Source organism: Porites lutea, chromosome 6, assembly GCF_958299795.1.
Source record: "Porites lutea chromosome 6, jaPorLute2.1, whole genome shotgun sequence".
Taxonomy (NCBI): domain Eukaryota; kingdom Metazoa; phylum Cnidaria; class Anthozoa; order Scleractinia; family Poritidae; genus Porites; species Porites lutea.
This window is the reverse complement of record NC_133206.1, coordinates 5,928,056-6,063,055: the sequence shown is the minus strand read 5'-3', so window position 1 is coordinate 6,063,055 and position 135,000 is coordinate 5,928,056. Positions and strand designations below refer to the sequence as shown.

Below are 135,000 nucleotides of genomic sequence, written 5' to 3'. Positions count from 1 at the left end.
ATAAAAGAACTTACATCGACCTACAGACATTCTAAGAAATTCCTGTTAAATACCGTGTTTGTTTAATTGAATGAACACGACCTTTCATTACACCCGTCGTCCAATCATGTCACGCTGTAAGAATTGTTTCTTATTTTTAAATTTTTATATCTTTAAATGTAAACGTAACTTTTGCCAGTTGCCTGATGATTGCTTCGCAAGAAGCATGAAACTCGGAGTAGCAAATCTTGCTACTCCGAGCGAGTAGCAAATCATTTGCTACTCCGACTGACTTAGCCTACCGCTTTAAATATATACATAGAGACATTCAATATATTACAAAAATGTTACTAAATGTTGACTATAAAATTGCATCAAAAGTCATAGCCACGAGATTTGAAAAGGTTTTGGATTTCTTAATAAGCCCTGACCAAACAGGCTTTCTGAAAGGTCGATACATTGGGCAAAATATTAGATTGGTCAACGACGAAGTAGAACAAACAAAAATACAAAATATTCCAGGTATTCTTGTACAGCTTGATTTTTGTAAAGCTTTTGATACTATCGAATGGAGCTTCATCAAAAGATCTTGGAGACAGTATACAACAATGGGTCTCGACTTTCTATAATAATTCGGAGAGCGCTGTTCTTAACAATGGATTTTGCACAAATTTCTTTAAACTGTCGAGGGGAGTGAGGCAAGGCTGCCCTTTGTCCCCTTATTTATTCATCGTAGGGGCGGAAATTTTAGCGTGCAAAATCAGACAAGACAAAACAATAAAAGGAATAACAGTCTTTCAAAAAGAGCTGAAACTAAGCCAGTTTGCCGACGATACAACTCTTTTATGCAATGATTGCAATTCGGTCAATCGAGCTATCACGGTTCTTAATTCCTTTGGAAATCTATCTGGCCTTAAGCTAAACCCGTCAAAAACCAAAGCGCTTTCGTTAGGGTCATAAAGAAATCGCAAGGACGAACCCTTTAACTTTAAGTGGCCCAAAGAACCGCTTAGAGTCCTTGGAACCTATATTTCATACGATGAGAAACAAAACGAGGAATTCAATTTTAAAGGAAAGATGCAAAAACTTGACACTATTCTTGGCATATGGAATTCTAGGAACCTCACTATTTTTGGTAAGTGTCTTATAACGAAATCTCTTGGCATCTCACAGCTAGTTCACCCACTTTCAACACTCGATTTTCCAACTCAATTGGTTCAAGCTGTTAATTCAAGCATCTTTAAATTTATCTGGAAAAACCGAAGAGACAAAATCAAACGCAAAATTATGGTCCAAGACTATAACAAAGGTGGTCTACGTGCTCCAAGCATAGAGACCATGGCCAAATCACTTAAGCTGGCATGGATATCCAGGTTCTTACAAAGTATACCTGTGCATGACGACGAATTATGGAAGGTCATTCCCAACCACTTTTTCGATAAATACGGTGGCTTGAACTTCCTGCTACGTTGTAATTATGACAAGAACTTTCTTGATAAAATGAGTCTCCCTTACTTCTATAAGTTGATATTACTACATTTCTTAGAACTTAAAATTTTCTTATAATACGCAGTTTTGCCGGTTTGTATTATTCAACAATAAAGATATTTTAATTGGCGGCCGTCCATTCTTTTATAGAAGTTGGATGAATAAAAATGTCTTTCTTGTTCAAGATCTCTTAGGAGATGATGGTAAGGTACTTTCTTACTCGGAATTTTATAGGAAATTTCAACTGAACGGTAATTTCTTACAATACATGCAAGTTGTTTCTGCGATTCCTAAGGATCTGATGGATGACGCACGGAGATGCCACCTTGATAAAACTAGTATTTTGTCCGAAAGCTCCTTCCAGCTCTCAGCGGACCTTTCATTATATTTACTTAAAATGAAAAATAAAAATTACTACTGGCTCTTGATTAGTAAGGATCAACATGAAATAAACGCTAACATGAAATGGGAAAGAGACCTCCTACCTGAAACAATACTTGCAATTTCTCCCGTGTGAAAAATATTTGCAGAGACAACAAACTAAGAGAATTCTACTTTAAACTCTTGCACAGAATTGTCGTCACAAAAAGAGAACTGTTCACGTATGATATTGCAGAAAATGAGCTTTGTCCTTACTGCAGACAAAATGATTCAATAATTCATACTTTTTGTAACTGCCACTGGACCAAGTGGTTTTTTTCAGAAGTAATCAAATGGTTCAAAGTCGAGAATGCCACCTCCTTTGCGCCATCCTCAAGTGAATTAATTTTTGTTCTTAATAATGACAGAAAGAATCAAAGCTCTTCGGCAATTGTCAAAAAGCTCAATTTTACTCTTTTGTTTGCTAAATATTACTTGTACATAAATAGGTTAGCTCCTAAGGATTTATCTTTGGATGAATCTAAGGCTAAAATCAGTTGGAGATACGATTTCGAAAAACCCCCTCCTTCAATTAGTTAGTAAGTATCCATCTTACCGGAATAATCTGTTAATTAGCAGGTCTATCGTTATTGTGCGTATTATTACAACTGCTGTACTATTCTTTCTCGTCTTTATGTAATTTTGATTCAATCTGTAATATCGATATATACTTTTTTTTTTCTTTTGGTTTTAAATTTTGCAACTGTAATATATGTTTTGTCAATAAACGTAAAATTATATTTAAAAAAAAATCTTAGTTAAAGATTAAAGAGACGTATATTGTAAAAGAATTAAAAGTAAACGGCGTAATCATACTAAAATATAATTAGGATAAAAAGCAAGCAAAACAAAACAGACAAAAGAGACAAAAAGCAGCAAAAAACAATTATTATTTACAAGTGGTGAATCAGCTAAGTCCTTGGTTCAGTAATTGTATTGCAGAATCTAAGGATGATTTTTCGAATGTTTTAGATCTATAAGCGGGGGGGGGGTAAGATTAAAAAAAAAAGAGAGAGAGAGAGAGAGAGAGAGAGAGAGAGAGAGAGAGAGAGAGAGAGAGAGAGAGAGAAATAATGGATTTGGGGGGTTGGTAAAATTAAAAAAAAAGAAAAATAATGGATTTGGGGGGTTGTTAAAAATTAAAATGTGAAGTGAATAATAAGTAAAAATTTTTGATACCAGATAGTCCACCACCACACAAGATGCCCATGCCTCTGAGCCCATTAGCGGTTTATGTGTATACCTTTTCTACCTTCATCTACTTCCTTTCCAAATCAACACCATTTTTCCCCAAAAAAACAACCAGAATGCCCCTAAATTAACAATGTCAAACTAGTATTATCTGGTTTATCTGGCAAATGTGATTTTAGCATCGGAATTGTTCTTGTAGAAAGTTCGTAATTACAGCTGAAACAAAATATCACCCCTGTTTGAGAAGGCAGCATGGCCCAGTGGTTAGGATCTCGAACTTGCAATCGAAGGCCCTGAGTTCAAGTCCGCCCTGACCGCGCGCTAGCTGAAGTTATTCACGATAGTCCCAATTGCTCGAAATAAACTGTATTTCAGCAAGCCCTTTGGGAAGCTCTCACATTTGGCCTGCTGAGGCAACTACTTGCTTGTCTAAGTCAGTGGTTCAGATGGCGAATGACTTGCTGGAATCTTGGCCGCTTGGCAAGGGAGCTTTAAAAGTTACTTGCCCAGCAAAAAAGCTACTTGTCCCGACTACTGAACGGGACTGTTTTCGAGCTTTGGCGGTCCAGAGTTGAAGTCCTCGACAACGCTTGTATATAGCCAAGTAGCCTTAAAATTGTTATGTTTATTCGATCAATTTATTTCAAATATGCTGCGGTATCGATTAATCGCATCTAGTAACGGGAAAATCATTAGCTTAGAGGATGTGCACATGCCTCAAATTTTGATAAATAAAAGCATACAACGCATTTCTGAAGGGCAGATTTGATTATTACAGCGGTTACCAAAAACGGGTGCCCTTGAATGATTTTTTTCTTTCGGTCGAAACCTAAGTTAACTTGGACGTCAATCAGCTGTTTCCATGGTTTTTTCACGTGTCTATCTCATAGTTTAACGAACGAAGGCATCGCAAGAATACCAGCTGATACTTTGCTGCCAACTTTGTAAGTTTGAAAATCATGCAATATTTACACACTGTAAGTTACAACCACATTTCGAAGGTTGCATTCCTTAGCCAATCTAAATCCAGATTTTGCGATCGAAAATTCGATTTTTTGTTCCATTAAGGACCAAACCAATCTGAGATTGCAATCCGAACGATCTACCTCTGAACGTGGATCGTTCAGATTGGTCTGATCTCAATCTGGTTTCAGATCTTTGTTCCATTTAATGAAAGTGCTTTTCGATCGCAAAAACTTGCTCGTTCATCAGTAAACACAGCTGGTCAAGGTTAGTTCAGGCAAAAGCTATTTATATTCCCTCCGATGTTCTATGCCGCTAGAGGATTGTAATATATTTAACTGAAGTTCCACTGTTACTCTAAATCCGTTAGGAAGTGAAAACGCTTAGATTTTTTCACTGTAAAACTGTACTGTCCAATGTCTGTTTGTGTTTAGAACGCGCTTCTCAGCGCTTGAGAATTCGTAATTGTCTTCTGAATTTTCTTGAATCAAATTCCATATAATTTTAAGTTGATGAGTTCCAGTATGAACCACCACTAGTTAAAGAGCTAATTTTCTTTCCGTTTCTCCACGAGAAGATGCTTTTAGCAGAAAGAAGTAAAAATTGAGAAGAAGATCGGAGCGGCAGGCTGCTGCTGTATGGATCAATCTTATTTCAGATTTTTGTTCCGGCTAGCACGAAAATCCACACAATCTGGATTGTCCAAATCCGAAAAAAGTTTGGCTAAAAGGAATGTAACCTTCATACGCTTACGATTGTTTAATTTCCACGTATGTCAAAAGCCAGCTGGTCAAGCTCGTTCCCAGGGTCTTTGCCAGCTGGTTGCCTCTGGCCAGGTGGGATTCATTACCCTGTTAAGTTTTAGTTAGATCATTTGCTTCTGGCGCTTACTCGGTTTCACTCTAGCATTGGCCATAGATACTGCCCAGAGGGTAAACAAAGGACGTTATTATCATTAGGATATTTCACAGACCCAAAGGTTGGTGTTTATTACATTTCTCAGTCATAAATTTGACCTTTATCGAAATTAACCATTATTATAATTTCTCGCTTCTAAGTAGTTTTCCTTGCTATTTAGAAGACTGGATGTCAATTTTTTACACTCAAGGCGCCTTCCTCCTGCCACTTTACATGAAGACTTATAAATCTAACGTGACATATCGCATTCCAGTCTTAACTTACTTGTCTATTTCATAGGTAAATGAAGAAAATTTCGCGGCTCTAGAAGTACCTCCATTGCCTCCTTCCTCTTTTGCCAGGCACATACAAGACTAAAAGCCACAAGTAGCCACTTTGCAAAGCCACGTGGCAGGCGTCGAAAGGAGAGGGGAAAGGAGGGGGGTAGGGGAGAGATTTTCCTTTCACGCTTTTCTCCCCTCCCCTACACTTGCCTGCCCCTGCTTTAATTTTATAATTGGCACATGCCCAAGGGATATTTTCACCAGACCTCGCGAGTGTTTGTCTGTTGAGCGAAAATGCACTCCCAGTCGAACATATAAGCCGATAAAACCGAGAGTGAAAAGAGAATATTTGATTTCCAGCGTGCTTGGTCCGTTTGTTGATTTTGAGGTCCGCTGGTATGTTGAGCCAAAATGCTCTCCGAGTCGACAGATAAAATATAAGATGAAAAAATCGCGAGAAAAAAATACTTAAACACAACCATTACCTATGAATGCACCGTAGTCAGGGCAAGGATGTCCGGTCAGCATGGTCCGCTTGTTGTTTTTTTAGGTACGCTGGTTCCACATTTCAACCGACTTCGATGGTAATTTTTCGCAGGCTCTTTGATAGCCCTTATTGCTTAATTGGAAACCCATCGATGCGATAAAATTTGGTTATGATACGTCCGTCCGTAAAAACTCTGGGTGTGGGGGAAGGGAGACCTAGAACGGAAGGGGAAGGAAGATACAGACATATTTGTCTCGGCGTAAAATTAACCAGTTTAGAGACAACCAAAGGAATTGCATTTGTAAAATTCTAGATTGATGTTTATTGTGTTTGACTTTTGGTCTTACTCCAGGACCAAACGAGTCTCAGATTGGTTAAAATTTCGACAAGTAGATTAATTCATGTGTAAAAACTTTTACGGATCCGCGTTCGTCACTTACGGAAAAGTTACGGAGAATAATCGAGTCGAAAGGAGTCCAGTTTCCCGGCCGTGTTGGTCCCGATAAAATTAATAGGGGCGGCTAATTGATAGCTCAAAAATTTCTGCCTTAGTGCCACACGAACACCAGATAAGGATGAGTTCTGACGATGCGCCACGGTGAGCCTGTCATGTTACAACCACACTCCCGTTCGAGCACGAGTGGTGAAAGTATGAGACCTACTTTCTTGTGTGCTATTTAGCGATTTCAATTGTTTTATTTATTTATGTTATTAGCTTCGTCAACATAATATAAATACATTCGGTAATCAAACAAAGTAACAAAGAAAAAGTGGCAGGGATTCCGCAACAGCGTGAGCCAGTTACTGCAGGCCCAGAACTGAAGATAAAAAAGGGGGAATAGTTAAAATACATAATCACAAAATTAAAAGCAACACGAGACAGGCTGTTACTGGAAAGGGTCATTTCCGATTTGATATTAGCCCTCGAAGTGCTTAGCTTTTATACGAAAATGTTTTTTCATTCACAAGAGCAATAAAATCATTTTTATACACCGTATGATTGTTCAAGGGCTACACCTCGCTAAAATCCCTTCGAAATGGTCAGTAAACTAACGGGGATCACTCCATCTGGGATGGGATCAATTTTGTTTCCAATGGGATCATTGTCGTTTTTTGGGATCAACGGATCAAAATAATCCAAAGTTTGGGATCTGGGATCATCATATAATCCACATACCTCGTTACCGTCGATCCCGAGAGTAAGAGAACCTTTAAAAACTGTGCATCGTGGTTAGCCGAGTTCGATACTACTCAAAACTTCTCAGTATTACAGATCAATGATATATTGTTCTCGTTGAATTTCGATTTGGGCTAAATCGTGAGTTTTTGGCGATGCTCTCATTGCCGTTGGCCGGAGTACCGAGAGAAAGGAAGCACTTCTTACCGGTTGAAGGCTTCTTCTTTCCAGGGGAAGTTCTCCTTCCAGCTTATTCCGGGTACCTTTAGAAGGAACCCAGTTTCCATACGAGCTCAGATAGTCGTGAAACGAATATAAAGCAGAAATGTAACAGCAACAATAAAGACTATGTAAGAAAGAAACCCATGAGACATGCGATGTGACTGAGGACAGTGAGGAGCCTTTTTGGAAGCTTCATGAAGCATGTGTTAATTGAACCTCCTTACGGCGGACAAAATCAAGCAGACGCGTGGTAGTCAGTGTTTACGGAAACGAATGCGATGAAATCATAATAAACGGTAACGTTTAACTAAACTTTGTGATGCTTTATCGCGTTTTATATCTTTAGAACTGGACGTGGACTTGCCTCAAGTCGACCTCTGACACCTCTGACACGAGTCACAGCAGCGGAAAAGCTGTACGGCAGGGGCGTAGCCAGCCCATAGGCCTGTAGGCCCGGGCCTACAAATTTTTGGTTTGATCACTCTACCGCTTGTAATAAATTATGGGTTGTTAGGGTGAGCTAAAAAGCCTAAAGGCTGGTTTTCACTAGCGAAGAAGTCGGAGTTGGAGTCGGGGTCGTAATCAGAAGCGTAGAGCTTATGATCTAGTAAAAACAGCGTTCTGATTCAGCTTACGACTCCGTCGCTTACGTTCCGCTTATGGTCTGGTGAAAACCAGATTGTCGGAGTCGGAAGGGGAAGGGGAAGAACTAAACCAATCACAAAGCGTGGGAACGTGCGTTGTGACTGGTTTATCCTTCCGCTTCTGCTTCCGACTCCGGCAATCTGGTTTTCACTAGATCATAAGCGAAACGTAAGCGACGGAGTCGTAAGCGGAGTCGGAAGAAATGGAAACGTTCTGATTCTTCTGACACCGATTCCGTCGCGTTTATGACTCTGCTTACGACTCCGATTTCTGATTTTCACTAGGTCATAAGCGTTCTTACGACTTCGACTCGACTCTGACTCGTAAAAACCAGACCTAGGATTTCAAAGTTTTGGTGACGTCAGTGCGTACTAGACCTGCGTGCAATTTCCAGGATAAGTAAAGGTCAGACAGGTCTACAACTGGTCAAAAAGCTGGTTACGCCCCTGATCAGTGGACATTGCTAAGTGCGACCCCAAGTTTAGCCTCCCGCGCAGGCGTTTTTAGGGGAGCTCGTATTTCTTCCCTCCCCACAAACGCCTGCTCAAACGAGGACAACATTCCTTTTCCATTGTTACATTTGCGTGGTAAGTGACCAATCAACGGTTTTTAAATAAAGTGTTGACAGGCTAAACATGACTCATAAGCTCGTGATAGTGAAAAAACGTGACCCAGAACGTGACCCTAGAGTTACCGTTTTTCTTCTTTTCTTTCCGTCGCTAAGGTTATGCAGTGCACGGAGAATTCTAAAATCTGACTGAGTAAATCTTACTTTTGTCGCTCTGAGTCTAACATTTATTAGAGGTCATAAAGGTTTCTCGAAGTCTCATGCAGATCACGTAATTATCGGGTTACCTTGCGGTCAAGGTCAACTTTCCAGAATTTGGAAAGTACAGCGTGATTGGCTAAGCGTGGGAAAGGAATGTTGTTCTCGGTTGAGCACGCGTTTGTGGGGAGGGAAGAAATACGAGCTCCCCTAAAAACGCCTGCGTGGGAGGCTACCCCAAGTTCAGATTGGAAAAAACTTCGAAAATCGCTAAAAACATCAAAGACACCGTAGTGTTCGGGTGGGGCAGGCAGATTTTGAAAAACTCGAGCTAAACAACAGGAATCACAGCGGTAACTGCCAGCGCTTGTTAAATTTACAATTCATCGTGGCCGAATTTTCAGACCTTCGAGCTTTTGTCGACGTACGAGGCTACTACTATCCTTTGCCATTTTAAGGTTTTTTCGAAAGCTCTCTACAGGCAAGGACTCACACGCTTATAATCCCTCACCATTTTGAGATTTTTACGGGAACCGTCTACTGTAGTCTCCCTCGCAGCTGTTTTTTGGATGTGAGCGTTGCGTGACATCCAAAAACACGGCTGCGAGGGAGACTATCTCTACTGCGGCCGCGGGCGAACCAGCTCCCGTCTACACAGGCAAGCACTTCACAGGATTGTTCTGCGAGCCAAATGCTTTCTCTGCAGCCAAGCACTTTGTCTTCTTTATCTGTCCCATCCTCCTGAAACTGGGAAAGGAGGAAAACGACCCTTCGACAAAATGGTCGGTCGAAAAAGAGAAAATGTTTTTTGGTATCTGGCCTTCTTCAGTTCTCAATGACAATTAACTCCCACTAATGCGACCCTCCTCGGTTGGACTGAAAGTTTTCTTTTCCGGTTGCAGTTTCGAATTTTTGTGGTTTTTTAGCAGGCAAAGATGAAAACGTTTCCCAAGAGCAACGTATGCATAAGGATCTATCCGCACTTGCAAAAAAGCTGTTTTTTGTATTTAGACAATTATTCTATCATCACCAACGCTTAACAAATACGAATGGATTGTCGTAGCCTACGAACAGCAGACGCATGCGACTACTGGAAATGCGTCTGCTATTCGCAGGCTAGGTTTGTCGCGATTTTACAAATTCAAAGGCGCCAAGGACAAAATTTGTCCGGGTTAAAAACTGGGCAAAATCGACTATATAAACGAAAATATGTTTTTCTTGTCAGTCGTTTGTTTAAAGCCGTCATTCTCTCCATTAAGTCACGACAGATGTGACGACCTGTTAAGAGTAAATAGTTTCCAGTGCGGATAAATTTTTACAAAAAAAAACTTGTCACTAAATTGTCACTATGCAATTTTTTGTTTAGATGTCCCAAGTACTATTAAAGCCCCGTGCAAACGGACACAACATTGTTGGCCAGCAACTCCAAACATTGTTGGATGTTACATGTTGCGTCCGTTTGCAAACCCTGTTGCATGTTTTTGGATGTTGTTGCGTGTTGTCGCGCAAAGTTTGAAACCGGTCAAACTTTTCAGCCAACAACTCCCAACATTTCTTTTGTTCCGTGATCGCCGAAGCGTAGCGCAACAATGTTGGATCCGTTTGCACAGCTCTTCCAACATTGTTGAGGACACGCACGCTCATTACGCGTGGTTTACAAAGACTTATGGGTTGTATCCTTCCCACGATGCACTGCAGGTCCCAACATTGTTGGGTGTTGTTGCGTCCGTTTGCGCACCACTGCCAACAAGCACGCAACAACTCCCAACATTGTTGGCGTAACAATGTTGGGAGTTGTTGCGCCCGTTTGCACGGAGCCTAATATCAAAAGCGAGTGCGCGAGTTTCATTAGAGGCTCGATCCATTCAACCAAAATTCCCGGAAATTTCGGTCCAAAACGCAGTGGATCGGTTCGGTCCAACTAGAAAAGTTTCGAAAAAACGAGTCCACCTTTTGAGGTGGACCACTTTTCCCGGTCGGACCGGTCTGAATTTTTGTTGAATGGATCGCGCCCTAGGTTTCCAAACGCGAGAAAACATTTGAAACCACGAGGCCGCAGGCCGAGTAGTGGCCCGGCATATGTAAAAAAAATTCCGAAATCTCGGCCGAATGGTTTTATTGTTTTCGAGCGTTTGGAAACCTGATGAAACCCGAAGCACGAGTTTTTGAAATTACTTATCCAACAAAGAAAATTAGCGGAAATTATCATTTTAATAAGTTTTCTGAATTCAGACACATTTTATTTGAGGCGTGGAATGTGAACCTGTCACCTTCTTGGTTCTTGTTGCATTGGTGCGTGATATTATTTCATTTGCCTTCAATGACATAGTAGCTTCCTTAGGGCCTGTTTACATGGAGTGGGGGACCCCGGTCTAGTGGGGTTGGTTTCTTTTGTTTTCACGCTCTGGAGGACACAAAACAAAAGAAACCTACCCCAGTAGACCGGGGTCCCCCACTCCATGTAAACAGGGTCTTAAGCTTTGTGCAAACGGATACTACAACTCTCGATATTGTTGGCCCAACAATTTTGGGAGTTGTTGCGTCCGTTTGTTCGTTGCTAAACCGGTTTGACGGGTTTCAAACTTGCGCAACAACTCCCAACAACACGCAACATCATGCAACAGGGTGTGCAAACGGATGCAACATGTAACATCCGACAATGTTGCGTCCATTTGCGCGGGGCTTTAGCTGTTTGTGACTTCTGGACAAACACGTTGCTTCGCAATACAGAAGGCAGAGAAAAGGGCAAGGTTTTGGTACTAACCCCTATACGTTAATTATGCATGCACCTATTGTTCAAAGAAAACAAAGGTCAGGACAATACTACAGTGATTTTAGTTGAACCGTGACACAGATACTAACAAAAATTTAATCGTGCAAAATAGCGAGAGGTAAACAAAAGAAGACAATAGAATTTATACATTTGATATAGTGCGTTGTATTCTAGTACCTATTTCACGGTTCAAGTAAAATCACTCTAAGCCTTTGGATTTTAACTATTGTTTTAAAGATTTTTACTTTTTAAAAGCCTCAAATTTCGCGGTCTCTTTAAACATTATGATCTGCACAAAGTTTAGGCCTTGGAAGTTTTGTTAGTTCAAATGGATGCTTTAAGCCTTAATTAATAGCTGACAAAGTTTATCCAAGAAGTTGTAAAACCGTCAAAGGAAAGATATCCGACCAAAACGTTATACCAGATTGAGTGTGGAATACGTCGTCTCATCAAGGAAAAGAATGTGCAAGTTGGATTTTAATCCTCTCGATTCGAACAAAACTGCACGGTGTGTTGCTTTATGTGGCACTTGTCATTACTGATTCATTTTGGTACTTTGAAACTGTTTCATTTCAGTCGTTAGCAGTAAATAAGCATGCTCTAAACTGTATTGCAACTCTGTGATTAAATATTGTTTTTCATCTTCATGCGTTGGTCTTGCTATGAATTTGCAGATAGAGAAACATTTTACATACGGGTTTGAAATCGTTTCCTAACACGTGTCGTTTTCAACTTGTTTTTCATTGGGTTTCTAAACTCATCCACCTGACCAATATGAGGCGTTCTGGTTGGGTGACAACACGAGTTTGAGAAAATTTGTCTGCTGGTGCGGATTGGCCCAAAAATATTGCCAAGAATTTAAACAACGGACCTTCGTCAGGTTCGGTGCACTCCGGAAAGAAATCTTGTAGCGTTAATGTGGCAATTCTTACGAAGTTCTTGTGTGCTCATATAAATCAAGACACAGTCCCTTTTAAAAGTTCGATGATGCATATCAGGTTCCGTTGTAGGTACATGAATTTGATCACGTATTTAGTCTCCTGTGCAGCCGCTCTGGCCGGAGTCATGCAATGCTCTAGACTAAACGACTCCGAACAACATGCCGACAGGGTGTGTAAACGGACGCAACATGTAACTTCCAACAATGTTATGTCCGTTTGCAAGGGGCTTTAGGGCCTATTTACATGGAGGTGGGGGACCGGAGGTAGGTGAGGTAACCCGCTTTGGTGGGTAACCCGCCTGTCCATATAATCTCTCATTTTAATTTGATCACGTTTACATGATAGGTGGGGTGACCCGCCACATGTTACCTCACCTATCTTCGGTCACCCACCTCCATGAAAACAGGCCCTTAGTCATCATATAGCCGCCGGCGATAATTCTTGAATTATTTATGGTTCAAAAATTTTCTAACATAGCGCAAAACAAGAGGAATGCGAAATACACCAGTCGGTCTTCTGAATTATTCCCCATTTATGATACAACGGAATAGCATGGCCAGGGACTGAGCATTGCTGTACGTGCAAACGGACGCAACAACTTCCAACATTGTTGAGGCAATAATGTCGGCAGTTATTGCGTCCGTCACGTAGCTAAGTGGAAGATTAATCTAACCACGTCCAACCGTTCAACATCAGAACTCAAGCGAAACACGTTGTTTTCCCGTTGTTTCAATGAATTCCACCTTAGTATAACGCACTTGCATGGTTGTCTCTAGCATGCGTTTGTTCAGTCTGCGCTGAATTCTCGGACACAAAACTGTCGGAAAAGTCAAGGTTTGAGACTCCCTAATGTGTACCGACCAAAGCCCGAGTTCCAAGCAACAAAATTGCAATTATATATGGTAATCGTGTTTTAATTTGTTTTATAAGCTGCAATGTCTTCCAGGATTTTTGAGGCGACAAAAAAGACGTACAAAGAGTTTTGGTATAAAATTTGGTTGAAACTTCTCAAGATCTCCTTATTTTTAATTCCATATGATTAAAAATCACTGACTCAAGGTTTGATTCAGAGCCCGCTTTTTGCTTTTGAATAATCATTTTGTTTCGCAGTTTGCGTGCCACACGCCACTTGAACACGCTTTGCTTCGTGCATACGCCTCAAATAAATGCAAAACGATGAGCCCAAGGTTAAAGGCAGCGAGCTATTGTTTTAAGCATAGGTATGAATAACAATGGTTGTCAGATCAAAAAAATACTACGCGCTATTGAAAACCATTCACTTGTGAAGTATATAGTTAGTTGATGCCGTTGAAGAACCTCTAGTGTACATGCAACAGATTCGTTCAGAGTACTTCGCGCAGTAAACTCAAAAGCAGTTGAACTTAAACTTTAGGTAAAATCTTTGTTTGCCAGTTAAAAATCTTGTTTCCATTTTTGCAAGGAGTAGTGACGTCACTGGAGGGCATTAACGGCTCATCGATTCAGACGTCACTGAGGACCTAACTGCGTAGTGATGTCGGAAGTTCAGGCAAATACCCTGGTAGCCAATCAAATGGGTTTAAAATATGACTTGTTAAGGGGGTATATAAGAAATATACTACTGTCACAAACTTTTATAATCAAGCTTATTTTGCTCACCTATCAGACACACCAAAGAACACTGAACGTGAGGGGCAATGTATTTTGCATCACTCGTGCTTCTTTACTTCATCACTGTAAGCTTGTCACATGAGTTTCCTTAGAGTGAATTGGACATGTCTTTGATAGATATCCCCGAGGCCACTAACTTAATATTTAACGTTTTTTGCAGTTAGCAAAAGTCTTGTTCGCTCATCCTATAGGTAAGTTAAAGTGTTTTTATCCATAAAAAAAATAAGTCTTAGGAATTTGTCAATGTTTCACTAAAAATTTGAAGAACTGTGATGATTTATACTAGCTTCTAAATTTCTCCCAGCTACTATGATGTTATAACTAGGAGTTTCAGTTTGATAGTAAGTGCTGGCGTCAGAGCTGGAAGAAAATACGGTCTGAATACAATTTGAAAAAAAATAAAGTGAAGAAAATGAAAGCGACTCTTGGGAATTAGGGTGGGTAAGCCTTTTTAAAAGAAAAATATGTTATTTTTGTGTAATTGTGATGTATAACAGGGGAAAGTAAATTTCCAGAGTGCAAGCAGATGATAAACGAGACCTGATTTTTTAATAAATTCTTGTTCTGCATATTCTATATTTCTTTATTTGCCTATCCAGAGAATTCATCAAGGCCACGAACGGTTTAGTGATGAATCCCGAGGAAGGCAAGAGATTTTTATGTGTTTGGCTGCTTTACTATGCTAAGTATTTCCTCGTTCTAATGGTAACGGGTATCATTCGCATTGATGAAACCTTGTTGGTTCCGACGCTGTATTTTTTACAATCAAGCATTTGTTCGTCAAAACTCGTACAGCACCTTTCGGCAATAATAATACATATTTTCAGGAATATTCAAGGACAATGGGCGAAAGACAGTTTAATGTGGTGCTCGAGAATTTCAAAAAAACGTGTTAAGAAATGGTCCAATTCCTCGAAACAATAGGCTTTTATCTAGGTGTTGCTGCCGAAACCACACCAAACACGTGAAATTTTGGGCGTGACAAAGTTATAATATTAGCGGGGTGGAGAGTGGTCTTTTGCTCTGACGGGTTGCTATTTTTACTTGGGTACAAAGGAAAAGTTAGACGCTTATCAAGTAAAACATTGGGGTGAACTTTTTTTCTTTGATCTGCCCAATACAATTCTCACATGAATGAAAAATCTTGGCCGTTCTTATGGCTTTTCAGTAAACTAAATAACTAAGGGAGTATCGATTTACGAGTGACATTTTGGGGGGTCGAAAAGGGAAACCGTTTCGTTTTGGATCAGATCGCAATGTGAGGGAATCTTATTATAACAGGGACATATTAACACTCCCATATGCGTTTCTACTGAGCGTTCTGTTTGTGAAGACTAAAGTGGCACTGAGTACCGGAGTTCTCAAACCGTCTATTCTTTGCGCGACCAAGTGGTGTGAATCACAAAGGTGCAATCTTCTTATCCACACCTTTTTTAAACTGAAAAATTATTTACCAGGTCTAAGGTGCCGGTCACATTCCACAGGTCAAGATAACAGGTCACTGTTCCATTGATAAATTACAAAACCACACAGATTCCCCTCAGTCTAATACTAGCATTTTGTTAAGAGAGTAAGGCTAGGGGACACTTTTAACGCTGTTTATTTCGTCATGGTGACCTGTACTGACCTGTACTCTGACTTGTGGAAAAGTGACCTGTATTTTGGACCCGCCGAAAATTATTCGACTTTTAATGCGCGCAAACTTTGCAGTGAAAATTATTCGACTTCTTATGCGCGCAAACTTTGCAGTGAAACCACCCGCCTGCGGCTCGTGTTTCCACTTGAATTTTGAACATTTTATGACGTCATTTCTATGGTCTATAAGAGTTTAAACCATGGAAAATTGTGGTCGATTTGTTAAATAAATGCCATGTGCAAGATGTGCACGTGCAGCGGTTCCAGGATTCCAATTAACGGACAAATAAACATTTATGTCTCTGTTAGCAAAAAGCATTGCGCAAGAGGCCAAGCCCAGGCCCTGTGGCGATTTCTTGCCAAAAAGCGCGACGTTCAGCCATTCTAGAGAAATGCTGAGAAAGACCTCGATTGTTTTTTGTTTCTTTCTGCAGCTCTTAAGTACTCGTAAAAAACGAATCACGAAAGCATATATTTTACAGTTAAACCCTTTGCAATTGAGTTAAAAGTAACGAAAAAATAAATACGAAACTACGCATGAAAAACTCTTTTCTATAGCAAAGGCCTCATAGTTTCAGCTTTTGTCGCGAGCAATCACGTTTGTGATATGCATAAATGATTTTACTGCGAAAGGTGAGAGACAACTTGTGCTTCAAGTAATATACTTTCTCAACAAGTGTGAAGCCATTTTTTCTACAGATTTTCAAGTGCACTTGAATCAAGTGCTTAGTACTTGAAACTAACTTAGCTTCTAGTGTGAAGCCAAGAATTATCTCTCCAAAAGAAAATGAACAAGTGAGTTCTACAACAGATAAAACGATTTCACTCTTTAGTTCAGCCTAATGAACACTTCGAGAAACGTGAACATGGAAATGCTTGGTTAGTTCCGTAAGCGGAACTTTGCGAAAGTGAGATTTTTGTGATCATTGTTTTTCATTATTTCTTGTTAGTATTGGCGTGCGCAATGAACATCGCGCCCGAACATTTTTTCGTTGTAAAAACGTTTTAAACCGATTCCAAGAAAAATCACAAAGTTTTCATGACAAACGCTTCTTTACGCTAATGAAAGGATTACGCCTGCAAAGTAATTAGTCACAAGCGGTGAATGCTTGAGTTGGTGTTTTGAATGAGATTTGTGAACTTTTCATGTATTGTTTGTTTGCCGAGTAGCAATATCCCTTAAGATACAAGTCCATGCGCAAAAGAAACTGTAAAAACATTTTGAACCGTTTCTGAACATAAATTGTAACCTGTTCAGAACGAACTCATCCCTACACTAAAAAGAAAAACCTGAAGTTTCACGCCCGAAGAATAAATGAGAGTCACGCATTAAGCTGTTTTTTCGTGTGACTTTTCGTTTATTGATTTTGTTAAAGAATCTGGTAAGCAATTTTTCCTAAAGTATAACTCGCATGCAAAAAGATCGAAAACTGTAAAAGAAATTTAAAAAAACCCTTTCCAAAGTCAAGCCAAGTTTTATGGCTAAGGGTGGATTTCCATTGTCGCATGGGCGCGTAAAATTCACGTTCTCAAATAAAATAGAGGCAATGCTTGAATGATCTTGAATGGTCGCACGTAAAAGCAAAAGTTGAACCTCGCTCAACTTCACGTATAAGCTCAACACTTTATATCCTGCCTCGATTTTATTTACGCGGGTAAAAATTTCGTGCTTGCAAACACACGCAAAAGTTACGCGAAAGCGGAAACCCACCCTAAATCTCTCTACTGGTATAACCTTTTCCGAAATTCCGTCAGTGTTGATAGAGTGAAAAGCGCCAAATATTTTGCTTATATATATAACATTTTGCTTACATACATGTCTATGGCTCAGTTTAGTAGAGAGCGCCGGTGTGCCGAGCGAGAGGTCATGGGTTCGAACCCCAGCCGGACCAAATCTCAGGGTCTTCAAATAACTGAGAAGAAAGTGCTGCCTTTGTTATGACATTTGCAAACAGTTGGACTTTCTACACTCTTTTCGGATAAGGACCAAAGGCGGCCGTTGTGTAGAGGTTCGACTGTACTTGAGTCTTAGCACTTTCTCAAGTATGCCAAAACACAACAATACATTTGACAAGGAGCATGACTAATGAAGGCCAAGGATATAACTAAAATGGAACTAAATAGCAACCAAAACGTACAGAAACCTTCTTGAAGGCGCACCCAAGATCAGTTAAGCCAAGTGCAAACGGACGCAACATTGCTGGATGATTCATGTGGCGTCCATTTGCACACCTTGTTGTTTGTTTTTGGGTGTTGTTGTTGCGCAAAGTTTGAAATCGGGGTCAGTTTAATAAAACTTTTACAGGTGCAGTTTACAAATGTAGCCAGTGATTTAGAGTATGAAAACAATAGTTACACTTGTAAGTGGTTAAGCTTTTGAGCCAACTACTCCGAACATTTCTTTTGTTCTGTGATTGCCGAAGCGAAGCGTAACAATATTGGATCCGTTTGCACAGTTCTTTCACCATTGTTAGGGTCACGCACTCGCTTTACACACGGTTTTCAAGATCTTCAGCCTCGTACCCAGGCCAGTTCGCGCTATCCGAGTTATCAAAGGAGGCTTGGAACCGAGTGCGTTTTCGACAAGCTTGACAGGTGACGTCACATCCGAAATCGCAGACGACGACTGGGAACGAGGCTGGGGAAATGTTGCATCCGTTTGCACACCACTGCCAACACGGACGCAACAACTCCCACATTGTTCGCCCAACAATTTTGGGAGTTAACCCGCCGTTTGTACGTAGCTTTAGAAATCCTAAGCAGTCATGTGTACCTAAGGAAATTAAATATATGGTTAAAATACCTGCCAAGAAAAATAAGGACTCAAAAGGCAGACTAGAAAAGAGTGTTGAAAGAGACACTGGCTCTTAGATATTATATAATAAAAACGGTTTCCAGTAATTTTATAAAGTACAAGGAAACAGAGCGAAAATAAATCTGATTCAAATACAGTAAAAATCCGCGTATAAGAACCTACATTTTAAGAACCTGCTAGGCTGCATAAGAACCTGTTTTAGCCTATAAATTTGAAACAGGTTCTTATTTTGAGAAATTCAGTCGAACACTGAATACACAAATTTAATAGAACAAGCTCTACCACTTAGTAAAATTCTCGTAAGAATAAGACGCTGGGCATAATTTCTAATACGTTTAATGAGAGCCAACACAACAAAGTTTAACAAAGTTGAAATGCTATATTGCAATGTAAAGTAGGAATTAGGCCTCGTCTTCGGAAATAGCTTGGTTGACATGGCTGGTAGAATCTTTTTCATAGCACGAATCTACTGAATATACTTTAAGAGTACCTTTCTGAGCTCTTTTCTGTAGACATGAAGGAGGGAATTCTTGGCCTTAACGCTAGTCACGTTTTCTGAATCTCACTAATCAAAGAGGATCTAAGTGTAAGTGTTCAATCTCTTCTGTCTGTTCTTGAGAAGAATCTGTTTCGTGAGAGACTTTAATTACTTTCTTGGGAGAGGTCCCTTTCTTCACTTTTGTCGACACTCCTACTATCTTTTTGAAGGTATTCATTATATCCAACACCCTTCCAAATTTTGTGAATTGCACAAGTTCTGGATATAGATTAAAATGCTGCGGCTGTGGCACGCTTCGGGCATCTTTTTTATTTTTTTCAAGGTAGGGTAATATATAGATTTAGCCAGGGCTAAAAGCGAAGCTCTGGTTAATAATTCTTGTAAACAAGAAAAATTAAATCGTGTAATGCTTAACGGGGAGGGTAATGAAAATGGCATCAAGATCAATAGATCTAATTAGCAAAAAAACAAATTGCATGTGCAGCACACTTTTTTTTTCTAATTAGCAAAAAAACAAATTTGCACGTGCAGCACGCTTTTTCTCTTTCTTTGCCGTTGTTTTGCACAACTACAACGCTGTTTTGTAGGGGTAAAACGTCAAACTTCCTAGTTACACATCATTTTTCTGGAGGAATTGTCGAATTTGCTTACCCAATATTTTGTCTCCTGTGTTCATGTTCGCTTTTATTTTCCACTGCCTCTCATTTTCACCTTGCTGGCCGCTAGCATTTCTCATTGTCTCACAACCGCTTTGAATTTTCATGTTTTTCTTCCTACAAAGTTCGTCTCTTTTGTTTTCAATCACTCGCTCTAGCTCTTTCTCTGTTATTCACGTGAGTGTAAACATCAAAAATAACGTCGAAAAAGACACGACTTTGTAGTTGTTTTTTCTTTCTAAAAGTCCGGCGGCCACGCGATCTCTTTCCAAATAAAACCTTGAGTTGCATTTGGGTTGCCATACCTGTTCATTGAATTATTTTACATTGGTATGCCTGTAGTGCGGACGGACGGTAGGGAGGGCGGTCGGTCGACCGGTGTACGGTCACGTGTTTACCAAATTTTCTCGGATGGGTAGTTTGCCACATTTTTTTAACCATGATGCTCCGCTGCGCGCTTCGCGCGCAAGAGCTCCGCTATTATTGAGCTTCCTCATTCACTACGAAGTACGGCGATTTCAGGGGAGAGCATCTAAGGTTCAGCAGAGCAAATAGTATGCGTCTGTTAAACATGATCTTTGAAAAGATATTGATAAAGGCGGGGTTACTAGGCGTCTTCCTAGTTTGTATTCGACCCACCACATCGGCCTCAAAACCCTATAATTAGTTGTTATACTGATTAAATACAGTCAACTTTCGCCTTGCGGACACCCCTCTATAGCGGACACCCCCATAACACGGACAGCAGCTAAATCCCTAGTCTGCGTAGCAGACGTAATCTAACCTCGGTTAGTAACGTCTGTGAAGCAGCCACGACATTCTTGTTCTGGGCCTCCAACAGACTCAACAAATTACCTGAAGTGCGTGTCGAATTTCCTTTCAACCTGATCGGGAAATCGACAATGGCTTTTTTAACAGGCCAATCATAGCGCGTACTCAAATCCTGGTACACAGGCGGGTGGGGGCCTAGACCAAGGCTTTCGGCGCTGTTTCGCAGACGCACTTAACCAGTCTGTTAGTCTCGTACGGTGGCGCAGGCCACTAAATCCCAGACAAAAATAAAGAAGTTGTTTGACTGAAATAAACTCCCGCTATAACGGACACAGGACGAAATTACAAGAATCCGTAAATGGAAACTTAACGTAAACACGTAAAACTGTTGCGGAAACATGACGGTAATCACATGTTTCCGTTAGCGGATACATTACGTTTACCCGTGTTTCCGTCGCTGCGGTTTCGGCGGAATCGTACCACTTTTTTAGACGTTTCCGTCAAATTTCCGTCTAAGGAAACACGTGTTTCCGAAGCATAAATGCGTGGCATCCTTGCGGAAACACGCGAAAACGTTCCGGAAACAAGTCAATTTCATGTTTCCGTCAACGTAATCGGATGTAACTATTGCGGAAACACGAGTTTACGAGTCGGAAACTGGTGTTTTCAAGTTATCTCCATCGTGGAAAAAGCGCTTTTCACCATGCTGGGGTGGTTTTCCCGCCATCTATAGTAACAAAAACCCATTCTCTCGACATTTTTATTGTACAAAATAATACCAAAGCAATCTTTCCAAGTACTTTCTTTATTCTCCTTGCTTCCTAAATTGACAATCAGGTCTTCTTATAGTATTTATTTATTACATTGCTTAAGTTAAATTACATTTTAAGTGTGAGTGCCTATTCACACTAGCAATGAACAAGAATATTAAGAGACTTCCTTTAAGAAACCCAAAAGACATTTTCTGTAGGACAACGTAGTGTTTTTTTTTGGTAAAGATTAAAATGTCAAATCTGTTAACAAATTAATATCCTTTATAGCAGATAGTGATAAACACTTTCATGTGCAGCTTATGGCTAGTGATAGTTTTGGTTGTCTATAATATTTCAACAAAGTGGAATATGATTTGTCGGGTGAATGTACATTGTAGTCCTGAGTAGGACTGTTGTTGAGAGCGACTAACGTTTTGACAACAAGGTGATCATCATTTTCATGGGCATTGTCTAAACATCAGTTCCTGTCAACAGTCCCACTTAGTACTATACTAACCTGTATGATCATATACCACTTAATTATATGACCATTCTGCTTCAGGATAATATGATATTGTGTCAGGAAATATTCTTACTCTTCTGACATGGTGGTCTAAACTACACAATTTTCTATGACCAGTGCAAAGATTCAAATGCAAAAAAATACTTGTAGAGTTATGAAGAAGATACATGCATCAAGCCAATTTCATCAGGAAGCACAAACCATAACAATTCTTGGTGATTTATGCAGTCATAGCATTATTTTAAGCTTGAAAAAGTTGGCCAAGTTTCAATCCATGATCATCTTTGTCATACATAGCAAGAGGTGATGGGAAACAGTCCCAATGCCTCAATTAAAACTGCACCATTATTAATTTTTTGGAACTTAATTTACGCCAAGACACATTTAAGCCTCTCAAAGAACAAAACATAGCACAAGCTAGCCCTTTTAAAGTAATATAAAATGCCTTTCTGGAAAAGATGTTCACAAAGTTCTAATAATTATTATTGTTAAAAATGATTATGTGTTATTGACCAACATTCGGTCAAGATGGCTGGATATTCGCCAAGCTCTTTTTTGCGAGGCCAGTACCCAGCTATCTTCACCAAACAAGCTTGATTGGTTTGCCCACTTGAGCAGCCATTTAGAACACAGGATTTGCTTTATCTTGCCCGCTCACGGATTCAAATATAAAATTGTAATAAATAATTATGCTTTATTGACTGTGTGTGAGGTTAAGATGACTGAATATTTGTGCCTTTATACACCCTGCCTTCCTCTTGCAAGGCTGTGACTAAGAAAAATTGAAGGCAGCCCAGCACTCTGAACTTATGAAATCCGGTGTGCCCAGCAAATGATTTCTGTGAAAAAGCAAAGATTTTCTAGTCGCCCGAGAACAAAAGTTACAGATGCAGGCACCACGGGCCACAGAGCACAGCCTGGTCTTGGTCAATAAAAATGCAAAACTGAATGAGGCCAATATTCAGCCATCTTGAACGAACAAGCTTGGTCAATAAAATAATGAATTATTACATGGCCAAGAAGAGAACTTTTACTTGCTTGACCAACGCGCGAAATCCCAAGTGGGAAAAATGGGCTCATCTTGCCTGCTTGGGTGGCCAATTAGAATGCAAGGTCCGCTTTATCTTGCCTACTTGAGGTAGCAATTGGACATTTTTTGTCTTTAGCATGGAAGTAGTATTTCAAGATTAACATATCAGAACTTGACTAAGCATAAAGCACAGTAACTTGAGACTGAAATTAAGTTCCATGATCCAGCCTGCTTGCTTTGAGAGAACGTTCCGCACCAACATCACATACCAAGGTGATCTGCCTGTTGTATGAAAAACAAAACAAAGTGCTTTTTAAGTAAAACACAGAGGCTATTCCCCAGGCTATCAAGGGGGGGGGGGGGGGAGGTGGGGGGATGGAAAACCTTTTAGCAGTAAGATAACTTTACTAATGAGATTAAAACATACGAAATGAGTAATACATGTATACATACAATTTACTGACCGCTTACTTTGACAACTCAGCCATCTACTTTTAAACTCTCTGACAACCCTGCTTCATCACATTACATTTACATACATACAGTTGTGTTTCATAGTAATAGCTAGTACATTATGTTGCCTGTAACCTGCAACTTTAAGACTGTGGACCAGGGGTTACATGTACATGTAAACAGAGGCTGTCTATGATTCCCAGTACCAGTAACAAAAAGCCTACTTTTCAAGGGCACAACCTCCCTCAGGTTCCACATTATCATCTACACATACAGGGTCAATACCAGGGAAGGCAGAGGAAAGTAACAAGGTCTGGGAGCAAGAAATGATGTTCTCACAACTTGTAAAGCGATCACCCTGGTGGGCAACAGATAATTTATTGCAGTAAATGTATACTTCTGGTGTACAATGTATTGCACAAAACAAAATTCCCATCAAACTCCTCCGAACAAAACAGTTTGGCTATCAAAAAATATCAAACCAGCTTTTTTGAGAGTTTGATGCCTGAACAAAATCGAAACAAACCAAAATAATATTATTATATTGGAAAAAAAAATGTGAAAACTGAGTCAACTCAACAAGCCAAGGAAATGATTTCAACTTGCAGATTTAAAGACTTTTTCCTAGGTAAACAAAATAAATGTATTGACATTTTCACAGAAAATGTTTATTTTAGAATTTAACTCTGAAATGGAAATAACAAAAGAAGCAGGACCTTACAACGAATTGACTGCTTTCACACTAGATCAATAATTAAAACACTTGCCATCAATTGTTTGGAACTGAAACGTTTGATTTTGTTCCTTTTGAGTATTCCTTATGTGGGTTCCACTTTGTTCGATAACCCAACTCAATGTTTGACTGACTTCAAATTAAAAATCAAATGATCTATTCAATTTTTTCTTGTGAGTGGGTTTTGTTGAATGGCTGAGCTGCATCAAACTCTTTCATGCGAAAGAGTTTGATTTAGTTTGAAAGCCAAACATTCATTGTGATATGCTGGATATACATGTACATGTATTTCCTAAAGTAAATATTTTAGCAGTGAGAGGCAAACCGACAGTTATAAATCAGTAATTGACAAAAATATCATGCCTCCTTGTTTTTCTCACATGTTGTAATAATATTGTTTCTTGGTATTCAAGTTGCAAGGGAAACTAAAAAACAAGTGACAGTCACCGCAACCATGTAACGTCTTAACTGACAACAATGTACACTGAGCTATGAGTGTGGATATCGGATTACTATAGTTATGATGCTGATAAAAAACACTGGAGAAAGTGTCAAATTTAGTTGAACTAAGTCTACTATTCTATAGAGCTTATAAATACAAGCTTATAATTTTGAATAAACAAATTAACTTCTCAGCATTTCACTCTGTTTATTACAGTCAGTTCAACAACTTAAATTCAGAGTTAAAATTCAATAAACCTAGTAAACAAAGCAAAACTATTCCTGAAAGCTCCTGCAATTCCTTGAATTATAATTGAAATGACTTTAAAGTGCCTGTGTCACAGTTGTGTAGTAAACTGTTGTTCACTTTGTCTATATTGGCAATAATGTGTCCTTATGCTGTAATATGCTGTCTGAAAAGCGGCATTATTATTATCAATACACTTGTGAATAACCAAACTAAAAATAAAGAGAATAAAAAATAAAAAAATAAAGAGAAATTGTCCCACCTTCAATTTCCCTTTTTCAGTTTTTACAATGTATCTCAAAACCACCAATCTTTGGTTATTCAAAGAATGATCAGTAAACAAATGTGCTGGTTGCTTTGCAAGTTGTGGGAACATTGTTTCGATTTCAAGAGAACTTATTTAAGGAGTACCCCCCTTCCCCCTGGTCAATATGATGCTTGCATAGGGTAATACAGGATAAATAAAAGTGGTTTTACTGGTTTAACTCCACTGCTGGTTTTGCTGTCCACTGAAATGAAGACTTTAAGGGGCTGTGTCATAATATTTAGTGTTGTCTGGATCACTCTGTTACAGTCAATTTCACATTATTTACCACGCCACGTTGCAGAGTTCGTTGGGAAATTGGGTAGCCAATTACATAGCAAGTTAGGGAATCAAATTGTGAACTTCAAGACATAGTTGTCAACTTTGGTGTGACTGAACTTCAAAAGTTTGCTCAACAGTAACTTCACTTCCCAGTTGTTTTAATCACTGAGCTCTTGTCAAAGAAGTGCTTATTCCTGGGATCACATAGCCTGCGAAAACATCCGTTTCTCCACGCTCTTCGCCGCTAGGGACATTTTGCGAGGAGGAACGTCTGCGACTCAGCGACAGAAATTCCATACTGATGACGTAAAATCTGTCCAGAATCCGGTCAGAAGCGCTGATTGGCCCACGGAGTAGTTACATTGTTTTAGCTATTGTTTACTAATGACAGACAAAAGACAAAAGGCCACAAAGGTCAAATGTAAACGCGAAGAATCTCTAACAAAACAGTCAATATTTGTGGAATATAGTCTTCTCTAGAAGACGTATTTGAGTTTTGCTGGAGCTCGTTGGCAGATGAACACAACACTTTACCAAAACCAACCAGAAGACACATAAAACTGGACAAATTTATATTTGGAACCCCATGACTACCGGATTTATTATGTAAACATTGATTTGCGTCATCAGTATGGAATTTCTGCCGCTGAGTCACAGACGTTCCTCCGCGAGAAATGTCCCTAGCGCGAAGAGCGAGGAGAAATGGATGTTTTCACAGGCTAGGGATCACAGTTACTGAAAAAGAAAAAAATTTTCTTCAACTTTTTCTTGAGCGTTCTCAGTCAAGCATTTTGTCACCATTTTTGCACGAGTAACCAAAATCACGTGTCAATACATGACTTATCGAACCTTTGCAAGTCAACAACCTGATTTTCGATTAAATGTTTTTGTATTTCTGTAGCACACAAACTTGGTCTGCTGTTTACCCAACTCTGTGTGGGGGCTTCCTGGACGTATGAACCGATCAACAATATTTGTTACGGTCTTTCTCAGTAAATTAAACTGGTGCACTATTTGGAATGGTTTTGAACCCCAGTGATTTTGTTACCTCTGCGTCTTGCGTCCCTTACACATAAAATTCCCCAAAGACGAAAAATAATAATTTCATGGCATGCGTTCCGTAGGATGCAAGGGTGATTGATTGATTTGAAGATTTTTTGGTAGAATATCCTTTTTGTGTGATTTCTGTAGCTGTTGTTTAAAGATGTATACTTACTTTAGTCTTTTTGTGCTTTAAATATAAAGAAGGACTATATTTTGATTTCAGTAAACTGTAATTAAGAGTTTTGGTGTCTGTCTCCAGATTAACTATCTGGTTAAAAGGCCCATACCAAGCATTTTCAATTAAGGACTCCTTGTTTTCTAACTGGGACTCACTGGTTATGGACAGGGACTCTTGACTATTCACAAGATGAGTCCCAGGACTCACCATATACTATTTGTAACAAAATCACTGGAACCATCTAACCATTTTTCTACAATCATTTCACAGACCTCACAGCGCAGCGCCTTGCCCTGTTTAGTAAAAGGATTCAGGTTCATTATGTTGCAGTTTCCTGCTTGGGAAATTACTGTACTTATCAATCACAGCTTTGTGTCAACAAATATGACTCCCAAGCATTATATCAAATGTTACAGACCACAAAAATAAAATATGGAAAACTGTTAAGCTTACCTCGTCTTACTATCTGTATTCTCCGTCACAATCCTCCGCCTTGGATAGCCTTAGCACGGTAAAACACTCCAACTTTTAAATCATACTTGCGCATCACGAGGTTTTTGTCTCACATTCTGCTCAACTGTGTCAGAACGTGGGAAGCGATCGATTGCTGACGGCCGATCTGTCGCTAAATATACATAACAACCCTTAGATGTCTTGTGGTGTCATCAGAAAGCAAAAATATACTGATTCCACGCTCCTAGAACCTACAGAAGCTGGCAAATTTGAAGCCGTTGCAATCACTTTCAAAATGGACGCCAAAAAGAATGACTGCAATGAGCATGAGCAACAGAAACGTCCGCTGACCAGCACTCCGCTCTGCTCTAGGCCCCATTCTCTCTTGTTTTCTCCGTCTAAGAGCATTTTATTTTTACGCCGGTACTGATTGACATCAATCTGGCAAATATCGAAAGCTGTTAGTAAGCTCTGCGATTTTTATCACTTAGAATCGAAAGCAATGGCAACCTCGCACACTTCACAGTCTTTGCATCAATGCAACGCGCGCGAGTAATGCACGAGAACCGTTTAATGGCCCAATCTCGAGAGTAAATTTACCTTTATTCACCTTGATTGTACGCAAAGGAAAAGTTTCAGAAACATTTATCCTGAGGTCTTGGACATGGGTTAAAAAAAAAAAGAAAAAAAAGCGTCACCTGAAACGTAACGGAAACAAGAAAGAACGGAAATGTGATAACAGAAATGTGGCGGAAACATGATCGTTCGTTTCCGACGCGGAAACATGACGGAAACGCCTCCCGTCCATGGAAAACTAGATCACCATGTTTCCGCAGCGCGGAAACGTGACGGATATAAGCAACTTCCCGTTTCCGTCGAGTTTACAAAATACGGAAACACGTTATTTCGTCCTGTGGGACTCTCGCTAATGAGAACACTAGCCCAAGGTCCCTAAGGTGTCCGCTATAAAGGGAGTTGACTGTATTCATTTACCTTAGCAACATAGCTTGACGAAATACAATTCTAAAAAGGAAATATTCTATTGTTCTAATTGTATTTTGGGGGTCGTCCACTAAATTAGCTTTAGCTTTTTGGATGATCCCAAGTCGCTCCTTATCTAGATGCTACAATTGTTATTCTTTACTTATTTAAATGTATTTATTTGTCTTTGCTCAACCTGTGTCATATGTAAACCAAGATGAGTGAAATAAATCTTGTTATATAGCTGGAAATTTTTTTCCCAACAGCGCCCGCTCTCATTGGTTACTTCGAAGTCACATGACATCTAACAATTAAACTGTTTTCCGTCAAAATCTCTGAGCGGGTAACATTGCAAATCTATGACGTCAGAGGGTAGGAGTGCACTGTTACCCTCCACCGTTGAGATTCTCAGGAAACAAAATTAACTGTTTCCGTCCGGACCACTTAGGTGTTTATTTAGCCTTGTCTTCTTTTCTTGCTAGAGAGAAGAGGACCATGTGAAATACCCAAAATTAGCGTTCCTGGATTTGAATCCTATAAACAGCAGTTCAAACGCTCAGAGCAGATTACTATCAAACCTGTGAACACGTTTCACTGCTTCAATTGTACTACCGAACTCAGGTGGAAAATTACAAAGAGATGCGGCATTCATGAAGAAGATCCGATGCCAGAGGAATTCATCTCAAAATCAGCTGATTTGCACTATCCCGCGAGGCATTTCAATATTTGCAAAGAGATCGAATTTCGGTTTTCGATCAACATAACTTGGGCAGAGGGATTTTGCAGCAGTGAGAAGAAATTTTCTATTGAAATTATTCCAACTCCTCTCGCGGCAAGTATTTTGGGCGGCTCCAAGAGGACTGTAGGCAATGACGTTACAATGCAAATTGATGCTTCTAAGTCAGTGGACCCAGATGAACCAGGAAGCAATTTCGAGTTTGCTTGGTTCTGTAGCTTTAATGGTTCCAAGTTGCCGGAAAATATATCCTCTATTGAGACAAAAAATCCCTCGAGCAATGGAAGCTGTTTCGGATATGCTCCAGGTCAACTTACGGATTTTAACGAAACAAAAATAATAACGTTAAATACAAGCATGGCGATTCCTAACTCAACATATACTATCAGATTTATCATGGCAAAAAGTGGTCGACAGTCCCAGTTTAAGGATCAAGATATTACCCTTGTTCCTGGTGATCCTCCTGTTATGAGCATCGAGTGAGTATATAATATCAATTTTTATTTATACTATGAACTTTCTAAACGGTACTTATATCTCCCCACAAATTTACACTAACCGGCTTATTTTTGGCAAGGGCGTTTTTTTTCATTTTCTTCTTTCTGAATATGCCAACCAATTCCATATTTTCACAAATTTGAATTTCGTTGACGTCACTTTTCTCTTCTCTATATATCCTGTATCTACATTTTTCCAACATTAGCCCAAGAAATAGCACAATAGAAAGCAACGGAACATGATCAGACCAAGAAGGATATCAAAGCCAATGAGTTTAAATGTATAGCGCTAGCGTAGCTGGACTGGGAGTCTGATGGGTTTGTCCCCAGTTTCATACTAGTGAGGGTTGACGCTAAACTCTTGTTGACAAAGCCCAAGGCGAGATCTGGTCAAATCCGATTTTTACACGTGATAGCCTGTCAGGAATATGACAGGCGATGAAAGAGCGCATGCTTAAAATAAATCCTCAATTTTAGTCGTGTCAAAGAACGAATGTGATAGAGCCGTGAAGTTTTCAATAAAAAAAATCGTGGTTATACGCATATCTTAAGTATGAACCAACTAACTTGTTGTTGTTTTTCTTTGTAACATCAAATTCAAAGTGACAGCAAGTTAGGTTAAATTTCATCATCATTGCCCGCGTTGAAAGCTCAAAGCAGTACGCATCAACTTCTACGAGAGAATTTTTTTTTTACCCTTTCAAAACTCTTTATTTTGATATCGAGAGAGAGTTTTAAAAAGTCTTTAAAGATGAGATTAAAACGGATTTACAAGTTATATTGACACGGAAAACTACTTCTTCAATGAAAATACTTATTTGAGCAGATCTGAAGACTTTACAAAGAATGAATTGCACATGTCAAGCCATAGCGCGCACAAGAGACAAGCGGCTCACGTCATTCGCTCACAATCTAGCCAATCAAAAAAACTGAATTTTCTTACTTAACCAGACCTGGCCTGCCTTCGGCTTCGTAGACAAGACATCTGGGTACGAGATCAAGTCGACGTGACAAAATATTACAACGTGATTTGTAAAGGAAAGAAGACGCTGACCAAGGAATCTTTCATCGTTTTTTCTGCTTGCTTGCTGTTGGCAGTTGGAAAATTTATTTTTTGATAGCTGATGGTAAATTCTCTCTTGTTTGTCAGTTGAATGTTAAAAATACTGCTCTATATTGTCGCCTTTTAAGGCACAGTCGCAGCGCAAAGGTTGCTGGGAAATCGTAGCGCAAAAACGAGGCTATAATGATTATAAATCAACTGGAATAACCAGCAAATATCTAACTTAATGGCGATCACCCTTTATGTGATTTTCATCGCTACTTGCTTTTAATTTCAGGTGTGTTAAAAACTGCAAGGAAAAATTAAACCCATCGGAGAAATTTTCATTAAAAGGAAAAGGGAAGTCCAAAGATAACCGAAAGATAATTTACGGGTGGAGCGTTCAAATATGTGATACATTCAGTGATACCTCAGGCTGTTCAGAGGAAAAGAACCTGCAGAGTTACTCCGCAGTGCCGGATCTGACGTCAGAGACCTTGGTCATAAACCCGGGTTATTTTAACGGTAATTTTGGTAGTGAAATGTAATTGATTCACTAAGATAATCTTTACTTTTGCCTACAAAATTAAGCTTTTCTTTTCATCAGAATAGTTTAATTTTGTCCATGGCTCTTTCTCAAAAAGCGCAAGGGGTGTGATAGAAAGGAGACTGTGGACGAAGGAATAAAAAGCTTTAGCACCGACGACGGCAACGACAACAAGAACGTCAAAAAAGCAGCAGGTTTAATAAGCCAAAACAACATTTCTACGCGTGTAGCACACTTTTTAAGTACATTTCTCTGCCCTCACTGCACGAGTACAACGTGAAATACCCTCATGAGACGGTTTATTCACCATTTTCACATAGACCATGATGCACCTTGTTTACCCCCCCCCCCCCCCCCCCTACCACCCCACACAAATTTTACATAACCATTGTTTCCAATTTCTCCGGGGTATTACAGTCGTCCCAAGAGAAATCCAAGACAATGGTTATGCCGAAATGTTGGGACGTAAACAACGTGCATTATGGTCTATCTGAATTTATAAAATAACTGAGATAGTACGCGTGATCTGATTGGTCCAAAAGCCTATGGTTTATTATACCGGTCAACCCATAGAAAAAGGCATCCGGACCACGAGCCATAAACAAAACCGGCTATTGATCTGCAAACAACGATTTTAGAAAGGCTAAAAAACAGAACAAGTTACTTACCCAGCCCTTCTTAATATTAAAGCGTTGGTTTCCACATTTTATCACTGAGCGTCACAATTCGCTACTGCCATTGCTTTAGAAGTTATAAAGTACAAAGCTGGAAAACATTTTACATTTCACGACGATGCCAAATCGCAGAGAAAGACAACAACTGCGTGAATTTCTGGTGTAGAAAGTCTCTAGGAAAACTTAACCATTTGCCAACCAGCAACAAAACGGATAGTTTTAGCATTCTTGATTTATTTTATGTCAAAATTAAATTCCTTAATGAAAGAAATTGTTCCAAAAAGAGATCTCTGATCAAGATATGGTACAAAATCGGCCGCTGTAGGTTGTAAACAAGCTGCCAACGATGATGAAAGGTGTCAGAGTTTCGGGCTGGTTTTTTCCAACATTTGCTCAAATTATTCGGTGATATAGATGCCATAACCTACCTCAAACCACCTGACTTCACGAATCGACAAATATTAACGCCAATATGTGGCTGAGGCAAAGAAACCTTTCTCCACCACTGACATATTTCCATCGGTCGCTCTACTTACATAAGTTACATGCGACAACTTCGCAAATGCAGCCACGTCGTTACCGCAGCATTTCTTGATCATAATAAAGTCCAGGAAACAGATCTTAAACCACTGCGGCTTGTAAAAAGTGAATGAAGTCCTCTATTACAATAGCTGCCAGTTCCGTGTGTAAGCACGAAATTCTTACGGATCGACTCAACAAAATACAGCTGCGTACAGTCTGATGTTCAATAAATTTCTACTTCTGTAGTAAACAAACCACGAACGTATTCTTTTATTGTACGTTCGCATGAATATGCGTTGACTTTTCCTGTAAAACAACTTTCATAAGTTATCACGTAATGAGTGCAAAAACTCGTGTTTTGAAGTGCTGCTGTTTGTTGTTTGACTGATCTGAGTTTTGAGAAAGTTCAACGCTATTAAATCGTGAGTCATGATTGGCTTATGATGACATTAGGGAGAAGACGTGACTTGCTCACGGTACTAGAACCATAAAAGACTCCATTCTACTAAAAGCTATTTTATTTTACTCGAAAAGCTTGTAAATCACTCGCCTTCGGCTCCTGATTTACAAGCTTTTCTCGTGTTCTCCCAACATCCCGCGTGGGTTATCACGACGGTAAACCCATAGAGAGTGTGGTATATTGCTTAAATAGTAAATAGAGGACGTAAACATACCACCGCGAAGTATTCAGTTCCAGGGTCTTTTTTTACGATTAAGCGAGTTGTTTGAAAAACGCGAAAGCTTTTTAATAGTGACGTTCTCGTTGCCATCGCCATACAAGTCCTTATACACCAGACGTAACTAGTCGATGATGCATAACATCAATGAGTAATCGATGAGTAATCATTGTTTTCGCTTGAGCAGGCGTTTGTGGTGAGGATTGAAAAACGATCGAGCTCCCCTCAAAACGCCTGCGTGGGAGGCTAACAACAACGATGCTGAAAACCAAACGAAGGGTGAAACAGCCAAATTGACGCCATGTTCACACTATACCGTGCAGCTTTTGAGCCGCCACAAAAACCATACCGGATAGGGCTTCTGTTCGCGCACAAGAACGGTGATTTCGGCGCGATTTCTGTAACGGAGCCAAGCTACACAGAGCCGATCTTGAAAGTGGAACGTTACATATCGCATGGGTTCTGTGCCAGACTTTGATGCAGTGGGAATAAGTATTGAGACCGTAAAAGAATTAAATAAGCACGAGCGAGGGCTGGAACCCACTGAGATGGAACTACTGCTATGGCACGATATTCGATCAGTGTGAACGACTTGTTTCCGAGTTCATACTGTATTGGGTATAGTGACTATAGCGAAGACATAGTCTAAGAGGTATACTCAGCAGACATCGTAACGTAATTTACCTACCCGGAAGTGAGAAGAGTGATATTTTCTTATTTTCTTGGGAAAGCGTTTACTTCTGAAAATTTCTTATAGTTCTTGTATACCAGACGTTCCTGGTCGATGACATCAGTGACATCAATGTAATCAATGATTTGTGGGGAGGGATGAAAAACGAGCTCCCCTAAAAACGCCTGCGTGGGAGGCTACGTTGTTGGCGGCTGCTCAGATATTAACCCGGTACCTTTAATTTTCTGCTCATATGAGACAGATGTAAATTAGGGCTTTGGTTAAGCAGCCACGGTTTCCTTTCCGCATGTTTATAATCACTTATCGAGTTTTTTTCTTTGATAGCTACTATGAAATACCAGGTTACACTTAGTGGACAGTTTGAACGTAGTACAGCAAAGGGCACAAGCACTTTCAATGTTGAAGTTAACAAGCCTCCAGAAAAAGGCCGATGTGAAGTATCTCCCAAAAAAGGGGAACCACTACAACCTGGATTTGCCATAAAATGTAGAAACTTCAAAGATCCAGATGGGCCAGATGAGTCTTTAACCTACACATTCTTCTACAATCAGAATAAAGAAGGTCCTCCAACACCTTTAGGGCAGGGCTCTAGTTCCGATCTCAACGATTTTGCTTTGCCAAGGGGCAATTTGACTTTTACCGTGAAGGTAACGGACAAATTCGGGGCGTCTGTCCATTACGATATCCCCGAGTCTGTCGAGGTAGGTATTGTTATGTCAGTCAGGCCATTATCTTTATCAATATCATTTTGTTCTAGTTTGATCGTTATCTCGTTCTTTCCTTTTACCTAACGGCTTGGGTGGCTCAAGCCAAGCGCTTAGGGCAGCTCCGATTGAACAAGCCTAAACCATACTGTGAGTCGAAACGTCACTAAAAGAGATAGGGGTTGGTGTTTTCCGGCCCTGTCTACACGTATCCGCATATTTGTTAAAACGCAGATATTTTTCCCGTCAGTTTTAGAAAAATAACGCGCCCACACGTAGCGTATTCGAATCGTTTTCGCCCATTCACACAAAAACACTAAAACGATGGCAGAAACATTAGCATCCCAGCACATAGGTCATGTGGGACATCTACCCGTGAAAAAATTCACATGGCAAAATTTCAGTTCTTGTGCTACATTTTTTAAAACGCTTATATCTCGGTTATTTTAGAAGTGATTTAGCTAAAATTTGTCGGAGACATAGTGGAATGATGGACGTCAAGAGGTTTCTTTTTCATTTGGTAGATCGCGCTTTACAGTGATGCTTGAAGTCACATGTACAGTTGTATCAAATTGAAGACAACACTCTATTAGTGATTTTATTAATAAATTATCAGTTAAAATCATTAGTGTGTTTTGTATTAAGCAGGTTTTGCAATTTAAAGTTTACCAGCAAGTATAATAGTTTAAATAAGAATAATCTGTCATCCCTGAAAATAACAATCATATATCTTTTTATAAAAGCGCTCGTTTAGAATTCAATACATAACACAGGATAGTCTACAAAGTTTACACCTCTGCAGTATCAGCTCGTGAAGTTTTGTATCTCCGCTGAATTTTTGGACATAATATTGTCGGAAAAGTCAAATTTTGAGACTTACCCGACTAAAGCACGAGTATGTGATAAGGTGCAATGTTTTCAAGGATTTTGGGGACGAAAAAAAAACGTATAAAGAGTTTTGGTGACAAATTTGGTTGAATTTCTAAAGATTTCCTTATCTTTATTTCCACATTATTAAAATCACTGAAACAAGGCTTCATTCAGAGCCCTTTTGTTACTTTTGAATAAACATTTTGTTCGCAGTCTGCGTGCCACAGGTGCTCGTAAACGCTTTGAATTATGTGCTCATCTTTTATCCAGTTATGAATATCCCGTAAACCTGTCGATATCAGTCGTTATACTTCATACATAAGCTATAAAGAAATGCATAAAAATAAGCCCAAGGTGTCCCCCGCGACCTCAGTGCTAGTCAGTATGATCAGTCAGTGGTCAGCCGATAATGTTCGAAAAGCTTCGATTTCGTCCGGGGCAGCCCTCACCATCAGCGTTTTAAAAAATCTTCATTCTAGAGAGCGTTTCTGAAAAAAAAAAGGCGTTTTTGTGACCGTTTTATTTCACCGTGTACGTGTGTAAGCTATACTAAACGGGACGAAAAATCTCCCTTTGGAAACACCACCGGACAGAGTATGCGCGGACGAGGCCTTAATTCTATCGTCAATGCTTTCCGTTATTTATATTTATTTTCCATTTCCCCGACTAGTTTCCATCCAGTGAAAGCTATCATCTGCGGGTTGAAATTTGCTTTTATCAAGTTCTTGCAGTGAGGCTAAATATCACGTGAATGGCTTCCATTGCTTTTCATAGTACATGTTTTACATTAGGTGCGGGTTAGACATTTTACCCATGGAAAATGGCTGTTGCCAACGGGGAAGCAACTTTTTGAGTATGACCGATATCTCAAAGGTTAATGAACCGCGGGAAAAATTCAATTCCATCGATACTTCAAATTAATTAACGCCCACGTTCGATATATCAAGGGACAAAATTGCAAATTTTCCACGACTTCATTGTCTCGCAATTCCTCGAAGAGACTCGAGTGCAAAGAAAACCAAAATCAGATATAGAAATATGACCAGAAAGTGCCGGAGTCATGTTAGAATTTTAATATATCGAACGTGGGCTATTACCCAAGACAGTTACCGAAAAAGTGCTTTAATCTTTCTTTGACAGGTTACTAAACAGAAATTGAATGCTAAGCAGCTTACAGAAATAGTAGACTCAAGTCTGGACGAAATAACTGCTGGTGGCAACCTTAACCAGAAACTGTCTTTCTTATCAAGTGTTGCCCAAGCTTTTGTACAACAAAAGCAAAGCAAAGAAGATTCCAAGGCAAGCAAAGAGGTAATTCTTACTTTTTTAATGCCCTATTATTACTTATATTTTTGGTCTGTCAAAGCGTACCAGCTTCCTATTGCTCAGTTTAAATTTTTGCATCTTAAGGTAAACCCTTCGTTTCCAGTCGGATATCCAACTAGCTAGCCAATTTTTGATTTCATGGACATTGATTGGTATAATAAGCTTAGAAAAATTACTGTTTTCAATCTAGAATAACAAATATATGCGGGTGTTTACTGAAAACCCGTCCTTGAGTGGCCTTTGGAGATGTAATAATTATTGATTTATTTTTGCCTTTTTCAGTTCGTTGACAAGCTTGTTTCTGTTGCACTTGACAATACTGGTATCGGAGAGGATATGAAGTTGGGTGATTTAACTCAGCTGTCTGGGACTCTCAGCAAAGCTACTTCCGTAACCGAACAGAATTCTAACACTGTGATCGTAAGTAAAGTATAAAATTAGATACGTTACATGATTCCATGCTAACAGTAAAAGCGCGCGACCAAGAGCCTGGTTTTTAAGAATCTCTTAGGCTAAAATTTGCCTGTTAGGTACCCTTTTTATAAAACCTGTTAAGCTATAAATTTAAAAGAAGTTCTTAATTTCTACAATCTTTAAAAAATCCTGTATTCTTTTTAGGATCCGTTTTGGCGACATGGGCGGGTGCTTATCACAGTCCAACCGCAATATAATAGTATGCAGATTTTATAAAAAGGAATAAGCCGAATACGACTAAATACGACTAAATAATGTGCTTGTGCTCTAATGCGCGAATTAGAAAAACAAGAAATAAACAAGAGAGAGGAAGACTGGTTTCATAAGCAGTGTGAGCTAGAACTTGCTTTAGAAGCAAAAAAAGGCCACACGGGAAATGACTAAACTACAAGCAGTTAAACTGCGTAACAGAAGCATTCTATCGCACCATTAAGAACAGATTAAAAAGACTAGCTCAGATTCTGGAATCCGTTTGTTGTGGAAGTTGACACTGAACTCTAAACTTTCTGAGATACGTAAATTCAATTACTTGCTTGAACTAATGGAAGGCGAACCAGAAAGTCATATTCTTGGGTTGCCGCACACTGCTGAAGGCTACGAGAAAGCAAAAAAAAGACCTTAGAAATTACGTAAGGAAAGGACACTAAGGTTCTCAAGGCATTAAAGAAGGATTTGGAAAAACTGCCTAACATATCGAGCATCAAAAAAAACAAAAAAACAAAAGAGATTCATGAGTTTTACAACCAGCTGTCTAGAACTGTGAGAAGGTATGAGAACCTTATTAGCACAATGAAGAAATTTCAAATTACTCAAAGTTATGTTTACAGCATTATGGACAAGCTCAGTCCAGTGAGAAACCCTAGCACAAAAAGATGATGACTGGAAAGTGTGGGGATTAGATGAGAGGAGCTAGTAGAAAACCTACGCAAGGAACTTTACATTCCCCATCAGCCAGTAATCAGAGACCAGACAGAGTATACAAAGATGACGAAAGAGTATGATTGATCATAGTTCTCAAGTACCTTCTTTGAATGACTGTCTGGAAGTGGGACACCCTTTACAGCCTATCTTTGACATTCTTCTCCAAAATCGCCTGAAGTTGCTATGTATCACCGGAGACGTTCAAAAGGCCTTCCTCCAGATTAACGTCGATCCAAAGGACAGGGATGTTCATCGCCTCTTATGGTACCAAAACCTTGATTCAAGGGTAGTTAGAGAGCATCGTTTCACAAGAGTGATTTTTGGGTAAGGAACTAGTCCTTACATTCTCGGGACGACACTTACAGAAACACGTGAGTCAGTGTGCTGAAACGTTTCCCTCTGCCACCGGTAAGTTTCTGAACAACACTTATGTGGATTATGTCCAGTCAGGTGAAGATCACAGAGATGAGCTGGTTACGTTCAAAGAGGAGGCCACACGGATTATGGAGGAAGGTGTCTTTCACCTTCACAAAATGGCACAGTAACCTACTAGAGTTAGAGGGGCATTAGAGACTAAAAGAAGATGTACCCCTGAAGCAAGTACGACTTAAGTTAGAGGTGGGAACTAGTCCTAAGGAGACAAAAATACTGGGAGATCCTTGGAACAACACAGAAAATGAACTTTCTATTGGCTTCATGAAGCTGTTAGAATCGGTTCCCGAGGGTCCTTTAACAAAGAGGAAATTACTATCGGCTGTCAACGGTGTATATAACCCGCTGGGTCTTCCTTCTCCGGCACTAATCACAAGAAAGATCCTATACAGCGAAACTTCATTACACAAACTCAAGTGGGATGAAAGAGTATCCACGCAGCTTCGTAGACAGAGGTGTAAAAGGAACTGTCCGTCGCGGCTTCGCCGATGCCAGAAAGCCAGCAGTTTCGGCAACTATCTTCATTGTAGCATTTCATGCGAGTGCACTAGTTTGCAACAATCTCCTTGTTGCAAAGTCAAGAATAGCTCCAAGAAATCTATCAATCCAAGCTTGGAAATTATCGCTGTCCTTCCCAAACACATTAATAGTCGACATTAAGAGAGCTCTTTCAAAAACGGTTGGCCGAAACCCCCTGACCTATCCAGAGCTTTAAGATGTCTTGCTGGACGTAGAGAAGTGCATGAACAACCGCCCACTTCTTAATCAACGGGAATAGTTTGAGCAACCAGTGCTTACCCCAAACACCTTCCTAAGGGGAAAACCAACCCAAATCTTAGAGGAAGATTTTCAGGCAATTGGTGAAGAGAAAGTAAACAAAGCGAAGGAGATTCTTACAGAAAAGCAATGAGCAGCTTCAAAAGAGGTTTTTAAAAGAGTATGTGTATGCCCTTGGAGAAAGAAAGTGTGATGCCGCTGCATACAGTGCAAAAATTCCAGACAGAGGATCAGTGATGTTGAAAAGTGAAGCAAAGGATAAAGCATCGTGCAAGCTTGGACGAGTCGTGGACAAGATTATTTGCAAGGATGGAGAACTTCGCGGACTGAAGCTGAGAAGCGGAAATGTATTTTTTTTATATGTTGTTGAACCTCCTTTTCAACTTGTGCGTAACTTGGAAATATGAAGGAGAGAATCCTAATTACAAGCTTAAAGCCCGAAGCGGAAGTGTTTTTACCAACAGTGAGACCAACCAGGAAGATGAGAGATTGTAAATAAAGAGATTGCAAGTAAGCGAGTCCGAGACATTACTGCCCAAGAAGCTGAAGACGGTGACTGCCATTTAAGTTGATGAACACTTAAATGGGGGGAGGGTGTTGAGATCGTTGAGAACATTCGCGACAGCTATATTAAGTGTTTTGTTGTAGCCTCGTTTAAAGTATTCGTAGGCAAAGAAGACCTATGGGAAGCGGTTTTGAATTTGTTGCTTTTCGGCTTTCTACTACCTTTTACTTTTACTTGTACTTGGATAGGATTGTGTATATTATCAACCTGTTGAGATTTTCTGTGAACCTTTTCCAGTGTATACTTATATTTCATGCTTCTCTTTTAAACAGAACAAAGTTACCTCTTTTATCAAGAACGCGGCAGACTTAATTCTTAACCAAACCAAGGAGGCCTCGAGTAAGGACATTGAGGAAGCTTCAGAGGAATTGTTCGATACAACAGTGAACGTCATTAACTCAAAACAAGTAAGATCTACTACTACTACTACTACCACCACCACCACCACCACCACTACAACTACCACTACCACTATTCATGTTATTATTCATTCATATACCACTGTTCACTATTCATTCCACTATTTATTTCTTCCTGTATGATTATACGTGATACGTTGTTATTGTCAAGGAAAAGTAATTTAACTTAGGGACTGTGCAATAATTATCAGGAGGGGGGACTGAAAAACTAGAGGGGGGCATTACATAAAATTGCTGCCAAGATAGGGGGGCTCGAAGTAAAATCACTCGTTTGACGGAGGGGGCCTTAAGTTTTATTCGAAATGTAAATAAAATCAAACGCAATAAAAGATTCTCAATACAGGCATCATGATAGACTGTAACAAATATCAATACGATTAGCTGTTAAACGATTATTGAAAATATTCCATCAAAATGAAAAGCAAATTCACAACTGATTAATTTTAACCCGTCTTCTAATTAATTGAGCTGATCCTATGCAAAAATCATGAACTTGTTTTTCAGCTTCCCCCATAAAACAATGGGAATCAAACAGATCTCGTAAACAAGCTTTGTCGGTTTTTGATGTGAATAAAGGTAATGTTTCTTCATCGACTGAATCGATTTGCTGAATTCCATATATATCTGGCTCATAACAAAGTTCGACAGGCTCTCCTCCCAAGGATCTAAATATAATGAAAGCTCTTTTTCGTCTGTTATTTGAAGCGTTCAATCTCCTGTTCTTTGATTTTTTTCTCTGCTCCTTTCTCTTTCTGGCTTCAGAAGTTTTAGATTTTGGCCAATGTGGTAAGCACCCCGGTACTTAACAAATACTTTGTCTAAATCTTCAATCAAGCGATCAACATCCTTCTCGATACTAGATGATATATAATAACGTTTGTCATTATTGAAGCTGTGATGGCAGCTCAGTCCAGTTTTGAAGTGCGACGTTATTTTTAACATAACAGAGGGGGGGGGGTTACAACTAATCATTTTTGTTTTGGAGGGGGGTACTGTCTAAGTTTTTGCGAGATAACTCTAGTTTTTCAGCCCCCCCTCCTGATAATTATTGCACAGTCCCTTAACCCTCGGACGTATAAACAATTTCATACCCCCAGCATGGTACAGGGAGGGGGGGTGGATGGAACCCCTCCCCGAAGCTTTTGATATGTTGCAGTATTTTGAAACGATTTTACCGTCAGTGGAAAACCTTTGATCTTCTTAACAAGATGAGGTATATTTGATGGGTGGTGGCGCTGCTGGAGGCCTGTGACGTCACCAACAATGGTCGCCATCTTGGCTGCCATCTTAGATTTTACTAAGAATTAGAAATCAGGATAAAACCGCGAGCAGGGGTAATTTTTTTACGCTTTACATGAAAAATAACACATAAATAAGCATTTGCATGATTTTAGCCACAAGATTTACTTTTATTGTTAAAAGAAGTTGAAAAAACATATTTTCACCTAAAATTGGCTTGACCACCTTCTACTTATGATGTCATATTCCGTAACCATAGCAACTGAGCATCACTAAACTGGTCTCAAAATCTGCAAGAGGGATGAACGAACAGCTATTGAAAACGTCAGGTGCCGATGTTTTCTCCTCTAGGAAAAAACTCAGGAAAACCTTATTGGGGGTGGCATCCACTCCCACCCCCCCCCCCCCCCCCTGTTCTTCCGAGGGTTAAGTTGATTAGTATGATATATTCATTGAAATAGGTAAGCTTTTGCAATGCTGTAAAATGTTATGGTCATGCAAATAAAGCAATTTATTGCTATTACTTACCACTACCATTACCACCACCACCACCAGCACTACTACTACTACTACTACCACTACCACTACCATGGACCGCTACTGCTACCGCGACCGCTTTTAAGAAATGTCTTTCTCGAGTAATTCAACTTTTGCCGTAAGCAGAAAGCAGACTGAATTCCGCGTTAAAAGAAAGAAACCTGAGCCCGTGATCAAAGTGTTCATCCGATAACTTTTAAAATCGTCGCCTCAATGAGTTGTCTACGTGAGATACAATCATGTGACATTCGTCAGAGGATACCGTTTTTTGACAGCTGTCAATTGCCCATAACATGGATATTCAATACCAAGTTAAACAGAGCTAGTATAGGCCTTGGACTCCGAGCTAGTAAGTGTGCTATTTCACACCCATTAACATGAAGGGGTGGACGTACGGACGTCCTTATGGACGGTTTCGTCAGAACCAAAACTAGTTGGATGCATAGACCAAATTTTCTTTTCCATGGTGCTCTGCTACGCGCGCACAACAAGAGAGCTCCGCTATGATCAAAAATTATCATCGTCCTCAAAAGTTACATGTAAATGGTCTGACCCAGAGGATGAAAAAAGTCTCAGAAGCTGATCACAAAATTTTGTTTGTAGGATTCATCAGAGAGCAATAATACACAAGAAGCTGTCGGTACAATCAAAAAAATTGGAGCAGCTATACTGGCCACTAAGATTGATGGAGAAAAAGAAACAACAATTAAGAAGGAATCTTTCGCTCTGGCAGTTGAGAGGTACAAAGCAGATGACATGAACAATAAAACCATCAATTTGGATGGAAGTGAGGTCATTTTGCCGACAAATTTTAAAGCCTGCCTCAATAAATCAAGTGTTAATCGAATGGTACGTTTACCAATCCACTTCTTTCCATTGTTTCGTAAACTTTATCTTCAATGAGGACTCTCTCTTACCCTGTCATGTCCTCGAGACTAGCTTTAGCTGACACCCAGAAGAAAGGGGGGACACTATTGTCGATTGCCTAATTCAGAACCTCTAAGGAGAATGAGTACAAGCCTTGAGTGCAGTGTTTTTGGGATCGATTGGGTAGACGGAGCTATTATTGGTCGATGGTGTTCAATGTGACCATTAACCAATCATAAGTAACGCTTGTCCACCCAAGCGATCCCAGAAGTCGTTGCGTCGAAAGTTTCTGTCCATTTTGGAGACTTCCAAAAGGAATGTGTGCGGCGGAGGTCCTTTAAAAATCCCTGGCTTTATTCATTTAGTTAGCTAAAGCGAGAAACCTCTTAGAAGGTTCACATGCAAAGCCAAAAAAGATACTTTTTTAAGGATTGAACACCAAGTAGAAACCATACCTTACTCTGGCGGCTCAAATTACAACTGTAGACGTCAAGGTGAACCCAATTAACATTCCAGGGGAAACCTGAAAAAAGCTTTCACTTTGCTACAAACCAAGAATAAAGGTACGATGGTGGATCTCTGAAAAAAAGAGAAAAAGTAATGTTCAATAGAAACCAGCTGGCCTATACTCTACAAGAAAATACAATATTAATTTTAATGGATCAATCCTTTATTTTTCAGAGCTTAATATCAAACACAAATCTGTATTCAGGCGCTAAGGGAGGAGGCCAAGTAACAGACAAAATTGTAAGCTTGTCGTTTTTTGGATCAAAAAAAGATGGGAGTGTTGACGTTGATGGTGATGAGTGCAAAGTGAAAGGTCTGGAGGAGGAAATCAGTGTTATCTTACCAAGAAATAATACCGCTAAAGATTCTCCAGTGCAACAAGGAAGTCTTCGCTCTGATAAGTACAATATATATGAATTTAATATAACAGAAAATGCATCTGCTGTGACTGTTCAAGTAGCTTGGAATATCAGTGTTGCGGTGCAGATTTACATTAAAAGGGGAAGCATACCTAAGCCAGAAGAAGGTGTTTACGACTTCAACGCAACATTTCGCTTGGGAGGGTGCTATAGTGATCACTCGACAAACTTCTCTCTTTGTAAGCTTTTTTTATCCAATGATGATTTAAATTGGACTGCCGCTGGTCAGTATTTTGTGATGATGGGATATACGAAAAATGACTCTTTACCTGTGGAAGAGCTGAAGAAGATTGGATCTGATGACAATGTACCCTACAATTTTTCCATGTATACGTCCAAGTGTATGTTCTATGACGAAAAAAAGAACACGTGGTCAACAGACGGACTTAAGGTAAGGTTGAGGAGGACTATCAAGTATTCCTATTTCTAAATTATACGCCATCTGATTACAGACTTGAGTATAAAAAATAATCAGCGAAAAACGTTATACACAATATTTCAAGAACATTTGACTAACATTTTGTTCGGCAATTTGACCCGACTGGCGAACATCAAATTTTAAGTCAAACCAAACTCAGCTAAACAGGGGCACTCAACGAGTTTTTTCTGTAAAATATAGGGAGAAGCAAATATTGCCTAAAATTTTCTACGGCTTGAGGACGGCTACAAATTTCTAGTTGACCCTTTCATTTACGTACAATTTTCGAAGCTCATCACGAAATAAATTCCCTACGATTTTCTTCAGTTTGATTTTTCACATTTCACTCCCCAGTTAGGCTATTTTTGTCGAAAAAAGTAAAACCTAAAATTTGAATCAGAAAAAAATCTCACTTTCGCAGTAATACGTTACATTGCATCTTAAATTCTCGGTAAAATAATACTGAAGCCCTTGTAATTTAATGACCGAAAAGGTACAAATTTTATAGCGCCGCTTAGAATGCATTTCTAGAGATCTAAAAGTACTGTGGATAGCCTACAAAGTGTTTTCAACGTATTTAGGGGGAAACCATTGTAACCGGGTGCTCCTGACTGAGGTCGTTTCAAGCGAAGTAGAGAGTTTGACCTGGGACTTACTCGGCTTTTTTTCTCACACGCGCCTCTGAGCGAGTAGTAAATCAATCACTTCTCATCAAAACTTCCACAAGTTGCTGTTTTTTGGTTACTGACTTCTTTTTAGTAATAACCATTTTGCTATCAACACATAAACAGCAAAATATCTAAAAACGTGTGGATCTACAATTACGCCATTTCTTTTCCAAACAAATATTATATCACTGACTAATCTACCCTTATACCTCCAATACGGTATTATGAGTTGGTGACACACATACCCAAGTAGATTCAAAACAGTCCAGACAAAACAAAATTAATTAGTCCATCAGCTGAAAGTCGAAAATTTGGTTTTATGGCTCACTTGAGGGGAACAGCCGAAAGGTGTCAAATCTTAATCTTTGACTATATTAAGTATCACAAAAAGGCATGATAGCAAGGATAAAACGGTAGCTCGGTAAATCGAAATTTAAATTTGCCCCTCATAATCTCCTTTTGGCCGCCATCTTAGATTTCGGGGATGGCTACAAAAGTTGCTTTTAAACTTCAATTTAAAGCATATTGAAACTAAAAATACGCATCCCGTTTATTCTAGTGCTTAAATTATAACTACCTGACGTCGCGTGTGAATACACATCGCCTGTTAGTGTTGGTCACAATAAGACCGGAAGTTTGCACTTGATGTTATTACTGGAAAAAATTGGGAGATTTACATTCATCCTAACGCAGAGATATTTGTTGCATCCTTATATCGTGCTTTTGTGATCCGGAATCAGTTTTACGGCCGAGTTAGACGGTACCTATGAGTTTTGCTTACGACTGAAGTTCATACGTCAAGACTTTCGACCATCCACAAGCACACATGTCGTACGAATGTCGTGGGCCTAATTTACACGACACAATCTGTCGTGAAGTCTCGACACATGGTAGTCGCGCACGATAGTAGTAAGCAAACATCGCACCGTCTAAATCAGCCTTTAGAGGTTTCAGCTGAATATGAATTCCTCACACATCCCATCAAATATTGATTCAGTTGCCGAACTGAGTTTGCCAACAAGAGAGATTTGCAACTCGCTAAAACTGTCCACACAGAAGTAAAATAATGATGACTGACTGCCGGTCACGAGCAAGTGAAAGCAGCCATCGATAAACTTTGTAACGGGCCGTTGCTCATCCAATCACTGACTCTAGACTATTTTTAGCCAGTGGAGAAAGCTAAGCTGAAGGCTGTGCGTAAGGTTCGCAACAAGGATCTAGTGCTTCCTTTTCGTATGGATCACGATTTTTTTCGCTCGGATGGCACTTCTCAGACAGCTTCATCATATTGACATTAAAGTTGCCTTCACATTGAAAACACCTTTAAGAGCCCCTAAGCTCTTCCTTTGTCTCTTACCGATCCTAAGGGAATCACGCAAAAGACAAGCAAAGCCAGACTCTCCCAACAGCTTAAGCGACGCATCACAGCCACCTCGAAATGCCCAGAGAACGTAACCAGCGCCGTTTGTGCGGGTTGTACCTAAGTCGGCTCCTAGAGAAAGTTACTCTGAAACTCGTTCTCGGGAACCTTTTTGCACCTTATGATGCTCGATACACAAATGCAGTACATGTAAATATATTTTATGTTGTATCTTCCAAACGCGAGTTTCAGGATTGAAGAATGATGTTATACAAATTATGTTATATGCGATCAACCCGATAAAGATGCTTTTCAGTGTTCCCAAACAAGCTCAAGACTAAAGAATAGACTGAATAGAGCCAGTTACCTAGTATCTAGTCCGATTTGTGGTTTAAAGCCTCGCGATAGAAGTATGTTTTACTTAACGTGGAAATCGACGTTAAAATAGCCCTTCGCACGTTTCTCGAGCACTGTGATGTAGAGGGCCCGAATAATAACTTTATTTATAACTGAGACAGCAGTTGAAAACACTAATGCTAAAAGCAAAATGGCGGTCACTGTGACGTCATATATGACGTCATCTTATCTTGACAAACTATAACAATCCTAAAATAATATCTCTGTTATCTATCATTTCAAATAAACTTCAAAACAAAAATCGTGTGTTTTTAAGAGAGGAATCAAAGGTTTCTTTATTATAAAACCAAGATGGCGACCAAAAGAAGGGTATTTGGGGTAAATTTCGATTTACAGAGTGAAAGCTACTGCTCTTTCCTTGCTATCTTGCATTTTTGTCATGCTTTTTACTCAGAGATAAAGATTATACAAGTTTTGTTTGTTCCTCTTAAGTAAGTCATACAACCCCCCCTAGCTGGTGGATGGACTAAATGTATACGCTGTATAATATTTAACTATAATTCAAACTTCTAGACATCATGCTCAATATAGACAACATTTTTCAACTTAAAATCTGCTTGCTAGCCCATAAAATCTCAGAAAACGAAGCCAATATACCTGAAGCCGGTTTCAAACATCAAACTCATAACCTCTGATATTCACTCACTCAACACCAGGTATGCCCCAAATTTTAATTTTCATGTCTTACGTGTAAGTCAAATTATTGTAAACGTACATTTTAGTTTGGCATAACCAAAATCTGAGAAGAGATTCATACTGATATAAAAAAAAATCTCTGAGTTACTACCGCTTCAAAAGACAATAACTGAACTGGCATTTTCGATTTATTAATTTTTATTTTTGTTTAATATGCTTCTAGGTGGGTCCCAAAACTAATTTGAAGTCTACCGAGTGCTTAACAACACATCTAACAACATTCGGAAGCAGCTTCTCCTTTCTAACAGCGTTCAACTATACTGTCGCACGTTGACAAGCAAAGTGTGAAGCAGCAGAACAGCCCACAACAAGCCGAGCGCTCTTAGCCACCAAAAATAACTCAGTATCTGGCTGAGATCGGGGATTTTTAGTCCTCGATCTCTGCTGGATACCTAGTAGCTTGTAACATTGTTTATCCGTTAATCTCTGATCGTATTTGGCATCTAATATGAAATCCAACAAAATGTACGGCGAAGACGTTCGCGTCTACTTAAATCTTTTTTTTCTTTTTTACGGGTCGAAATGCTGAACGTGTTATAAAATTATATATCCAAGAAGAGCTTAGGCATAATTAACCTGGGATCAGGCCCAATTTTAGCAGTTCTCATACATTGTCTCTTACGTAGTCCCGCTAAACTTGGGCCTGATACAAAGTCTGCTGCTAGATTTTGTCCGCAACGCTGATTGGCTGTCAGAACAATGCCACAAGATCTGATTGGCTGGTGGAATCATCCGAAGTTGAAAGCGCTTATAGACCTTTGTCACGCGGCGGCCATTTTGCCTCAGCAGATTTAAAAAGCTTTGTTTATGCACGGCTAGCCTCGTTCTCTCTACGAGGCTAGCCGTGCAAAAACAAAGCTTTTGATTTGAAAGTTTAGCCGGGCATGACGTCTCTGAACGGAGTACGCAAGCTGAGGCTCACTGCGAAAGAAACTTCAATCGCCAGCTGAAGTGTTAGACGCATATCGCATCGCTGTTCAAGCTGGGGATTTTTGAAAACATTATCATAAAAGCTAGAGTTGCTAGTCTCAAGGTAACAGAATTGTTGTTTGCCTTCGCTTTTTGCACAATTAATTAGTTTATATTAAATTTAGCGAGTTTTTCAGAACTGCAATAAAACAACAACACAACAGAAATACAAAGTGTGTTTGTCACATTGTTTTTATTTTGTTTATAGGTCAGTTGCGCTTGCAGTTTTAGTGCTTTTCGTACGGAAGATATTATAAAAAATATATTTTATTAGACGGTTGTTTCTAGAAAATTCGCAAATTGTTAGCGTACTCACGGGACTAAATTAAATGCACTTGAGAACTCGTTTGGTTTGTTCTGAGATAATTTATATAAGTTTATATATTCTTTGAAAAAGTTAGCGATATATGGTTTCTCCAAGATTTTTTCAGATTCATGTAGAATCCGGAATCTTAGAAAATTTTGCTTGTGGAATCCGAAATCCTGAGCCTTGGAATCCGGAATACAGCTGTAGGAATCCAGAATCCCACTAACAATTGGAATCCGGAATCCAAGGTCCACTGAAAAAGATTTCAAATCCAGTAGTGAGAATCCGGAATCCATGGCGTGGAATCCAGAATCCAAGACTGTATTGAATTCCCTTACATGGGGCGAAACAATAGAAATCTCACTATTTTAAAGATCGAGCGCATATAACTAAAATATTCCCAAACTCATTAATAATTCATTGAGAAAATACAAAGGAAATTAATGTTTAATGAGTGTTTGGAAACCAGATAAAAAACTGCTCATTTTTGCATCCTTAATTTCTCCTTCTAAAATCATTTGTTTGAGAAGTACGTAATACCAAGCATTCGGCACAGTGTTTTATCAACAGATGAAACACCTCGAAGTTCATCAAAAATACTCCGCTGCGCGTCGTATTTTCAACTCTTTTTCTCGGTGTTTCATCTAGTGATGAAACACTGCGTCTCATGCTTGATATATTACTTAAAACTACAAAATCGTGTCGCCGTCTTTTAGAAAACGTTTCACCTTCTACGCCAACAGAAATAACCTTCAAAATCTCCTTTAATCTCGTAAGAAGTTAAATGTGACTGTGCTGTTAGTTTTGTTTTTAGATGAAAAAAAGAAGCTATTTTCTGCACTTTCCCACGTATGAAAAACTTGGATATTAAAAAAGCATGCAACGGAAGAAATTTTAGTTGGATGATTCGGCAAATGTCAATCAGTGAATAGTATGGGCGTCAGGCGTTTCGTAGAAGGTTTCTATCAGGCTCTCTCTGCTCGCAAAAAGCTGCATAATTTCCCCATCAAATCGAGCCGTTTGTGCCGGACTTCGAGGCACGTCTAGCTTTCGTCCAGACCCTGTAGACACTGTTGCACCTACCAACTAACCTCGCCAGGGTGACAACACTTACACGACGGGTGCCAGGGCGGAAATAGGCGCAACAGTGTCCACAGGGTCTGGACGAAAGCCAGACGTGCCTCGAAGTCCGGCACAAATGGCTTGATTTGGTGGGGAAATATGAAGCATTTTTGGAGCCGATCTCCAAGAGAGGAAGAAGAGGTTTCCCTATTGGGCTGGAGCTGAAAAACTTTGCAGCGGATTTGAATTTCGGCGAAAAAAACGGCATTCTTATAGCGACTGGTCCAGGACCCTGCCAGATCGAAATGACCGGAGCCTTCACTTCGTCTTACAAAGGGGGTAACAGTGGTTACGTAATAAAGCCAACAAAAAGAACCGTAAAACGACAAGCAGACAGCAAAACACGGTGGAATACATCGCAGGTAAGTCTTTTTAGTCGAGCTTGCTGTAGCAGAGCGAGACTCTAAAATGCAGGCGTTCCTATTTTTCTTTTTTTCATTGTAAGGAAGGCATAGTCCCAAGCGTTCCTAGCGGAGACCGTGGAAACTGGGGATAAGAATTGTCACCACTTTCACTGTATGCAAATGAGTCTGGTGATGAGAATGCGGTTTATTTTTGGCGATAATTGAAATGACGCGTCATGTTCTATCCCGTACGTGTGGTAAAGCGTAACCTTCGGAGCCGAAGGAACAGTGTTCGATACCTGCTATCGTTCTTTGTTTTATAAAGCGTTTTTACGACAAGGAGAAGTTTGGTACTGATCGTTCTTAGGGATATTTCAATATGCTCCGTTGTTTTTGCGTTCGTGAGGGTTGGGACTATTGTAATTGCTGTCCAAGATTAAGCACGCAATAGACCTTTTTACTGATACGGCAGCCATATTGAATTAATTCGATTTAAGGCGTATTATAGGATGCCCAGGGGGCATGAGCACATTTCGTTTGTATTTTCGAGAGCTTTTCGGGGCATTTTTCCTTAAAGTTTTCTTAGAATAAGATTCTAATGGGAAAAAAAATCCTTGTGCCCTGTTTGGATGAAATAATGGTCGCCTTTTTCCAGAGAAATATACAGTGAAAGTCCATATTTCTAATACTAAACTAGAAAAAGGCGATCGTTATTACATCCAAACACGGCACAAGAATCTTTTTTCCCATTAGAATCTTATTCTAAGAAAACTTTACGAAAAAATATCGCGAAAAGCGCTCGAAAATACAAACGAAATGTGCTCATGCCTCCTGGGCATCCTATAATACTTCTTAAATCGAGTTAATTCAATACGGCCGCTGTATCGGTAAAAAGATGAAATATTTTGAATTTATGCGAACGTTTACATAGTAAAAACAACAGATTCGTGTTTGCATTTTCCCACATTGTGACTTTCAACGGTTAATACTCAGGAACACCCGAAGAGAATATATTTCAAAACCACTTTAACATAGCATTGTTAAACGTATTTTAGTATGCAAAATTAAGGTTAAAAAACTACTGCAGAAACCGTGTACGATCAATCTTGCTCAACGTCGGATCCAAACAGATCGTGATCAGTCAATAAAGATCAAATTGAACGGCGTTACAGTCAAGAAGACTTTTGCAGGGACTGATCAAACAACGTGAAATAGAATTTAGTTGCGATATTTCGACTGGCCAATACCAGTCTTCATCAGCTTTATTGAGATATCACGAATTTACAGAAATATATATGAAAATAATGACCGGAAAATACATCTAATATGACGTGGTATGGTGTGGCTACTTTAAAAAGACAAGATAACATATTTTTATCCCCTTAAAATTTTTCATCTGTTCGGATTTCCTAGCTGAAGGTCTGGTGATCCGAAAATTATAGGGATCCAAACTTACCTCTTCGAAAATTTCAGACAGAAAAAAGGCTCCCGAAGATTCTAGGTTACCTTTTTAGGGTAAAAATCCCTTAAAAATGGGCAATTATACCATTTTTTAGATGTTAGAAAATCCTAGGAGAGGCAGGCTTGCCCAGGCAAGCAAAAAAAATTTACAACAAATGTTCCGAAAATTCTAGATCTCAAATCGTCTACCGAACAGATATTTTCCGAAAATTGACGTTGGGTGCCCCTGAATACAATAAAGGATTGAAAAATATTAATTACTATTAGAACTCAATTAACGCATAAAGCAATTACGAATGGACAGAAATAGCAAAGAAATTAATCTAGCCAAACTCAGTTCGACAATTTCTGTAGAAGTTTAACTCTGCCTGTGGCGTCCGAGCCAACCCTACGATGCTACAGCGCACGTGCAATAGAGACAGTAAAAAAACAAAAAGAAAAACACAAGATAAGTCATTTTTATTTTTATTTTTTTTTTTGTCAAAAAATGGAATTTAGGACGTATTTTGTTTATTTTCATACTCAAAGTCCAACGAACTCAGTCCCACAGACACAGAGTTTTCGCCGCCTGTGCTTAGTCGAACCGAGATAGACGAGTTTCCTAATTGGGCATGGAAATGTTTCTGTGTTGCTACGTACTACTGCGTATGCATTATGTCCGTAACAATAATGAATTGGCGGCGCTGCTCAGCAGCTGACTTGACCATGGCCACTTCTCGCAATTTTTACACCGGTCAAACCATGTCGTTGTTGTTAGAATCTTGACAAACTCCAATCCGTCGGAGCATCTTCTTCACCGCGTCACTGAATTCTCTTTTACGGATGGAATAGATAATCGAGTTGCATATCGCGCTGAGGAAGAAAATGCAATTTGCTGCGAGAACCGCTCCGGTTGGAACATCGATGCTTGGAACGAATTTTTGGTATATACTCATACCCCAGCCTGGCAGTAGGCACACTAAAAACGCGGCGATGATGATGGCCACATCGATAGCTGCCTTACGATCTGCTCTGAACCGCCTCGACATTTCTTACTGCTGAGAGCTTACAGCATCACCGTGTCCACCCACTTGAGCTTCAATGGCGTTTATTTGCCTTTTCGCCGTCCTGTATACATACATGTTTAGGAATACGATCACCAGGAATGGCACAGGCATAATAGCGGTCGCGATTAATATCACGATCACCTTTCTTATGTGGACGAACTACTCTGCTCAGCCCATCCTGGTTCGCAGTGGAACACCTCTGGGTTGTAAAAGCTCTGTCCCCAACCCAAAAGTAGATCGATGGAAAGTGGAATCGGGATTATCCAGATTAGAGCCATAAATACCACTCTGGTTTTTGTAATGGCGCCATCGTACGTCAAAGGTGACCTAACTATTGCTAGGTATCGATCATAAGACACTGATATTAATTGAAAAACCGTGTTGACGTAAAAGTATCTTGCAAAGAACGGGTTGAGATAGCACATTGTTACGCCATACAATCAATGTTCCCGCGCTGTCCTCCCGATACGGAATGAGTTAACGAGGATCAATAGCAGAAAGTCCGATAACGCGAGACTTGCCAGTAATATATATCGCATCACATGAAATCTTGATTCCAAGATGATCGTCAATATAACCAATAAATTACCAGGAAGGCCGATCACGTCGTACATCACGTGGAAGGTTGCTATCACTTGAGGGAAACCCATATCTGAAATTGATGATTAGCGTTGTACTTTGCTTGTAGTGAGCTACAAAGTACATAAATGAGAAATTTTCTAAAATGTATGTGCTTTTAAAACTTTTGCTACAATAGCATTAACTTTTTCAGTCTTCACCAATGCGCGTCATCTCCGTTTTCTTTCGGTCATAATGTAAACGGAAACTTTTGTGACAGAATCGTTATTTTGTTGAGTCGCAAAGATTGTTACAAGTGGGGAATGTACATAATTTTTTTATTTGTGTGTGACTCATAATCTAAACGAAACCTTTTTTCCCCGAGAAGAACAAAACCACCGGCAGTGAACTCGGAAGAAATCATGATTTTGTAAAAGATATGATGTGAATGAGACATCTGTTAACTAAGAAAGCTTCTAAAGCCTGATATTTCGATTAATTTTCAACTGAAAGCGGATTTAATTTTTTAAAAAGACATCCTAGCAACGATCCGTCACTAAATTACTTTTTTTCCAGTGCTAATTAGGTAGGACCTCTGCCCAATTAAAACTGAAATTCAACTCGTGATAAATCAGCTTTGATACAATTTGTTTGTAATGTTTTGCTTTACTGGGATGGCTTTTTTGAAGTAAAGCTGTAAAGAAATTAAGTTGGTCTAGTTGTAAAACTCAGTCAAAAAATATATCGAGCTGCAATACCTTCGCTTTTGTTTGTTTAGACGGTACCTAACAAGTTAGCATCCGAAAACAGTCTTTCTCCTCGCTCTTCGCCGCTGAGGACGTTTCGCGAAACGTCCCCAGCGGCGAAGCGCGAGGAGAAACGGCTGTTTTCGCACGCCACTAACAAGTGTGTTACCTCACTTATCCCAGTGGTGTTTGATGAGGTTTAAAAGTCCCTAACCCATCATAAAAATTGGATATAAAATAGTTATAGGTTGGTCAATTGCTTTTACTGAAGACAGCATATCGTCTCGGTCCAACAAAATAAGATCAATTAGTATTCATTCAAAATATTTCGCCGTTTTTTATTTATTCCGCTCGCCCGGCAAATTTTTCATAACCCACTGGCGCATACTATGTTTGGAAGATGCGAGCAATATACCATCGATTCGGTGGTATAAATTATGATATACCATCTATCAACGTCCTTCCTAGGTATTTATTACTTGTGAACTAAAACGTAAAATGGCGTTCACGGCTATGCGAGCAAAATAGCTGAATTTTTTACTAACTAAAAGGATCAATTGCGTAAAATATATTGTTCAAGGTGTTATCTACTGTTTGAAGAGTATCTGCAAGGAAACACATATAATATGTTGTGGTTCAATTTTATCTTTAGTTAACATTTTTTCCTTTATGTTAAACTCATTATCATACATTACCATACCCAAAAACAAAGGAAAATAAAATTTAAACCAAGGAAAAAATTGAACCACAATACTATCCTGAAACTGTGGCAAATAGAAAACGTTTTTAATTTTGAATGAATAATTAAACAATCGCTGAATTCGGCTTTCGTGCGATGTGAGGAATGATGCAGTTTCGGAGGTAACATCCTCCTCGATCTGCATTATTCTGTACATCCTTCTCAGTCTCATTTAATAATTACTAAATGTTGAGAAAATATTCCTACATTAGGACTTTGCAACCTCATCAAGGACATTAGGATTCCTCGAAATAGTTAAAGATGCTACACAATTCCTTCTCCGTCTCACCCTCTGCCGCTTCTTCTCCACTTTCCGTATCACTCTTCACATTTAACTTTGCCTCCTTGGCTTTCTCTTAGGTGGCCTTCTCATTGCATCCTAGGTCCAACCCTGAGAAAAACAAACTACTTCTGCATTGTGAGCTTTCCCAGAGAAAGGTTAGATGTTTTAAAAAAAGCCGAAGATTCACAGTCTGTTATTATGTATAAGTGCCTCACACATGCTGTGCAAACCATTCGTGGATGCGATCGAGCCATCTTCTTGCAAATTTACAGACAACTTCAATAATGCTTGAACTTTTCTCTAGCTTTCCCTTTGTTTGCCTTGATCTTTTCGGCACAATATCTACATGTAAATCCGCAATCATTTCTTAGCTATTAAAATCCATAATTTGGGTCTGTCAGCCGCTTCTTATTGCCAAGGTTCACACTGTACTAAACTAGAATTTTAACATGGCCGTCAGTAACAGAATCAGACCGCAAAACGAATTTTTACCCTCGTGCACTCGAACATTCGGTATTTCTTGCACTCAAACACTAATCAACAGGAAAGAGGCATAAAACTGAGTGAACTTGATCTTCCCTTGAGCATACTTTCTTGATATAAAAATAAAAAAGTTTATGCTTTGTCTGTAATTTTGTATTCAGGCTCCTGAAACCCTGATGTTCAAACGTTGGATAGCGTTATCCGCCATAAAAACCATTACAGTATGCATATTGCCCAGTATCCGACCACTTCAGTCAGTAAAACTCCTTTAACTTTCCTTATCTCAGTAGAAGGATGTCTGAAACTTGGTCATGAAACAATCTATTTATAGACATTCCAACCCTCCCGATTTGTTGTGTTGTCTCCAACTCTCCTGATTTTTATATATTCTCTCGATTTATCGTGAAATTCTGAAAAGAAGAAAAAAAACTGATGATATGTCTTTAGTTTTTTTTTTTTTTTTTTTTTTGCGATCTGAGAGTAAAAGGTTACATACTACTTTTTGTTCTCGTACAATGTCTTACAGATCAACTCAGAAATGATGTCAAAATGAAGCAAAAAGTACTTGAGAGAACCTGAATATGCAAATTTCTAGGGGAAAATGCCCCCCAGACCCCCTCCCCCACTTCTCTTAAGGCTCATGCCTTCGGCACTCGTATTAGCTTCTTTAAAGCTAAGTGAGTCTCCGCCCTATATCCCTTTAAAAGGGGTTGGAATGTCTATATCAATGGTATCAGTAAAATGTTGAAAAAAAGGTCTTATTAAAAGTTTCTTACATTTGTAACCGTCTTGAAATCGGCACTTCTGTAGAGCTCCTATGTTGCTAAGTATCCCACCAGCGAGCCCAGTACAGACAAAAACAATTACTACGTTATTTAGCGGCGTATAGGCTCCTCATGCTCTTGTAATGTTCCGTCCATTCGTTACCGACTCTGAGGAATCGATCATGGTGAAGCAAAACATTTTTATACTGGATGAAAAAAAGAGAGTGAGAGACTAGAGCTAGTGTATGGTGAGGAGAACTATGCGACAGTTGATCAAAATTATTCGGCTAGGGAGGGAAATGATAAAGTAGAAACCAACAAAAACGATTTGTTTCTGTTTGTTTTCCTGGAAAATGCTTTAAACTGTTGATTTTTATGTATCAGACAATTCCAGCTGAGCCCATACCACCCGGCTAAGCCCCGGGCATTCAGTAATTTGTTTTCTTCTCGCACGACAAATCGCGGGGGAAGGGACACTTAAACAGTCAAATACCGGACTAGAATACTGAGGACGGTAAATGCCCCACTCCCGGGATTGTTTGCAATCAACTAGGCTGCCAGCACTGCGACTCCGAGAGGCTCAATTCTGCTGGTTCAGGGAAACGTTTGGTGGCGTAGCCGCCATCGCGTGAGGAGAAGTCATTTTCCCCCGAACTCGTACAAGCGAGCGTGCTCGCAGGCTAGCAAACCACTCACCGAACCGCAGCAGTTCGGGAAGGTTTGGTACTAACAACTGGTAGAAGATTTCCGTGGATGCCATTCTTTGCTTTGTTAAAATTTGTTTCGAAAAGAATTGAACAAATACTAAATAAATTTGATGAATAGAAGTTCTTTGATCTCACCTCGCATTCAGCAAAAAGTTGTTCTTTCTGTAGTACTAACTGCATTCGCCGTAGGTTTCCGATAACTTAATTTCTTGCCATAAAGCTCAAGGTAAGAATACCCTTTAATTAAGATGGGAGATGGTCCTTCGGCACTCTTCAACTATTTGTGCGTCAACTTTCAAAAATGTTTTAGTGTAGCGTTTTAAGGTTAAATTTGACTAGCATTTTGTGCAGCGAGTTGTGTGGTCACGTTTGACTTCAAACTTACAGATATAAACCTTGAGGGCTCTGAGGCCAGGGGAAAAATCCGTAGTAGCCGATTTCAAAGTTATTTTCATTTTCATTTTTTTTTTTGTCGATATCTGGAACGTTTTTATACCTACAATAAAACAAATAACATTTTCTTAAAGTTCCACCATTCTTTTTTAAGTATGCTTAAAATCATAGAAATCGGTTTAATCGTTCCTGCTGACCACCACTCATAAATAGAACAAATTAGTTAATTTACGTGGTCTGGGACGAGTTACGTAGCCAAAAACATCAAACCGAGGCTGGAAAACAGCGAAGATGCGAGCAATATGGCGGGTGTTGAACCAGACGAGAGGAGATCCTACACAGACTTGAGAGAGAAGCTGAACAGTACGCCTCATAGAAAGCAACATTTGGAAAATAGGAAGCGAAGACGCGAACAAATTTCTGGTTCGCATCGTCAGCATTCAACGCACGAGAGACCGTATGATAGGGACGTTGAGTTGCAAAAAGTTCATCAAGGAATTCGTCAGCGAATTTTGTTCGACAAGGAAGAATGCGAAAAAATTGAAGAAAAAATCGATGAAATTGTTGAGCTTGCAGATAGTGGGACCTACAGGAGCCGAACAGTTGATAGGGCTCCTTTGCGAGTCAAATATTTCTTCGGTGAGGGCTACACATACGGGAAACAGTTAACCGAACGAGGTCCTGGTCAAGAGAGACTTTTTCCGCGAGGAGAAGTGGACGAAATACCCGAGTGGATTTTCGAGTTGGTTATTTCTCGCCTCGAGAAGGCTGGAATTGTGCCTAAAGGTTTTGTAAACAGTGCTGTAATAAACGATTATCAGCCTGGGGGTTGTATAGTTTCGCACATCGATCCTCCGCATATCTTTGATCGACCTATTGTGTCTTGCTCGTTTTTTAGCGAGTCTTCCTTGAGTTTTGGCTGCAAATTCTCGTTTAAACCTATCCGTACCTCAACGCCAGTTTTAACCCTTCCTCTTCCCCGAGGCTGTGTCACTACTTTAAGGTGAGTTACGGCTTATTTGCATCAACATTTTTACAAGCGTTTGTATCTGTCTTATATTCCATGCAGTTAGTTTGAGTAACATTAGTTTGCAACGTTTATTCAGCTTAAGATTAAATTTTACTTGTTCTTCAGGCGAATCCATTCGAATGAGATTCAGATTCTATTGAGATAAGTAAACCAATTTGAAGTCGTCAGGTCGCCAGCCTTGAATTTACATGTAGCTCGTGAAAATTATTCAGTAATTTTTTTAAATTTTATTTTAAAATACCGCATGTTTTCCTTAACTACATCTAGCGTTCTTTCTTAAGTGAAGAAAAACTACAAATCACGATTATTTAAAGCATATGAGTTAAAGCTTAAAGTTCAGTTAGTGAAAAAAAGTCATCCTTGTGGCATTCTAGCCACCTAATGTTTAATGTAAACTTTACTCAAGTGCTTCATTAATATTTTGGTATTTCGGTGGAGAAGGGAGCATTGGTGTTAAATATCAATTAAAGTGGATGATTTAGTTTGATGTCAAAACATAAGCACAAGAGTAAAATTTTTCATATTCTTTGTTGGAAATAGCGTAATAAAACGGGAAGTAGTAGCTCTAAGAGAAAGGATGAGGGAGGCAAGGGGCCACCCTTTAAGCGTCAGTTATGGAGAAGAGAAATTCTCCTACAGCTGTAGTTCTGTGTTTTTGGAGGATGATCTTTCCAGGACAGATTCTGGACCTGCATCATGGTGTGTCTGTATCCTTGTGTATTAGTACAGGGATGTAACTAAGAGCCTGCTAGAAAAGATCTTCATTCTGGCTCAAATTGCTCTGTAACACAAGGCAATGAGAGGATTGTTTATGTGCAGTTGAGAAAAAAAGTGACGTGTGTTATAAAAAAGCCCGCTTAGCTTTTTTGTAGCTACATCCCTGCATGTACATGTAGGTGGGGGGCGGAAAAGCCCGCTTAAATACTGAGCGAGTGCCCCCTGGGCATCCCATAATACTCCTTAATCTAATAAATTCCATATGGCTGCAATATTGGTAAAATGGTCTATTTATAGAGCACATTCTGATCACTACATTTGTACCTTCTGTCGCCAACTTGTTATCTGATCGTGTACATTTTGACCTTTTATTAAGTGAAAGTTACACAAAAAGCACCAGCATTGGAGCAAGAGCGTTTTAACCTTCAATCAGAAGCCTGAAACTCCCTTCACTCCGTAACCTTTAGTTATTGCAAGTAGTATTAATATTTTGAAATGGTAGCTGGGAATTAGCTGCTCCTAAGATTCTAAGAATAGGATGAAAGGAGAACAGCATCTTTTGCCCAGTTTTGACACTCAATGTCCTTTATTTTCGAGCCCCAATTATTCATTAAAATATTCAGGGTCAGGAAACAAAGAAAATTGATAATCAAACTACGGTTAAAATCATTTTAACCTGAATTTCATTTTGACCAACAACACATACTATTCACATTAGAGAAACAGTGCAACTAGAAAAGTTACAAGGAGGGGAATTGTTTAACTTTCCCTTTATGTTATGGTGATCTGGCCTAAAGTTTGCAGATAATCCATGTCATCACTGCTAAAACCTGTCCACTACATGTAGGTGTATTAATAATTAATAAGATGAATTATTCATATGCTTTCCTTATGCTTGTATGTAGTGGTTATGCTGCTGATGATATTACTCACTGTATAAGACCTCAAGATGTGAAGAAAAGAAGAGCTGTTATTATTGTAAGAAGGTAAGTCTGTAAGCTAACTACAGGTACCCTAAAGTTCTGGGTCATTACTCTTGGATTTAGCACCCTTCAGCTATCGCTACTTTTGGAGGCTCGCTACTTTCAGGGGTCATTACTTTTGGATGGCAAAAACGTGTACTCCACATGGGCACTCAAAAAAATGCAAAAAATGTGAAAGGAATACTTTTTGAAAAAAGGTAATGTACATCCTGTACCTCGAATCAGTGTGACATTGTTCAGGATTTCTATCATATCCAATATATTTTGCAAAAAGGGAAGTTAGTTTTGAGGTCTCAACATTCGGTGGGGTTGCTACTTTTGGGATTTGCTAACACCTGTGCCATTTTATCACTACTTTCAGAGGTTCGCTACTTTCGAGGGGTCGTTACTTTTGCAACTTTATGGTATGGAAACTAAAAAGCTAGACTAAAGCAGTGTTGATCTAATTTAGGATGTTGCACAAATAGACCATTTCTAAGTTGCAAAAACTCTCACCTTTAAACTATGCTGGGTGCGAAACCTTTCTTGTGAAATGAGTTTTATTAGCATGAGAAAGAAAAGTTATTTTCATATCAATGGCTTTGCACTTAGCCTTGCTTTGAAACAGAGGCTTGGTCTATCTCTCAGGGTTCTTACACTTGTAAAACATTTTCTGGTAAAATTTCTTTGCCCCCAGAGTACTGCCGGATGCACCAAGGCTGGAACCAATCATTAGTGAAAATGGTGGCCAGGAAAAGGAGGATAGCAGTGAGAGAGAGAGTGAAGATCCTGATGAGGAAGAACCATCCCCTGCCAAGAAGAAACGGGTCGTGTTAAAAAGAAGTACTAGACAGCCCAATCATGAAGTGAAAAAGCAACCAGATCTACTCAAATAGTGACATTTTCATGGTTTTCTTGAAGATTGGTTGTTGCTTTGACATGAAACCTCTAAATGTCCAGGAAATGATGATCAGCTCTTGGTAAAATCCGGGCATAATTATGATCAGAAGTCGCAGAGTATAGGTCCCTACTCTTGTATTGTGTAACATACTTTTGAACAAGCTTACATGTACATGACAAATTGTTTCACTCAGATGTAACAAATTTGATTACTGTTGTTGTTATTGATACTTATGAACTCTGCTAACTTGAATTCTCACTGGAATCTTTGACACGAAATCTTGAAAATGACAACTGATGTTGAATAATATTAAAGAGAAATTTCCTGTTTAAAATGTTGAGCCATTGAAGGGTGACTGGCTTTTTAAATATCCCTCTTCATTTTGCTTTAGGTTTGCAAACTTACTGCCTAATTTTTTTATTTACATGTACTGTGGCTTCTAAGTTTTGCATGATTCTGATGGTGCCTTCATAGGCAGTCCTAGCCTGTTCCAGGTTTTAAGATTGTAGGGAAAGCGAATCAAGAAAAGTTGCGCAAAAGCTGCAGTGGGGCTGGGGAAAGACAGAGTAGTAGAGCCTTTAAGTGTTGTTTTTAATACCTCATTCTGGTAATACCAGATTGGTCAAATGATTGTGACAGTTTACTTCAACACTTACATTGTACATCAATCATTATTGGTGTTGCACACAGAGTTGAGCATGTAAAACCTTTCTACACTCATTCAGGAAGTGGGCGGATTGAGGTATTTAAAACGATATTCACAGGCTCCTCCTTCTCTTTGCTACTTCACACTACACGCTTGCCTTTTTCACTGGTCTGCACTGACTGAGAGCCTGGCACAGGTTAAGGCAGTCCTCTCAAATTGATGAACTGAAATAAATTGATGGCACATTGTTATAATTTTACACACAAACAAGTACAAGTTAGCTTTATTTGAAGTGGTAGCAGTTTAAGGAGATTCAACTCAGCAATTCAAAATGATTTTCCATTGATTCACCTCCAGAGAGAGATGGATTGTAGTATTTTTGTTGGAGATTCCTGTGAAATTGGAGTTAGCATATGTTTTGCATTGCTTTTTGATATTCTCAGTTCATATACATTCAGGGAAAAGTGGTCAGATCTTACCCGACCATTGTATATAATAATAAGCTGAGATATAAGGGATTCTCATGCTTACATGATATAATAATTAAATTCCTTTGGTGGAATTATAGTAATTAAAAATTCCTTTGGTGGCCTGTAAATACTATGCTTACAATAATTTATGCTCGCACTAATTTCTCGATTACCGGTATATCCCTTTTGAGGCTGTTGCTGATAATAATTGATGATAAATCCAAGGTTTTCTTTAAAGTTCTCTATTACAAGTGTGAATAGAGGATACTTTAGATTCTTTGAAACGCTTGGAAATGTGAATGTAAGTTGTTTATAAAGGGAAAAAAACATGACAAACATGTTACTGTTTGGCCTAGTTTAGAAAGTTGTTGTTAGCTTCAAGTTAGCTTATTTTGAAAGAGGATTACTTCATTTATTTTACTCTGTAAATACACTCTACATAGAAAGTGATCTATAAATCAAATATGACCTAATTACAGTGTCGTTTAAAGAAATTTGTTGAGAATTTTTTTTATCGAGAATGCTTAATGAATCCAAGCCTGGAATACTGCTGTGTGAAGAACTGGGATGTTTGATCACAGCTCAAAGCCCAAAGCCACTACAATTTATCTGCATGAAATGTTGTGTTTAGTATTGCATTAGAGTTTTGTACATACGATCAATTAAAATTAATTGAGATGCTGTTTATCTGAAGTAAACTGGAGTTTTGTTACTGTTGAAAACTTCTTATTGTTCCATATTTGGAACTACACTCAACTCTCTTCAAGAAAGACACCTTTGGGACAGGCACTGAATGACTGTCCATCTCAGAGAGATGTCCATCTTATAGAGAGTCAAATATAGGGAGTAAAGAAAGGCAGGCACCAACTCTCTGTGTCCATTTTACAGAGGCGTCTGTCTTATAGAGTCTCAAATAAAGGGAGTAAAGATAGGCAGGGACCAACTCTAGGTGTCCTTTTTACAGAGGTGTCCGTCTAATAGGGAGTCAAATATAGGGAGTAAAGAATGGCGGAGACCAAGTCTATGTGTCCATTTTACAGGTGTCCATCTCATAGAGAGTCAAATAAAGGGAGTAAAGAATAGCAGGGACCAACTCCACGTGTCCATTTTACAGAGGTGTCTGTCGTAAAGAGAGTCAAATAAAGGGAGTAAAGAAAGGCATAGACCAACTCTATGTGTCCATTTTACAGAGGTGTCCGTCTTGTAGAGAGTCAAATAAAGGGACTAAAGAAAGGCAAAGACCAACTCTAGGTGTCCATTTTACAGAGATGTCCTTCTTATGGAGAATCAAATAAAGGGAGTAAAGAACAGCAGGGACCAACTCTATGTGTCCATTTTACAGAGGTGTCCATCTTATAGAGAGTCAAATACAGGGAGTAAAGAATGGCAGGGACCAACTAAATGTGTCCATTTTACAGCCGGGTCTCCGTCTTATAGAGAGTCAAATAAAGGGAGTAAAGAATGGCAGGGACCAACTCTATGTGTACATTTTACAGCCGAGTCTCCGTCTTATAGAGAGTCAAATAAAGGGAGTAACGAAAGGCAGGGACTAAGTCTAGGTGTCCTTTTTACAGAGGTATCTGTCTTATAGAGAGTCAAATATAGGTAGTATAGAAAGGCAGGGACCAACTCAGTCTTGACAAAGTTCGAACTCCAGATTTCTGATTTCTGACCGTTCAGACTCTATGCTGCATGGTTAAACTTCGGACTTTCCAATTTCCACTTCCCACTTCGGACCTCTGACTTCTGATTCGACTTCCGATTTCCAACTTCCGACTTCCGACTTCCGACTTCCAACTTCTAACTTCCGACTTCCGACTTGACCGCCTCCGTCAGGCTCGATTGCCGCTCAATCCGCCACGCGGGTATTAATGCTCAAGGTCAAAGCTCAGTAGAAAGAACGGCTGCTGCGGCTGTACCGTTCTCGCCACAAAAGGGAACATTTTTAAAAAGTTGCTCTTGTAAAAGCAACTAAACACAAAGCCAATCCGGCAACTGATAAGGTTCGCTTGAAGAACCGAAACCATGATTTGCCTGATCACAAAGTGGCAATAACAAAACAGCCCAAACATTGTTAAGCTTATTCAAAAAACTATCACCAAAGAAGGAAATACGCGCTCCAGTCAAAAGACTAACATTTTCTTAAAAAAAAAAAACAGTAAGCTGGAATCTACTGAGTCACAATGCAATTCTCCATGGTTGATGCAGCTTCATTTCAAGCTGCACTTCATTCTTATGACTTTGGATCTGTAAATCACTATCCGTGATAATTTAACATCCTGCAAAGAAAACTAACGCGGGGCCCAGCTTGCCCAGGTACGTACAACATTGGAGATGGCGGATTACGAACTGAAGAAAATCACTTAGTTATTCAGATCCAGAAGGCACTTTAGAGAAAATTGGGGTCCTTACTCAGCCGTAATGAAACACTTTACGCTTTAAAAGATGAGAGGTCAGAGAACAGGGGCACCCAACGAGAATATAGTCCAAAACCACTTAAACATAGCATTGTTGAACGTATTCTAGTATTTAAACGGTAGATATAGGCATATTTTTATCCCCTAAAAATTTTTCATGATCTGTTCGGATTTCCTAGCTGAAAGTCTATAGTGATCCGAAAATTATAGGGATCAAAACTTACCTTTTCGAAAATTTCAGCCAAAAAAAAGGCTTCCGAAAATTCTAGGTGACCTTTTTGGGGTAAAACTCCGTTGAAAATGGGCAATTATACCATTCTTTATATGTTCGAAAATCCTAGGAGAGGCAGGCAAGCAAGAAATTTTACAACAAATGTTCCGAAAATTCTAGGTCTCAAATCGTCTTCGGAACAGATATTTTCCGAAAATTGACGTTTGGTGCCCCTGAAAGAAATGATGTTGCATCAGAGGGTAAATACGTTAAAATGTATCCAACTTTTCAGGAAAATAATACTGAAGCCCTTGTAATTTCGAAAAGACTCAAGTCCCCCTAGAATGACCAAACAGAGACCAATTCTATAGCGCCGCTTAAATGATGCATGTTATCTCTAGAGATCTAAAAGTACTCTGGAAAGCCTAAAAAGTGTTTTCAATTTAGTTAGGAGGGAATTGTCGTTGGGTGCCCCACCTCTAAATCATAAACATTACAACGTTCACCAGGAGCCGATTAGTAATCGGCTCCTGCGGTCACACAATTTGTGCCGGCGCCCTGTGACCTACTGGAAGGTCATGTTTCGTGAGGATCGGCTCTAACTCTGAGATCAGGTACCCTTCCTCCTTTGTTCTTTGAAAGGTGGGGACAAAAAAGGACCTTTCTTTTTCCCCCTTCGTCGTTCGCCTACTTTTTCTCTCCCTGAACGCCTGATCGCAGGTTAGGAGAAGGCGACGAATTTTACCAAGGTTTTAGCGCGAATTTAGAATTATATCTTTAAAGTCCGAAAAACCAGTCGGCAAAACCTACAGTCCTTAAAATGATAATTTTTGCCTTTTAATAACGTTACGTTCTCCTTTTGATATCTAATATACTTCGAATGCGTTCGGAGACGTGGCAGAGATTACATTTTCGTGGGAAAAAGTGCCCTAAAATGTGTCTAAAAGTAAATCGGTCCGTAAAAACATCGTAACATAGGCCCAGCATGGGAGTTGCATCACTTCTGATTATGGGCTCCTGATTTTACTCGATCTTTCTAAACTCAGACTGTCCAGCTCTAGCTTGTTTTCCCTCCTTTGAAAAGACTGAACGAGTTGGAATTATAGAGAAAAAGTTTTAAAGCACGAAACTACTGTTTTTCCGGTCGCCGTTGTGAGATGCTGAGGTCCCTAATTCAGGGGCACCCGCCGGCGACTGTTTTGTGTAAAATATCTGTTCGGAGAAGCAAATATTGTCTAAAATTTTCTATTCTCCAAGAGCAGCTAAAAATTTCTAGATGACCGTTCCATTCATGTACAATTTTGGAAGCTTATCTAATAAATTCCCTACGATTTTCCGAAGTTTAATTTTTCACATTTCACTCCCTAGGCTAGGCTGGGGAGTGTGAAGAAAAACTTAAAATTTTCGGATTCAAAAATGTGATAGAGAGGATTAAAAAAATGTTCACTTTCATAATGGGCTACATTGGTCGCATTTAAAATTTTCGGGAAAAGTACTAAAGCCCTTGCAATTTCCTTGGAATAACCGAACAGCTACAAATTTTCATGAATTTTATAGCGCCACTTAGAATGCATTTGTAAAGGTCTAAATTAAAGTACTCTGGATAGTTTAAAAAAAGTGTTTTCAACGCGTTTGTGAGTAAACCGTCGTTGGGTGCCCTGCTACTTGTGTATCTGTAGGTCGATCGAGGCAGGAGGCTGCTCAAGTTCTTCACGGTCTTCCCTGGAGACGAATTAAATTTGAGATTGAAAGGGCGGTAGAACTCAGTATTGGCAGATAGTTCCGGTCATTGAAGTAGTTGTGAAAACACAGCTCGTACAGCTGAGTTTAATTTTTGTTAGCAAACCAGACATAAAAACATAACACGACAGGGAGAAGGGAAAAGAAACAAAGAAAAGGGAGAGAGAACAAATGAATATTTCTAATTTTCAGGTAAGTACATAGTAAATGCTGCGGTATCCGCTGGGAGAGTCAATATAGACCTCTAGCTGCAAGGATAATTTTGAGAACAGTTGTAATTCCATTGAACAGTGCGTTGATAGCGCTTGAGGTTCCTCACGTACACTGTACTATTGCAAAACCCTTACACGCCTTTTTGACAAAGTAATTTCAAATTTTGAAAACGCAATGGTCTTTAGAACTTGAATTTCTTTCCAGTGGGTTCAGTTTAAGTAAGTGGTTTCAACTTTTCCTGCCGCAAAAAATATTTCCCACGCGAGTCACAGTTCATCAATTATGTTTTAACTTCCCTCAAGGGATATGCGTATAAAAAGCTAGAAGTTTTAAGTTGTTTCTTAGCCACGGTATTTCTAACAACGTAGCTATAGGATGTGAACCGATACACGGCTCAAGCTGATCATTTATCCACAGGTGAAACTCACTTCGGAGTCAATTTTTTTTTTCATGAAATGTCACGCCAAATTAAAGACCTGGCCAAACACTGCTAAGTAGGCAAACAATTCCCACTTTAATTTCAAGGAAAATAATGTTGCGGACCCAACTGTTCCCAGGACGAGAGAAAATGTTAACATATTGCATTTAGTCAAATTTTTATTTTAGGAAACGCTCGTGCATCCCAGGAAACCAATTTTGCTTAACTAATGAAAAACTTTATAGTCACATTAGTGGGTCTTGGTAAAACAGTGTTTCATACCAACCACTTAAGGTTTAGCCTGTCCGTGCCGGATTTTAATGGGCACAGTCTTCTGAGTAGCCTGTGTACCCGCCTGAGTCGTGTTCAGTAACTCGTGTTTTACGGCTCGATTATTTGGCCGAGGTCGCCTTCCATTTCACACATTTTTTACCCTTAAGACAGACAATTATTTCAAGAAGTTCAAACAATAAAAGTTCAAAGTTTAAACGGTTATGAAATGATCTAAGGATAATAAAGGAAGTAATCGATTTGTGTGCGTGTTTCAGACTGTTTTAAACTGTTTTGATCATACGTCAAAACAATGGCCATTCTTAACTTTTCCCAATAGACCTTTCAAAACGTTGTAAGTGAGTAAACCTGAATTTTAAAGGAATAGACCAGGAATAGACGCTAGACCAAATTTTGACGCAAGCTAACCTTCAATTTAATGAGAGCGACTTACATTAGCTTGGTTTCATGACGCCGTCTTAACTAAAGTAACTCGGCAACCAATTGCTCTCCAGAATGAAGAAAACTCACTGGGTGTGTAAACCAACACGTTTATGAATGTATCACTTAACACTACCTCCACTTTTAGGTCGGCGTTCGACTGTAAAGTAATTTACCACTCAATATCTACTTGTCACCCAACCCAATCATCATCATCATCACCTCATCATTCAAACACCTAATGAGGGGTATGGTGAATTTTACAGGGTGAAAAAATGCGACAAGGGAGGTTGTAAATATAATGCTCCTTAGGCAAGACCGGACCTTGAAGAGTCTTTATTTAGAGAAGAAGTTTAGTTTCTTTAAAACTTCTACCGTCTAAAAACAAACATTGTACAATCAAGCTTGACAGTTGTCATTTATGGTACTTACTGCTCACTCACGCTTGACTAGGAAACTTTTTAAAAAATTCCGTGTAGCGCGTAAATAAAAAAGAGAAACGGCGGCGCTCGTGAAGATTCTTATTAGAGTTACTTTTTTGTATTTCATCTGTATAGTAACGTAGAAATCTTGTGAGTAGAAATCATGAATCTGTCACGTGCAATTAATATTAATACCAATGACCATGCGAAAGAAACCTCAAGAAATTTTGTTTCATGCTTTTGAAGAGCTTAGTTGTTGTTTTGAAACGCTCATGGTCTCAAATAAACTGGCCAAACAAAACTAAGAAAAATACATTCGTGCAGTTTTTAAACAGAAAGCCGCCGGCCCGAAGGTTACTAATATGACAAGTTGACTCTGGCAGCGACGTGACGAGGGAGTTGATGTGCCGACCTCGCTTGCCAAATATCTGCATGGTACTTGCGCTATATCAGAAAACAATTCTGCTCAGAGATTCGCAGGTGAATGGTCAATATATTGTATGAAGTGCTGTGTGGGCTTGCTTTTTCAAACATGAGCAAGACCGTGATTGTTCGTGTAAAATGATCGTCAGTTGAACGTCCTTAAACTCACCAAAAAAACGACTTTGATTTATCAATGAACAATCCAAAAAGGAAACGTGTAAGTTTTAGCGACAATGTTGAAAGAATCCCGGAATCATCTCTTCAATTACAAGGAGCGGCGGACACAAGTTTAGATGACTACTTCTACGAGTTTGAACAGGTATGGATAATTCGCTAACGTTTGAAGGATTGTTTGTGAAGTTGACCGAAAAGTTTTCTCTTACTATTGAGTCTTTTATCGTAAAAATACCTTAGGGGTAGTCGGGCTTTCTTAAATGCGACTCAGTTGACTTTAATATATATTTTCCCAATTTCCTTTGTCGGTGTTTTGTCGACCGAGTAATGACCCGCAAATTAGTCATAAATTTTTCCATACTTCAACGCGAGTCAGTATCTATCTTTTTACGTACATGAGTTATGAGTCTCTCTGCGGAATTATAGTTCGAGTACTGGATATATGGTGGCTTCAAATGATTGCGGTTTAGTCCTAATTGTCAGTGAAGAGCAACTAGATCAGACTAAATAGGGCCGTATGCTTCCTGAATACTGACCGAGCACCGTGAAAAAGATGAAGCTTCAAACCTTAACGTTAATACAGCACAAACTATTCAATTAATCATTTAAGTTTACATGACAAGACTCGGACTGATAACTAGACTTACAAAGCAAAGCAAAGTAGCTTTCTTATAGAGTTCCTCTTTAAAGTCTCACTGATTTTAGGAGTTATTTAAAATAAATATACATATCCGGTGCCGAAGTTCCTGTGCATACAAGAATAGTTTTTCAGAACCGCTTAGGGAAATACTGAGGGAAATAGCATCAATAAACCAAAAATGTTACTTTTATATGATTCATTGTTGTGAAGAACGCGTTCAAACTGTCGAATGCTTCTCAAAAACGGAAGGAAAATCAGTTTGGATTGTCCCGAGGTATAAACCCACATTCGAAAAACATATACAGTTATATAAATATTGTGTACTGAAGTTATTTATACCGCAGACATGAAGTGTTGAATATATTAAGTTGATCCGGAATGCATCAAGGGAACATTCTATTTTTGATAATTAAATTCATTGTTAAAATTGCCCAGGTAATGATGTCTTTTATGGGCAGAAGATTCCAGAAAAAAAGTCACTGTAAGTATTGACAATCGAAATATCTGCAGTTTGAAAACTAGCTAAACTAAATTGTGACGACATTTATGACGCAACGCGGAAAGAATGTTATGCCAAAGAGTTCATTAGTTGATCACTTTTAAAATGACTTTATATCAAATCTCGTGTAGTAAAAATCTTTCCAAAAAAATCAGTGAGTAGAATAGATACATAAATAAATTTGTGTTACAGTAATCTATTTTTAAAAAATGGTAGAGATGTTTTCCCGACGTTTTTTTTGCCTATTGCTGATTTGGTCGCTGGCGTGGTCGCTAAGTAACAACACAAAGACTACCCTTCACAAGCAGGACTCAAGCAGGCTATCATTTGAGCAGTGTTAAAACTATTCTAAGTCAAAATGGCTGCTTGTTGTAACTGGAATCGGTTAAAAGTAGAACGTTAAACTTGCCGCGTTTCCAGGACTACATTTAAGAAACGACTGACTTATTCAAGGGAACTTTAAGTTTGCATTGATGTCGAACTCAGCCGCTGTGGTAAGTTGCACGCACTGTAGCTCGATAGATTTTCAGGAAGCGAAGCGACGTTACGTGCTAGTTTTTGTCTAGGCATGCCATTGATAATATTACCAGGGAACGGCTACCGGTATTTTTGACGAAAGATATTTGTCTTTACTGAGGCTTTAGACTGTTTTAACTTGTAAGCCCTTTGTAGAATTTAAGGTAAAGGTGCAATACCGTCGTTTTGTGTGTTTCATTTTTGTAATGTTTGCGCTAAACATACACGGATCATGTCGTATGTACATTTCTTTATCATTTGGGCTTAGAATTTTTGCAATGTTTAAAACTTCAAAGTAGTTTGTAAACACTGCAAAGAATACGGCTGGCACTCGTTTAGGAGGTAGCAGTCGACGATTTTACCTAATTCATCTTATTGCCAATTGGTGAATGAGGAGTTAATTATTGCAGCTTCGAGAATTTGAAACCTTGATACCGGTTCGATTTCCTTTCGTCAAGTTGTTCCATTTTTAATAGCAACACGTTTTCCGCTCAAAGAGACTTTATTCATAAAATGCGTGTTTAAATACCAGATCCTCTTCTCCTCCAAGTTTTATAAACTTGAAAAAATATTCGCACTAAAATTAGCATCATGCCTTAGGCAAAGAGGAACGATCGAGACATTTCGTGCTGAGTTCGAGCGCAGCGAAGGATGTAAACTTAGCAGCTAACAGCACTACAAAGGCATCGAGTCAACGCCCCCTGAAATTAAATTTAACACGTTTCATCAACTGTTTTCTCTGTTCCGTATTTCCTCGCCGTGGATGATAATTTGATTACTGTCTCCCAATTTTTATTACAATAAAATTGCATTCAAAATATTGTTAGCTACGCCTTCACTTTCATGGTTAGATTGCCTTGAAATTATGCAATAATGCATACAGTCCAAACAGCAACTACACGGTCGATAATTTCAGGTTTTTTTCATATAAATGTTTTGGATGAATTTCGTTAGCTGCATCCAAGTTTGCTCAACTTCTGCAATTGCTTTAGATGCCTTTCATTATGAGTGAAATAAGTAGAATGTAAATAGATTGTGTTATTATTTTCAATAATATTGCTAGCGGTATTTATTGTCTTCTTGTCAGTAATATAATGGATATTTTCAGTTGAGATAGCAGAGCATTGCCTTCCTCTAAAGCACCCTGTTGTCCAAGTAGTTACGTAAAATACTCAAGTTTTTGTCAGAACTTGTTAGACCTACGTACAACAGGTTGTATAGCTACATTGTTAGCATTTTTGTCTTGACATGTTAATGTGCATTTCCATTTACTTTTTTTAACTAAAAAAATTGGAGTGTCAGTTAATTAACATTTTTAAGAGTAGTTTAATTTTATTTGTCATGTAAAAGAAAATGAGGTTTGTTAAAGTTAGTTTAGTGTATTCTAGTTGTGCATAATCAGTTACACATTTGCTGTACAGTCTATCAGTGGCCAACATCCTTAAGTGGTATTATTTTACATAGATACAAATCGTGATGTTTGATGGCATGCAATTCTTCATTGCTTAGTTTCTGTAGCTGTAATCAACTTTTCTTCAGTCATTTCTGTATGAACATTAGTCTCTAATTTCATCCATTCATTTACATGCTGTTGAAAAAACTATCTTGGTATATATACAATTATTATTTTTCAATATTATTTGGATGAGGTTTTGCATGATTGTCAATGCCAAAGTTTGTGTTATCTGCCATAGCCTGTATACTGTTAATGCTTGTTTTGGCCCCCAGGACACATATTAATTCTTTTGAGTCGAGAGGAGAGTGGCTATTGAAGAGCAGGGGAGGGAAGGGGGGGGGGGGGGGGTGTTTGGGTTACCTGGTTGAGTTATCTAGTGGCATCATGTAATAAGTGGTTTATTTACCTGACCACTAAGTTACTGTTCCATTTTGCTTGTGAATCTAAAAAGGCGAGATTTTTTACAGCGTGAGGCTAGAACTGAGAATCGGGCTAAAATAATTTAGGGTAAATTTGAAAATTAATGATTACCCTGATGGTCTATCATAGCCACTGAAAAATCAAAAATGTAGTCTTCTATAATAAAATTTTTTTGGTAAGATTTTCCAAAAATGATGTTACCCTTTATATTTTCTCCACAGTTTTTGGGACTTTTGTCAGGTTGTGATAATCCATTCACAGAGAGAAACTTGTTATAAAACCATGACTTGTGTCTTTTATGGTTCACACATCAACATTCATAAGCTGGAGTAACAAATAATTTCTCTAAACTGATATCAGTTTCTCTGTGTTTACCAATTCCAGGGATCACTGGTTTGGTTTGATGTGAATCTAGGATATTTATTGCCTGGGAAGCTTTTGGCATTTGTCGCAAAGGATCTTAAAGTACAGCATGAGGAATCAGGAGAGGTAACTATTTTTATTCATTATGCAGGCCATCTGATAGGATGTGATAAAAAATCAGAAATTGTGCGATATTTTCAGGGTAGATTGTGCGATAAGATAGGACTATTATGTGATAAATTATGCGATTTTTTTCTGTGCTAATTTACATTGTTTTACCAGGTTTCAAAGGAGAAAAACCACTTTAATGTTGTTTAAAAGGAAATTGTAATGTAAAGGAGTAATAACACATCTATTTTAAAACAAAGTAGTTAAATCTGTCCTAATTATCTTGCCCGGAAAAGAAAAAGGACACCTGTTTAATATTACATGACACAGCTTCACCTCTGACCACACTGCTTGTCTCTGAAATCAAAATGGCTGCCAAGATACCGTGATTGAAGGTTTCACATGTCTTGCAAGGCTTTCTTTAGTGGTAAATCTTCTTGAATAACTTCAAGATTGGGAAAATGTTTAATTAAAGTTAGAATTCATTGTTTACTGTACTTGAATTTAGAATTTTTTTCAAATTATGTGATTCTCCTCAAATTTCACACTTGTTGTAATTCTCAGTGGTCGCAAATTCCAAAATATGCTGTGGTAGCTCATGAAATTCATCAGTAGTCCAGTTCCAAAGTTACTTCGTTTCAGAGCGGCCATTTTTCCAGTTCCACGAGCAAGTAGCCAAATTCGCAAACGAAGTACATCACCTTACTCGCTTCTTTGAGAATGTGGACTCTTAGTTACTGTCATGCTTAATGATACTCATCAGGCAGCCACTAAAAATGAACTGGCTGTAAACTTACTAAAGATCGCTTATAAACCAAACATCAGCCGTTATTACAGCTCGATGAAGCAAAATGATTACATCAGAGTGACGTTTCCAGAAAACTTGTGCCTCCAGTGTTTCAGAACAGTGGCACTTTTCATGGTAACCCCAAATACTGAGTTACAAAATCCTATTGATTGTTTGAGGATAGAAAATCACGTGAAAACATAAAAGGTCCCGGGTGTCAATGGGTTACTAATAATATTATATTTCTTGCTGTAGAGTAGTGTATACTAGGGTTTGCTTGTGTCATCAAATAAGCAAGACAATAGTTTATGATGCTTTGTCATAATATTATTTTATTAAGCAAAGTATCAGTGTTTTTCCTTTTTCAAACTTCACATGCACCTATAAAAAGCCATCTTTTTAGTGACTGATTATAATATTGCTCCTATTAATAGCTGCAAGTTGTTCGTAAAAATGCTGTCATTGCGAGGAAGGACGTGGATTCTAGAAGGCTGGATGACTTGATAAAACTGGAGTAAGTAGACTTGAATGTCTTAAACCTGACCAGAGTTGAAAAGATAGTTAGGACAAATCCATTGGCAATAAAATAATAATTTTAATGCTCTGTTTGCAGTTAACCCAGAATTTAAGCCAACCAGGCTTCAATCACCTTAGCCTGGACTCAGTCAAGACAGATTATATGATTTGGCTGTAAGACAGCAAATCTTGGACATAGGAATTCAAGACAGCAATAACAAGAGAAATAGTAAATTATAAGAAAAAGGCACACAGACACAAAAAATGATACCTCAGAGCTCTAAGATTCGAACCTACATGTACATGTAGGGTGATTGTGTGGCGTGGAAAAGCTACACCACAAGGCCTGCACATGAACTTTACTTCTTTCAAAGGGGTCAAAACTGTTTGACAAAATTGAAGGTATTTTCCTGTGGAAATTCTGCCTTAACATGAATTAAAACGGGCCGAGATTGTTTTGTCACAGTATTGGGTGTCCTGTGGAAAATTTCTCAGTTACAGACTTAATGTACAGGGACTATGACATAATGGTTACATCATCCCAAAAGAGAGACAGACAGAAGCCAAAAAAAGACTAACTACATGTAGTTGTAAATAAATGTTATAACAATTGTTATTATGTTCTAATTTCCAGTGACTTGCATTTGGGATCTGTCCTGTACAACATTCGTAAAAGATACAAAAAAGACCTCATCTATGTAAGTTTCCTGCCTAAGAGAACATTGCACATTTGTATAATTGCAAGTGAGCAGAGTTATATTTGTTCTTGGGTTTACATGATACAGGTTGAAATTAAAAAATTCAGGTTAAATTTTTTTAAACTTAAGTTGAATGTCAATTAATTTTCCTTTGTCTCCTAGCCCTAAATCATGAATAATCAAGGCTAGGAAGCAAAGGAAATTGACAATCAACCTAAGTTAAGAAATTGCAACCTGAATTTAATTTTGACCTGTTACATACATATATGCACGGTGGCCCACAACTGTCACAGCAAAACCAAAAACCTCACGGCAAAAACAAAATACCTCACAGCAAAACCGAAAACCTCACGGCAAAAACAAAAACCTTACAGCAAAACCAAAAACCTCACGGCAAAAACAAAATACTTCACGACAAAACCGAAACCCTCACGGCAAAACCAAAGACCTCACGGCAAAACCAAATACTTCACAGCAAAAACCAAATACCTCAACTGTGAAGTTTTTGGTTTTGCCGTGAGGTTTTTGGTTTTGCCGTGAGGTATTTTGTTTTTGCTGTGAGGTTTTTGGTTTTGCCGTGACAGTTGTGGGCCACCATACGTATGCACTTAAAGAAAATGGTGGAAATTAGGTATTAGTGGTCTTTATTAAATATTTTTATTTTCACACTTTTTAGTGGCATTGAATTGTTACTCATAATTTGGTTATCATTTAATTATAGACAAACATTGGCAGTATTTTGGTTTCTGTGAATCCGTACACACATTATGACATTTATGGACCTGAAGCAGTGCAAAAATATTCTGGAGTATCAACTGCTGGCCAGTCCCCGTAAGTATATATTTGAGTTTAAAATCTAAGTTTGACAATGTTTTTATTTTGTCTGAAGTACTAGTAGAAATGAATAAGGAAGTAGTGGCTTGAAGTTTTTAACATTTTTATGGGGTCAAATTATGCTTTTCTACCCAACCAGCAGTGCCTCAGTCATTTATACTGGTAAAACTCCCATTGTCCTCTCCTCATGACATCAGCTTTTCAGTGTAAAGGTCAAGATGATGGTACTAAAGACTAAGGGGGTTAATTTATGTGAGACCGAAACTATCTTAGACTGGTACGAATGTGTAATTTTTGTGGCCATTTACATGAGAGTGGGACAGAATGATTGGTCGATATTTACATGAGACCAGTACAAACTCAAAAAGAGGAGATTCTTGGAGCTATATAACTTTCACAAGTCCATAATTTAACATACATTATTCACTAACTGTCCTAACTGGCACACAATTTACGTCAGTAGACAGTGAGTAGACAACCGTAGAGTTTTTACTGCACCCAGAAAATTATAAGCTTTATCTAACACTCATCTGGTGTTCCATTAATATTTACTGCACAGCTTCTCAAAATGGTGCAATCTCTCACTTTAATCCAATAGCATATATTCAGTTGAAGCTACTTTTAAGTCTTGTTTACTGATTTTATCCATAACAGTACAGAGTTCCTATTTTTGCTAAGAAAAAGCAAAATTGATGGAGCCATATGAAGAAACATGCTATTTATATGGACCCAGTCTGAGATTCATTTCAGTTTTTCATGAGAATGGTACGGTCTCAGACTGGTACACAAGTAACTCGTGTTGGGTCATTGACCGAGACAAAGTCAGACTGGTCTGAGTTCATTTTTAGACCATTCCCATGAAAATGCATGGAAAAATTGTATGGAGACCGATACAAACTCATACTGGTCTGATTTCGTTCCCGTCTTGTGTAAATACCTCCTTAGTGTTGTGATTTTGAAACATGTACATGTACTTCTCTGTAGTACCACAGGGCGTTAATAGAAAACGGTGTGGAAAATTTGTATTTGGTATTGCATGTATTGTACATGTAAAGACACAAAGGGTGGTTTAACAGGAAACATTATGTGGAGATTACAGACATAACCCAAAATAATATTCACATTTTCGGGGTTGCTCATTTTATTAACATTGTTATTCTATCTCACCTTATAATATATTTTTGTAAGTATTTCAAAGAAAATATGAGAAACTGGCTGTTTTTAACATAATGTTCATCGAACCCAATTTGTCACATCTTTCAGTACATTTAAGGTGTCCTTTCCACAACTTTTTTCAGCCACATCTATGCTCTTGGAAATGCTGCATACCAGGCCATGTTGCGAACAGAACAGAAGCAAGCAATTGTCATCAGTGGAGAAAGTGGAGCTGGTAAGACTGAATGTAGCAGACTTCTTATTGAATTTTTGACAACAGACACTCAAGGTGACAGAAGCCAAGTTGTAAAACAGGTGAGATGTTCTGTCAGTCAAGTACAGTCAAACCTATGTATATAACATCCCTGTGTGTAGTGGCCACCCTGTACATTACGATCACTGGACTGTTTTCTATAAAATTTGCCTTTAATTTCTGTAAAGTTTACAATGTACTTGTATATGGCCTTCACATGTATATGTTGTGGTTCAAATTTTTTTTTTGGTTTGAATTTCTTTGTTTTTTACCTGTACATAATGATCAGCAAATAGGATCACTATCAATCAATTATTATTTAATAATAACAGACTTTATTCAAAAGCTTATTACATTAATTGTCACCAGTATTCAACCTTGTTTGATTTCGCCTGGAATACAGCCGTCTCTCCTCGTTCCTTGCTGCTAAGTAGCAGTGAGGAGTGAGGAAAGATGGCTGTATTCATAGGCTATGTTTAACTCAGAATATTTCCCTTATATCCAAGTCCGTACTGTTAATAGGGGTTGTTCAAAGGTAATTCTGGTTTAACCTCAAAACAGAATTTACCTACTTTACTTATGTATTCCTTGATTTCTAATAATAATAATAATAATAATAACAATAATAATAATAGTAATAATATATATCATTTATATTGCACAAATTAACATAAAAATATGATCAAATGCATGCACATTACACAAAAATTAATGAAGAATTAAAATTAATAATATATATATATATATATATATATTTATATATGTACAATATAAATGCAATTTAACAACTTAAAATGTAAGGTAATTGCTTTAAGAATTCTAAGACTAAAGTAGGTTAAAAAGGCTTTTAACAGGTTAAAAAGTACGTTCAGCTAACTAAGTGGTAAGCTATTTTAAAATAATAGTACTTGAGCAACTTCTTAAATTATGTCAACATATTAAAGTTCTTGTCATTCCTGATTAATGTACTATATGGAAGGTTGTTCCATACTTTCGGTGCAGCAGTTGAAAACGCTCTTTCTACCAGTGCTTTCTTTGTCCTTAAAGAATATTAATGTGAAACCTTTTCTTTACAGATAGTAAATTCCACCCCACTGCTAGAGTCATTTGGTAATGCCAAGACTGTGAAAAATGACAACTCCAGCAGATTTGGAAAGTACTTAGAAATTTACTATGACAGGTTTGTACACAAGTATGATCAGTATGTTCTGAAATAAGTATAATTGTTATTTTTGCTGTCCTCATTATTTGTTCATTGCCATACACAAAATGACAGCCAACATTAAACTGAGCACAAAATTGTCTTAACTGTGTTATACATTATTTGTGTAGTAATCCTAGCTATTAACTCCAGTTGACCAAGTTGTGGTGAAATGAATTGATATTTGCTCCATACCTTTTTCTTGTTTGTGGATATTACCATTCAAAATTATGTAACCTCTTTGGCAGAGTTTTTGAATAGTAATATTTAAATCCTAGGATTTTACAAAAAATGAAATATACAATTTCTTGGTTGAAATTTACCTTGAGGAGAGAAGGGGTTAATTGAGGAGACTATAAGAGTTTAATCAGTGATACTGCAGTGTACAGCAGTACTGCTCAAAAGTAAGTTTATCAGCCTTGTCTTGTTTCTTGCGAGACAAGTCTCTCACCTTGAAAGGCCAGACAGACAAAATAATATCTTGTCGCAAGCCATGAGAGACAAGAGTCTTGAGAATCAATTAATGAAGTGCCAATTTTGATATGAATATTATTTATAGGCAAGGAGTAAAGTGCAATCTATTTATAACCCAGCTTCAGACCAATTAAAACACAAAGGGTGTTGATTGAGGCAAAGCTTGAAACAATGGGAAAGTTTTAGTCTGCAACTAATTTTTATTTCTCTGTTGACAAGCATGGTATTCAAACCATTTTTAAGGTTAAGCAGAAATCATGCCAAAAATAATTCACAACCTTTATGTTATTCTTGCAGTTGCAATATCACATTGATTGTGATTCATTAAAATTTTGCTGGTGTAGGTAAAGTGCAATTAAAAATGTTTTCTTTTTCATTTTTTCCTTGTAGTGAAAGTAAAATTTCAGGAGGTAGAATCTCAGAATATCTCCTTGAAAAATCAAGGGTTGCAAGACAGGTACTATTAGCTTTTCTCATCCAGTAATAATAATCAAAACCGTTTTATGTACACATACGTGTCCCGGCCCCTAAAAGGCTAATTAATGCTAATCCAGGATTAAAATTTTGATCTACTTTTTGTATTTTACCTTCCTATGCATTGCTTAGGGTAACATTTTGTGTTATCATTACTGTATCTCAGAGTAAAAGCTCAATGGTATTTTGTAAGCTTGAATTACATGTTCTTAGACAACTAAACCATGCTTAACTTGAGCATCTTTCAAGGAACCGGGCTCATGAAAGTAGGTTTTCATCTAGTTTTGACACATGTTATAGGGATCAATCTGCAGGCTGCTGTACTCCAAGCAAGCTTTGTATTGGGAATGCACTCAACATGGGTCTTGACAAACTGCGAGCCAGTGAGCCATGTGAGTCACGTGAGGCATTGGTAAAAAAAAGGAAACAACTGAAAGAAAAGAAAAAACTGAAGAAAAAACTGCAAATTTACAGATGAGGAGTTGAGCACTCATTATACTGATTAGGGTTAAGCACTCATTGTACTGATTAGGGTTAAGCTTTCATTTTACGGATTAGGGTTAAGCACTCATTTTAGGGCTAGGGTTAAGTGCTGTTTAGGGTTAAACACTTATTTACAATGGTTAGTGTTCAGTTAATGTTTTCTTTATTACTGTTTTCGATTTTTATGATGTTTTTTTCTTCAATGGACTGCATGGCTCACATGACTTGCTGGCTCACATTTTATACACACTCACTTAACATCGATCACTAGCATGTGAGCTAGAAACCGCTGATGGTATCCGGTAACCTTAAATTCCTGGGTGTACTTCGGTTTGAAGTCATCTGATAATATTGTCCTTCCTTGCCAACAGTCTGCTGGTGAACGAAACTATCACATCTTCTATGAGATGCTGAGTGGATTAAGGGAAGACCAAAAGATTAAATTAAGTCTCACAAAAGCTGAGGATTTTGTATACCTTAACCAGGTACACCTGTACATGTACTATAAAGCTTAGCAGAATATTAGATTTGTAAAACGTAATAGTTGCACTACTACCTATGTACACTGTAAGCAGTTATTTGTTAGGTTGAGCAAAAAGAAGTCAGCCAGGTGCTGAATTTGAATAATAAAGGAAAATAATATTATTTGCTGCATATTCATAAGGTTTATTCACCGCACTGATCATGGCAACATATTGGTCCAAATAAAATATAATCAGCAACATTGACCAGTAATTTACATGTATTGGTCTTTTACTCTAATTTATTCATTTCTTTCACCCTGATCTACTGCACCAACATGTTATAGAGATATCAACTACTCCAACTTTTTCCTTAGGGAAGAGCCATGTTCATCGCTGCAAGAAACCCAAGATCCTACTTTCAACAAGTTATTCAGTCAATGGATGCACTGGGAATATCTGTAAGTTTTTTTACTCAAAATCTTCATCCTCTCATTTCCGCTTATTTTGCAGTTTAATGTAATTTAGGTGAGAAAATTCTTTCCAGTATAATTAAAGATGCAGTAAGCCACAAGGCCTAACAGGGTTCATGTTTTTGACTTTCATTGTACAAATCTGTCTTTTTGTGATTTCATTGCTAAAGCCTTGCTGCTGTTTTTCCCCCACTCCCATTGCAATATAGTGTTGATTGTATAAGCTGGAAATTATACAAATGTACTGTGCATGTGTATCTCACATTTTTGAGCTAGTATAGGCTTCACTTTGAAAGCATTATGCATATATAGAGTTATACACGTATTCTTTAGGACATAGTCATATGACCATGCATTCCAACCCTCTTTTTCAGGAAAGTGAAAAGGAATCCATATTTAAGGTTCTGTCAGTCATATTGCACCTAGGAAATGTAGAGTTTGGAAAGACTGAGGTAAGCAGATGAACCCTAAGTCTGAGCTGTGACTGCCTGACAATCTGTAATGTTCTCTGCACATGGCATCTCTTTTCAAGAATGGGAAGGGTCAAGTGTACCTCCCTTTTGCCCCACCCTACTTTTACCCACTTTGTTGTTGATCCGCAAGGGGGTCAGCCTTGCACCCATCCTTCTTTTTACCTTTTTTTATGCAAATAAAGTTGTTATAATATAAAATTAATTTATATTGTTAGAAGTCATTGAAAAGGAAAAACAAGTAAAGTGAATCATTGTGCTGGAAAATGATGGATGTATCAGTCAGCCTGACCACAAAACCTACTTATTAAAAACCGTGGGGTACTGGACACAATGGACATTCTTTGCACACTGTAAATAAGTCACAGAAAGACATCATTCCAAGAACTTAAATTGCACTTTTGACATGTCACTCCCTTAAAAACGTTGCTTTTAGTTATGTTTTACAAGTTATAATTTTGAATATTTTAGTAGTAAGGACGTGTATAAATAAAAATTACCTGTATGTAACATGATGGGTATGTGTATTGAGTTTGTTTGTACGTAATAAATCTATAAGTTACAAGTCAAAATTATATTCAAGTGAGAATTTCTAGCCCAGGTTGATTCACAATTTTCTTTTGTCTCGTACCCCAAATTCATAAATAATTAGGGCTAAGAAGACAATTAATGGAAATTGAGAATCAACCAAGTTTAAAAAATTTTAACCTTGTTTTAATTTTGACTGGCACATACATAACCCTGTCATTATGAGGCTCAATATTACACATTGTAGACTGTGGGACTGCCAATACATTTGTATAGTCATTTTCTACAATGTTGATGTTATCAGGCTGGTGGGCAGGAAGCTGCTGTGATCATGGGACAAACACAAATCGTGATTGTCACTCAGTTACTTGGCCTTGAGAAACAAGATCTTGTTATGCCTTTGACCAACAAGGAAACAGTGAGTATTAAACTGATCAATAGAATTAACAAATACTTATTTTTTTCAAATATGCACACGCAAGTGTGTACTATACTACTTTTATGTTGTTGACTTAACCTGTGACGCAGGCTGGTGTGTGAGATTTTTTCAAGGGAGAGGTGTTTATTGGTTAGTTTGGTCAGGGGGGTATTGTGGGTTTATTATGAGGGGTAGGGGTTGCTTGGGCTTATATGCATTAGTGTTATTTAACAACTATTTAAGAAAGTGCAGTTATCGTAGTATATTTATCCAGAGAAAATGTTTGATACAGTTAAGCTCAGAATTGTCTATACTATAATGCATTATTAATAACATTTCTATTGAAAGTAAATTGAACAATGCATATTCCAGGTTGCAGGTGGCTCTAAAGTTAGAAGTCGAAGATCAATGGATGAAGCAGCAGATGCTAGGTAAAAAACACTATGTTCCTCAGTCATAAAGTTATTCTTTGATACAAGTTACATAATGTGATCTTACATATTACATTGTCAAATTATAGTGTTTATCAAGTAGCACGACTTTCACTCAGAAAATGTTAGTTGTGTGTAAGTTGTCTTCCTAAATACAAGCCTATGAGAATTATTAAATTGTTTTTGTAGGGATGCTCTTGCCAAAGAGATTTACTCACATCTGTTTGCCTGGCTCATAAGTAAAGTAAATAGCAGTGTGTTCAAGGGAAAACAGCCTACATCTATTGCTATACTTGACATATTTGGCTTTGAGGTAAAGTCCGTTATTACAAAGCACAAGTTATGTTTACCAAATTTACCAGTAGATTAATGGTCAAGTTATAAATGGCAAGTCCAAATACTGAAGAAGTTATTTGAACAGTAATGGAGTTCTAACTAATTTACGTCAGTATCCATGAGTGCAAAAACAAATTAGTGTATTGTACTTCATTTTGAATTATTGCCAAACAGTTTTGCCTTCCAAATAAATAATTTATGTGTTTATATTGGACAAAACTGAAGTTACCTTGGCTTATGATCTAGAGTACAGTGGAAGCTCTTGAGAAAGGACACCCTCCATGCGAATGCGAAAAATGTGTCCAAGACTGGAGCTTACCGCGTACAGGAATGTAGAAATACAGAATTTGTAGGGGGGTTGAGAAAAATGGCATTTTGTGAAGGTGGCCATAAGTAGAGCTCTCCGCTTACGAGAGTGCCTGTTAGGAGAGCTTCCCTTTGTAATAAATTTTATTAATTAAAAGAATAGAGAATTATAGTTTATTTTGTTGGCTTTGCCGATCCCAACCCCTCATAAAAACTTTTTCTTTTCATTAACGTACCTACATGTAAGTAGTTATACTTTTATGTGCGTTGTCTCATAAGATGTTCTATGGGCTCTTTAAACAATACACCAGCTGTTCTTGACAGAAAATCTAGCACTAAAGGTCTCGTAGTTTGCATTTTCTTGACAGCTCAAGATTTGTGGTGTCTTCCTAAAAATCCCTCTGTTTCACGAAATTGATGTCACCTTGGCAAAATTCTATTTTTTTCTTCATTGTAAAAAGAAGACAGAAGTGCATATCCAGGGCTTGAAAAAAAAATAAATTCAAGCTTGTCCTTTGGGCAAGCGTCTTTCACATTTTTCTTGCCCTGGGCCACTTCTTGCTTGTCTTAGTTAATGATTTTCTTAGAGGATGACTTTTGTCTGGACCCGTGCCCAATTGGGCAAGTAAAGCTTTAAAAGTTACTTGCCTGGCAAGAAAACTTACTTCTCCCAGACTTCCAGACAGGGCTTTTTTTGATTGATCATCTGATAATGGCTATCAATTTTTACTTCTTATTTCCCATAAGTTTCCATTATGAATCATTAAATGATATTTCAATTTCCTCTGTTGTCAGGAAGCAGTGTTCTCTTATTAACTTGTATGGTATGGCAGCAACCAGAAATGTCACCTATTCACAAAGGTGGCACATAAAAGTGAAAAAAAGAGATTTTCGTATCATTTTTTTGTCTATATAAATTCGTTTTGGCTTGGTATTCTTGGTTTGCAACCCATGTGACCATTTGGCCATGTTGGGGGTCAGAACAGTAGAATTTGTCCTCGAAGAAGTTACATAAAAATAGAGTTTAGTTCCTAGAGCTGAGGGGAGAGAAATACTTTTGTTGTTGACCACCAACTTGGCCGCCGTGATGTCACATGCAAAAAAATAAAAAGGTGGAATATTATTGTGACCTTGCTGTAAAGAACAATCTAAGACCACTTTTTCTAACAGTGGAAGTTCTCTTACTGTAACTGAAACGTGCATAACTGTAGAGCAAGGCCACACAGGGACACCCTGTTGGTGGACATGAAAATAATATATACTCACAATTTTTGAATTTTTTTTTCAAAGAATTTCGAGAGGAACAGCTTTGAGCAAATGTGCATCAACTTTGCAAATGAAACTTTACAGTTTTTCTTCAACCAGTTTGTCTTCAGGATGGAGCAGGTAAGGTTAAAGTGTAATTAATAATATTTTGTTCTTAAACGTATTTATATTTGTTCAGCGCCCCCTCAAGGACTGGATGACTAACCCTGCCCCTTACCTCAGGCTTAAGGTCTGAATGACTGCCCCCGTCCCCTACCTCAAGGTCTGGATGACTGCCCCCCCCCCCCCTTTACCCAGTACCTCAAGGTCTGGATGACTGCCCCCCTCCCCTAACTCAAGGTCTGGATGAGTACCACCCTTATCTCAAGGTCTGGGTGAGTTCCTTATTCACCACAAGGTCAGGGGTGATTATCCAGCCTTTGAAGAAATTGAGAAGGGGGGGGGGGGGGGCGGGTTGCAGTCATTCAGACCTTGTCTGGTAGGTCCTCCCCATAACTCATTGTCAAAGTAAGTGCTCCCCTTACCTTAGGTATGAGTGCCCCTCCCCCTTACCTTAAGGTCTGGATCAGAACCCCTTTTCTGTATCTCAAGGTCTGGACAAACAACCCCCCTACTTTAAGGTCTAGATGAGTGACCCCTTTACGTAAAAGTCTGAAGGAGTAACTGGATACTCACCTCTTACTTAAGGTCTTGATGAACAGGTCCAGACTCAGATCAGACCAGTTGAATATCACTGGAACTCTGTGAAAGCCATAGATTTTGAGTGGCCATTTCCCACCTGTTCAAAGCAAAACAATATTATACGCCGCAGAAGTAATTTGTAATAATTATTATATTAAAACACCATGTACATGTGTAAGCACCCCTAGCAAGTGAACACCTCTCATTTGCATCCACCTAGTATCCAAAATACCAAAACCAGTTGTCCCAATGAGAATGCTTTTTTGGTTGCAGGATGAGTATGTCACTGAAAACATCCAGGTGCCAACTGTGCCTTTTTATGACAATCAGCCAAGACTGGATCTGTTAGCTAAGCCACCACATGGTCTGATACACATTCTATCTGATGTCACAAGTTTCCCTAAGGTTGGTTATTTTTATTCTATGAATAATATTTGTAAGACAATCCTATCTCCAGAGCGTATTATAGACGTCCACCTGCTTTTACAAAGCCCCATTTTTTTATGCTTTCTGTGATGCTTACATGTGAACTGAAGTATTTCAAGTTATCTATGCAACCTGGCTTAGGTTGAAATGTATTCAACCTAGTTTGATTGAGTCTCAATTTCATCTGTCTGTTAGCCGTAACTATCCATCTTTGTGAAGGTTGTGAGATAACGTTATTCATAGTCAAGAATAATCAGGTAAAAATAAAAAAGAGAGGAAATGGAGATTGAAACTAGATTATTTTGAGACTAGAAATTTGTTAAAACCTGAATTTCTTATTAAAGTACAACATAATGGTATGTCTTTCAGTACTTTAAAATAGTAAAGGTTATAATTTTGATCAGTGGCATAAAAAGTGTATTTCTTTATTTTCTGTGGTTCTTAAAAACAGGCTGATGATTATTCATTCTTGGAAAAGTGTCACTATCATCATGAAAAGAACAATTTTTATGAGAAACGAGTACCACCTACTATACCTGAATTTGCTGTTCATCACTATGCTGGTCAAGTGTGGTACCAGGTTGGTAATTTTCCAGTTATGCCTGCTGATATTAACCTTTTAAACTTCATTATTATTCTTTCAAAATATTTCACTGTTTCTGATTGGCTTCAATCCCTTAACTAATTCTTCATGACCAACTGGTGCTTATATTACCTTATTTCAATTATCGTTAATATAATATGATTATTATTTTTTTATAGCGGTACGCTTGACCTGGCTTGTCTGCTTGCAACCTTCTAAATGTATTGGCAATAAATTCTTGTGATAAATTTCAAACAGTATTGCATTATTGATGACAATTTTTTCCTTGTTGTTTTAATATTTCCATTAGGCAAATGGATTCCTGGAAAAAAACAAAGATGGTGTACAACCAGACATTGAAGATGTGATCATTAAATGTGGAAACAAAGTAAGTTTGTCAGAAAATCTTTTGTTTCCAAATGGTCTGGATAAAAGCTGACGGACAAGAATCTTTAAAAATAAAATGACAACTAATGATTTTTAAGTCAGTCAATTTGGTTGGTGGGAAGTGTTTTCTAATTGTTCTTTAGCTAGGGAGAGATTGAAAAATGAAGAGCAATGTCACAAAATGTATAAATCATCATCAGAGAGATTCTTATACAGCTTACTGAGCTCAAGAAAGTGCCTGGAACCGTAGCCTGAATTTCATCCTATGGCTTCAAGTCGTTTTCTCCTCTCAGCAACGTGGTTACTGAGGGAGTAATAACGACTCGAAGTAATCGGATGAAATTCAGGCTACTGGAACCGCACTCAAGGCATATCTTTCATTTTCTTTCATTTTCAGTTTATCCAAGAACTTTTTCCCGAACTACAAAATGCTGAATTAACAGTGCAAGGTCTGAAGATACCCTCCCAGCCTAAGAATTCTCTCCGATTACCTCTTGGCCAGAAAAAGAAGCCCACGGTTTGCAGCAAATTCAATGAATCCCTTATTAAACTTGTGGTAGCCATGAAAAGGTATGTCAAACTTGTTTTCTATGTTAGGCATTAGGAGATGATGAGTTCTTTTTTTAGGCTTCTAGTATTAGCTGTCGCAAAGAGGTTATAAAAACCCGGGATTCCCATCATAGACAAAGAAACAGTAATTATGTTATGTGATGTTTTACTCAGTTTCAGGGGTGCTCAATGCGGATACATGCAAAGTGAAATAGAAACTAATTTGAAACTAGGAAACCTCTAGTTTTGTGCCCCAATAATCTGCTACACAGCTGTTTTTAGGATCGTCACGCAACGCTCCTCACCACAAACGGGGAGGAGCGTTGCGTGACGACACTAAAAACGGCTGTGTAGCAGACTAGTGCCCCAAGTGATCAGCAGATTATGCGGTTGCCATTGGAAAAGAGCTTAGTGCAAGGACCTTTGTTACCAAAGCTGGAGAGTAAGAGATAAAGATTTATCCTACTTTGTGAAGTTTTGGTAAATTTTGTTGTTTAAGCCAATCAGACGTATGGCACAGACAATATTGTAGTTAGCACCTTTTTACATTCTAATATTTTTTGAGCTGTTGATGCTTTTCAACTTAGCTGGGTCGTTACCTATGCTAAAAGGTAAATTATGCACATTATTTTAACTGACCAGTACAATATTACTATCATTGTTTTCTTTTCGTACTAATTCATGAGTTGTACACTCCTAATATAGTCTATATTGAACAAATTTTAGCAACTTTTACTCAAAGGGGTATTTCTTTGTTCTTTCTGTAGTTGTAATCCTTTCTTTGTCAGATGTATAAAACCAAACAGTACTAAGGTGAGGAAGTTCATCATGAAATAATGCAAACTAATGAACTTACACTGCATTGTTCAGAATCTGTGGTCAGTGTAACCGTGATTGGCTTTTGTCATGTACTGCAAAATTCAGGAGACCGTGAATACAAGAAATATTTTACTTTAAAATTCCGAAAATAACCCCCTCCATGTATAAGCCCCCCAAACCCGTAACGAAAAAAACCGTCGGTTAAATCGCCCCTCCGAATATAAACCTCCCGGGGGGTTGTACTTGGAAATTGCAAAAAAACAGTAAATTTCCTTCCAACTATAAGGCTAGCCCAATCGATTTTGAAACGCAAATTTCCCTCCGTAGATAAGCCCCTCCAAAAATAAGCCCCTCAAAGAGGGCCTTTGGAAAATATTAGCCCCGGGGCTTATTTTCGGAATTTTACGGTATGCCATTTATTATTGTGTTACAACGAAAAAGCCAAACAGGCGAGAGAAAACTAAACATCAAACAACAACGAAGATTAGTTTGTGGTTTTGTGGCTTGTTCGTGTGTCGTAATCTTTGCTTTCTTTGGTTATAAGACAACAATCTTTCCTGAATATTTCAGATGTTCATGGTTTTCTTAGGTTAGACTCATTTGCAACATACACGTTTTTTCTATTGTTTTAAAACTTGAAAATAATAACAAACTTTACCAGGCGTTTGTTGTAAATGGATGTACCCTACGTCATGTATGTAAATTGTGCAAAACTGTCTTTTCCGCAGACTGCTGGAATATTTGACAATCGTCTGGTGGTAGATCAGCTGAGAGCTTGCGGAATTGTGGAAACCATCAAAATCCGCCAAACTGGTTACCCCATTAGACACTTATTCATAGATTTCGTTAAAAGGTGAGATGATTTTTGAGATGCCCCTAGGCTGCGAGCAAGCTCTCCATTTCTGGTGAGCGATAGCCTTCGAGCAAGCTCTCCTAGCGAGCCGCGCGAGAACGCGAGAACGAGCAGCTAAGCCGCGAAGAGCTGAGGAAAGGAGAGGTCTCCTTTTTCTCCCCCGCCCCTCGCTTTTACGTCTCCTGTCGCGCGCTTCACGCGCGTCTACTTTTAACGATATCCCGCAAATGGAGACCTTGCTCGCAAGCTAGGTGAGCGACGGAAGCCTCAAGTCTCCATTCGCGTAAGTCTTCTTACGCGTGCTACTCTCGCGTGACTTCTCACGACTTCCCCAAATGGAGAGGTTACTCGCAAACTAAGATGTTCCTAAAGAGATGAATTGTACTGGGATTCACGCAGACCTGTGGCCCGTACTTTCCTTTGCCTTAATTGGATCTACTGTAGCTGAAATTTGGTAGGGTTTCTTACAGCGTACCAATCAGTTTCTTGAGTGGATGGTGTGTTGGTAATCATTAATCAGCGCAGGCCATCAAATTATCCATAGGATTGTATTTGTTTCCTTGAATCTATTAAACAGCATTATGAAAATTTCATGTTCTTGAACGTTTCACGTCTCCACTACCAAGTCAAGATAGCTTACTTACAAGCTAATTTCAGCATTGTAACTGCTGTCTGCTATCATGAATTCCACCATACAAACCAAAGGAAACGCCAAAATTGATGCTTCAACGGAGTCTGTGATTAGTTACACATTTTAAAATAATCACATTTTTTAAGCATGTTTAGCTTAGAGGGAGTACAAGAATGACCATAAATGTTGCTCTGAAAAGATTTTTCATTGCATCTGTTACCAAGACTAAATTATGTGTTAATCTTGTACTTGTTCTTAACTGTCTTATATTCATTCACTCTGGTTTTTTAGGTATCGTTGTTTGTCTTCAAAACTTGATTTAAGCAGCCCTAGTCCAGGAGAGAATGTTCGAAGAATACTGAGTATCATTGATCGACTTGACCCTGAAAGCTATCAGTTTGGCAGATCAAAGGTATCACTATGCACGTGTTATGCTTACTCCTTTCTGCTTTGTTGTTGCACCTTTGCCTAGTCCCTAGGCCTCATTATTCCGCGCGGCCTCTGCGGGTCACATTATCCGCGCGAGTTGTTAGTCCCGTATAATAGAGACCTAGTTTAGATTCTAAGACGAGAACGACTACCAAAACGAGATTTTCTCAATACTGAGTATTGCTCGCGCGTGAACCAGCGTCATTTTGGCGGGAAAACGTGATAGCCGTCGTCATTCTACTACGAGTTTTAGCGAGAATGTCGTAGTGGCGGAAACGAGTTATCAAATGTTACAAGTTTTATCATTTTGCGATCGGGAAAGGGCTTAACCTCCTTTAATAAAGATAACAGCGCTAACTTTTCTGGTGAGTCAAAAGTACAATGAAGCTTTCCGGGGTATCTTTTTTTTTGAGAATACGCGAAAAAACTTCAAGTCATATCTCGTGCTCGTAGTCTTTCGCGTCCTTGAATCTAAAACTGTCTACTATTAATTCCGCACCGTGTAGAATTGCTGAAAAAAGAAAGCAAAACAATTATTTTGTTGATATGTTCAGTACTGTACAGAAGTATCACTTTGAAGTGGGTTAGTAAAGGTTTTAAATTCTTTATATTAGTTTCGTCATGTTTATGTTATATCTTTATTTGTTTTCTGTAGTTGTTTTTGAAGGAGAGTTTACATGAACAACTGGAAGAGGCCAGATCTGCAAAGCTTAATCGCATGGCAGTTGTCATCCAAGCAAGGGTGAGCTACTGTACAGTTGTTGTTGTTGTTGTTTACAGTGTTCACAGCTTTTGTAAATAATTTACTTGTCACTTTGTCTTAAAAACTAATATTGCTTTACATGTAACTGGTATTTATTTTTTTGGAATGCAGATGCGTGGGTATGTCGTTAATAGCAAGTATCTCAAGATGAAAAAAGCTTCAATTGTCATTCAAAGCAACACAAGACGGTTCCTGCAAAGGTAGACGGCATTTCCGACAAATTTTAGTTTCAAGTGCTTGCCAGGACGTTAATAATTGTAAACTAATAAACGATGGCACGCAAAGGGAAATAACAGCCCACGTTAAGCATTTAGTGCTTCCTTTTTTTCTACTGAGGAGAATCAAGTTAATTCAAATCAAGTTTAAAGGAGCCATATAACGCAATTGCTATCTTTTTAATTAAAAAGCTAAAACGTGCCTTCGCATCCATTTAATTCCAAACATAATAGTCCAATTTTGGTATTTAAGAATATATTTAGGCATAAAAACTGTTTCCTGTGATCTTTAACTACAGATGACAAGGCTTAATGCCATTTCTGCAAAAATCATCAAAAAATTATTATGGTTGGCGCTCCCTATTTAAAAAAAAAATGGTTTGAGCAGAGCATTTTGTGCATGGATAAAGGCACAAAGCGTATAAGTCTCCCCCCCTTGGGGGTGGGGTGGGGACAGTCAAGGAAAGTTTGGGTAGAGATGTCAGGCCGCCGAGGCCTTCAAACCCTGACCCTGATTAAGACAGAAATCGTTCATTTCGTTAGAATACCCTCTCTGAGAGAAGAGACCTTATTTCACGACAGCGATCCATGTCGTTTCGCCGACAGAATAAAGCTTTTTAAAAAATTACCATCATGGAGTTAGCTTTTTCTGAAAAAAAAAAAAATAATAATAATAATAATGTTACCACAGTGTAAACCACTCGTCGTCAACCGTCGCACGATTTTAAAGGCTTTCGGTCAAAAAAGACTCCTGTTCAAGACGCTCTGTAGTGGAATTGTAAACCCTGGTTGAGACTCAAGACCCTGGAAACCTTGCCCTGTTCAGCAGCACATACCCGTCTAGGTCAAACGAGGGAGTGCCACCCACCCCCCCCCCCCCCCACCCCCCGCAGGGAACAGACCTAAAATAGCAACATCTTCGTGATAACCACCTCTAAGTCACAGTAGTGTCAGCTTCCATAAAATCAAAGGTCCAAAATAATACCCTTACTTTAAAATTAACTACATCAACTCATTATTACGAGTATTGTATGGTTTTGGAAGTCACTTTTGTCCAAGATTGAATGCCTGTCACGTTACTAGCTAATTAGTAATTAGTAAATTTACTTATTTTTCAGTTCGTTGAATAAAAATGTGAAAGGACTAGGAGTCAAGTATTGTTTTGTGTCTAAAGTAACTAGCACGTTTTTAAATAATAGTTATCAAAGCTCTAAGAACCGCAACTCTTGACTTGAGAGACGGCATCACATAGCTTTTTATGGTATTTTTGATGAGGTGTTTTTTACTTGCAGGTAAATGGTTATGATTACTTCTTGTGTCTTTGTACAATGTAATAACATTATTAATAATATTTTACTTTTACTTTTGTTGCACAGGAGAAAGTTTGAAAAAGCAAGGAAAGGAATTATTCTTCTGCAAGCAATTTACAGAATGAGACATCAACGTCAAGTCTTTCTGAGTGTAAGTCTTGCCTGACGCACACACATTTGTATTTTGTTTCATTTTTTGTATTCTTAGAGCACCAGAATTTTAGGAAGCGAGAACACTTTTTTAAAATAATAAAATCTACATGGCATAAATCTACCTGGTTCAGAAATAGATGGCTATACATAATTATTCTTATACTGCCTCAGTGAAAAACTCCTTGTGGTTCAATGTGAGCGTTCATGCTCCAAGTGATTCTGAACACCAGTCATCAACTGAACTTCTTTTAATGCCTGTGGAAGGAAATATTGCATTACTTTCGTTCTGTCCCTTGTTCATTCTTATGGCTATTCCTCCTTTAACTTGTTGGTATTAGTTCCAGCAGTTTCTATAGAAGGGCCTTGAATTGTTAGAATATGAATCTTTCTTGATCTCATGGTCTGACTAGATTACAGCAAAGAGTAGCATTTTCACCATTGCAGCTTTTAAATTCTTAGTAGTACAGTGACGTTAATAAATACAAGGTATCTGATACGTAAAATTCATCGAGCGGAAGTAGGATCGAGCCATAATTTAGTGCCGAAACAACGCGGAAAGATGAATAAATAGTATTATTCGAATGTGGCTAAAACAGTCTTGAAGAGTCTTAAAGAGGAGGAAGCGTGATATAAATAGCCTAAAAACTCGTATTTTTGTTTTGCTTTGTTTTTCTGTTTTCCATGAAATTGAAATTGATTTATTGTTGTCAAAAGGTCTGAAGTAGGCTTTTATTAGTATAGATATAATAGCATGATTGTTAGTGATATTTGGCATAAATACCACGAGTGATATTTCGAAATTGTCATACGTAATTTCACGAGCCGTTATTTACGGTATTTGTGGTATTTATGCCAAATAGAGCGGTTTTCACTTGACTGTCGAAAGGGATTGGTTTTGGTTTTGGTTTTGGTTTTACTACGCCCTTTGGTTGGCTAGTGTATTTACTTTGGTTTTGGTTTTACGACAGTCAAGTGAAAACCGCTCTATCACGTACAGATCATGCTGTTATTTGTTCATACTACTACCGGCAAAGGTTTTGTAATTTTCACATGTAGGTCTTCAAATTAAGCTGAAATACCACTGCTCTAAGCCAATGAAATTGCAGAAATTTCTCATGTAGTAGTGTACAATGAAATACCTAAACAATGTCATTAAAAAATGTGTTTAAATATAGTCTCAGGTAATGCAAATTAACTGAAAAGTCCATGACGGAAGAACAATAATAACACTAAACCTCGCATAGTCAAACCCTAACTTTGGAACAAGTGTCAAAAAAAAAAGAAGAAAAAAACGTGCAACTTGATGAATAGATTGCAGTGATTATAATTTCAATGAAAACAACCCGGACGGGTTTTGTTTGGAGGGAAGGGCGATAAAACCTCCTTGAACCCGATTTCCCTTCACCAAGAACTTTTTTCCGTATGTCTCTGCTGGTCCTCTGGAACTTCCTTTGATGAGCGAGTTATAGTGGGTTATTTGTGAACTAACGGTAGGTCAGTGAGGAACGTCTTTAAAATGCACAAGATTCTGGTCCAGTGCGTTTGTTTCCAAAACGTCTTGCTAGTATCATAGTTTGTTTATTTTCACAATTTTCCGTTTAGTATGACGTTCGTTATTGCAGCCAATAGATACGTTTTCTTGGTTGTCAATTTCAAGAATATGATAAATATTTAATCACGAATGTTGTAAATTTAAATTATATCTTTTGGTAGCTTGATTTCTCATCTCATTTTTACGCTATGTTCGAAAGCTTTTTAGAATAAAATTTGTAAAGAACGGTGATGCATGTTTTTGCATATTTCTAACATCCCCTGCAATTCTACTATTTTAGTCTGTTATGGCCATGGTAGTTAATGAAGCCGCGTTGTTTTTAACTGTATTTTTGAGTTTTCGGAATTTTCTCTGATAGGACATTCACTTTTCTGTGATAGGACATCACTTGATAGTGGATTCAAAAGTATTTTTACAAACTGAACTGTGGAGTCATTTTTGGCTCGAAATGGTTATGTTCCACTCCGGCCTCTGCCAACCTCGGTGTTAATAAAAACTGAATAAACTCCCGCGACCAAGTTTTAGTGCGATGTAATGTCTTAAGTCTGACTTTAGAGTCTGTGGACAAAATGTCTAGATAACATGGTGTTATTTATTTTCAAGGATATTTACAAGATGAAATTTTGAATTTAATTTGCTAATGCATGATTCTCTTTGTCTTATTTACTTTTTCATTTGTTTATTTAGGAAAGTGGATTACACGAAATTGAGTAGAATGTTTACATATCTTTGTGTACTTAATGTTTAAGTAAAATCGTGTCGCTGAAACTGGTACAGAATAAAGCATTTTTGAAGTTTCGACAGGTAAAAAATCATATATATGTGAATTATAGAATCACGTGTAGCTGCAAGTTTAGATCAATGTATACTTGCGCGGCTGAACAAATATCACAGTAATACGACAATTAGAAAAGCTGACAGTTTTTTTGAATATATTACATGCTGTTATTAGCATATTAGCATTTGCAGTTCTAATATTGTTCGTGACTTCATCGGTTTAAATTACCCATGTTTATTGCTCAACAACCACTAATATTGTTGCAGTTTTAACCGGATGGACACGGGATTTGTGGCAGATGTTTTGATATTTCAGTCAAACTGTTTTCTGTAATGCAAGCGAAAACCTTCATCGAGACTGGCTGGTTGATTGAGTTTTAGATGGAACTAAATTGACTGCATTCTTGTCCAAAACAATAACTTGATTCATCAATGAGTTTAGGTGTAAGTAAGCGCGTCGATTTGTTATATTTAGTATATTAATTCACCTTAGCTTGTTTTGCCCTGTGTTTCATTATTTTTTCTGTAAATGTGCAACCTCTATGTAGTGTATTGCAACAGCTTACCAATGTTGAACGTTAGTGTTAATAACACACTCCATTATTGATATAAACATCCTGTAGCACAAGCGGTGAGTAATTCAAGTGTTGTTTACCGGTTTAGACATTTCGCCATCAACGAAATAATTTCATATAGTTATATTTAAGACATTCAATACCGGTAGAAATGTATCTCTAGCCTTGAAATTCAGGAAATCAGCCGGTGTCAAAGTTTGCACCCGTCTCTCGAACGTCCTGGTAACTTTTCGGGCCCGAAGTCAAATTTTCAAATCAAAATCTACAAATTAAAATGGCAGGTCCTAGCTAACAAACCAGTTCATTTTCGTTTTTTTTTTAACTGATAGTTTTATCATATGATCTGCAAAACTGTTGAAAACGTATTCTTGTATAAAACAGCAAGAGCTTTCCGAGGGCCCGTTTCTCGAAAGCTCCGGTAACTTTTCGGGTCCGAAGGCAAATTTTGAAATCAAAACCAGTGGAATAGTGGCAAAGTTCCTAGCTTACAAACCGGTCAATTTTTCTTCGTTAACTCATAATTTCATTGTGTCATTTTCAAAATTATTGAAACTTTCATTTTGAGTGCAAACACAGCAAACATAAAACAGCTTTTGGGGCTTGAAAAGTTATCGGGACTTTCGAGGCTTGTTTATTATCGGGAATTCTGAGAAACGTGGCCAGGATCTGTGTTATCAGTAAGTGGAACATGTTCATTCGAGTGAGTGTAGTGCTGAATGGTTGCGGTAGTCAACATCAAATGACGTTTGTTTTTATGTATACACATGTTTGACTTTCAAAAACTCATCCAATGAAGTATGTTTGAAATACTGTAGTATTCTGTGACAGTTTTTGTTAAATTGTGAATGCTTACAAAAAGAGTTAACAACCCTTTTTGTGGCCAGTCACTTTTTGAGTGCTTAAGTGTCCCCTGAAAGGATATTAAGACCGAATTTCGGGACCCAGAAAAAGTGTCCCTTTTCCCTGAATAGAGGTGTCCCTTTAATAGAGGTATCAAATACAAAGATTATGTGAAACATATATTTTTCTGGGACCAAATTTTGTGTCCCCGGAATAGAGGTGTCCTTTCGGTAGAGGTAACAAATACAAACTTTATTATGTGAACATTTTTCTGGGACCAAATTCTGTGTCCCCTGAATAGAGGTGCCCCTTCAGTAGAGGTAACAAAACAAAGAGTATGTGAACATTTTTCTGGGACCAAATTTTGTGTCCTCTGAATGGAGGTGTCCCTTGAATAAAGCTGTACCAAAGGAGAGGCTCCTCTGTAAGATTGTACCAGTTTCTGCTTCTTGTGTGGAAGGGGGAATTTGGGCGCGCGAGGTCTCGCCTCCTAATTCCCTTCCCCTTCCCTTTCGAACCCCTGCCACGCAGGCTACTTCTTATGCATGAAGTGTTAACATAAATGCAGCTGGTGCGTTCTAAAATGGAAGTGTTCTTTTTCAAAGCAGATCCGTAATGCAAGAGACAAGAAAACGTGGGCGTCCCAAGCAGTGCCTGCAACTTTGTCTGAAGAAGTCATGGCGGCTCCTGAGCTAACAGTTAGTATCAAATATGTGCTTTTCCAATTAATTGTAACCTTTTCCCTCCCTAACGCGAACAAAGTCAAAGTTCTACAAAATTTCCAAATTTTATTTTGTAAATATTTGCTGAAAAGCAGATAGTACCAGGTGACAGACCCGCATGCCAAAGAGGTTTGACTTGAATTGCCATACCATAGGATATCACAACTCCACAAACTCAAAAGAAAGAATCGCCATCAGTCAGTATGTAGAATGTATGGGTTGATTTCTTTTGATAGGGCCGAATATTTAAACAAAGTCTAGCTTAGATCATGGTTTAGACGATGTTTTCACAAGTTGACGTTCTACGCGGGCGAATGTCTTTCTTGTCTTCACTATACTACTACATAACAAGGCACAGTGCCACAATAAACAATGCCACTTACATTTGCCGGTTTTTTAAAAAACCTTTACAATGTGGTTTTGTTAAGCACCGGCTAAACTGTGTTTTAAATTCAGCCTTTGCGGTTTAAAATTAACTTGGAAGAGAAGGATAAAGTGTGCTTTATTCTGACAACATTAATTGAACTTCTCCTGTCAGCGAGATTCCAGTCTCTGCCAAGGATTGTACATAGTTACTATTAATCTATACATTGTTTCTTTCTGATTTCTATGAATGAAAGTTTACCAAGCTGTGTTCAACTTATCTTAATTCTCACATGATAGACCCTTCATTTCACCGTTTTCACCTTTTGATAAAAAGAAGTAAGCGAATATTCATCGCCATTGCTGGAAAAAGTTACCAAGTTCAAAGGTGATACGTCCAAAGAGAGCGAAGATATTGCTATACAAAGTCGTTTGTTATACAGACGTTTGTATGGTGAGGCCAAGAACTTGACACAATATCACTATGTCTTCGGTAGTTTTCAACTAATCGCTTTCAAACTTCGCAGCGTTGCTGATTTCAAGGCGTTCTATCCAGCCGAGTAAACGGATTTTCGCTAACTGGTCCCAGTCAAAAAGACGTGGAAGGGTCTATAACCGTCTTGCTTATTATTGCTTTTGAATTCTCTGCAGGAAATCGAGAGACAAAGCCCCACAGATGTCACACATCTTGATATTCCTGCTGATTTGGCACTAGTCTTTGCCAACATCCACGGTAAGAACACATGAATGACCGCTTAATGTAAAAAATTTGAAGCCTGGTTCACGCAAGCACATTTTTTGTGACAATGTTTTTGTACTCGTGTACTCGAGAAAGTGCATTTTTCCAAATTTTTGTGAGATATGTAGTTAGATGTCAGTTGTTATAATTTGTATGGTAATCCATGACAATCAACACTAACAATCCTGATAAACATTTAAGTAACTACTGTAGTGAAACACAGGCAGATTATTTAGACTTTCTTAAAGTAGGGTGAGTTGAAGTGGAATCAAATAGGGATCGAAAAGTGAGGACGGTTTAATTCTTTTCGGGAAAATTATTATCTTGACGAAACAAATGCATTGCGGTAAATCTTACGATGGACTCTAAACCTCCCAATAGATTCTTCATTCAAGGCGTTGAATCGCTGCTAGCGTAATTATCCCCTTACTTCAATTGCATTCGACCATACAGACCTTCTTAGTCACTACTGAGCTTACCACAAACGATAATTATGAAAGTTAATAGTTTTAGTAATTATGTTAATTAACGTAGGTATTGATACATTATTTCTGTTTTTAAAAATAAGACTGGTCTTTGACCCATGGAAACTCTATTAAAGAAAACAGAGGAGAAATAATCAAGAAAGATTATGCAACATCAGAGTTACCGAGGGATATTAATGAATTCCCTTTCTCCAAGTTTGCTCATGAACACTTCCAAGTAAGAGAACTCTTTATTTTAGGTACCACTTTGTAATGATATCGTTTTTCCATATTTGCTGTTTCCATTATGTACACCACTTGCAGATAACTAACAATAAGCATTTTGACATTTTCAAAGGAGTGTTGTCTGATTTTGATTTTGATGTTGGCTTTTTTTTTGTCTAAATCATCATCATCGTCGATATCACCACCACCACCACCACCACCATCGTCGTCGTCTTCATCATCGTCATCATCATAATCATCATCATCATTATCATCATCTGTAGCACATCATCATCATCATCATCATCATCATCATCATCATCATCATCATCATCTGTAGCACATCATCATCATCATCATCATCGTCATCATCATCATCATCGTCATCATCATCATCATCATCATCATCTGTAGCACATCATCATCATCATCATCATCATCATCATCATCGTCATCATCATCATCATCATCATCATCTGTAGCACATCATCATCATCATCATCATCATCATCATCATCATCATCATCGTCATCATCATCATCTGTAACACATCATCATCATCTGTAACACATCATCATCACCTGTAACACATCATCATCATCTGTAACACATCATCATCATCATCATCGTCGTCGTCGCCATTATAGTTAACATCTTCAAAATTTCCACCGCCTTCAACATCTTCACGGTGGTGGCGACCACGAGAACGTCAAAAACAGTAGGTTTAATGAGCAAAGCCACTCTGCTCGTTCGTTACAATTTTTAGTGAAAGACGTATACACAGAACGACATTTTTTGAACTTGTTTTGGATGCTGTTCCTGTGATTTCAACTCAAGGAGCCGCCTACATCTGACAAACTTAGCGAGCTGCAATCACCGCGATGACGTTGAAAAGAGCGCGGGTTCACTTAATAAGTGACGTTTTCGCTGTCTTCGCTCTCCTGTCTCTTAGACTCTTAATTATCATTTTATTTGTGACAAAGCTTCATTGACTGCCTTGGTTATATCTACTTAAACGTTTTTGAGAAGATCTCTCTTTCTATTTGTAGAGTGAGCACCAATGGCGTATGCTGAGAACTCCGTTACGGACCAGCTTGTTACATATCAAGTATTCTGACAGTGTGCTGGCAACCAGCCTCTTTCAGTTGGTAAGCAGATTCTGGTGTCATAAATTCCATGGTATCAGTAAAATGTGAAAGAAGGGGATTGACAACACTGTGATGTGCTTGGATTGCCTTCCTTTATCGAAATAATTCCTTTTTTCTTTGCTTTTTGTTTTTCTCACAACATAGGTAATGCGATTTATGGATGATGAGTCCATTACTGGTCCCAAAGAATTTGCTGTTGGTAACTATTTGGTACAAATGGTGAGATCATTTTCTGCTTCCTTTCGTGCAGATAAGCGGAATAGTTACATCTGATGAGTTACTTTGTTACTTGATGGTTGGAAAAAAGGAACAAATTCTCTAAAGTTTGTTAGAAATGAAGGGCCACACAGTAGCCAACATGTCTCATAACTGGCTCTGCAGGGGAAAGGGTCAAACATGTTTGGAACACCCCCACCCACCCTCCATAGCCAACATGTCTCATAACTGGCTCTGCAGGTGAAAGGGTCAAACATGTTTGGAACACCCCCACCCACCCTCCATAGCCAACATGTCTCATAACTGGCTCTGCAGGTGAAAGGGTCAAACATGTTTGGAACACCCCCACCCACCCCCCCATAGCCAACATGTCTCATAACTGGCTCTGCAGGTGAAAGGGTCAAACATGTTTGGAACACCCCCACCCACCCCCTATAGCCAACATGTCTCATAACTGGCTCTGCAGGTGAAAGGGTCAAACATGTTTGGAACACCCCCACCCACCCCCCATAGCCAACGTGTCTCATATCTGGCTCTGCAGGTGAAAGGGTCAAACATGTTTGGAACACCCCCACCTACCCCCCATAGCCAACATGTCTCATAACTGGCTCTGCAGGTGAAAGGGTCAAACATGTTTGGAACACCCCCACCCACCCCCTATAGCCAACATGTCTCATAACTGGCTCTGCGGTGAAAGGGTCAAACATGTTTGGAACACCCCCACCCACCCCCTATAGATGACATTTTCTGAAGGCAACTCTAGAGAGCTTTTCTAAGGGAGGCAATACTAGGAAAGAAGTTTTTCTCAAGGGGATTATTATCCAAAATGTCAATTTCTGAAAGGTGAAAATACCAAGAATAAATTTCTGAAGGGATGAGGGGAGCGTTACATCATTTGTTTAGGGATTGTGAGTACAATTCTTCGATAGAGAGTGCTGTAAAACCTCCTTTCTGAAGGCGACAAATAACATTGCCACATTTTCTGAGGGGTACGGGGCCAAAATAATACTTTTTCTGAAAGATTCTAAGAAGGGGGTTACATTAGGAAGATTTTTCTGAAGAGGTCCGCCAAAAAACACCTCATCAATAGGGGAAGTTTATACTAAATGGAATGACCCTTATTTTCCTGATACTCACTACCTAAGTGTTTAATTAGCAATATATGATTGGTACTGAAAGAATAAGATGCTGACTGCGTCTAAAAGACCCACCAATCCTACATATTAAATTAAGTTCCATTTACGTCTTGTTGTCTTCTCAGGGTATTTTTAAGAGCGAACTACGCGAGGAGATGTACTGTCATCTTTGTAATCAAACATGGGGAAACCAATCTGATGTTAGTAACGAACGTGGATGGCTTCTGCTAGCATTATTTCTTTGTTGTTTTGCACCATCATCAAGACTCTACAAACATCTTCTCAAGTAAGCTGCTGTTAATTTGTTTTACACTGTTCTGACAGTGACTTTATTTTCATGAAATTTTCTTTCTTATGTAAATTCAAGATCCTCTCTTTCTCATCTATGATCCAGCCGGGACAATTAAAACAGGAAATACTAATATCAAGTCAACAGTAGGAAATATCGTGCACAGTAGTCAGTACCGCAAGAAAGTGCTGCCGAATAGCTTTCATTTGAATGCATGTCACTTCAAATGACTTCGCTAAAAAGATAACAACATTCTATGGCCTTACGACAGAAAATAGCCATGACTTAGAAGGATCCACAGACCAAGGGCACCTTGTAAAGCATGCAAAAGGCTAGTACTACGAGAAAACACTGAAAAAGCCCGCACCAATGATTATTCGTGAAAAGTGGTGCTATAGTTACTGTTTGCGGTAACCTTAGACTGAAACTTGCTCATTGATTTTAGGTATGTTTCTGACCAAGCGTACAATGGCTACAAGAGCTATTGTCAGCATAAGCTACTGTGCTGGGACATGAGTGGGTCGCCTGTGTCACGATGTCACCCTCCCACTCGGCTTGAGTGGGAAGCTGCAAAACATAAGGCAAATATGGCGGCTGAGTGCCACTTTCCTGATGGTAAGAGATTCTTTACATAAAAACTTTGTCTCGGTTTTGTGAACGTTAAACTGAACTTAAGCAACGCTTGAAGTTTGCCTGAGAATCTGGGGCCAGCTGCTTAACGTTGAAGGGCCAGGTATATCATGCTAGTTGCTATCTTTTTTAAAACGCTATTTTTACATCAATTGAATTCCAAACATAATAATCCATTTTTGTTATTTAAGACTATAGTTAGGCATTGAAACTGCTTTCTGTCATGTGGAGCAGGATGGTAAAAGGGACGTGGATTGAAACTTTAAGTTTTAATACTTTGTCTGCAAAAATCACCAAAAAACGTTATGGTTAGTGCTCCCTGGTCAAATTTGTTTGATAGTGCCTGGGTAAAGGTACCAAGTAATGACCTCAGCACAGAATTGACCAAAAACAGCAATATCCTCGTGACATAGCGCCTTTTACGTCTAAGGCTCAGCTTATTCTAAAGTTAACAGTGGAACTTTCAGCTGACTGAGTTCCAAGTAGTCAGCAGAGTTTGATGTGGTGCCGTCATATCTTTTACACAGCAACTACCAAGTCATTAAGTGTATCTACCAAACTTAAGTTGTGAAGCTGTGTGTTTTTCCTGTAATATTTATATACCTGCCTCTTATGTAGGAGAGAGAAGAACAGCGGAAGTTGAATCTTGTACCACAGGAGAACAGTTTGCTGCTTCAGTACTCGAGGACAGGTGAGTGAATCTCCCAGTACTCAATTACTCTTGTTCTTAGCGGAGCTCTCCCGCGCGCGCAACGGAGCACCATGGGTAATAAAATTTGGTTACATGCATCCAAGAAATTTCGGTTGTGACAAAATCGTACGTCCGTCCCTTCACGTAATGGAATGTGAAATATCACTCTTACTAGCTTTTAGTCCAAGGCATATACCGTCTGTCCTCTCTGTTGTGGTCAGTTGACAGCTTTCGATAAAGGGTATCCGCTGTGCAGTTTCACATGACTGTATCGCGGGCTTAGGTGTACAACTCATTGAGGTGACGTGATTTTTTAAGTTAACCGCTGACCAGTTATTGGTTGTTAGTTGGCAGGCTCAGATCCATTTTTCAGGTGGAATTCAGTTTGCTTAACGCGAAAGTTGAATTAGTTCAGATAGACATAACTTCAAAGATCCCAGTAGAGATCCGCTTTTGGTCTTGGCTAAATCTATATAGTTATATTATCATGATAGCTAGACAGTGATGTAAACCTACTTTATTTTTTGCTTTTTAGAGGAGTGGAGGATCCAAAAGGTTGGAGCGTTGATCTTGAATGCAATGACTGGACCTCTTCTCTTTGCGGCCGAGACTATGTTCTCGATCTTGTTTCTGAACTAGAGTATCCTCCAGCCTTTCCTCTCTCTCAGTCTTCGTCACTGTTGTCAATTAAACCAGGACGCACAGTTCCAGAGAGCCAGATGAAGACGCTATCTAAGTAACTTTTTTTCTTTAGTATGAGTAGTATAATAAATAATAGGTTCCGGTTACTCATCCTTTTTGCGCGGAAATCTCGTTAACTTGCCGGGACCGCACCGATCTAGAAAGAACTTAAAACCTGTTAAACGGGTTAAACCACTTAACAATAGCACGTGATATTATCTTCATGAGATTTCATCGCTCAAAATTCAAGACAAAAGGCTATGGTGTCATCGGTGTTGATATATTCCCCAGCAAGTTTATGAGATTCTCCTGCAAAATTGAGGAGTAACTGGTCCCTACTTTACTTCTAGTATTTCATATTCCTATTGTAATGTGCTAGTGAAGAAATTTCACTGAAACAATTCCATTATGAGTAGGCGAGTCCTTGATCAAACTGTAAAAAAGCAAACTTGAATATTGGCAGGACATTGCAGAATTAGCTATTTCTGAAAATATGGGCTCCATATACCGAGAAATTATGTTTCAAATTCTTCACGCTGTACAAAGAGTAATATACGATATATTAGCGTTTTCCCATCCAGAAATTCTTAGTATTTGATGGCTGAATTCTTCCGGTTAACGAGCTTGTTCTGTATTTCTCGGCGCCTTTTGTTGATGAACGATGACTTAGGTTTCTTACCAATGTCAGAACTAGCCGTCAGACCGATCATTTCGAAATATCTTTTTTGGAGGGTTTCAGGGTTCACACAGTCCTGAGAAGTCCTAGAATTTTAGGTGAAAAGTCCTTAAATTTCTGTGCAAGTCCTTGAAAAGTCCTTGAATTTTCTTCAACTTTGAATTTAGTGGCCTGGAAAGTGTCTTTTAATGCTTTTTGGTTGTCCAAGGCAGAATATAAATCATAGCTCAGAGAATTAAAGGTTATTTACATAAAGCGCTCTTTGTTTTATGCAAGAATTTACTATCAATTTAAGACCAGTGAACTGAAAAATGTAGAGAAGTTGGTGAAGCAAACAGTTCAAGCCTTAAAGTTTGTTAGAGTAGACTGGGAATGTGCATTTTTGTACAATCTTTGAGATTATATTCCTGGTAGGTGGTCCTTGAAAACGTCCTTGAAAAATGGTTGCTATTTTTTGTATGAACCCTGGGTTTTCGCTGAAAACCAGTCATCCAAGCTCGAGCAAGCGAACTCGGACCGTCTGAAAATCGGAATTTCCTTAGCTAGAAAGCACTTTTTATTATAGTCGCAGTTCTATCCGTTAAACTGATTTTTGTTTTTTAATTTCCAGCCTGCACATGCAGCAAGTTCGTGGAAAAAGCGTAGCAGAAATTGCCTACAAATTCTCCTTTGTTGAGCATCAACGCACATCGTCATTATCTAACCATGCTCAGCGTGAAGATGCTTTAAGTGCAGCCACATCAGCAAGATTGGCGGAAGCCAGTTACCACGGCCAGGTAGAGGATGGCCTGGTGCAGAGAACAAGGCTGGGAAGCAACACTGTCTCACCCACTTCTCCTAGTGCTCAAGTATTTGTTCCACCTCCTCCTCCACCCGCACCGGCGTTTATTCCACCGCCCCCTCCCCCGCCGCCTCCAGTGATGCCGCCACCTCAGGCAGTGGTGCTCAGAGGAAGATCAATCAAGAAAGGAGAAAAGAAAAAGCGAGATAGTGAACCCCAGTTATCTATGGCTGAAGTTGTTGCTAAGGCGAAGAAAATGCGTGAGGCGCGCGAAAGTGTGCTGTCGACCGGCAGCTCCGCCTCTGCGAATCAAGAAAGCAAAGAGGATCCGTTTGAGTCTGCGATGCAAGCCCGAGTGGTACAGCTGAAGAGTAGAAGAGTTGAAGTTCAGCAAGGACCTCGGCTGGAGGAAGACAATGAAATGATGAGGGAAATGCGGCGCAAAGCCAAACGTGCAAGTCAGGCGTTTGTTGAAAAGGAAGAAAAAGAGGGTGTTACTATCACTATCGTGAATGGCGGGTTATCTGCAGTAAATGGTGGAAGAGTTGTCTTGTCCTCCTCTTCCAGCAGAGGTACTGGAGACAGTGACTCGATACAATCATCAGAAGGTTCCGATAAACTAGAGTCACCAAAAGAAGTCAATGATTTTGTGAACAGTTTGTTTGACCCAGTGCTTTCGCAAGGAGTCGAGGGATTATCAAGTGAGATTGCGCTTCAGGGAGCTTTGAAAGGTGGCGGAGGAGTGAATCAGCCCACAACGACGTCAGTGAATACATCTGCTTCAGGAACGTTCACAACGACAGCAGCAGTGAATGGACATCCTGTCGGTCAGGGAAATGGGTATCCTGCGTTTCCGATGCAAGGGAATGGGTACCCTGGGCTCATTCCGGGAATGGTACCCGCCGGAATGTATTATGGCCTACCGCAAACCAATGGACCTATGTTTCCTGCACCAAATATGGATGCAGCAGTGCTAGCGGCTCAGCAACAGATTCTTATCGAGCGGCTGATAGCACAACAGGCTCTTTTACAACAACAACAAACGGCTGCTACACAGAAACAACAAGAGCAGCTGTTGCAGCTGGCGCAGCAGCAGCAAGCACAGTTAGAGCAGATGCAGCAACTCCTTGCTGCTACTGGCCAGCAGAGTCAGTTAGCTGCTGCAGGTCTAAATCAGTCTAATGTGACCACGGGTATTGATACGGCGAGCGATGCACAATCGACTTCCGTCGCTATTTCAAGTATTCCTGTGAATGGCCATGCCGTTATTGAGAACGGTGAAAATGATGATGCCAAATTCCAAATTCCACTACCTCCTCCGGAGTTTTCTGACACTGTTAGTTTGGAGTCAACTGAACTAACTATCCCTTCGTCACCGCCACCACCATACCCCATGTCAGAAGTCCAGGAACAATCAATTACTGTTACAGAAACATTCCCACCACCTCCAACTCCCTTAATGGAAAACGCCGACACTGCAGACAAGGTGGATGCGCCTCCGAGACCAGAGCTGAAGAGACGGTCTACTGATAAGGTGGCCCTAGCGGTGGCCGCTTTGGAACTTATATCAGACGAGGTGCGATCTCCTGGTCCCATGTCACCAGTGAAACATGGAGAACAAACGTTTAGTTTTACCGTTGAAACCTCTGCAAAGGAAAGGCCAGAGTTTCACAAAAGAGCGTCGTCTTCAATGGGATTTGTATTATTATCGGACAAACAGAATAAAACTGTGCTTCATCCCAGATGTACTGGACCTTATTTGTCATATAACAATGTCAAGTGGAGGTTTAACATTCGCAAAGAGGTAGGCTGCAAATCGTGTACAATTAGCCCTCTTTCTACAACTTGTTTACAAGTGCAATGTAAACGCCACAAAAAGCTTCGACTAACGCGTTCAATATTGTCGTAACAACTTCATATCGCTATCAGAGTACGGTGCAGTCTGCCAGAAACGACCGAAGAAAAAATATCCAAATATCAAGTTCAACCCTTCAAGAACCGCCTTCATTCGTATCTCCTTTAAATTTTTTCTTCCTGAAGTTCTACGTTGACTTACGTATTTGAATTGCGGTGAACCATTTTAAATTGGCCTTTTAGAGTGCCCTTTTATATTGTGAATATAGTTTTTATACCTCTGATTCAGCTGTTGTTTACATAAGTTTAATGAAAGAGTTTGAGATGCAATATTGTGACCGTCTGATAGTCGTCGTCGCCGCCAATTGGCTCAGCTGTTATACTGCAGGAACATGTTTCAAAATCGTGCGCACGCAGGTTCATAGCGTCCTTAAGATATCATTTTTATTTTGCCCTCAAGAAATACACATAAAATGCGACTTGTCGGCGCGGGCTAATTTGCCCCCCAAATTCTGAATTAAAAAGTATGGGCGCAGACAGACAGACTTACCTTTGGAACCTTATCTGTTGGCATTCTTTTGTAGAATGACCCTTTCCTCTCTCGGCCTTTATATTTGGCATAGCCTGCTGGCAATCTCTCCCCGGGCGCTCTGGCGGCGTACCCCCGGGAACCTCAGGAGAGCTTGTTCGCAGGCTACATTTGGCAACACTAAAAGGGAACATTGAATTGAATAAAGGTGAATATTCTATATTGTTTTAGGTTTTTATGGCAGATGAGAAAGTCAGCAACAATCTGGTTCAGCGCCTCATTTTCCTACAGGTTAGTTTTGCTTTTGGAAGGGAGCTTCCTTATTGAAAAAAATACAGGGTTTAACCTTTGACCTGGCTAAGGCCTCTGAATTGCGAAGTTATATTCTACCATATGTTAATTTACGGTAAAAATCGAGTGGTTTCTTGACCACCTGTTTGTTTTCATTTTTGGTTCGAATCGAAGTGCCGTTCGTTATAATCCCTTTAATCCTGAGTCGCCAGGATATCTATCCGCTGTTCAGGAAAGGAGCCCACCGTCCTCCCCAAAAAGTGGGTGCGGAGAAGGGGCGAGGGGACATACACCAGAGTCTAGAGAGCGGCAGAAATAGAGCCTTCAATAACTAGTTTTTGTGTTAGCCTGCGTTTATCGAGATATGAAGCACGCGTGGAGAGCACGAAAGAGGCGCTAGGGATGCTTGAGGCGTAAAATGAAATTGGACTGATGGCAGATTTTCCTCCGAAGGCATGAAGGATACGTTAGGTTCATTCATTGTATTGAAAATCTTAATACTTGAGCGTTTATAAGCGAGTGGGTGTATTCACGTTGTGGTCTTTTCCTAACTGTCGTTAAATGCGTATTTTTTCCTTCAGATCGTTCGAGATGCTTATTCCCATTGCTGTTGTAAAATGTCTAAAGATGATTGTGGAAGAATGCAGTTATTATTACGTAAGTTTATTCTGCTTTTCTTATCATTAAAATGAAGTACAAATGTATCATCGAAATGCGGTTTTGAAGAATGTAAAAATTATGATCTGTAAACCATGCACAAACACATCAAAAAGTAAAGCGCACAGAAAGAGATATATTTTGACAATTTCTCGCAAAACGAACAGAAAGTCAAGAACACAATAAACGTTTGCTAACTAATAACATCTTGTAGTTGATTTTAGTTTTTTGGTGATTGGAATGACATGAAAGAGAACAAATTACTCAAATATATATTCTGACGGCAGGCTGAAAAAGCGTGTTGGTGGATAAGCATAATTTCCATAAGAAAAGGAAAGAGGTTTGTATCAAAACAAGGTCAACCTCAGCCTGACATTCACTCAAAGACTAGGATACTAAGTTCACAGCTGTAAAATTATCTATTCGTCCGCCAAAACATTTGTCTGGACCCCTGTAAACGGGTTCTAAGGTGATTATTTTTTATTCGATCTTTTGTCAAGTTTTTAACAATTTTATGACATATGGATGTTTCTATTCCCTTCATTCGGGGTTCGTGTCACCGCCTAAGATGGTTAATACGTTTCCACATCTAAAGCGTTGTTCCAGTGGTTTTTCGTATCTGGAGGTTAACATCTTCTAGCGTAGAACATATAATAGTGTTTTGCATAAACAATAGAGTTGAAATTAGGATAGATCCGCCTCAGATAATTGACTGACGCATCAGCAGTAAACTAGTCACATTCAATGTCTCGTGTGATTGAAGCCAGAATTAATATGTAATGTTGTTGGCTTTTTTATGCAGAGAAATATGGTATTACCCCTGAGAGATCTCATTCCAGCTCGCCAGTGGAAACTATGGTGATTGAAGCGGCTAGGCAGCTCCCGCTCTACTTCAGTAGATTTTTCGTTGTTAAGGTAAGCTATCGCAGCTCAAGTTATTTCTGGAGTCCCTTACAATGTCACCCAATAAGGTGGTTTTTATGCTGCTCAATCAATAGAAAATTAATCAGAAGTTGGAGTGTGAAATCGTTGAAGAATGTTACAAATCCGTTCTCAGTCTTTGAGTAGGAACCTTAAAAAAAACCGCACGAAAAACCTTTTGAAATACCGTAAATTCTCTATTAAGCCCCCTCCCCCCTTTCTTTCAGGGGAAGAAGGTTAACAAGCCCTCCCCTTATTATTCTTCACTAATAAATGATAGACTGTATTAATCAATCACGACTATAAAACTTCGTGTGCACTGATCCGGGATTGTTTATTCACCAACTGGAAGTATGGATTTGTTTTTGATCCTCGGCTGCATGACCTCCAACTTCTTGTACTTGAGCTTTTCCACTTTGTGTTCTAGTTTTTTCTGGAGAACTGATACCATCGTCTTTGCTAAATTAAATATAGCTCCCCCTCTCAAGTAAGCCCCCTGTCTCTATTACCCCCCCCCCCCCTCTCAAATGTGTTTGAAATAAATTAAGCCCCCCCGGGGGGCTTAAAAGAGGATTTACGGTACATGCTTTTTTCTTCCGCTATTAACTCAGGGTCAGAATGACATCCCAGACGTTCATTACCTTGCTGTTTCTGAACATGGTGTGAAATTGGTGAAAAGAGACAAGATAACAGACGAACTGGAAATCTTAAGAGAGATACCGTAAGAGCTTAACGTGTGCGCTACTACTTATAAAGGAAGAAAATCTGTGAACCAGAAGACTGTGTGGCAAGCTTTTAAGTGCGAATTCATTGAGGAATTTGGAACGAAAAAAATGGGGAATGGGAAGGGGTAGAAAAGAAAATCTCTCCCCCTTCCTTCTATTTTTTCGGTTTCGTTCCAACTTTCTCAGCAAACTCGTACGCAGGCTAGTATAGTAAACTGGCTGCGGTCGTTACTCAATACTCTTGGAAAGTACTCTCGGTAACATAAGCCAGTTATACAACAAAACGCGGCGATATTAGTTGAGTTGGTAAAGCGCGTCTCTAGAGCAGGAGTCTCCGCAGCCGGACCAGTACTTGGAGTCTTCATAACCTGGTATAATCGGCTTGACTTTCGTGTGACTCGGATAAGCGTGTACAATAGGGGAATCTGTCCTAAGCATTGACCGTATCTACCGATGACGTCACGACCTTTACTAAAGTAGCTGTGATGTTTTCTTGGAAACTTCTGTCATACGTAAAATCCGACCACTCCGTTATTACGGTTGGTCTGGCCTGCGTGGCTCGTTTTGATTAGTTATTAGACTTAATGTAAAACACTGCTAACAATGCTTTGTGCTGTAGTCATCATGATCTCATTCTAGCAAGTAGTACCGGATTTGGCGAATTCGTTATAGGTCACTCCAAATTCCTAGTGATTTTTGCTTAAAGTTCTGGTGGCGTTTTTCTTGTAAATTAAGTACTTTTAACTAGCAAATTCTATTTTTCTTTGAAATTTTATGCTGTGAAAAGTTTGTTTCATTGGAAACATACTTAATTTGACAATTGTGTAAATCTGATCACTCTCGGCTGTTTTCTTGATGGATATTTCATTCACTTCGTGTATCATTAATTGTAGGTACATGGAGCTGGTAAAGTTAAAGGCTGTAAAAGACAAAGTGACTTTCACATTAACAAGGGATGTTAAAGTTGTTCTTCAAGCTGACAGGGTTAGTTTGACAAAATAGTTTCTATTGACAGTCAGTTTTTCTGTTATCCGTCCGTTGTTAAAGGTGGTCCCTTGTGTTGTCTGCTAATTGAAAGCCACTTTTTCAGGCTGCAGAGATCAAGCAGATTATTGATACGTACTTGCGACATTTAGAAGAGGTAATTTAACATTGTTCTTTCTTTATTTTTTTATTTATCATTCTGCATTCTTGACACTGATTTCTTTGCAGATTTCCACGTTCAAACATAGGCGCGTTAGCTTCGTGTTAAGTATACTTATTAAGGAAAAAACGTCCAGAATACAATATTATTCTCGATTGAAGAGCTGGAATTATTGACAAACTCAAAAAAGGACGCTTTTAAATTACTGTGGCGATAATCATGGAAGGCATATTACTCCTAACCTGAAGCGAAATTCAGCGTTAATTTATAATTTCACATGGCAAATGCAAAATTATCATGGCAGCGTTCCGTACGAACCAAGATGGCGTCCAAGTTTAAACAGTTTACGAATGAAGAGGTCAGATGACCAAAAAACCCTAAGGTAAACCGAAACACAGCAAAGAACAGAACAGGTATTAAGTCCAGTCATTTAGAAAATTGTGAAGTGTGAAGAACTTATTACTCATACGTAGAGTGAAATCCTTAAAACCACTCCGCTCACCACCGAACTCAATCTGTTTACTATAGGAAGTGAAGTACGTTCGAGCTTTGTACGATCATGTGTCACCCGACCCTTCACTGCTTAACTTCAAGAAAGGTGACGTCATCAAGATTGTTCGCAAGGACGATCTAAAGGAAGGCTGGGTATACGGGATCTTTAACAACCATGGCGGATATTTTCCTGATGACTATGTTACTCACATTCAAGAGGTAGAATGCGTTATTTTTTTTATCCCTTTTAGCCCCAATAGTGATTAAAACCAAGTTTCTCCTTGTAATTTTAATACGTAGTCAATCAGAAGGTTCATGAGAATCAAATATATGATATATGATCTCCCAAGATATTTTTACCATATTTTATCATGTTCTTCTCACTACTTTTATGACAAACGTTGAGGAAAAGAAAGGAGAATTTGTATTTTAATATTGGATTATTACAGTGTTGAAAAGATAGCGGGTTGATCATTTCAAAATGTTTAAAAACGTTCTCTGGTTAAAAATGTTAAAAATTCAAGCTTTCGACCACCAGAACTGCGGTCTTCAACGTGTCTTCAACTGGTTAGCGGAGTGTTTTCTCTCGTTCACATCGTTGAAAGCTTGTATTTTTTAACATATTTAGCCGGAGAACATTTTTTCAACATTTTAATTACAGGGTTATATGTTTGTCCACCGAGTCAAAGATCTAAAACCATGTTGGTATCACGTTTGCGACTAAAGAATTAAAGTCGACCAAATGTCGCACAAATAGCCAACAAATATGCATTACAGTATTCTTTACAACGGCCATGGGTTTTCATGAGCGCATGCAAGTCATTGAATTAAACGCCTTTGCGTTGATCAAGTGGTTTGAATTTAAGAAAGAACGCACTGTGCAGTGAGGTTCATAGTGCTATTTACACACTGTTGACTTCAAAACTTGAAAACCTAAAATATAGCTGTTAAAGATTTATAGTGGATAACTTAAAGCCAAACTCTGGTAACACGTTTCTCCTTGTGAATTTAAAGGGGCCTTGTCATGCCATTTACATTATTTTTAAAAAGCTAAAACGCGTCTTCGCATCATTTTAATTCCAAAAATAATGGTAAAGTTGTGTTATTTAAGACTATATCTAGGCATAGAAATTGTGTCTTGTCGTCTGTTGTTACGGATGACAAAGATGGAAATGGATTGAAACTTCAACTTTTTCAAGTTTGAAAGCTTTGCCAACAAAATCACCAAAAAGGCATTGTGGTTACTGCTCCCTAATGAAACTTAATGAAATTTGTTTCATATCTTCTTCATAACTCTAACCAGGAGTATTCTGTGAATGGGTCAGAAGTAGCCAAGGAACGACTCCAGCACAGAATAGAGCTTAAACATAAACATTTTTGTGACACAGACCCTTCAAACTCTTAGGTGGCATCATAAGCACTGATCTCAAGTTTGCCAAGTGAACTGTTTCTCTCTATATTACTTTAGGATCCGCAAGCTGTACGACCCAGCACCCTGATGAAGAAAGCTGCTTCCGTAGGAAGTCTGCATAACCTTGATCCCAATACACCGTTTCCAGGCGAGTCGCGCAGTCGCACAGGAAGTATCAAGTCTAATAGATCCGACAAATCGGACGATGCTTCCGGTAATCACTCTATGATGGAGTTTGCCATGAAATTCTTTAGATTTGGAAGGTAAATACTATTTCACTACTCTGTCACGTTTCTTTTAAATAAAACTTGTAACGTTTTCTTGACTTAGTCTCTCCTACCCATGTTATTGGGGATTTTTAAGGGACCTTGCGATTCGAAAACGGCGGCGCTAATAAAAACGATAAGCCGCCGTTGTCAAAAAACTCCACTCTGGGGACCGTTTTCGAAAACTTGCGTTTTTGGTGCCCGAAACGCCATTTACGTGTGGACGGACGGCTGAAACGGAGAGAAAAAATCTCCGTTTCAAAAATATCCGGGTACGTGTGGACAGTGCGACCTACATTTGTCATGTTAAGAAATGAATCCTCCAGTGCGCTAATTCACGGCAGTTGTGGATTCCGTCGGCTTTAGTTTGCTTCATCTCGTTGATTGAAATCTGTAATACTGAATTTATGTTCCAAAGGATGTTAAGTTAAATGCTGGTTTGTAAATATTTTTTACGCAGAGAAGCTGTTGTGAGAGGCGAGGATGGTACTATCCGTGGTACTGTGAAAGTCAAAGGAACTTTGGGCCGTTCAGCCAAATGTACGTACCTAAAAGATCTCATTATTGCTCATGAAGAATGCTACTTAACAGTGTTTCTTTTGACTGTTAATTTATCTCTGTTTCTTTTATTCGCCCAAACAGCAACGCAAAAAAGGGAGAAGTCTGCTGGATGGACATGGAGCGGATTAGCCGAACTAGTCAAGTTTAGCAGAGTGAGTTTATTATCATTGTCATTATCGTTAAGTCATGCATTTGTGGCATGTGTTGTCTCGAATATTGTTTGTGACTCTTGTGAGTATGAGGTCGCTGAAACCAAATTTAATAAAGTGGAATGGTAAGGAAGTCCGTGAGACTCTAGACTACGAGTAGTCCCCCATTTTTCCTTAGGGACAGTAGAGCGAGCGAAACGCGAACGCGCTTGAAAATCACCCCACGCGAGAATAGGCGACACGCCGCGTGTCGCCTATCCCTGAGGAAAAGTGGGGGACTACTCGTAGTCTAGTGAGAGTCCTTTGTGGGCTGACGGCGCATTCTTATCATTCAAAACTTGTTACACAAAAGGAACGTCGCACTAATTTATTCCGTCACTCACTAACTCTGCTGAAACACAGCAAAGGGCAAATCGCTGACATTTTGTTTATTATTCTTTTCCAGATCCCTCTCCAAGCTTCACTTTTGATGTTTGAACCCCCTCAGTTGAACAAATATTCTGTTGAAACGTTTCAACGTAAGTTATATGCCTGTAGATATATATAGTGAGTGCTTGGGGCTTTCAAGAAGTGTGGAAATTCAAGTGCACCTCGTCGAAGAGAGGGAATAGAATATTTGTTCCCAGTGAAACTTTAAGCTACATTCTGGTTTTAGTATGTTGAATATCGGATATGAAAGGCAATCATCGTCGGTTACTTCTTCTAAAAGCGCCCAGCATTACTTCGAGGTCACAAGACATGTTAAAACTGTTTCCTGCCAAACGTTTCTTAGCGCGCGGTAACATTGGAAAGTGTGCACCTTGAGATGGTAGTAGTGCATTGTTATTCGCGCTTCGGACAACATTTCACACCTCTGCGTGCGTGAGGGAGCGGGAAGACGGCGCATCTGCCGTCAATTTAATAAAACTATTACAAGTGCAATTTACAAGTGCAGCTATTGTTTCAGACTCTAAAACAATGGCTAGACTTGTATGTTGCACTTGTTAAAGTTTTATGAAATTGACCCCTGGCTTCTTTTTTACGCACACGCGTGACTTGTCACGATGTCCAGGTTAACGGACTTATAAACCAGTTCTCCTTCTATTTTCAGTGATCATGAAGTTCATGGGTGACTTGCCTTTGTCCAAACAACAGAAAGATACTGATATAGTGTTCACTTTGTTGAAGGTAACCTTAATGCTGTTTTCTTGTTTTTAGCTTATCTGCATTCTTTTAATTCCTCTATCCTTTTCTAAAGGACTTCTAATTTATCTTTTCTTTTTCATCAATCTTTTTGGTTTATAGATGTGCCGTGAAATTCCTGATCTGAGCGACGAGGTTTATTGTCAACTGGTTAAGCAAGTGACCAGTAATAAAAGTGCAAAACCGTAAGTTTTCCAGTTATTTATCGTTATGTTTTAATGAGGCTCGTCAAAGTCATGTTGTGACTTTTTGCCTTTGCATGGTCTCAGCATATTGCAGATTTCTGTCAACAAGAGTTGAATGGTTTTCAACAAGCCAAAACTGCAATCCGTATCAATTGACCTCTTTTTTGTCTATCCGTGCCGTGCCTTCTTTTGTGCTTGCTGTGATATTTAAAAGTTCCTTCACTGCTTTAATGGGTTTTCTGTGTATCACCAAGAGAGAAAATTGGATAGAGAGAGAAACCCACAGTCTAGCCCTTGGGATATGTGAATTACACCAAAGTTATTTTTAGACCTATTATACGCTTAAAATTAATCGGTAGTTGGTTTCCGGAGAGGTCCGCAAACTTTTATTAAGATTTGTCAAGAGAATAATGGAACGTTATGTTCACTTGGTGTGTCCCCATTGCAATATTCTACATGGTTTGCTTTGAGGCAGTCGCGCGTAGCCTTGATGACATTTCAAACAATCGATTAAAATGTGCAGACGTTCCTAGGAATTAGACTTCAGTTAAATTACAACCTCTAAAAAAAGTTTATTGAAATTCACATATCCCGGCTAATGCCCTAGGATTCCCCTTCTTGCTCGTTATTTTCTCTCGGTATCACCCTATTTGGTGGCAAGTTATTGGCTAAATTATGTGAAATCGTGTCTCCGTTAACTGTGAATTCGTGTTGCATATCATTATAGTGACAGTGGAAGTCGTGGCTGGCGGCTTCTGATCATCATCACCGCTTACATCAAGTGCACCGAAAGATTTGAACCCTACCTGGTTAAGTTCTTACAGACCACTGCTGGAGACCCTAAGAGAGAGTTCCATGGTAAGTGTTACCCCTCTTGAATTACGCAGTTGTCACTCAACTTGACGTGAATGACTGCCTTGAAACTATTAAGCTCGGCACTCAAGGTGTGGTCAGTTTAAAGCCCAAGTATCACATTTATCTTTGAAATAATTATTCTTAGTCAGAAAGGGTTGAAGTGACCAGAAATAAGGGCATGATCACTCTCAATTGAGTTCAATTGACATTTTAACAAGTGTCTTCCCACTATTTCTCTAAGGAAGTCAGAGCCACATGACAGGAGAATTAGGGTTTTGGTCGGCGAGAACTCGAGGGACCACCAGCACTTTGTTAAGTCAAGGGCAGCAGCATTGCCCAGTTAACTAGGTTCGTCTAGCAGTCTACAAAATTGTGGTTGTTTGCAAAGAAAGTCCTAAAAGGTCCGCATGATTTCACTAGCCAAAGGAAGGGTGAAAACTAATGATACAATGAAATAATGGTGTCTTGTTTTAAGGTGCAATTTTTTTTACATTTAAGGTGCTGCGGCAGCATGTGAGATGAATTTGATGAAGACTTTCAAGTATGGGGGAAGAAAAACTCCACCAACTAAAGACGAACTCAGCCAGCTTGTGGTGCGTAACACAACCTTCAACTTGTTAAGTCACAGCAAACCTGTCCAATTTGTACAACTTTATTGTGCTCTATTTCCATTGAGACAGGACGTTTTTAGTTTAAGCAATTACACTGTAATGCGAATTTCGAATTTTTTACAAGAAAAAAGAAGAAAGAAAAAGGTTTTTAAACAAGTGTTCATGTTTCTTTTTTTTTTTTTTTTTTTTTTTAAATTGAAGTTTTATTATGTTTCTTCTTACAGCAAGGGCGCCAAACGAAACGGCAAGTTTTCCTTCTCCCTGGATGTAGTCGAATGTTGAAGGTTCAGACCAGCTCAGTAAGTAACTTCATTCACGCTTGTTTTGTGGCTAAATAAAATTTAGGTATAGTTAACTCGAGAGAATGCTGGCCAGCGGTCATTACTTTGGTATTAACGGGGGCGGTCCAATAGCTTCACAGGGGATTCACAGGGGCCGTTAGGAATTCTACAGCTTCTCTGTGGAGGTCATGCTATTACGCTCGTGTCGCTTTACGCTTATTGATATTGGTCGATAATTTACAATATTGCTAAGTTCTTTTTTTAGCGAGGCATCTCAGTATAGTATAATCTCTGGAATAGAGAGGCTAGCTGATCTGACAGACTGGAAAGCACATCAAAAAATACCATTGAGAAGTGGTCGCACATGAAAGTTCGACTGTCCACATTCTGTTTTGCAGCTAAAAGTTTAGAGCCATACTATAATTCAAACTCTGATAGTGAAAGGAGCAATTCAATCTTTTTTTTCAGACTGGTTATGATATTATTAAGGAGATTTGTGGCGACATGGATCTGACGTCTGAAAGCCATTACAAAGAATACGGCTTGTTCACCTACATCGAAGCACGTAAGTTAAACCAAAGGTCGAAAGCAGACCAAAACGGAATGAAAAACACTGGAATCACTAAGCTGGTGTTGCAATTCAAAGTTGTCTTTGGTTTGAAAATTTACAAACCAGTTTGTACCCTTTGTTTTCTTTGTTTCAAATTGTGTTAACGGTTCTGTGACGAAGGAAAATACTGAAGGCCTATATTTTCAAACTAAAGAAAAATTTGAAGCCTGCTTAAAATGAGCCTGAATAAGATAGGTTTATTTTCGAAGTAGTCTCATCTTTAAAATACGGTTTTCTTGCGCGTGTTTTTGTTTAGTTTTCCCTTCAAGGTCCCCATGAACTCGAACGCGCTTTCGTTTTTCTAGGTTGTCACGTTTTCCCTTCCCTTGTATGAATGGAGGCTCAACTTAACAGGGATTGACTGCCATTTTTCTCTCTTTTTCTGAATAGAAAATGTAATGGTTGCCATCCAGACGACGGATTACATTATGGACGTAGTGAGCTCCATGGAGAGACAGGGAATCAAGTTCAGTTTGTGTTTCCGCCGCGTCTTGTGGCTGCAGGGCCTGAGGCTTGACAACGAATTGCTGGTCAACGTCGTCTACTTTCAGGTAAATCCCGTCAAACTGGTTTTATTACAGGCAGACCACTCTCTATTCGCCCCAAATCTGAGCACCAATTATCTATAGTACATATACAGAGGAAATGCAGATGAACATTACGGCGGTTCCAATTTGCTCCAGAATACATATTTGAATGGAAATGTAACGATAAAAGTCCAAATGAAACGTTAACTTAGTCCCGCAGTTGTCATATCATTTCGCCATCGTGGAAGAAGTAAATTTCCGCATCACCGAATTTCAGCAAATTTCACTGAAACCAGTCATTCACTGATTTGAAGGTTTTTCTAAATAACTCTGAATATGGGGTTACAGGTGCATGTCTCGACAAAAAGCTATAAATTGTGGTAAGTTATAAAACCCCCTGTAATGTGCTCTTTTTCGGTTGCTCTAACGATAAATAAATAATAAATCAAGGTTTTTGAACCCTTTTAAATAAGTGCTTCATCAGCCTCGTTTTCCCGGTCGTCACTGCACATCACGGATCCTTAACTTATTTTCCCCTCGATTTCTGGCCAGCGTGCTCCGCGTTTACGCTCTATTGTGGTCTCTAATTACGCTAAATACTTCTAAGAGTTGTTATTTAAGCTCTACCCTCATGTTTCCTATTTTTACAAGTGGGTGTATTATCTGTATACAGGTGCTGCCGGATTACATGGCGGGATATTTACTGGCAACTCATGCTCGATCATTTAACGATCCTCAGGTAAACCAAGCTGAAGAGCATTTCTGTTTTAGTTATTTTCATTTGAAATAAAGGGTTTCCTCTGCCTCCCCCTGTTCCGTCGCTTCGTATTTGCATAGAGGCGAGCGCGAAACGCGGTAGACTCGTGTCGAGGCGCAATGAACCATGGGAAGGAAAAAAAGTGGGGCGAAGCGCCGTCTCGCCCGGCTTCTCCTTCCCGCCTTCTTTTGCGCGCAAATTTTTCGTCCAGAGAGGGAGCCGTCTGGGTGCTAGGCAGGGGTTCCCTCTTCTTGCCGTTCGTCTTCGATGTATTACACATATCTAATTTGGTTATGTCCATTCCACTCTTCCTTTTTTCCTTCAGTTTGCCTGGTCTTGACAAATGCTTTTATTTTATTTCAGTTTCAGAATCAGATTGCAGAACTTGGTGCCCTTCAATACCGAGCTCGTGATGAGGCAGTTCTCCCAGCAAATCTGTATGTCCCAGTTCGTCTATTTATAGAACGATATCCCCGTGACTTAACAATGAAATTCCAATGCGCCCTCTAAAAAAGGCCAAAACGTCAAAACGTCATCCTTTGAACCCTTACGGTAGTTTTTGTTTTATTTTATTTGACAAAAAGGAAAGGAAAAGAGAGAAAAAATGAAATTGCGAGGAGACCTAACAGAAACTATAGGAGCTTATGAGAGGTTAGGCCTCCTCAAAGATCCATTTTCTTGTAACAATATCAGAACGTAATCAAGAGTAAAGGAGAATTAATACAATGATCACTTTAGGAAAAAATTATTTGATCTTTTACCAAATTCTCTCAACTGGTTCTTTAAAGAAATGTATGAGATAAGTCTGGAGAATTTGTATGTTGCTATTGGGGTTTATCATACCACCCTCTCAACATCGCGCCGGTTGTATTAGGTGCGATCTGTAGTCACCGAACTGATTTAGGTTCTGCTTTGCTATTTAGTTCTGAAGTGGAGCATCTAATTCCAAGAGGAATGAATGACAAGTTACGAGCTCAACAGTGGATGATACTCGTACAAGATCACTATCGCAGCTGTGTTTCATTCTCCCCCCATCAGGCACGCCGAAAGTTTCTTGGTAAGAACTTTGCACAATCGGTCCCATTAATTGATGCACCCGTAAACATCCGTGTACGACCACTTTCCCGGTTCTTCTTGTATTGTCATCATTGTTAAAGGTTTAGGATTGACACCTACTCTGTGTAGGTGAAGAGAGCCTTTCAAACCATACCCAAATGAGCGCGATTCAGTCATACAGTCTTCGCAGGCTAAAAAAGTAGAAGAAAGGTGAAACAAAAGGAGAGAAGAGAAAGTGAAAGGTGTAACTCTGGTGGACGGTGTCACTTAAAATAATGTGTTGTCCTCATAACATCAATGTGCCGTTCCTATACTGCTCTCTTGATTGCTGATCTTTTTACTCTGTCTTGCAGAAACTGTAACCAAGTGGCCTTACTTTGGGTCAACCTTTTTTGAAGTAAAGGTGAGTCTTGGATTAGGTCACTAACATGTCATTCGGAAATGAGTTGTAGATTGCGAGCAGTCTCGCTTTTCCTTCAGATTTGGTGAGGGGAGTGCAATCACGCGCGAGCGACGACGACGCGAGAAGCGAGGATGGCCGCGTGTTTCGCGCGAAGGACTAAGAGAGAGAAGACTGCTTGTAGTCTAAATGTATTGTACAGTTCTTGAGCATGTTTTTGTTAGGTTGCTCAATCTCGTTTTTAAATGGAGAGAGAGAATAAGCCGTTCCCTTTATGAATCTCAACCACCACATGTGTGGGAAGCAGCATGACCGAGTTACTAAGGTGGTGGGTTCGAGGCCCGGTGTTCACCTGCTAGCTGGATTGGATTTGTTACTCGGTAGTCCTGAGTTCATTTTTTCGGCTACGCTTGTCAAAACCTCGCAGTTTTCTTTCTATCTGTAAGATATTCTCATGAAGTGTGAACAGCTTAATACGAGAATACTTAAAACTCAATCACCTGCGAAGACATTTACAACTCAGAACAGGATATCATTAAGATATATAGGCTACTGTTACTCAAACTACGTAAAAGCTTATCTACCTGACTGAGCATTCACGTTACTTGTTTGATTGCGTATTGATTTGTTTTTTTGTTTGTTTTAGAAATGCAGTAACCCAGCTGTTGGCGGAGACTGTGTTTTAGCAGTCAACAAAACTGGAGTTCACTTTTTGAGTCATGGAACTGTGGTGCGTAATAAAAGACTTTGCTTAAATACTCTCTTGATGAACAGAATGCTCTAAGCGATACTTTACGTAACAGCAGTGTGCATGTATTTAACCTACTCGTCATGTTTTCTTCCAGCAAACGCTACTGAGCGAACCGTTTGTTAGTATAATTTCTACACGCCTGTTAATCTCGGACAAGAAGAGACAGTTCTTAGATCTGAAAATTGGGAATGTGATGATGCAGAAAGTATCTCGAATGGAAACTTCACAGGTTGGTATTTTATGAGAAGACTGCTTTCAATCCGCCTTTTCTCTTATAAAGCTAATCATTTAAGCAGGTTGTCAGAATTTAGCTGTTGCAGTCACGACGGTGAAGATAAACCTGTATAGTGCTACGCGACCGCAAAAAGTTATTATCACGAGTACATCTTCACTGTAGAGTTTCTCCTTTCCCAGAATTCACAGCAAATCCATTCCACACCTCGTTTCACTTCACACGAGTACTACGCGGCTAGCATTATGTTTACATATGAAAGTAATTAACTGTTCTCGTAATGTACGCTCACACATTCTGGTTAAAAACTCTCTTCCAGGCCAAAGAAATATCGAACCTCATTTACAAGTACGTTGCCATGTACTCGTCTGCCAAACAAGAGGGCCAAGGACTTGCAGGCGTGTTGCGAAACAACCAGGAGGCCCAGCGAATGTAAACACCTTTAAGTAGTGTGCCTTTATGGTCTTCACTGTCTCAGCTGGTCATGTGACTGCAAAAAAACAGACTGTCACAAATCTCGCACTATTATGGTGTCAAGAATCTGAGTACGGCTCGTTTATTTTTGTAACTGGTCGTTAGACATTTGTGTTTTTATGATCCAGGTGATGTCCACTAGAACAGACAGAGGTCTTCTTTCTACGTGCATCATAAAGTGAAGCCAGTTTCTATAGGAAATTTAATATACATAGAATAACTGTACAAAGAACATTGCTAGAAATTCGTGCTACCCATTTATTATCAGATATGAATAGTATATAAATTTGTATTGAAATACATGATAGAAAGAGGACTTCGCAGATAACTGTAAGGTCGTCCAGATAGTCATTTGTCGAAATATAATGCTATAAACACCAACGTTTTATGCCTTGAATTGAAGCCTCAAGGTATTATTCTTAATTTGTTCATTGATAAGCATATTGTTAGGTGTTTTTTTGTGCTTGACCACGTATTATTGTTTTTTGTTGTTTTTGCATTGTCCCATGAAGAATGAAAGGTAACGTTACTTTTCTGTTTGTCTTAACGACGCTTTAGTTCAAATAGATGTTTTGTAAAATCTTTTTTTGCCCAGCAAGTCGTTTTCAGCTTAAGGGGTTCCTGAGGTATAATGTCCGTCTTCTGTTATCCTGGGTAATACGTTAAGAGTAGTTAACTTAGTTTGTCCTCATTTAATTTAAACTCGCAGAAGTTCGAAAATATATCGTCAGTGATAGTTTTGTCCTCACTTGGGGGATGCCATGCAAAAATTTTGATAAATTGGTATATATTTTGTAAAGTAATTTGAGAAGCAAACGATGTTCATAGAACATTTGCTAATGGCACTAATCGTCCCAAAGCCCTACTCTCGTTTTTATTTTTGCTTTATTGTTTTCCTTTTTTCTGTGGAATCTCATGAATTTGTGGTGGAGTACATTAACGTCATAAGTTCATATATGAATAAAACGTGTAGGAATATCTTTTGTTCGACGTTAATCCTTTCAACCGCAAATTAATAAGATTTCACATTAAAAAGAAATTAATGGAAAAAGAAATGACCGTTTCTCTTCAGATTTCGATTCAAATGATGAATCTGAATGCAAGATGAGAATCTGTATCTTCATTTAGTGTAAAAGGTGTATTTCGCGTAGGAAAATGACATTTAAAGAAGCTTATGTTGCTTACTAAATCTTCCGTTAATGGTTAAAAGAATGACATTGACTGAATGGGTAAAATTGGTATTTTTGATAAAGAATATGAAATAATGTATTGTATAACCCAGAGGGTACTGCTCAACAATTTGACGAATTGTAGTTTGTAGAAATTTTCTCTCGCAAGAGTAAATTATTTTTAATTATTAAGATGTCGACACGCAGCAATTTGTAGTAATAATACGAGACACGAGCACTTGCCAAATGTAGTTTAAAGGCAGTTTTGTAGTGTGCAAGTTTAATATGACAGTGTAGAATATATGCAGAAATTACTGCACATAGACGCAATAAGAAAGCAGTAGGTTTTGTGTGATGGAAATGCTATAACTTGAAACTGAACTTTTGAATTTGTTTACGGTTTGTATCCGCACAAGAACATCATATTTCGTACGTAGACAATAAAGGAAACTTATATACAGCGTTGTCGTTCATGACTTTAACATAAAAGGGTCGAATTGAAGCGAGGGGGGGAGGTATGATTCCCACTACCCAGAATGTCATTTGTCGAAGAATTAAGCTACAACTCGCCTTTTAATGAGTTTCACCGCAAGTTAGTGATATTCCTCCGCAAATAGATTAATTTCGCCTATACTATACCACTATACGGGGTAAAAATTGCCCCTTAAGGGGGCAGTATGGTTAAAAGCAATATTTTTCGTTGATTTCCACCCTTTTTCTTGAATATCTGTCCAAGATTTCATTCAATCAAAAATTGACTCAATTAAGTTACAGTCCTTAATTCAAGAATTATTTGTGAATTTTTGGATGATTTTTCGAATGTTTTTAATGTATATAATTTAGGGGGGGGGGAGATGTTTAAAATTTTGGGAAAATGTTGGATTTGGGGGTTGTTAAAAATTAAAATACGAAGTAAATAATTATTGGACAATTACCAGATAGCCCACAACCACAACAAGGTGCCTCCCAAATCAACATCATTTCCACAAAAAAACAACCGTAAATGCCCCCTTATACCTATGGGGCAGTTGGTTACCGCAAAGACAATCCAGTCTCAAGCAACTCAAGCGCAACATAAAATGGCCAACAGCCTGAATTTCAGACGTCCCCTTGAGTCGCATACTCCCGAAATGATTAAGATATCCTAAAATTTTAATTAGAAAAACGCCATAATAACAAAGTTGTAACTTGTAAACAAATCGTAAACAATTTGCTATGATTTATAGTTTTTGCTAACAAACCTGTTTTGGTAACGAAGGGCATTAACTTTATTAAAAATGAACCTCAGTATCGTATCTCTCTGTCTAAAACACAGTAGAATCCAACTAGTGGTCTATTATCAATGCTGCGTTGTGATTGGTTGAGCTCCTACTAGGCTATATGTTACAGCCCACTAGTAGCGAAAAGCGCGGGCTTTTTGGCGGCAAAAAAGGATTAAATTCTAGCTTTAACTAGCTAATTTTTTTTATTCTCGATATTTTTGACCAACTAGTTGGATTTTACTAAAACAATTATTCCTCGAGCCGGAATGGCCTCCGAGTCAATAGCCCATTCGGCCTCATGGGCTATTGACTCAGAGCCCATTCCGGCTCGAGGAATAATTGTTGAATAAACCTACGTTGATATTCGGAATGTATCAAGAATTGTTTTTTTGCGCTTTTACCCTCACCAGTGATTTTCATCATTCAAAGTAGATGTTTAGCCATTCACTTTAAAATGAGCCCACGCAATTTGTTTGAGTAATGGGTTGTTGAGTGATTGTCGAACTAAAAGGTAACACTGGGAAAAATTGCAAATTAGGGGACTGCGTTCGATGGAGAGGATAGTGAGTGGTAGGGGGAAGGGGGTGCAAAACCTGATGGGCTTGTAATATTGAGAAATCAAAATCAAGCACTTCTATCAATACGAATATCAGCAGCTGTCTTTATCAGTGTTATTGTTTATCCTCCCACTTTACAATTCGTTACTATTTCATTTGTCCTCAACAATGCAAGAGCGTACTGTACTTTCTACATTTACTTGGCTAAACCTCTAAGTAAAGTACATGCAAGTAACAACTGGTCAAACACTGACTATGACCCTTAGGATTTTCCTTTGCACTGTAGGATGGTCAATAAAATTGGCTAAAAATTGGGATACAGAAAATTAAAGTTATCTGAAAAGTTGAAGCGTTGAGTATCACTTTAAACCCTTGTTGCCTGACACTAGGCTAACACGACTCACCTCATCCAACGCACCCGGAATTAGTGAGATGAAAAGATCAACGTTTCACGGTTCAACTTCTTGTATATTTTTCAAAAACGGCGACAAACAAAAGCAAATACAACGCTGTAAATAGCTTTTAAAAGCGAAGAGATGTAATTTGTAATAGAATTAAATATGGTCGATCTAAGCTGATCTTGCTTGAATTCATAAAAACAAATACAGTATGCGGAACATATTGTTATCTGATTATCTTAGAATGGAAATTTTCCTATATAAAAAAAACTTATAATTGAACTATAAACAAACCTGTAGTAAACAGAAAATCGCCAACGTTTCATCTGTGAACGAGTGTCAAAAAGTAGATACCAGCTCCGGGGTGAGAAAAACTGAACACATGAGATCGAGGCAAAATGTTCCTGGCACAGTCCACCGTCCAAGTTGGCGTCCAAACCGTGAAATCGCATGGCATACAGAACGGTTACTGTTTCATGTTCGGTACACAAATAGTAAGCGTTCTCCTTCGTCGAACGTAATAAAGTAAATTTACTCAAATTATCAACGGTTTAAAACACTGAAAGATGTGTGGCTCCCCGATGTTCTCTTATGATTTCATGATTTCATTATTCAGGGATAAAACCTTCAGAAGTTCACTAAAACTATTTTTTTTCTTTGTGTAGATTATTAGGTTGTTGAAAATAGCTCGAAGAGGACATTACAATGTACGCATTATATCAAGATTATAATTTATAATTCGGTCGTGTTATAAACATTTTATTAGGAATTAAACACCAAGTCCAAGCCTTTAACTCGGGCAAGGACGGATTGGGCTGCAACTTTTAGGGAGGGTGGCGAAAAAACATTGAAATTTGCTAGACTTTCAAGTAACTTTTGCTTGACGTCATTGTCCAGTTGCCAAGACAGGCAAATCAAGTAAGGAATGAGATTCTCTGATGCTGCCAACTGTTGGTTCTCTTTGATGGAAAGCATGTGAACCAACGAAAAGATCCCAAGATTCTGTGTCGATTTGGAACCCGGCCACAAGAAGCTCTCTCCTGAACTTGCTTCTACGAAAGGTGGTTTTGTTTCAACAACTTCCACTGATAACAAACCTTCAGTTTCATCTTTCCTTGTGTTCTCCTGTGTGTTGAAGTCTTCAGTCCATAGGACGCTTTGAGTAACAAGTTCATCTTGAATATTGTTAAATTCCCACGGCCCACCAACGCACTCTAACGATAGGTCGAAATCCATCTGACAAATTTCAGCTTGCGGTAGTTGGTTCTCACCCGGGTCATCAAGAAAGGCCTCCTGGCTTTGCTGAGTTTCCCTCTCTAATTCACGAACTTGGTAAACTTCATTGTCAGTGTCTACATCACTATCACAAGTTTCCTTTAAATTGCCTGCCGCAAAGGCAAGATGAACAAGGGGAACCATTGTCATCCACACAAATGACATTTCTTCTTCCCACTCTGAGATTTCCCTTGGAACATGCTTCTCCAAGAACAAGTCAATAAGTTGGTCTATAGTTATGCAAATGTCTTTATCGAGCTGAATCAAAGGAGATGAACGCATTCTCGCAAGGAAGAGGCAGCCATAGTACCTAAGAGAGAAAGGAAAAATGAGATTTTAGAATGCAATAACACTGGACCAAGGGGGCCATGTATTATTTAAAGAGGCTGTGTCTCAGGGATAGAGCGATTTTCGTATGACCTTGACAAAATGGTTCGGTAAGTGTTCGTTATTTGTTTTATCAGCCAATGGATGAAAAGATCAAAACATGGCCTCTTCGTTTTCCCGCCAAAGAAAACCCAAATATGGAGAAGGCATTGTTCGATTGGCCAATCGTGTTGCAGTATGATGTCAGAGCGAAGTATCGGTTTATTTCTAGAAAGTTCTCTGGCATGAAGTTTTTTCACCCGAGCGTTCGCTTAACCAACCAAAAGCCATGCGCGTTTGTATCCGTTCGATGAACCAATCAAATCGCTCTATTTCCGTTCGTTTGTTGTTTCTGTTTAGTTCGCGTGCTTTCATTTCAAGGTCATACGAAATCGCTCCATTGCTCTTTTAGGTCAATTCTGTGCTGAAAACATTACTAAGAGCCTTTTCACTTACACAAAATGCTCCTGTAGAGTTATGAAAAGGATATCAAACAAATTTAATACGGGAGCACTGCACTAGCCATGATAATTATTTTGGTAATTTCTGCAGGCATAGCATTAAAACCTAAAAAAGTTGGCCCAATTTTTCCAAGTTTCAATCTATATCCATCCTTCAGTGATCCTTGCCATCCATACCAACGGGTGACAGCAAACAGTTTAAATGCTTAAATATAGTCTTAAATAACAAAACTGGATGATTAGTTTTCAAAGCGCCGGACCAGTAACAAAAGCCTATTTTTCCGAGGCACCGCCGGAGAAGCAGTTGAAAAGATGTTAGTAGGTGAAGATCCAAGACATTCTAACATGGACTGAGCCTTTCACAATCTTCCAGCTGGTCTTGTGCTCGATACACCCACACCGCTGGTTGGACTTGACTACTACTTATAACTACTTAAACTACTCAAAGGCCCGGCGTGGATGCAATACGATCTTGCATTCAGGAAAGAAGCTACCGTCTCAGGCCTTTCTGATTCATCCAAGATGAATTTGGGCGGGTATATTTTTCACCTACGATTTCCAGCACCCTCTCAAACGACGATCGAGTAGTATCCCGGCAGTACGTTCCCTCAACATTGACCATGGCTTACCAGATCCCTTGGTCAACGGTCTTGTGTTACAGCGCTTCCTTTGGGGCATCAAATGGGTTCAGATGTCCAGTGTGTCCTAGTCATCTCTCAATCACGACTGAATGCTTGGGGGTTAGCCAGCGCTCTTTAGACCTGTCTCCTAGAGACCATGTGATGCTGTGGGCCGCCTGTAGTCTGTGGAGTTCACCATGAATTTTGTGTTCCATCCTTGTACCCAATATCAAGGTCAGTGATTTTCAGGCAGACTCACTGGTGAACCCCACATATTTTAAGTTCCACAGTAAGTGTTCGAAGACAGATCCCTTTCGTGTGGGCTGTGATGTCTACTTAGGACAAGGCATAATTGCTGCTTATTCTGCCGTGGCATGGGGTAATTTACTGTCCCCTCGTAGGTCTGTCTCTGGGCCATTATTGACATTTGGTAATGGTCGGCCCCTTACCTGGCAGCAGCTGTCATTCACAGCACTTGCAGTCCATCTTACACTAAGCAGGTTTCTCTGGCTCTTATTCAGGTCTTCACTCCCGGATTGGGGCAGCGTCTACTGTAGCAGCAGCAGCAAGCCACAAAGTGCCACATCACCTCAGCAAGACTTTGGGGTCAATGATCTAGTGTTACTTACCAGCTCTACATCCATACTCCAGTCAGTTTGATCGTTCACGTTTCCAACCGGTACCTACTGTACCTACGGTACATTTGGAGCTTACCTGGAGATAGATGCCTCAGGATGGCCCTCTTAGAACTGTGGCTTAGGTATCTCAAGCCTCTCCTCATTGCTCTGGGTTGCATTGGCCCCAACCCAGAGATCCCTTTGGCATGGCACTGGGGGCTTGTGGCTGGGTTTTGGTATCAGGTGGGCCAGTCAGTCGGGTGGTCGGCTCCCCCTTTGGCACCTCACCTCCACTTGCCACATAGGGGTTAATGTATAATAATAAAAACTAAGATTGCAGTCATTTGTTGGATGACTGAGTACGATAAAGGTTTTTCTTAGAGAACTTTCACCTTTAAGGCAGTAACATAAGCCAAGCTTTATTCAACTAAAGAAAGTAACTACTGAGTAGTTAGCTGAAAATTCCAACCTTAAAGCTGTATTGCCTCTCTCAGTGACCAGTAGATGTCTTGTGATACTAATCATTTGTGTCAGTGACCCACAAGATGCTAGTGGAGGTGCTGACTTGACATTAAATGTGCAATAGAACAGAGTGTTAGCTGCCACCTGGCTCGAGAAAAGGGTGTAATCTGGAATTTCAGACTGACAATCCTCTATCATGATCAGTAACTTCTTAATAAATGGTGTCATCTTGGAGACTTCCTCTTGAGTTGTGGAATCACTTTCAACTAATCTGCAAGAATTAAAAAGTAAAAATAAAAAACCACAGCCACAACAAACATTGTGATAATTGAAGAGATCTTAAAGATGTTATAATCAAGGGAAGAAAAAATGTTGAGTCCCCCGAACAATTCAAACCTATGACCTCCCAAACACCAGGCAGCCACCCAATTTATCCACCAAGCGACAGAGAGACTCACAGATCTCGAGCAAGGCCACAATACTAGTAGGTTCATGTTTGACAAGCATACTGTATACAGATACATTTGTAGGATCAGCAATGCTCTGAGCATACTTATTGAAATAATTTCAACACAATTATTGTTTTATTACAAGCATACTGTATACACATACATTTGTAGGATCAGCAATGCTCTGAGCATACTTATTGAAATAATTTCAACACAATTATTGTTTTATTACAAGCATACTGTATACAGATACATTTGTAGGATCACCAATGCTCTGAGCATACTTATTAAAATAATTTCAACACAATATTATTGTGTTGTAGGAATTTATCCTAATCAGCAATTTCTACAATGGTCAAAACTCGTGACTGGATGTATCAACCTACTACTAGGGGACTGTTGCTAACAGCAATCTGTTGGCCAAACCAGCTATTACATCTGTAAAGCACTTATGATGATATAAAGAAAATACAGCAAAGAAATAGCTGACTACACACTTAAAATTTACTACCATGTGAATTGAGGATTTCTAAGGCAGTAAGGACATTTCTAGCTTGTTCAATTGTATGGCTGTAACTTTGACTGGTTTTGTAGGTGACCTTCACTTCCCTCAAGAGCAAAAAGCATAATAAAGTTCCAAATAATTTGAAGTCAAACGAAATTGGTGCCTGGAATTAAACAGAGGCCCTAATTTCAATTATATCTTCAGTACTTGAATTGCAACATACCCTCCACAGCATCCAATAGCTGTTTCATTTACACCAATTTTCAGGCCATAAATGTCAATACCATATGCAACATCATCAGGTAGCTGTGGATGAAGCAATAGGGCATCTATCGTCAAAGGTAACACACCCTTTGACAGGACAAACTTGCGATCCTCAGGAGTCTCTGCAAAGTTCCATAAGAAGCTCAGACAGCAAAGCTGAAGAGCCAGTTGTGTTTGGTTGTGTCGAAATTTGTGCTGATTTATGATCCTACGTTCATCATCAATAACACTGTTGATTGAATTTATACTCAACGTTATAATCATGATTACTCATTCTACGAATTTAGAAACATTCACTATATCATGTTACCTGACTTTATTAACTCTATAATTTCACAATTTTTCAGAGTCCAAGTAAGCAATATTTAAGTCTAATATACAATTTAAGCTTCCAAATCCATCATGATACCTTTCTGTTGTGATCACATTTTTCATGCTTTTACAGGCAATTTATGAGGCACAAATTATGTCCAGGAACAGAAGACAACTTCACTGCCTGTAACTCCCATGATACATTTATGGAAAACTGTATTGCAATGTAGAACAGGGGAAGCTGTAGTCATTATGCTAGTTTAAAATTGGGTGGGATACTCTATGGGAAATATGCTCTGAACATGTAGGGCTTGATTTTTCTCAGTATACATGTTACAGCTTAAAATTAAATAGAGTTCAAGGTGAAATAATTTGTTAACCCACATAAAGGTTGATAATTCTCAATTTTCTTTGTCTCCAAGCATGTGATAAAAAATTATTCAAGAATTAGGGGTAGGAGACAAAGGAAATTGAAGATCAACTTAGATTTAAAAATTTTAACCAGAATTTAATTTTGAGCTGTAACATACACAATCTAAAGGCCTTTTTTCACCCTATCCAACCCCAAACAGACAATTTAATACTCATTATTATAAAGAGCAATTAAAGAGTACAGCTTCCTTCATCTTCAGGAACCCAGTCAGTGGAGAATGGTCAGAACAAAGAGTGGTACTGTTACATTTTCTTTAGTTGTATTCACGAGGCTGAGGAAAAATAATGTGCATAACTTAGATTTAGATTTAGCTTTAGCTTTAAACTACAACACTTCAACTACATTCATTTCTGAGGCCAAAAGACACATCTCTCTTGAAAAAAATTCCCAGTTGTGGGGAGCAATGAGAAGAGACTGCATTAACAGGTTTAAATTAAGAGCTTAATTAGTGGGTAAAAGACTTAGAAGAACTCACTCATCATCATCCTCAGTGTGATCAACCACATGCAACTGTCTTGAAAATTTTAACACCTCCAAAAATGCATCAAAGCCTCCTTCTTGCACAAAATAGTGTCTCTGTGCAACAGATCGCAAGCTTTTCCATGGGTAGAAAAATTGGGCAAGACCCTCAACTCCATTGACAAGTCTGTCATACAATCTCCATAGGGTATAAGAGGGGTGCTGTTCTATCCTGGGCAATTCTCTTTGGAGGTTTTGTACGATTTCTTGAGCAGCACTCTTCAGATCAGTAAGGAATTCACATATACCTATTATGTCCGCCATAGCAAGAAATTCAAGATGGAAACATTCTCCCTCCCGGAAATACAACCTGCTAAGAAGCATGTCATCGTCTGTTAAGAGTTGGCCATAATAAAAAAGTTTCTGGTCGCAAACAGGTGCTTGAATAGCATCTTGAATGGCGTGTTTTACATCTCTAATGCTTGTGGTGTTAAGATCGCCCACAGTAATCTTGGTTTTCCCAGATTCTCTGTTATGCTTGCAACTGTAAAATACTGAGATTTGCATTTTGCCAACTTGCTTTCGAACACAGAATTGGACTTATAAGGTCCCATAAATTTGTTGATGACGTCAAACAGTCAACTTTTGTAATCTCCGGAACTGATAAAGAATTGTAAGCCTTTTTTCCACAGAGAAAACCGAAATATAAAGAAAAGTTCCTCTTTTCAAGTGGTGATTAAGGGATCCGCCATGTTGACATGTAACTCGTTCCCAGTGCCCACTTGAAAGTGATCGAGCGCGGGAGCGCATTCTTGTATTGACGGGGGGAGGGATAGCCTGCGTTGCAGCAGGGCACGTTTCATTTTCAGTTGATTTATAATGCGAGAAAAAAATATACAGTCATTCAATATGTTATAAAAATGATAGTTAAAGATTAAAAGTGATGTGAATTAATTAGAGGTATTTTTCAGGCGAGGAAGCTCAAATCGCTTGCGTAAGCAGCAAGACTCATAAGGTGCAACGCGTTTTTCACCCCGGGGGGTACTCCCTTATATAGGCTATATAGGTATGTGCGACGCCAAAGGGTACGGTATGTTTTTTTAGCCGATTTGGTCTGAAATACTGGAGTATCAATTTCGACCATTTTGGTCTGAAATAGGGTATGGTTTGTGCATGCGCACTCTAGTCTTGTATTCATGGGTAGGTTTTTTTTAGAAGAAGCTACTTCTTCATCATTTGGCGATAAGACCGTTTCCCTTTTTAATAGCCTGAATCAGTTCGAGTCTTTGTATATTAGATACAAATGGTTGGGAGGTCATTCTGCCAGGCGTCCTTGCGGAGACCGTGGAAACTGGGACTAAGAATCTTTGCGTGATCGAAGCCACGCTTGCTTTGGGAAGAAACTAGACTACGAGTAGTCCCCCATTTTTCCTCAGGGATAGTAGAGCGAGCGAAACGATCCCTGAGGAAAAATGGGGGACTACTCGTAGTCTAGGAAGAAACGCTTGGAAAAAATTAAATTTAGAACTTTTACGAAACGTGTCGGTCCACGAATTTTATCGCTTAAAAGTGTTGATTTTTTTTTTGGAACAAGTGAACATGACCACTACTAAGTGGTCGAAAAAAAAACAGAAAAATCTTAGTTAGCAAAACTGCGATGTTTGGGTCGTGTTGTAAACTTTCATGGTATGCAAATACATCATCATCATGTGATGAGCATGCAATGGATTTATTTTTCGGCGATGAGTGAAACGACGTGCCATGTAAATCACTTTTTTTAATTTCTGGCAATGATGAAATTTCTCTGGAATCGAGGCCCTTGAATTTTCGTGTATTTACCAGGGGCACCAAGAGACATCATGGGAGTTGTACTCGGCAGTAAGAAAAATGGGTACTACCATGATACAACTCAAAATCTTAAACGTCGATGAAACGGCTTCCAAATGACTCTAGAGGCGAAATAACAGTAAATAACAAAACACGAATACAAGGTAAGTCATTTTTATTTTTGTTGAAAAATGGAATGTAGGACGTATTTTGTTAGCCTGCGTAGCAAGCGTTTCCAATCGAGTTATTGCGCGAAAGTTAGAGCGGAAGCAAAAAAAAGGTTGAAGGGGGAGGGGGAGGGGAGAAGAGGAAACGCTTGCCCGCAAACCCCACGATTCTGCAAAACGCCCCTTGATATTTCACGGTTCGGTTCATTTGTAAATTGACAGCTCGTCAAAATAGAAGCATAACGAACAGATTACCCCAGGATTACCAGATTTGTAAAATTACTTTGTTCTCTAATAGAACACGTTGCAGGCGATTGCAAGAACTGTAATAAAAAAGATTTACGATAAAAGAAAGTTAAAACTATGAACGATTGCTGCGGAGTTTCTTGTTTTTTATTGTGTGGCTTTATCTCGTCTGAAACCTTGTCGACACGTCAAAAATTATTTGTCCGGAACAATTCACTCCGCCTGGTATAAGTTTTGCAGAGCGGCTGCTCTTCAGCCTGTGTCGAAACGTTTTCTACAATAGATGCCGCTAAATTTCCAATAAACAAAAAGAATCTTTTCATTTCAAAAAGCTGACAAATCGCTTGTCCATGGCGGCTTTAGCTAGTGTCGAGTACCCGTCGAGTACCGATGTTCTGATTTATGTTGATGTTATCTCCAACAAACAGTCCATTTTTTCCAGTCAGATCCGCACGCCGTCATTCTCAATTGGCCTTCCCTAGTCTCCACTGCTCGATCTCCAATTGTACTTTGAAGACTCTGATCTCATAAACTTTCGCACAAACACGATTCCAATAAATATCAGTCCAAAGCATTTGTAATTTGCGACCACAAAACAGATGAGACCAGATCTGTGACGCACGAAAACAAAGCATACCTGGTTTGATTGATGTTTCGAATGCTAAGTAATCAACACTACCCGCACCGCGCCAATCAGAAGCTGCGTTCGTGGGCGAACGCAGTTTTTCAAAATCGTGGGGTTTGCGGGCAAGCGGTTCCTTCGTTCCCCTCCCCCTCTCCCGTCATTCATTTTTTTTTTGCTCTTGTCCCAGCTTTCTAGACGAACCTCGCGAGGAAACGCTTGCTACGCAGGCTAGTATTTTGTTTATTTTCATACATTCTCTTATAAATTCAAAGTCCAACGAACTCCCACAGAGCTTGGGCTGCCTGCGTTTTTACAGGAAATTCATAAATTGTCTACTAAAACATTGTTAAAATTGGAAGAATTGCTCAGAATACAAAAAGTTTCTCGAAAAGAAAAAGTTGCTCGAAATACGAGAATATGCCGAGCAAACTTGTGGAAAGCCTTATCTCCAGAAACTGGAAAATGAGGACAGAAGCGACAACCGGAAGGGCTTGTGCGCGTTTGTTGCGGGGGGCGTTTGTTATGTTGCTGGGTTCAAGGTCCAATGCTAGGTGCAGCTACGAATGCTGGGAAATGTTTAGATGGCGACTTGCTTTTGATCACGGTGCATCCCATCTATGTGCTCTGATTGTTAAACGTTTCCCTTGTTTTGGTTTCTTCGAAAGCTAAGCAAGTAGTATTACCGGATACATAAAAAACGGACGGAATGATATGACTTGAAGGACATCAAAGAATGCCATATTTTGATGAAAACTCCGGGTGAAAACTCCACGTTTATGTACGAACATTAGAGGGATCTAGGACGCAGGCCTCATGAATCTCAACGTTCAGTTCACTTGCTTGGATTCAGGTAAAACCGAGATTATAAAAATAACCATAAATGACTTGGATAACATGTCAGTAAAAGAACTGAAAAAGATTTTGGAGGTAGAAATTCAGGTACCTGCATGTGACCAAGCCATCTTTTTCCAAGGGAGGTCGTTAAGTGATAATTCATTCCCTCTTAAAAAGCTATATCTGCGTCAAGGTGATACTGTTTTAGTGGAATGCACAGCTCAGGGCTATCTTTCGGAGATGAAAGATCTTTTGGAAGAGGTTACAAGCTTTGCGGACTCAATAACTTGTCGGGATCAAAGCGATTTGTTGACGGTTTGTTCCAAAAAGGACATGAGCGATTATGTCTCTTACGACAACATTTGTAGAGTTCTAGAACATTTGTCATTCAGGTACTTCATTCCATGGAAGGATACGCAGTCTATTGTACATCGCCATTACTTTGTACAAGAAGGTGCTTTTGATTCTTTTATGGAAATTCTGAAGTTTGCTAGTAGAAGGTACAGACTGGAAGAGAAACCAAACTCGAGGTATGCTTTATAGTTTTGTTATGTATTAGTCAATACCCCATTTTACTGTTACAGGTGAAAACGAGGTTGAGGTTGACCTTGTTATGATAAAACCCTTCCTGCTTTTTTAGGTAAATCATGTTAATCTTACAATTGCTAATTTGTAAGTATTTTTTTAAGCAAATTGTTTACAACAAAAGGAAAGAGATTTGTATTAAAACTAGCTCAGCCTCGGGTGTTACTAAAACGAAGACCCAAAAACGAAGACCTAAGACCCCTTGGACTAAAACGAAGACCCTATGGACTAAAACGAAGACCCCATGGACTAAAACG

General features: G+C 38.9%; 5 protein-coding genes and 1 pseudogene across 5 annotated transcripts in view; 4 read left to right on the top strand and 2 right to left on the bottom strand.

Moving 5' to 3' along the window:
• The first annotated feature begins 41,418 nt into the window (after positions 1-41,418).
• LOC140941810 (polycystin-1-like protein 2) lies at positions 41,419-46,956 on the top strand. Its single transcript, XM_073390822.1, has 4 exons — positions 41,419-41,448; positions 41,934-42,179; positions 42,879-43,514; positions 46,846-46,956. Exons 1-4 carry the CDS (start codon positions 41,419-41,421, stop codon positions 46,954-46,956), a joined length of 1,023 nt encoding a protein of 340 aa, XP_073246923.1.
• Positions 46,957-52,077: 5,121 nt separating this feature from the next.
• On the bottom strand, positions 52,078-52,581 carry LOC140941809 (melanopsin-B-like; annotated as a pseudogene).
• Positions 52,582-56,869: 4,288 nt separating this feature from the next.
• Positions 56,870-62,052, top strand: LOC140940855 (RNA demethylase ALKBH5-like). Its single transcript, XM_073389825.1, has 3 exons — positions 56,870-57,607; positions 59,257-59,337; positions 60,011-62,052. Exons 1-3 carry the CDS (start codon positions 56,907-56,909, stop codon positions 60,207-60,209), a joined length of 981 nt encoding a protein of 326 aa, XP_073245926.1. The 5' UTR covers positions 56,870-56,906; the 3' UTR covers positions 60,210-62,052.
• Positions 62,053-67,957: 5,905 nt separating this feature from the next.
• On the top strand, positions 67,958-122,477 carry LOC140940859 (unconventional myosin-XV-like). Its single transcript, XM_073389829.1, has 60 exons — positions 67,958-68,204; positions 71,975-72,079; positions 73,283-73,362; positions 73,999-74,062; positions 74,784-74,893; positions 76,195-76,366; positions 77,381-77,484; positions 78,370-78,436; positions 79,308-79,421; positions 79,775-79,858; positions 80,245-80,322; positions 81,173-81,286; positions 81,659-81,717; positions 81,907-82,030; positions 83,650-83,745; positions 84,580-84,711; positions 85,184-85,312; positions 85,626-85,703; positions 86,100-86,272; positions 87,019-87,064; positions 87,799-87,923; positions 88,846-88,966; positions 89,639-89,725; positions 89,858-89,946; positions 91,338-91,422; positions 95,777-95,866; positions 96,905-96,986; positions 97,561-97,694; positions 98,731-98,829; positions 98,974-99,048; positions 100,307-100,467; positions 100,916-101,085; positions 101,719-101,791; positions 102,327-102,527; positions 103,759-105,733; positions 106,544-106,603; positions 107,185-107,260; positions 108,063-108,175; positions 108,793-108,902; positions 109,800-109,890; positions 109,997-110,047; positions 110,579-110,761; positions 112,011-112,216; positions 112,680-112,759; positions 112,862-112,932; positions 113,375-113,447; positions 114,020-114,096; positions 114,214-114,296; positions 115,024-115,154; positions 115,650-115,744; positions 115,987-116,061; positions 116,512-116,608; positions 117,044-117,204; positions 117,854-117,919; positions 118,301-118,374; positions 118,861-118,994; positions 119,347-119,396; positions 120,040-120,123; positions 120,239-120,373; positions 120,696-122,477. Exons 1-60 carry the CDS (start codon positions 68,079-68,081, stop codon positions 120,810-120,812), a joined length of 8,115 nt encoding a protein of 2,704 aa, XP_073245930.1. The 5' UTR covers positions 67,958-68,078; the 3' UTR covers positions 120,813-122,477.
• Positions 122,478-124,979: 2,502 nt separating this feature from the next.
• LOC140940851 (uncharacterized) lies at positions 124,980-131,229 on the bottom strand. Its single transcript, XM_073389817.1, has 4 exons — positions 130,476-131,229; positions 129,215-129,484; positions 128,045-128,308; positions 124,980-125,821 (listed from the first exon to the last, which is right to left on the bottom strand). Exons 1-4 carry the CDS (start codon positions 131,024-131,026, stop codon positions 124,999-125,001), a joined length of 1,908 nt encoding a protein of 635 aa, XP_073245918.1. The 5' UTR covers positions 131,027-131,229; the 3' UTR covers positions 124,980-124,998.
• Positions 131,230-133,922: 2,693 nt separating this feature from the next.
• The window catches only part of LOC140940852 (uncharacterized), an 11,520-nt gene continuing 10,442 nt past the window's right edge, over positions 133,923-135,000 (top strand). Inside the window, exon 1 of the mRNA XM_073389818.1 lies at positions 133,923-134,688. Coding sequence (XP_073245919.1) covers positions 134,138-134,688 — 551 coding nt within the window. The 5' untranslated portion in view covers positions 133,923-134,137. The remainder of the gene's footprint in view (positions 134,689-135,000) is intronic.

Bases quoted from the DNA above. Each gene is read 5' to 3' on its own strand.
- LOC140941810 (XM_073390822.1), top strand. From the start codon at position 41,419: ATGTCTTTCTCGAGTAATTCAACTTTTGCC. The intron at 41,449-41,933 runs GTAAGCAGAAAG...TTTTGTTTGTAG, and splicing joins CGAGTAATTCAACTTTTGCC to GATTCATCAGAGAGCAATAA. The intron at 42,180-42,878 runs GTACGTTTACCA...TTTATTTTTCAG, and splicing joins AATCAAGTGTTAATCGAATG to AGCTTAATATCAAACACAAA.
- LOC140940855 (XM_073389825.1), top strand. From the start codon at position 56,907: ATGGCGGGTGTTGAACCAGACGAGAGGAGATCCTACACAGACTTGAGA. The intron at 57,608-59,256 runs GTGAGTTACGGC...GCTTGTATGTAG, and splicing joins GGCTGTGTCACTACTTTAAG to TGGTTATGCTGCTGATGATA. The intron at 59,338-60,010 runs GTAAGTCTGTAA...CTTTGCCCCCAG, and splicing joins GCTGTTATTATTGTAAGAAG to AGTACTGCCGGATGCACCAA.
- LOC140940859 (XM_073389829.1), top strand. From the start codon at position 68,079: ATGAACAATCCAAAAAGGAAACGTGTAAGTTTTAGCGACAATGTTGAA. The intron at 74,063-74,783 runs GTAAGTTTCCTG...ATTTAATTATAG, and splicing joins ACAAAAAAGACCTCATCTAT to ACAAACATTGGCAGTATTTT. The intron at 116,062-116,511 runs GTAAGTAACTTC...CTTTTTTTTCAG, and splicing joins TGAAGGTTCAGACCAGCTCA to ACTGGTTATGATATTATTAA.
- LOC140940851 (XM_073389817.1), bottom strand. From the start codon at position 131,026: ATGCAAATCTCAGTATTTTACAGTTGCAAGCATAACAGAGAATCTGGG. The intron at 129,485-130,475 runs GTGAGTTCTTCT...TTCAATCAACAG, and splicing joins CACACTGAGGATGATGATGA to TGTTATTGATGATGAACGTA. The intron at 128,309-129,214 runs GTATGTTGCAAT...TAATTCTTGCAG, and splicing joins GCTATTGGATGCTGTGGAGG to ATTAGTTGAAAGTGATTCCA.